We start from the raw sequence: 144,179 nt of genomic DNA on the forward strand, positions 1-144,179 counted from the left end.
ATAAATTTCATTTAATTGACTAACACATTTAGCTTTGAGTCACTTCTTTTGTCAGTTTATCCTTCATTATTCAAGTTTTTGATGCAAAATAAAAGTGCTACATATTCATCCTGTTTTGCCTGTTTTCAGCTCTACCAAATACTTAGAAGAGATTAAAGCTCTCACTTGGTAAATAATTCCTATTGGGACACTTTTACGTTAATTTAAAAAATGCATCTATGTTGTTTTCAATGGGTTTGAATTTAAACACATACTCAATGCTTTCTTTGAATGGGACCTACTGTGGAAATAGAAGCTTAACTTTGATTTCACATTAAAAGTAAATAATGTTTAAAATGAAGATGGTATCTTTATAAACCAAACTAATATTTTCAATAAATCATCATGGTCAGGTAAGCCAATAAAGGACAAGTGTCTTCTGACAACATCAAGGGATGTTTCCACTGAGTCAATGAACATGTCAGCTAGAGCTGATGGGTAGCTTTAGCAACTCTGTCCTTCAGCAAGTTGTTAGTGCCTTTCAGCTGAAACACGTAACCAAGCATGTGAATGGTGCTGGTCTTTTTAGGAGTAGTTTTTACCAATGCAGTGTTGCCTGGTGTATCTGTGCATCTTATCTCCTATCCTCAATTGTCACCATTTATTCAAGCCTAGCTTACTAGGAAAACAACAAAAGTTTATAGGCTAAACTAATTTCCAGTTAAGACAGGTATTCATATATATATGTGTGTGTATATCCTAAAGGAGACAGTATCCTGAGAACCAAAATCAGGAATAATTATAAGCAAAAGGCTCTGTGAAGTCTTCCCTCCATGTTTCAAGTTGAAATATAATAGGAAAAAAGTGGTCAGTTTTACTGCTCCCTCATAGATATGCTGTGGCAGAAGTTAGTTCCATTTTTATATCTTCCATACAAAGAGCATCTCTTCATTCGATCAACAGATGGATTTTTTTATAATTAGTAAGTTTATCAATCCAAATCTAGCATTATAGGTTACTGACAGAGTACAGACTAGAATATGAAATTTTATTAGTTTGGGAATAACCTTCATTAGAAAGATTTCACAGGCTCATAAACCCTCAGGAAGCTGTATCATGCCGATCCTATCTGTTGTATAATAAATCAAACAGCTTCCCATCAGTTTATATCTTCTACGTAAGTGCCTTTTGTGATGTTTCATTTCATATACCCTTGGACTGAGTAGAAAATTAAGAGACAATGATTGATTTTTAGCTTGTATCTATCAAGCAAGGTTAAAATCTTAGAAAATCAACGTTAATTAAAATGTATCGTTACTTACTTCCTTTTAGAAAACAGTAGACCTGGGGAATTTGAAGACAAACAGAGGCAAGCCACAAAACCTTAACACAAAATGTTCTCCTCATGACACAAACAGGTATAAAATGAAGGAAGGTGTAAATCAGAGACAAAGAAAAGGTAAAGAAGAGTAAAGGCTACTAACTATTTTAATGAAAAGTCATTATTTCCTAGAAAAAAAAAAAATCACAGTATTCTGTACACTATCAGTAACTGCACTCATAATTTTATTTTTATTTTGTCATGGAGAAAGAGGAATTATTTTAGTGAAAGATCTATTTTAGGTAGCAAAAACATAGTAGTTAAACAAAAATTTGTATCTAGTAGATGTGCATGACTGTTAACAGGTTTAAGACAGATATACTGTTTAAGACAGAAATATATGGGTAACTTTGGAAATAATATTTTTCTGTGAAAGCTTATTTGAATCATTAGAAGATTCTCTAAAGCAAAAGGTATTTGGCAGCCCTTTGTCTTCTGGAAAACTGCCATGTTTAGCTTTAACAAGCTATTTCTGAGTGGTACAACTTCACTAGCAAAGATAACAAATGTTCCTGTGTCATATTCTTTGATGGTCTAAATCATTGGTCTACTACTTCCACATACAGAACCTTACTGAATAACTAGGACTGGTGATATGCACACAACACAGTTTTATTGGTTAGTACTGGTTTTGTGAGTCTGTGTTTCCCTTACAAAAATAAGAAAATTATTAGCTACTTTTTGGCAAGAAATTTGTGAAGAGTGGGGATGCAGCTGTACCCTGAGTGTATGAAGAGATGCAGTGCATGAAGCAGCACTGATGTTGCAGCCACAACCTCCCCAGGAAATCAACAGCTGCATAAGACTGCAGGCATGCAAACATAACTTTCTTTTAGTCTGATTATGCTGGGATTTTTGTTTAAGTTACTCAATAAACCAAATTTTATTACCTACTCTATTGTTATGCTATGATATGATATTGTGTGCATGCATGTATTTTTCAGCATTGGAATTTCCCTGGTGTGAATATATTCTATGTTTTGAATAAAATGTAGTTTTATCATCTATTCTTTTACAACTTGTAAATTCTGCTCTTGAAGATTTTCTTAGGGTGTAGTTTTTTGATTGCTGCTTTTCTTTGTGGCATATTTTAGTTGGTATTGTGCAGTATTCACGTGTTCACAAATGGTCTCAAATATGTCTAAGAAAGGGCTCAGGAAATGGCTTCTTCCTTAACAGCCTTCACAGGCTGAGTCCCACAGCTATCACTGCATTTTCTGCTCTTCAGCATGCTCTGAAGATCACTTGTGAGATGTTACGTATGTTCCATGCCTTAAGTGAGCATAGCTCTCCCTCCATCAGTGGATGTGAGCTCAGCCACACATTAAAACACCACAATAAGCAAGCAACAGGAGTGCTGGTCTCCCCTGTCTCCTGCTCATACAGACCAGAGCCTGCTCTCCTGACCATCTATACCAGAAATTTGCTCAGTGCATGCACCTTTTCCAACTGTCCAAGTTTATTCTCACATGTTCACAGAATCACAGAATCACAGAATGTTAGGGATTGGAAGGGACCTCAAAAGATCAACTAGTCCAATCCCCCTGCCGGAGCAGGAACACTTAGATGAGGCTACACAGGAATGTGTACAGGCGGGTTTTGAATGTCCCCAGAGTAGGAGACTCCACAACCCACCTGGGCAGCCTGGTCCAGTGTTCTGTCACCCTCACTGAGAAGAAGATTCTTCTCAAATTTAAGTGGAACCTCTTGTGTTCCAGTTTGTACCCATTACCCCTTGTCCTATCATGGGTTGTCACCGAGAAGAGCCTGGCTCCATCCTTGTGACACTCATCCTTTACATAGTTATAAACATTAATGAGGTCATCCCTCAGTCTCCTCTTCCCCAAGCCAAAGAAACCCAGCTCCCTCAGCCTTTCCTCATAAGGGAGATGCTCCACTCCATCATCTTTGTTGCCCTGCGCTGGACTCTCTCCAGCAGTTCCCTGTCCTTCTTGAACTGAGAGCCCCGGAACTGGACGCAATATTCCAGGTGTGGTCTCACCAGGGCAAACTAGAGGGGAAGGAGAACCTCTCTCGACCTACTAACCACCTCCCTTCTAATACACCCAAGGATGCCATTGGCCTTCTTGGCCACAAGGGCACAGTGCTGGCTCATGGTCATCCTGCTGTCCACCAGGACCCCCAGGTCCCTCTCCCCTACTCTGCTCTCTAATAGGTCATTCCCCAACTTATACCGGAACCTGGGGTTGTTCCTAACCAGATGCAATACTCTACGCTTTCCCTTGTTATATTTCATTAAATTCTTCCCTGCTCGACTCTCCAGCCTGTCCAGGTCTCGCTGGATGGCAGCACAGCCTTCTGGCTTGTCAGCCACTCCTCCCAGCTTAGTATCATCAGCAAATTTGCTGATAGTGCACTCTATTCCCTCGTACAAATCATTGATGAATATATTGAATAATAGTGACCCCAGTACTGATCCTTGAGGCACTCCACTAGATACAGGCCTCCAACTGGACTCCGGTCCATTGACCACGACTCTTTGGCTTCTTCTCTTCAACCAGTTCGCAGTCCACCTCACTACCTAATTGTCCAGACCGCACTCCCTCAGTTTAGCTGTAAGGATGCTGTGGGAGACTGTGTCAAAGGCTTTACTGAAGTCAAGGTAGACCATATCCACCACTCTGCCATCATCTATCCACCTGTTATGCCTTCATAAAAGGCTATGAGGTTCATCAAGCACAATTTTCCCTTGGTGAAACCATGTTGACTGCCCCTGATGACCCTCTTATCCTTGATATGCCTTGAGATGGCACCAAGAATAGGTTGTTCCATCACTTTCCCAGGGATGGAGGCGAGGCTGACCGGTCTATAGTTACCCGGGTCCTCCTTCTTGCCCTTTTTGAAGACTGGAGTGACATTTGCTTTCCTCCAGTCCTCAGGCACCTCTCCCATTTCCCAAGACTTGGCAAAGATGATGGAGAGTGGTCCAGCAATGACCTCAGCCAGCTCCCTCAGCACCCACAGGTGCATCCCATCTGGACCCATAGATTTATGGATGTCCAGATTGCTTAACTGCTCCCTAACCCAGTCCTCTCAACTAAGGCAAACTCCTCCATTGTCCTGACTTCCTCTGTGGCCTCAGGGGTACGGAGCTCTCCGGGACAACCTCTGGCAGAGTAGACAGAGACAAAGAAGGCATTCAGTAACTCTGCCTTCTCTGTATCTTCTGTCACCAGGGCAACCACCTTGTTCATCAGTGGGCCTACGTTGCCTCTGGTGTTAGTTTTATCTGCCATGTGTTTGAAAAAACTCTTTCTGTTATCCTTGACCTCTCTTGCCAGGTTTAATTTGAAGGAGGCCTTAGCTTTCCTTGTTGCCTCCCTACACCCTCTGACAACAACCTTATATTCTTCCCAAGTGGCCAGCCCCTCCTTCCATGATCTGTAAACTCTCCTCTTCCACTTGAGCTTACCCAGCAGTTCCCTGTTTAACCACACAGCTTTCCTGGCTCCCTTCCTTGACTTCCTACGTATCAGGATGCTCTGATCTTGAGCCTGGTAGAAGCAGGCCCTGAATATTAACCAACTATCTTGGGCCCCTTTACCTTAGAGTAGCCTTGCCCATGGGATTTCCCCTAGTAATTGTTTGAAAAGGCCAAAGTGAGGGAAGGAGAGATGGGAGGAGAGAAAGAGAAGGGAAACAGGAAAATAAAGGGTCCCCAGCTTTCATCTCAACATGGAGATAGGACACAGCTTTGAAATATACCTTGGTTTTGTAGGTAAGACGCAGTCAGTATGCAACAGTGTCTCTGGAGACATGACCCCAAATAAAGAATCATTAGATAATTTAGGTTGGACAGGACCCCTGGAGTCCTCTTGTCCAACCTCCTGCCTGAAGCACAAAAAGATAACCGAAACTGAGCTCAAGGGAGAATGAAGTACACAAAGCTACTACTGTGTCATTGGATCCTACAGCTCTTGTCACTGTCTCTGGGTATTCAAGCAGCAGTTTCTTTTACCTTTAGATCATGCGGAAAACTATTCTCCCGCTTGTACGGGAGGTCTGTTCATGGGCACAGTAATACTTGCTTGCCATAGTTTCTGGTCTGGAATGATCTTATTTTCTCTGATGATGGACACAAAAAGGGCATTTCAATTTGCCCAAAACCAGGCAGTTCATTGCATTATTAGAGAAAAACAAAGAGAATACATCAGACTGGTGCTGGTGCCATTTTTTATTTCATGTTTTAAGAGACAAACTCAACATATAAGGCTTTGAACTTGAAAGTAATTGGTGATGATAGCTCAACCAATTTCTGAAGTTGGTTGCAAACAGGCTGAATCACTTAAATGCTTAAATTACACTTTCAAAAACAGGATTTATATCCTGTAATGCATTCAAGATCAAACATAGGCTATATTATCTTCAATAGGTTGTGATTTTATTACTTTTGATAGGTGAAACAAAATTTTCTGGAAATTTGTTTTGTTTCTGTTCTTGAAAAGCTCTTTATTTGATTTGCAATAGAACATGAAAACGGTCAAATTACATGAATCTGGAAAAAAAAAAAAAAGACAAGGTTTCATACATAAGATTTGTGGGTGAGGTTTTATTTGGTGCCTTTTTGTGCTAAGCCCTGTAAGCATGAAGAGTACCAGAATCCTGTCCTGAGAAGTTTATCATCTAAATAGGCAATAAAGTAGAAGCAGAAGAAAATAACATGTATATTCCATTATATCTTTGAGCGATGGAGAGAACAAACTCGGAGGTTACCTGAGGATACAAAAAAGAACAAAGAAGGAGTATTGAATTTGAAGAAGTTGAAACAGTGGAGAAGAATGGCAAAAGAACTAAGTAAAAATAAACGTTAGATGCAAAGACTAGGAAAAGACTAGGAAGGAAGGAGAAAGTCAGATAAAGTAAAGAGCCAAGATAATAGCGAGATTGTAAAAAGTCTTTTAATCCAGAAAGGCTCAGGCTTTGGCTGTGTCTTCAGCTACTACCACTGACTAGTGTTTCTGTTTTTTACCTGGAGAACAAATGGTAAGGATTGGAGAACAGAGGGGGATAATACTAGTCTCAGTGCGTCAGCCTTAATCTAATACCATGGTAACAAAATCCTGGAACCAGGGATAAAAGCAAAAAATACCTAGGATCTGAAACCAGACTAAGAGCTATCAAACACCCACATTTGCTAGTTGGATAAATAGAGCTAAATTTTCAGAAGTAGCTGTAAGAATTCATGTGTAGTTCTTTTCTGTTCTCTGTGTAAAAAAAAAAAAAAAAAAAAAATCCACTGTTAATCCTCAGACTATATTTGCATATATGATTTAGGAAGATCATGGTCTACATACATCTTGAATGAAAATGCATTTTGTATATAGGTTACATAGCTTTCTGAATATGCACCGATTTGGATAAGACAAATTGTACATGCACAGTTTTAGATACTGCTTAGAGGCACCCTTGAAAGACACCCTTGATTCAAAAGCTATTAGCTACTCATCTTAAATCTCACAAGTCATGCAGGATTAGTCCTAGTATTATTAATGCAGAGAACAAAGTAATTGGAGATTCAAAAACCATTTTAGATGAATTTAGTAAATTTTATAGCAATCTTTTCACATCAAAGGGTTAAGAGGATAATGGTTATGAATATGCTCCTTGATGTTTAAAGGATCCTTCAATTCCACCTAAGGACAGTATAGGTCTGGAATAATCTATTACACACAATCAGATGAAACATGTAATTTATTTTGGGTGACATTCTCCTCATCTGCATAATTGGTCTTTATATACAGGAACTTTAGGGGAGGGAAATTCATCTCGCCAACTTGGGGTCAGGATGCTTCATATGGCCCTTTTCAAAAATTCCAATTCACCAACTAAATTCAGTAATCATGACTAATGCTGAAGGAAGGGAAGGGAAGGGAAGGGAAGGGAAGGGAAGGGAAGGGAAGGGAAGGGAAGGGAAGGGAAGGGAAGGGAAGGGAAGGGAAGGGAAGGGAAGGGAAGGGAAGGGAAGGGAAGGGAAGGGAAGGGAAGGGAAAGGGTTTCCATCATGATCTATGTACACCCATCAATATCTAAGATTTATCACACAATTTCAGTGTGTCTGCCCTTCAATGTTATCTGTAGAGGGAGTTCAGATGTTCAAAAAATGTTTGTACATGTCCTTTATTCCATCTCTTCTTGACGGAGTACTGAGAACTCACATTTTTTGTGCTGCCTCTTTTAGGGATTTACATATCAGAAGTTTGTATTGAAGTTGAATTTCGTGAGACAACTGCTTAACTACAGTGTAATTATATGGTAATTACAGTGTAGCCCAAGTTCCAAATGAAACGTTGACATATATATATATATATATATATATATATATATATATATATATATAATTTAAACTCACAAATATAATTAAAAATATCTTTTTTTGTCTTTTTTTAATCTTAGATATTTGCATTAAAATTGTAATTGTTTTATTGGTTTTGACAGAAGAGTTTGTCACAAAATCCTAGGATCAGAGTTGTAGGTACCCACCTGAATTTGTTTTAATGAATACTTTTCAGTTTCCTTCCACTAGTATGTTATGTTTCTGTTTTGCCATTTTCATATTTACCTATGCTTTTTTTATGTAGGCATAGTATATACTTGATTTCCAAACAAACTTCTACGTCTAGATCAAACTATGTTGAAAGTAGTCCATCAACATGTTTATTCACTAGGAAAAAATGTGACTTGTTTTCTTTCTTCCCTCTTATTTTGGCACTTTGGAGAGTGATTCTATGTTTTTACAATATATCTTGCACACTTACGTGTGTGTTACTACATATGACAATAAGTAATTCTACTGTGAAAGTCTAAAAATTATGCGCCTCCACAAAGCTTCCTCAGAACTGAACAGTGAATGATGACTTCTGGGAAACTTATCTGAAAATAATTATCAAGCCTTATCTGAAAATAAGTTTATAAATAAAAAAAGTAAAAGATCCCAAAGGCATCTATATCCTGGCTTTCAACAATAAAGGATATGCCCATAATAAAGAGAGAGAAGTGACAACGCCAGAACTTTACATTTTTGTTCTCCAGCCAACACAGAAAGCAAACACATATGGCCATGTGGATTGTGTTTAGGACTCCAAAGAAGCCTCTTTTTGAACCACTTTTGTGGTAAATATATGTGATTTATTTCCAAATAAGGTATTTTAATTGCAAGGGAAGGAACAGAATGCTGAATTGTAATATCTAAATGAACATGCACACCACAGGTTTTCGAGGAATTCCTGATGTCTTTCAGCTGTGATGGCTTAAACCAATCTCAGCACTGCCATGGTCCTAACATGGTCAAGCATGAAAAAGCACATCTGCTTCACTCATTTTTTTTTTTAACTTTATTGTGGTTTCTTTGTTTTTTGTTTGGTTTGCTACAACATATTGATGTTAATTTCTTATATGGCTTTCCATACTATTTTGCAATACATATGTTTATTAAATTAATAGTATTTGTTATTTAATTTATTACAAAAAGACATATGCATATGTGAAATATCAATTTGTATTTTCAACTATCCAATTCTTTCAACTTTTAAAATCAGCTGAAATTTTACTTATAGTCCTCAAAGAATGTTTTCAAAAATTTTGTGTCCCAAGAGGAAGCCTAAAAACTGTGACAATTTCTATTCATATTAACTTTCAACAATGAATTTTTTCCATTGGAATTGGGATGATAAGGAAATAATGTCATTAACTCCCTTACACAAAACATTACTAGAAGTAAAGCTTCCTTCTTAGTTGCTTTTCTATGGCTTCTCCAAATATTCACTGCATCTGCTTAGAAAACAAGAAATGGATTCCTCTGAAGTGTAAGAATATTTCACATCTAGTTAAAAAAAAAAAAAATCCCATCTCCTTGGAGCTTCTGCTGTAGCCTGATTCTCAAAAAATTACCTCATTATGTTTATGTTGAACATAAGTAAAACTATATGTCTAGTTACACAGCTGTTGGGAATTAGTGATCACACTATATGGCAGTAAGGAGACTTGCAACATAACATTCTAACTACAGTGTAGCTGAGCTGACTCTAAAGGGAAAGGAGGACACAGAATAAGGTGAATTTATTAAAAATCCACAGAAGTCACTGTCACTGCCTGCCCACCAGTCTGTTTCCCATTCTATTTAAAATAGATTTTATTTTTCAGTCTTATGAGCTGTCTTCTTGGGCCTTTCTGGTGCCTTGGGCTGTGGTGATTAGAGAAATAATCATCTTGTAAAGTGCTGAAGATAAGGAAGATATTTAAATAACATTTTCCTTCTTTGTTTACCTCCACAGAAGGCTGAGGGACCAAATAGCTGAGGGAAATATTTTGCAAGCTTTTCAAATTTACAGAGTCAATTCAATAGTGTTGCTGTGAATGTTATCACTGAGTTTTATATTCATGGTTGATTCTTTATCAAATTAGCTCTTCTGTGGGTAAATATATCTTTCTCAGTTGTACTCCTACAAAATCAGCCTGTGTCCTGAAAGTAACAAAACTGATTGAGTATGTTCCAGATATGCAAACCAATTAGCCTACACAGCAACAACATGATCTCAGTAAAATAAGTGGTCTCTATTTTAAAAGAATCAGATATTAAATCCAAGCTATATGATTTTCTTTGCAACATTATGGATCGTGTAACACAACTATATAATCTTACATTATTTTGTTGAAAGTTGCATCATCAGTCTTGTGTGCTGCAGTGGAAATTTGTAGAGCAGCTGAAAGCATATCTGAGGACAAAACAATGCAATGAAAAGAATACCAGTATTCTTACCCACACTATCTCTTATTTTTTCTTTGCAGTCTTTTCACATCTGGTTTATGTAGTAACTGAATTAAGATTCAAAGAAAAAACAAACAAACCACCATACTTTAATAAGGTAACAGTAATAATATTCTCATTATATTTTTCAAATTAATAATGACTACACAGTCCATACATAATCTCTGCATCATGACAATGCCACAGAGTTAGAACAGTTAAGTGTAGAAAATTATATATACACGCATATAGAGAGAATGATACATATTTAATCAATAAATAGGTAGATATACTGATGTGTATTATATATGTATATTTGGGGTGTTTGGCAGAAAAGACAGCAATAAAATCCAAAATTTAATCCATTATGGCTTTGGGTTTTACAGATTCCTAACATTTTATATACACATATACACAAATCTTTTTGGTAACAACACAAGCTTGGTTTTTCCTTCCAAAATCTACATAATGCTTTTAACTGGACATGTTTTGTTACAGAAGAACACAGTGTCTCTATTAAAACTAAATGTTTTAGTAGGTTTGTTGCTCATATTAATAACTCCTGCTACTTTTTATATATTATGCAATCATTTGATATTTGTCCAAATTCAGTGTTACTTTTTCAACTACAATATCGTATGAAACCAGCTTTTTTCTCAAATTAAATGGTCATCATGGCATGCACATGATACTACCTCTACAGATAAAATAAATAATTTCATGTACACTTCTTTCGTGACATGGGTCTTCTAACTTCATTGACTTCAGGACCCAAGGGAAGCCCAGGCACAATTGTCAATAGACCTCCTTGAAATAAAAACATCATTTTTCCTTCTGCTCATTGCAAGGAAGACTGAAACTGCCACTGATAATTAATCCACTGAGAGAAATCAATATTGCAACTAGTTGGAGATGAAACAACCCATAGCAAAATAAACTTTTGCCATGACAGTGTAGCAGTTCTTCTAAGCATATTCCATCTGTGCACAGTTGTGGAATCTTAATAAATGGTTGCAAAAAACTAGAAGCCAGTCATGTCAAACAGTTGGATTCTGTACCATGAAATACAGTTACTGTTCTTGTACGTGCTGGCTCATTTTTCAAGACATAGTAGTGGCCCTGTATTTATAAAGACTGAAAATGCTCTGAAAGAAAGACAGGACAGCTTGGCAATGACCAATAGTGGGAATTGGTTATATGAAAAAAAATCAGTGTTCTACTGCATTCTGCTTATAACATTTCTGCAACTGGACTGCAACTCAGGAAGCTAGATTTTGGCATCAAACTCAAGAATTTTAATGAACAGCTCAACATTTTCAGACTTATATTCATTTTAACTCCCAGGTAAAGGCTGAAACATTTAGTATAGAAAAGAGTTCAGGGATGGATTAGACTTTAAAAGAATGGAAAACTGTCTGTTTTAATGCAGACCCTTGACTGAATTAAAACCACTTAATGAAAACAACAACAAATTCTACAGCACTACTGATGGGAATCAAACCTATAGCTTCATCAGGAGTGGCATTTAGCAGGAAATACCATGACAATCACTGATAGAGTTCATTGGTGCATGGTTGCCTCCCAGCAGCCATCCTCCAGAAGCCATCCATGGACATTCAGAAGTGTACAGACTTTGTGGCCAAATGGCTAACATTCAATCCTGCGGACTCAGCACAGACAGTCAGTGAACACAGAATGATTCATGTTCCTTTGTACAAAAGTCTGTTGCATTTTGTCCCCTTCATTAACCTAACAGATTGATTTAATTAATGCGTAGCTTCTAGAAAAGCAGCCAGAGAAGGGTTGTTTGCTATTTCCTTTGACAGATTTATCAACAGTAAAAAATATATACCTTATTTCAATTTATAGATGATATGATGGTTTAGGACATGCAGGATGTTTCACAGAAGCCTTTAGCTTCATTAACCAGCCTTCTTATTTCATAATGTCTGGTCTACATTGTTTGTAGTAACCATTTTATCTTCTTGTCAACTGTTAAATATTGGGATTGGGGTCCCTCTAATTGGATTGCAACTGAATATGGGTAAAACTAAATAAGGCACATATATGACTGAAAATATTATTTTAAGAGCTTTTAATGTTATTCTTTATCTTTTTGACATCTTATGAATATAATGAAGATGTACCCAAATATCGTTTATTATTTTATCATCTCTGAAACACTTTGGGCTTTTGTTTTGTTTCATTTTGGGATTTTTTTTTTTGTTGTTGTTCTGCTTGGGATACCTTTGATATCCAAGGAATCATTCTCTTCTATCACAGTGATTATCTTGCCATAAAGAGTTCTGAAATAGAGTTACCTCCCACTGTCTGCAAAGTGTTTGATGAAGAAAAACATTATTTATAACCTCTAATAATTCAGCTAACAGCATTCTGTCAGACTTAATATATGTCTTCACACATATATACAAACAAACACGCAGCATGTAAGAACACAGGCACATACATATGTGTTTTAATTTTATTTAAGCCTGTCAAACTGTCATTTCTAGCAGGAGAAAAACGTCACTTCCTCCCTTTCTCAAGCAACTGTTAAAGGAAGAATTGACCATGATGGAGAGCAGAATGACCGTGAGTCAGCACTGTGCCCTTGTGGCCAAGAAGGCCAATGGCATCCTTGGGTGTATTAGAAAGGAGGTGGTTAGTAGGTCAAGAGAGGTTCTCCTTCCCCTCTAGTCTGTCCTGGTTAGACCATACCTGGAATATTGTGTCCAGTTCTGGGCCCCTCAGTTCAGAAAGGACAGGGAACTGCTGGAGAGAATCCAGCGTAGAACCATAAAGATGATTAAGGGAGTGGAGCATCTCACATATGAGGAAAGTCGGAGGGAGCTGAGTCTCTTAAGCTTGGAGGAGACTGAGGGGTGACCTCATTAATGTTTATAAATATATAAAGGGTGAGTGTCACGAGGATGGAGCCAGGCTCTTCTCGGTGACAACCAATGATAGGACAAGGAGCAATGGGTTCAAACTGGAACACAGGAGGTTCCACTTAAATTTGAGAAGAAACTTCTCAGTGACAGTGACGGAACACTGGAATAAGATGCCCAGGTGGGTTGTGGAGCCTCCTTCTCTGGAGACATTCAAAACCCGCCTGGACACCTTCCTGTGTAACCTCATCTAGGCGTTCCTGTTCTGGCAGGAGGATTGGACTAGCTGATCATTTGAGGTCCCTTCCAATCCCTAACATTCTGTGATTCTGTGATATTTAATTCCAACAAATAATCTGCTTAAAATTTCTACTTCCCCATAAATTCCATAAGAAAATTGTACAAAGATACCTACAACATCATCGTACTCCTCTGCAGCTGAACAGCAAATCACCTCCCAAGAGATGGACCCACTCAGTGCAGAGCCTGCTTCTCATGACGCTGGACAGATGGAAAATAGGCATAACAGATGCAAAATAGGCATAAACCAGCCATAACTACTTTGAAGTAACTTCAGCTCTGCAAGTAATGCTGTGCCTGAAGAAGCTTGAAGAGGAAAGAATGTCACTGAACTGGTGGGACCCTGCCTCTGTAGACAGAACCCAAGCACAAAATTTCACTTTGCAGAGCTCTTCTAGCCTCATCCCAAGCCTTCCTTGGCTGCCCTGCACAAGGAGCTGCATGAGTAGCCCAAGGAAGCCACACACTCAGGACACCTAACTCCATATCTCCTTTCAGCAGCAGAGAGAGTCCTGTCCCCACGCTGCAGCAGGTTGTAAGAAAATGAGAATGGAGTAAAAAGTGACTGACCAAAATAAGGTAGACATTTTACAAAAGCAGTTTTGGTTTTTTGTTTTTTGGGGGTTTTTGTTTTGTTTTGTTTTATTTTTTCTCCCTGAGAATAAGCAGGTAATAAGGCTTCACTTTGCAATGGGAGCTGTACTATGAACAGTGCCCAGCCAGCATTTGAGGTCAGGAAATACTTCTGTAAGCCATTTGGAATTCAGAGTCATTCCTTTTCTTTTTACAAGAGTGTTGCCATAGGGTGCTTCATTCCCTTCTCAGCTCAGGAAGAGATTTTTGTCCAGTGAGTATCAAGTCAGAAGCGTCCTTGTAACAGGCTATGTAACCGTCTGGAAGACAAAGCATCACTGCTGAAGGCTGGTCTGCTTTGGTTGTCACTGAAGTTTTAGTTTCACATCAACATCCCATTCTGATATGGGCTAAAACTAACTTTTCAGTCTTCTCCATGTTTCTAGTTGCAAGATTTTTGATCTCTTGGGAGAGTACAACTGAGCTTTTCAGGTGCAGAAGAGTGAACTAACTGCTTTGCATGTAAAAGTTGCTACTGCCACTCCTATCAAGTCTTGAAACTTGTGGTTACTATGGAAGTTCCTTTTCTTCTGGTAGATATGAACCTCATGTAGAACAAGTGGTCAGTGACTGACAGAACATTTGTCTTCAAGCTCCACACCAACACATGTCCCAACAAACAAAAATATATGTTCTAGTTTGTTTTTAAGATCTAGCTCAATGCACTGGAACAGGACGTGTGTACTAGGATTTTACTCAAAGCTTTGCTGTTGATTAAGAATTGCATATAAGTTGGCTAGTGGTTTTTTACAAATAAATTTTGAAACTGGGTGGTTATATGAAAATAGGATAATTTCAAGAGTAAAAAGAACAGATAAATAAGTACAATTCAAAACATTAATGACTTTTCGAAAAGATATCTGCTTGGCACACAGAGTTGGCTATGCTACAGAATACAAAATATTAACATGATATTATTAGCAGAAACCGCCTTAAGAGGTTTTCTACCTAAAAATAAAAACCCCTGTATTTATGTCTAAAACAGAATATATTGATGTGAAGGCTACAAAAGAAAACCAACATTGAATGCATCCCTAATGATTTTTATTCTCTCCATCAGAAACTGCTATTTCCATTTATAGCAGAATAGGCATTGCAGAAAGGACCAATGAAACAGAAGGTTTTAGTACACAAGATATCTACACTGAAATATCTTTCACATCCCACTTTTCCCTTACAGTCTTAAAATAATAACAGCAATAGTAATTCATTTTTTAAAAAAGCTGTCATTAAAAATAATACCCATGCCATTAGCTACAAAGCAGTTTCTGTCAGAAGAACAAGTTCAAGTACGTCAGAGGACATACTTGGAGAATCTAAGAAAAACATGTGTGTATAAAGATGTGTATATGTATATTTGTGCATATAATCTTGTGCTCTTCCATCTGATGATCTCCAGATATTTAAAACTTGTTTTCACAATATCCCTGTGAATTGGATATTGTTCTGCACAGTTTTTGCAGGAAGAAACTGACATACAGCAAAGCAAGGAAGTCACCTTCAAGGAGATAATAGGGTGCAGAGCTGTGAGTCTTCTGATTCCCGCAGCTTTTCTATTAAAAGCAAAATTTTAGTAATGGTAAGACAGACAGGAAAGTCCCTCTAGAGAGGATTTTGTAGTGTTCTGGTTTTTAACCTCTCTAGTCCTCTTGTGAGAAACTGCAATTTGGGGTTAGGTTTTATAGAAGCCCACAGCCACAGCACTCATGGAAACAAACTAATGATGTTTGTTACCCACAGATAGCCTGAGTCTGGGGATAATTCATTACTTTATTTGCAACTCCACTTCTTGGAGAAGGCTAGTGGAAAAGATATAACTGACCTTGCAGCAAACAGCTCTGTTTGTCATAACTGAGTTTCAGAAAATAGGCTTGTGACTCCCATCTTCTCAGACAGAGGGGAGTTTTCCCCAGAGGGGACACAAGATTGAAACCATTTTGGAATCTCCCTCCGGGGAAGAGTGTGTGCTCCTTTCTGACCACAAGTTACCTTTCTGCTATTGATCCTGCTGTCGCACGCTGCTCAATTGCTCTAGCTGCCCCCTTTATTTACTGCTTGTCAGCTTGCTTGATTCCAAGTATAATTTACTTGATAAATATTCATTATGGTCTATGATTTTTGTTTTCCATCTCACAAGCATGGTAGGAAAAGACTATTGTCATGGGCTGCAGACCCTACAGCACCTTTCAAATTCACTAATCCCTTTAAGGGAGATCACTTGTCTGCAGGGCTGGTCCTAAGGATGGGCAAACTAAGTACTTGCTTGAGGAGCCAAGTGTTAAAGAAAAAGAATGGATCACACAAGCATGTCGAGCACTTACTGTAAGTGTTTCTGTCTATTTAAATCAATCTCCATTGGGCATCCAGGAAGAGCCAAGGCTTCCAGCTTTTTAGTGTTGGTTAAAGCATCTTGAGCTCATCATCCTCTAGGCAGCAGGAAGCCCAATTTGGCCCTGAAGTGAAGCAAATATGGCCACAAGCCACTGAAGGAAGGACTTGCTGACAGGCAGTTGCAGGCAACCCAGATGAAGGTTGTAGTGAGGCAGATATGGGACAAGTATGAAAGGGAGAGGAATCAAGCTTCTAACCCATAGGACAGGCTCTGTTTGTCTTACACAGAGGCACAAAGGCGGGATCAAGCTCAGCACTGATGTGTGGAAGCTGCCGCAGGATGCCCAGGTGGGGTTGTTCTTTCCCTCTGAGCACAAGGGCTGCTCCGTCTGTCTGACTTAAGTACATCTGCTAACCCAACACAATCCCAACTCCATGTGCTGACCTGAGGAGGTTTGATGAGAAAGACTGATTTCAAAAATAAATGGCCTGTGTGGTTGATTTATTTCTGCTAAAGCAGACTACCAGATCCTCTGAAGCAGTCTCAATTACCTTTATGTAAAGGCTGTTATTCTTCTCCTACAAGTAGTAGTCATGTTTGAGTGGCCCGATTTGTGCAGATTTGGCCTGCCTTGTCCACTTAAAAGATCATTAATCACCACTCCAGTTTATAAATCAAGGAGGCCAAGTTGCTGAGAGCAATTGAGAGGCTGAAGCTCCGCAGAAGTACTTAGCCAATTCCCAGACCTTGGCTTAGCATTTCTTTCTCCCCATCTCTAGTAGTCAGACAATTCATCATCCTTCTCCCATTGAGGCAGAATGAGCCTGACAGAGGAAAGCCTGAAAGCTAATCAATATGATCAAGTTGAGGGGGAGAGCATGTCACAATATTTTTTTGGCTTCTAAGTCTTTTAAATGAACACAACCCATCCACTCTAAGATTTGGTAAATTTATATAAGACAAAACCAAAAGACAAAGAAGTGCAAATCAAAACCAAAATGCAGCAACAGGGGAAAAAAAGACACCGCAGACACCCTTTTGCAGTAGCTATTTGTGAAGAAGAATAAAAGTGTCAGGAAATGAAAAGGGCTATTATGATTGTGGATTATCAGTTTTGGGTACTACAGTCACACAAGATCGCTTTTCTTTTACAGCAGTGTCAAGTGCAATTGGCAGGCCAGAAGTCAGAAGGTGGTCTGCTCCTACTAAATAAACATCAGTCTGTCCTGTGCTTGCATGAGGACTAATGAGATTATGATAGAAAATGGATCAACTCTGCAATAAGGCAGAGTAAGGGAGCTTGAACTGTTCCTGTTTTCCTGTTCCATGATAAGTTGATTTTACATATTTTGAGCACAGTCTTTTTTTAGAGAGAGAGAAAACGTAAATTGTTCATTGTACAGAAGAAAGCATGAGTGACAACTGTAAGTGGAATAGACAGTTTCCATTACCCCCTCACACTTGCTGAAGAATAATTTGCAAAGGCTGGGTAAATTGTGTTTTAAGAAGTGTAATGATGTGTAATAATTTCCTGTCAGCATGTCAGTTACAAGCAGAGTGAGTTTGATAATTTTGGGATAGGAGATGGAAAGAATTGAGGATGGGGGGGAGGGAAGATAGAGAGAAGAAATGGGAAGCTCTTTTAGGATTGTTGGCTTCAGAAACTAATGAATGCATAATTGTGAAAACAAATAAAATAAACAAAAAAAAAAAAAAAAAAGAAAGAAAAAAAAAAGGAAAAAACAGGTGGAGTGCTAGATAAAAGCAAGAGCTGTGCAGCAACCTGCCCAGATACTAATTCCCATTTGCCTTCCCATTAATCTTGCATAAAGATTCCAGGTCACAGGTCCAGCTACAGGGAGTATTAAGCAATTTAGTAGGATGGGAAATGGCTCAGAAATCAGAAAATGGATGATCATGAAAATTTCCTTTTTTTGTCCGGTGAAAGGCATCTGTATCATAATGCAGACAAAACGTTTCTACTCTCATGTCTCTCTGAGCAGGGTGAAAAAAACTCAAACAAATCTAGAAAGAAAGAAAAAAGAAGAAAAAAGAGTTGGAATGTATTTGACTGCCTACTCTTGTCTTTGAAAATGCACAGTGTGGTAGAGATCTGTAAATGCCACGGCTTATAGATCAACGTAAGATGAATGAGCTAGTTATTTTCACACACTGTTTCATTCCTTCTTCTCATTTTTATCTTAAGGAGAATATTGTCGGAGATTTATTATATATTAATTTTGTTATTTTATCATGCTGGCAATTCTGTCAGGAGGATAATATTTACTTTAATCTAGCCATGGCTGAATCAAAATTCCACTCTCCATTATGTTGGTATGCACCTAGAGTTAGTCTACTGACCTCATGGGGTTTATTACTGATTTGCATTGTTGCAGAAGTAAAGAGAAATTGACCTTCAACATGTAAATGTTACTTTATCCAGCCCACCTACTTTACAGACCAGGATATCCCTTCTTCCGTACATGTTATTTTCTAGACCACTTTCTCAGTCTTAAGTAGGATTGTTTCTACCATTTTTTAATTTTTGGTGGAGGAAGGGTTGTAAGAGATATTTTTTTTCATTAGGGAAGCTATTTTAGTATTAAATATAACAAATTACACCATTTTCCTAACAGTCGATTTCTCTTCTTACTGCTGTCTTGAATGGTGGTTTTAAACAACTTTCACTGCTCACTGAAACTTGAGCCTTTAGAGGACAGAGTACTTTGTGTCTTAAATTTGTCTTAGGAAGAAGTCCTCTGTATATCAAATGTTGAATTCACCAGTTAAAATAGAACATTTACTCCTGGAGATGCAGCAAGGTAAGCAAGTCTCCTGTTTTAAGGTATGCCACTTTGTAAAACAGACAATAAGTGCTCTGTGTTTGGTGGGTTTGCTTTGTTGGGGTTTGCTTGTTGGGGTTTGTTTTGTTTTGTTTGGAGGGGGAGTTGGTTGTTTGGGGTTTTGTTGTGTGTGTTTGTTTGTTTGTTTCTATAAAACATAAACAGCTTTTACCTCCATATAGATTTGAATTGAGATTTCACATCAACAACTTTGGTTTCTGTTAATTTATTTTCTGTTTTTAAATACTTAGCAGGTATGATGGCCTGTTTCTGTTTCCCCTGTGAGGCTGTGTCAATTCAGAAGTATTTATCTTTATTTCTGAGAATAATTTAGTAGGTAGCTATAGCTATACTATTCACATATACTCATACTGGACTGGGGAGCAGTCCAGTAAATGAGCTGATAAAGTACATGTTTCCTGTTTTCTCCCTAAGTTGCACAAAAAAAAGAGTTTGAAGAAATGTTATGTGTATTGTAGTTTATGTCCTTCCACAGATTATTTGTACGGCATTTGTTTCAACCAAGGGTAAGAAAAGTTGCGAACACTAGTTATAGGTCCCAATCTTCTTTACCTAGAACTTGATGAAAAATAATTCTTCAAGAGTATTTTGTTCTTTTACAAAGAGCAATCAATGGACTTTCTTTTGATCTATATGCAGATAAACAAGCAAACAAACCAATATTTTAATGTCTGAAGTCTCCACTGCTGTAATATGTAATAATGAATTAGAAGGTTTGGCAAACTGCACCTTCATGGCTCCAAAGAAGTCATCATTGCCAATTAGGCCAATAACATACGCTATTAAATATTCTTAAAGGAAAATTAAGTATAAATGCAGCCCCTAAAAAATCATTGTTTCGATGTAAAAGACAGAAAGGAATCAAAATACAAATCCAAACCACAGATATACATGGAGAAATTAGCAAGTTACTAGTGTTTTCTGTCATTCCTCTATTTCCTTCCTTTGAATTTTGTCCTTATTATTATTGTGGCTTTCATTAAATTTGTGGCTATAATTAGAATTTACCGTGTGACAGGAACTCTTCAGATACAAAGGAAGGTGCAGGTTCTGGAAATGCATATTAATGATTATTGTGTTTCATATTGTTTTCATTTTTAAGAATATCTAAACAATGACAATTTAGAATGTTTTCTATTCAATATGGTGGAAGTAATCACTGCTTGCAGGAGACAGATCAAACATAGACTAGGCTGACACATCTTTCTTTCCCATAAACATAATTTCTGCCACACATGGAAATAAGGAGCATGCAGCTTTGACAGATAAACTGATGCTTGCTGCTGTTATGGAGGGAGCTGTGACACACAGTGTGCACTGGTCTGTGGTTTGCCCTAGACTGATGGGAAGCAGCAGAGTTGGAGTTTTAGAATTCCAGGCCCTCTGCTTTGAGGGTTTATACCTTCCCTCCAGCACCAGCAGAATGCCTTCTATAGCCACCCAGATCTGAAAAGTGCTATTTGTCTTTTGACAGGTTTAAACTCAACTTGAACAGCCTGTCAGGGGTAGATAAGTCTACCAGAAATATGGAGCATCTAAGGTCTGCTGTACGTCCCTGAAGATACTTTGTTACTGTACAGTCCTCCGTGACTGTAATCCTCACTGTCATGTGGACCTTCACTCAGCATGAATTTCCCAGCTGTGGAAACACAACTGACAGGATTTGCATGCCACTCACATCAATCTTATTACCGTTAGAAGGGTAATAATTGCTACACTGTAGGAAAATGGTCGACATATTACGTTTAGCTGCCCTACTGATTTTGGGGCACCCATTTTAACTACATCTTCGTGTCTGCTGAAGGGAACGGATCAATGTCTTCTGTCTTCGGGATACACTGGTCTTGAAAGAGTTGAGATTCCAGTCCATGTCACAGGGAACACCAAATGCTATCTACTACCCTGAATCACATAAGCATTTCTGATAACTGAGGACCACAGATGCCCTGTAACAAGGTCCAAAACTCCCGCACAGTCAAGGTGAAAGGTTAATTCAGGTGGCCAAATGAAACACACAGGATGAACCTCTGAGATACACTGGACCTTGGTCAGTGAAGTCTACTGTGCCACGACCACTCTGTGTATGGGTGATGACTCCCCATGGGTCACCCAGCTTCTCTATTTATACCACCCAAGAGTGTATGAAAAAGGACATATGTCTTATGACACGCACACATATATGATGAGCAACTTCAACACAAGTTGAAGACAGGAAAGATAGGGACAGGGCTCAAAATGAAGCCCCCATAATCCAAGGGGAAATGGTTAGTGACCTGCTAACACCACTTAGACACACACAAGTCTATGAGGCCAGATGAGACCCATCCAAGGGTACTGAGGGAGCTGGTGGAGGTGCTCATCCAGACACTTTCAACTATTTAACAGCAGTCCTAGCTAACTGGGGAGGTCCCAGTTGACTAGAATTTTGCAAATGTGATGCCTATCTACAGGAAGTGCCACAAGGAGGATCCAGGGAATTACAGGCCTGTAAGTCTGACCATGATGCCAGAGAAGGTCATAGAATAGATCTTCCTGAGTACCATCACATGGCACATACAAGACAACCAGTGGATCAGGCCCAGTCAGAATGGGCTTATGAAAGGCAGGTCCTGCTTGACTAATCTAATCTCAGTATATGACAAGATGACCCTCTTAGTGGATGAGGGAAAGGTTGTGGATGTTGTGTACTTAGACTTAAGTAAAGCCTTTGACACTGCATGCCACAGAGTTCTCCTGGAGAAACTGTCTGCTCATGGCTTGGATGGGCATACTCTTTGCTGGGTAAAGAACTGGCTGGATGGCCAAGCCCAAAGAGTTGTGCTGAAGGGAGACAAATCCAGTTGATGGCCAGTCATGAGTGGTGTTCCCCAGGGCTCAGTATTGGGGCTGGTTCTGTTTAATCTTTTTATTAATGATCCAGACAAGGGGATTGCATGCACTCTCAGTAAGTTAGCAGATGACACCAAATTGGGTGCAAGTGTTGATCTGCTGGAGGGTAGGAAGGCCATACAGAGGGATCTAGATCAGCTGGATTAATGGGTTGAGCCCAATCATATGATGTTTAACAAGGCCAAGTGGCAGGTCTTGCGCTTGGGTCACAACAACCCCATGCAACAACACAGGCTTGGGGAAAAGTGACTGGAAATCTGCCTGGCAGAAAGGGATCTGGGCGTGTTGATTGACAGACAGCTGAATATGAGCCAGCAGTGTGCCCAGGTGGCCAAAAAGGCCAACAGCATCCTGGCTTGTACAAGAAACAGTGTAGTCAACAGGACTAGGGCAGTGATCATCCCCCAGTACTCAGCACAGGTGAGACTGCACTTCAAATACCATGTTCAGTTTTTGGCCCCTCACTACAAGAAAAACATTGAGGTGCTGGAGCATGTTCAAAGAAGAGCAACGAAGCTGGTGAAGGGCCTATAACACAAGTCTTATGAGGAGTGGCTGAGAGAGCTGGAGCAGTTTAGATAGGAAAAAAAGGAGGCTTTTTTCTCTCTACAGCTACCTGAAAGAAGATTGTAGCACGAAGGGGGCTGGTCTCTTCTCCCAAGTAGCAAGTGATAGGAAGTGGTCTCAAGTTGCATCAGGGAAGGTTTAGATTGGATATTAGGAAAAATTTCTTCATGAAGGGGCTTGTGAGGCACTGGAACATGCTTCCCAGGGAAGTGGTTGAGTCACCATCCCTGGGGGTTGTTTAAAAGACGAGTAGATGAGGTTCCTAGGGACATGGCTTAGTGTCAGGTGAGACTCAGTGATCTTGAGGGTCTCTTCCAACGTAATGTTTCTATGATTCTAAGTCTTGACATACAATTCTTGAGCTGGCATAAACATAAATTGAGCTGTCTTAACCAATGCCCACGTGCAGGTCCAGGCATTCACAGAGTAGAAGGTCCATAGTCACACAAGACATGAAAACCATTTTTCTCCCTCTTTAAATGTCCCTTTACTGAAATCTGGACAAGCTCATCATTTCCTCCTTGGCACCAGAAAAATATATTAAAATAGGCTCCCCTTTGCCTTTCTCCCTCTCCAGTATCTGTGAGATTCCCACAGGACCAGGAGCTTTATTGGAGGAGGATGAAGTTCAAAGGTCAGGAAAAAGACGACACAAGAAGGTACCTCTTAAGCTTAACAGCAGGATCCCCAGTATCTATGCATGACACATCTCGTATTTCTGCTATCCTGCTACTGCCATCTTCCCTTCAAACTGGAGTTCCTGATATACGCCACGTTCTTCTGCCTTGCTTTTGCGCAGCCTGCTCATATAGATAAATCTTCAGTTACAGCAGAGCCACTCGTCATAAATCACAGACAATTTTGGCCTTATTGGTCAGTGGAGACTCTGTTTCCATGTGCAGTGAATTTCCCTTCAGCATGCTTTACCAAAAACCCCTTGCAGTAGGCTATAGGAAAGTAGTACAGCTAGAACCAAGCTCTTCTTAGAAGTGCCTGTGACATCAGGGAGTGTGACAGTCAGACTTTGATAGCATTTAGCTTCCCACAGTACCCCCTGCATCCTTGCTCAGCTTCCCAAAAGAACTGTATTCTAACACCAAATTATGCAGCTGTACGAGAAAGCCTAGGGTAGACTCACTGCTGGAGATATCCATGTAGAAAGAGAGACTTTTGAAAATGGTTTTATCCTCCTCTGCTGTGCAGTTGCTGCATGCTTTGCTGTTACCTGGGAATTTCCAACAGAGTGCCAGCACGGTGTGGTAGTGAGATTGCTCTGACCATGACAGGATGCCTCTGCTGATGTGTAACTTGCTGCACCCAAGTTCACTTTTCAGATGATTGCAAATGCAGAAACTATTGGCCTCTTTTGATAATGTCCGAGGTCAGTTCTGTCTAAGCTGCCCACAGCTGTGCTGCATCTATTTTAAAGATTCTGTGTATAGCTAGATTTTTACTCTGAATTTCAGAGACTATGCAAAAAGTATGATGAAGTCCTGAGCTGCAGGCACTTTTGCCATGTTACAAGTATCGAAATGGTTTCTAAATGCAATGAAAATTATGAAAGCTCTATTATTCATGATGACACTGATTATCTACCTCAATACCTCACTGACAAATTCAGTCACTGCTTTCAGATGAGATATCATACTTTGTCCACAGACAGCCCTAGAGGTAGGAATTAATTATTAAATACTAGTTGATGATAATTACATGATAACTTTATTGACCAAAGTCAGAAAGGACTGTGTGATGGGTTCTAAACCTGCTCTATAAAATGAATCCTTTGAGAAAAGAGAATGTCTATTCAGAAACAAAAGATTAGTTGTTATATAAACCATCTTTAGAAACCTCTTTGTCAAAAATAATGTCATCATGCTCTAAAAATGTAAAATAGCACAGATTTTATACCAAATGTTTTCCTTGCCTGCATTAAATGGAATCTAGATAATAAAGCAGAACAGTCATTCAAATTCAGTCCTGAGGATCTCATTTAAACTGAGAGTCCTTGCATAAATTCATATTTAGATTTAGTTTTGTATATTCTTGTATCGTTTAATATTCACCTTTTCAGAAAAGGTGTCTGACCTCAGGGTCTTCAAAGTGAGTGGTCTTAAATGAAGGTCCCCAAAATCAGCTAACTTTTACAAAAACAATCAAGTTTCTTCCATTATACCACATTAGTATTTCTTACGCTTGCAGTCAGCAATAATTTTTAATGCTATTGATCATTTTTCTGTGTTTTTAGAAGATAAAATATTTAATGAAGTATTACTATTACTTCTCTCCTGATTCTTTTTGGATATCATTGCATTAAGAGAATTTCCAACTTGAAGTGGGGTGAAAAGAGAATTCAGGAGACTATAGTACTAACAGGTACTATAGTCACATATTGCCTCTCTCAGAGTGTTTTCATTTACATCTGTGGACTACTATTTGCACTTAACAGTATTTTACATATATATAGATCTAAAGAAACAGAAAGGATGTACAGCAGGAAACAAACAAACAAACAAAAACACAAAACAAACAAAACCACAAAAACCTAGACAAATGTAGAGGAGTGTTTGTGACAGATGTGTGAGAACTGAGTTCTAATATGCATATCAGAAATCAGACCTATAACAGAGAAACAAGGTTTCTTAGAATCTCAGCAAAATGCTGCCCTAGCATTTTAACAAAGCTTTAATCTTCTCATCATCCAAGGAGGTAAATTTCCCTGAAGAATGGGCTTAGAGACTGAAATTAAAATCACAGACCAATTTGGATGGATCTACATCTTTATGAAAGTAGATGCAAATGACAATTAGAGGTACGGTTAAACAGTCTAGCTTGGTGTTTTTCCATATCTTGGGATGTGTCTGTGTCTGCATAGTCAATGGTGGTTGAGTCCCTATTTGACTACAGGATCCCAATTGTTCTCTACTGCATAACTCTGCACAGATTTGAGCTGAGCATGAGACAGCCATTGCCTTTGAAAGGAAACTCAGTAGGGTTGAGAGGACAATTTGCTGTGTGATCTGCTCCTTACAGACAGACTTATGGTGCATAATGTCAGCAATGACACCTACTGAACTGACACAAACTATTATAACTTTGGGAAAAGGGCCTGATTCTGGTGAAAAATCAAGGACTCATGCACATAGCATAATGTGGTACTGTATTCATTAATTTTTCCACTGCCAAGGCCTCAGAGTTACAGAGTGGTGACCCTTGTGTCTGTTACAAGTACAGAAACCATGGTGAGAGATAAAAGCATCATACAATAATGTGAATCTCATTAGTCATCATCTTTCCCTGAAAACTGAAGGCCCTCATTACCTGTGAGATGTTGCCTATGAAGGTGACATGTAGATATACAATCACCACAAAGACTTTGGAGACCTCTACGTGATCATAGCTGCAGTAGACTTCCTTACCCCAAACTGGCTGCTCACCTACTGGTGGATTTTCAGGCTCAAGTGGCTGATGGTAACAGCAGGGGGCCTCAGATATTACTCTCTCATGCTCAAATTCTGGATGCTCTACTGGTTATCTCAGAATACAAAATGGCCACACTATCGCCTGGTCTTCTCTGTACTCCTCTTAACAAAGGAATGGTTAGTCAAAGTCCTAGCCTTGACCACATCCCTGGCTAATGCCACAGACCTGTAATATTGGCTCATACCTTTGTCAACAATGTCTTGTATATTCTGAAGCACCAAGTTTCCCAGGATGGTGAGATCTATGCACACAGTGGACACTTACATATCAGCACTGCTATGCCTTCTCAAGCATAAGAAGCAGAGGCAGCAACAGCAGAAATGGCAAACGGTATACTCATAAGACTTTTTCTCAAACAAGACTGCCGACATGTTTCACCCACGGTTTCCTAATTTGAAGCCTTTCCGTGTGTCACTAGACAGATTTGTGGGTGAGCAATTGCAAGGGCATAGGGAACAGATACTGAGCCAGGTCATGAGGACAACTGATACACATGGAGGACATGACCAGTCCACCTCTAGCCAGTGCCTGCCTTGAACAGTGATGACGTGAACAGCATCCTCATCCAGGTGGCCTAGAAGTCAGAATTTACACCCTGAAATGGGTCAAGTGATCATAGAGTCATAGCTTTGTCCTAATTTTGGATTGATAGCCCCAAGCACAAATGAAAGAGCCTCAGTACCTCTTTCACCACCCATTCTTTAAAAGGACATGAAAAAAATCACATACCTTAACATGAGAGAGATTGGAAGAAGGTTGTGGATGATGCAGAATAAGGACTGTCTATTTTTATTCTGGAAGTGAGCCATCCATCCATTTCTCTAAGAAAGTAATGCTTACTACAAGTGTAATCACTGTAACTGAATCATTATGTTGTCTGGGTTTTTCTTTTCTCTCTTACTGCCTTGTTCAATACTCTGCCCTTGACAGTATATCTCTCCAAAGTCTGTTTCACTGAATAGCCTTTAGACAGCTCTGGTACTTTTTAAATACCAGATTGAAAACCAACTCAGATAACAGATAGAAATCATATATAATGGCAAGAGAACAGAATTAGTGGAAGCTTTATAACAAAAATGGTATTTAGAAGAGAAACGATTAATCAGTATTGGTTGAAATCTCCCATAATGATGAATAATTCACTATATAACTGGTGAGAGTATCACTAGCCTGTATCGCTATACATTTGGTTCAACTGAGAAAATCACTATGTAAATAGAAAGAGCACAGAAGCACTCCAAGGTCCCTGTAACAATGGGAAATTCTTTATTTAAATGATGGAATTAACATCAGCCTGAGGCTTTCCTGTGAATTTCTGATATAAAGCTGCAATTTGCATATCTGTGAGTATGTATGATGTAGATTATCACATATAAAGAAAGATCTGCCTAGCTCTCTGAATTTTTCCTATATGGATCTATAAGTAATAATGTACTATGTCTTTTGGATTTCTCTCTGTGTAAAGAAGCATTAACTGCCTAGCATGCGAGAGTAATTTAAATTAGTGGTGTGTAATAAATGAGTGGGAATCACTCTCTGCACAGTGGCCCCTGGAGTACACCTGTGAGGGGGTAGCAGTAGCCCAGTCCAGACTGGGAATGTTTTGCCCCGCAGATCTCCTTTCCCTGCTTTCCCCTACCCCTGAAATTGCCTTTTAGTACATTGTGGGGTGAAGAAGTGAACAACTGTGGCTGTTGCATCACCTCCCTGAAGCCCTGAGCAACAGCAAGCAGGAACTCAGTAAAAGCTCATCTGCTTCTACAACATCACACAAAACATAGAGAAAAGCCTGTGACCTAACCAACAAACAGCAGCCCACCTCTCCCAGCAACTAACAATGAATGTTTTGGTCACCTGCGCCCTGTATTAGGTGAGGTGAGAAGAGAGCTATCACAGATAGGGAACTAACTCCATCTCAGATGGGGGATCCTCCAAAGATAGGGGCTAGGTGCCATCTTGCTCCCTTGGTATCACCTGACACATGCAAAGGGAGTGGGACAAGGCAGAAAATTGCATCAAAGTACAGCCTATATAATCGTTGACCATGCACTAGCAATCTGCTTTGATCTTTTGGCTGGAGTGGCAACATTACACTAGGGAGGAATTAACACTGAACTGAAAGATAGAGATCTCCCAACATGTGGGAGACAGTATTGATCCTTACTCCCTAGTAATTCTCCCAGCTACCCATGTTCCCCTTTGGTTATGTGGTACCTTGCTCTGCTAGTTTAATCCTGCACTGATAGTGAGGGTCATTATACAAATGAGATGATATAACACAGATGACAACATAATCTATCATTTCTTCCTGTAACCATGATGTTGTATGATATTGATTCAGGCAGATCTGGAAAGAGAACCTTGACATCTAAAGTGGCAACACCACACTCACTTTGTCCAGCTTGGAAAAGAAACACCAGGAGTGTGATAATTGCAAAAATTTATGCTGCAGTTTGGTGTCACTTTTTATAAACTGGATTGATGTTTCTCATCTTTTGGTCTATGAACCACCACCAGTCTAAATGAAAACAACCCTTGAAACAAATGCCAAGATGATAAACAAAAATAGTCCCTAGATTCACACACATTTGGTTTTAAGTGAAAAACAGAAGCAGCATGGCACAAGCTGGTTGTTTGTTGGTTTTTTTTTTCAAAATCCCGAAAGACTGAGTTGCTGCATTAAAAATGGTTGTGAGACACTGAGCTAAACCACAGCTAGACCATGCTTGACATCATCACTTTACTCTAAGCATCTGTCGCTTTTGCAATAATTGACAAAATTTCCTACTTTCTCATCCTGAGTTCCTAATTTGAATTTCCTCTGCTAATCAAAAATAGTAATCTCTTTTTATTCTATAGCACAGACTATAAACACTAGTAAAGTGCTTCCAGGCTGAAACAAGGAATTTTGATGGCTAACAGCCTGCTACCTGCACATAAATACCTGAGGAATATACCGACCTTTTGTTAATCAGCTATCCACAAATTATTTTTCTCCCCTCCACAACTCATTCCTAATCCTACATCTGAAAAAGATGAGATCTGTTCTGTGAATAGTAAAGGTATATGGGGAAAATCACATTTTTGTCAGAAATTAAAACTCTAGGATAACTGAAGGATTTCCTGTTGCAAAATGTCACATTTGGAAGTGAATTTGAAATTTGGATTAATATTTTACAGTTACATATTCAGTGTTAGTACTTTGGCTAATGAAATATGAACTTTCCACAACAGAATGCAGAAATACAGTGTGTTTAAGACTTAGGTTATGAGTCTTGGGAACACAGAAGTAATTTTATGTTAACTAGGTAACAAGGTTTCCACTGAGGAGCAATTTCCTTGAAGAAGATAACAAAAGATAAAAATTTTCATGAAATACAAATAGCAAGCACCCTCCAGAGGTCAGTAAAAGCCACCAGGGCCACATGGCATTTATGCAAGAACCTTAAAGGTACTCAGTTATTAAGTATCTGAACTACTATTAACTTAAATAAATTTGGAAGAACAAAAGATACTAAATATTCTTGGTTTTAAGGATGTCTTAAAGAAATGCAAACAGGAATCATTGGCAAATTGTTAAAAACTGTAATGAAACCTAACAACAAACTAGAGAAGAGTTGATGCAGCTTTTGTCAGAAAGCCATGACTTAAAGTTCTGGTTGAAGCTTTTGAAGGTATGAACAAGTATATGAGTAAGCTTGAACCAAATGACACAATGTTCTTGAATTTCTAGGTTTTCACCCACTGTCCCTTACCATTGGCTTCTGAAGAAAGCAAGCTGTTATGGAATATCGGGGAAGACACCTACAGGGATATACAAAGATAGAAAATAGAGAGTGTGAAAGGAAGTTTACCAAGGTGTGCCATGAGAATCTACACTGCCATCTATACCCTTCAGCATACTCAAAAAAATATGTTGAAATGAAGGAAAATACAGAGCCGACAAAGTTTGCTGAGGTAGAAAGTTATGTATGATAGTCAAAACGAACACTGAAGAGCATTGCAGAGGAACCTGCCTGTGACTGACTGATCACATGACATAATGTGAGTAGAGATGCAATGCCAACAAAAAAAAAAAAAGGCAGAAAGGAAAATAATTATAAAGGGTATGGAATAATTCAAGAAAGACAAACTAGACCAGGAGTTTTGGTCTGCAAATGAAGGTACTGAAGAAGGATGTAATGAGAATCTGGAAAAACAGCATTGTTTCACCTTCTTCCCCCAAAACTCTTAAAAGAGCATTTAGACAAATGATATATACATCTAATTGATATTAAGGCTGGAGCTTATTAAACATTTTTTAATATGTATTGGTAATTTTTCACTCAGTTGTTTGATTACTGACACAGTTTTCTTCAGAATTATGAATAATTGCTAGAGTTTTCACAAAAAATTCCATTGTATTCCCTGTCTCCTTTTTGCTTTGTACCTGGCTGACTGCTACACCCAAAGAGCTTTCAAGGTGACAGCAAAAATATTTCAGGAACGAATATTTATACCTTTATCTATTTATAGAAGGTAGCGACTCATAGAAGTTCTCACTATACTTTTTTCGTTCCACAAATACTTTTGTACATATTTTTGCATACTAGCAAAATGAATGAACTAACTGCTTTAAATTTCGCCTGAATACTAAAGTCTATTCTGAAATATTTTTTTTTTAAGTTACAAACAGATTCAAACAAGAGGAAGCAAGGAAAGCAATGCAGGTTTGCAGTGAGATAAGGGATTGTGGTCCCCTATATTAGCAATACTCAAATGCCCAGCTTTGCCGTACCTCACCTAGGCTGCCCAGCTGTGAATGTTGCCATGGAGGATGGAGACGCAGGAAGGAGTCCTGGAACGAGCAACAGATGAAAAACACTGAAGTTAAATGCTTAGTTGCAAGGCTTCATTCTCGACAAAGCAGCTGGAAGGTCAGCCAAAATAAATGAAGGGAAAGAAACAAGCAGCAAGCTGGAGGAGGTTTGTATTTGGTAAAGAGGAAATGTGTCAATACAAGGGTTTGGAGGTGACTGTGCAGAAGCAGAAGTGTAAGTGAAATAGCTTATTTTGATGTGACAGCATTTTTTGTAGATTCAAAGCAATAACGTAAGTGTTGATAGAAGGTTTCTAATAAGCAATTTAAGGAGTCCCAAGCGCCTAAACTAAAGTTGTGTTATGAAGGGCATCAAGGGGATTCAAAGATGTTAAACAGGAAGGAAAACAAGCAGCACTCTATATAGGAAGAAGTCATGAGAAGGGAAAAGTAGAGGGAACATTTGAACACAGCAGTTTCAGGTTTTAGCTTCCCAGGTTACATGGTTTGTCACCCATAGCAATGAATGTAAACCGGAGCAGAACAGAAAACTCCAGAGTCAGCAAGAGAAAAATATGACAGAGAGAAAAAAATGAATATAGTTAGAAGAAAAGAGGGTTTACACACAGTAATTTCTTATTTTGAAGCTTTGGGGATTTTTATTAAGAAAAAAAGGTTAGTTAGCCAGAAATTAGCTTTACCAAGGCTTGACACTGTAACTAAAAGCTGTCAGAACTAGGGAGCTGAGGAAAGGTAAGGATATGAAAGTTAGGGTGGTAACTGTAAACATCTATATATGGTGAAGTAAAAAGGCATAATAACAAAAAACTATCACGAGTTTCTAGAGGGCGGAGAGTTATATAATTCCATGATAGAGGAAAGAAGTAGCCAGAATACTACATAACACAGCACATAATGTGATTAATAGGGCAAATATTTTTAACAGGTTTGAGTTAGTAATTGAAACCTTGCAGAAGACTGCACCTAAGAAGAAAGATTATTTGCAGTCATCCTTGTTTCATGTTCTAATTTCATGCAAAGACCAGAAATGATGCAGTTGTGCAACATCGAATACATTTTTTTATTATTATTATTAACTAAGAGAGAAAAAATGAAGAGGTTTTCTGTCTGAAGTTTGTGAAGCAGCTGTTTACAATGCATTCTGAGGTTGAGAGAGGTTTCCTGGGATAAATCAAAGCCAGTCACATACTATGTGGTATTTCCACTGTGTCCTTGATTATCTAAGAGCACAGCAAGTAATCAAGAGTATCTTTCCAGCTCAGCAGCAGCTATTTCCACTTACATTCTCAGAAAAAGAGGTTTCACTTCAGCTGAAGTCTTTGCTGTGGCTGGAAAAATTGAAGGCTTTCTATTTTCCCCCAGGGGCTATGTGTCTTGTGTCCATCAGTAACCTAGCACATTATTAGCTACATAAGTTTTTACGGGTTATGGGAACTTGTATTTTTTCTTCCCCTTCACTTGCAAAACACAGGATTTTATATTACTGTTCACAGATTGGATATACATCACTTTCCACTGCTAAAATCCCTTTGTAAACATATGCTACTGTCAACTGGCTGTGAGTGGGGCTATCAGTGCTGGAGGTGGCAGCTCTGCAGGGAGTTGGGAGGCATCCAAGGAAAAGCAGCTTTTTGCTGGTGGAGTGGTGCTGTGCTTCTGGTGCTTTCCCTGCTCAGATGGGGTGAGGCACCTCCTTGCCACCACTGCACACTGGCTTTTCCAAGGGACTGCCCAGCCCCACTGTAAGAGATGGAAGAAACATAGCTCCCACTCACAGGCAGCTTCTTTCCTTAGTCCTGAACTTCTCCTGCAGGATCAAACCAATGTCATTTGCTGACCTTCTCCTTCATCCCCAGTCTCCTCTGTTCCATTATACCCAGGATACCTGTGTGTTTCTGTCTTTCTTCTATTGGAACTGGAAAAGGTATCCAATGCCAGACTGCAAGTGTCCAAAATTAACTGGTTAAACATTGTCAAGTAACCCACATTCAGCCTGGAAATGTCTGAAGACTAGAAACACAGAGTAATTGCAAAACATTCTCAGAAATCTTCTCCTTCACCTTAATTTTCCAACACACAGGAGTCCTAACTCTCCAGCCATACTGAATTTCTTCTCCTATTTTTTCCCATGTATCCAGAAAGGCATGTATCAGAAATATCAGTTTATATCCATCATCGTAATTTGAAGTTCTGTACAGATCATTTCATCATTTCACGAAGAAGCATTGCATGGGATACTACCTCCCAATATTGAATAAATAAAGAAAAAAAATAAAAAAATTAATTTCTCCCATGAAAACTACTTTATATTAAGAGTGCCATCTGCTGGTAGGATTGAAATAAGGCATTGTTCATAGGCATAGAGGTTCAATAAAGTTTTGTTATGCCCTGTTAAGGGCACATTTAGACTCTAACCTGTTTCACACTTTCAGTTTTATTTATTCATGGCATAGCCTTTACAGATAAAAGGGCAGTCAAGCACAGTGGTGTAGATAGCTCTTGTTGCATGAACATGGGGGAAAAAAAAAAGCAGTGTATTCACATTTTTATATTCAAATTGTGTCTTTGCTGTTTTGGTATTTCTGTGACTATTTTGCTTTTTTAGCATTACTATATTTTTGAAACAATCATTTTGGAGAGCCTGTAAATTAAAAATAAAAGATATTTTCCAAAATACTGTTGGTGGGACTTCTTTTAAAAGTACCTGCTTTCCACTTCACCTTGTGCCAGATGAATTTGTATAACTGTAAAGCAGCTTCAAAAGTCCAATTTGCAAAATTCAGGTTTAGAAGCATATTACTAATACGATACTGTTGTGTATGTGCTTGGTCCCATGAATTTCCATGAATTTTCTCCAAAATCATGTGGATCAAGCTGTCATGATCCCTAAAATGCTACTTAAATATATTTTAAAAATACCACCTCCTCCATAACCAGGATAAAAAGAAAGTTGCCTGCAGTTGGCAGTGGCATGTTGCACAGTCCTAGGTCCTGGACTGTGCCAACACAGAGTTGAACAGTGAGAAGAACTAGAGGGGTTGAGGATGGAGGAAAGCAGGAGATAGCGTGTTACCTTGCTAAAGACTCTTCTGTCTAAAACCAAAGTCAAAGTAACATTGTCCTTTGCTAGCTCAACAACTACTTACTGAAGAAGTCTGCTTTGTACTTGCATGTTACCGTTCTTAGCAACATTTGTACTTCAGGCTATACTGGAGAAGTGGGGAAAAAAAAATCTTAGAAAGACCTCATTCACTGCAGGTACAACAGAGATTTTTATTATTCTAAGACAATGGAGTTCAATTTCTGATTTCCATCATGTTCACAGCAAAAGGTACTTTATTGCCTTCTCCAAAGAAATTACTATTCAGATTGCAGCTCACTCACACTCCCTCCTCTTACCTCTTTAAAGGCCATTATGTGAAAAAATGTATCAGACCAGTTCCTGAATAGTTAAGCTCCTTCCATATCTCTTTTCTAGTGATAACAGCTATTCTATTTTGCTTTTCTTATAATGTTGTTTCACATCTGACTCTTTGTTTGACTTCCTCTGCTTTGTTGTGCAGTTCCTATGAATTACTGAGGCGGTTTTTCAGTTGAATCTCACTATCCAAATTAAGCACTGCTATTTTTTAACTACCCACTCCACTATTATCCTCATAGTATTTACTTCTTCTTTACTGTCCATTCTCTTATCGGTCAGGTTAGAAAAATTCCAAGAAAGCTACTTTGTTCAGTACTCTACTAGGCAAACATCTCAAACTTTGCATTGGTGCTTTCACCAGTCCTGCTTATACTCATTATCTTGGCAAACATTTGCCCTTTGGGTCTAGGAAATAGAAAAATTCCAACAAAGATCTTTTAACATCTTCCCCCGTGTACCACAACCCTCTCTGAGCTGCTCAAGCAGGATTCTTATTCTTACAGTCAAATGACAGAATGACAGCAAAAGGATCCTTCCCCAAGCTCTTCAGAATGGCTTTCACTCATGCCAGTCCCTCATACCATTCTGCTTGGACAGACTTTGCACCAGACTGTTTTCTAGATCCACTCTGACGACAAGTTGCTTAATATTTCTTATTTTAAAAAGCCATTTTTCAGAGCAGCCTGAGACTTCTGTGAAACTCTGCCCTTCTTGCTTTCTTTTTGTTTTCCACCTAGCTCTTTTTCTCTCCTCTCCTCTCCTCTCCTCTCCTCTCCTCTCCTCTCCTCTCCTCTCCTCTCCTCTCCTCTCCTCTCCTCTCCTCTCCTCTCCTCTCCTCTCCTCTCCTCTCCTCTCCTCCCCTCCCCTCCCCTCCCCTCCCCTCCCCTCCCCTCCCCTCTCCTCCCCTCTCCTCCCCCTAGCCCCTACTGTTACAATTTGGTCTCTTTTTTTCTTGCCACTCAACATTCTGTCACTAGCTGTTGCACCTCATAACTCCTTCCATGGAACAAAGTCCTTCCACAGAACAAACTCCTTCCACAGATTTCTTTCACATACTGGTATTTTCCTCTGCCTTGTCATCATTTTCATATATTTCTAGAGGTCTCCTTTTCATCTGGGGATCTGCCAATCAACCCATCTGCAACTCCAGTTATATGCATGCTTTTTCTTTTCATCTTGTCTGTCATCCTCGCATACATTTCTGTATTCTATCCTCATTTCTAGCTGCATTTCAGGCTCTCATACCTTATTTTTTTTTTTTTATGAACATTATGAGATGCCCCTTCATGCATATGTAAATTCTGTCAGAAACTCACTGAAGGATAACATACACCTTACCGCTTCTGCATCATCCATCTTCATAGTTTCTGCCATATTCTGGTCTTCTCTACTGGTGCCCAAGTTGCTACAGTTTTTCTTCCTTAACCAAGGTTTCAAATAAAAAAAAAAAAATAATTAAAAAAAAAAATAAAAACACACAAAAAGACATCTGCATACCAGAGTCCTCTCCAGAATCCTTCTTTTACTAGACTCTTACCAGCCTCTAGTTGCTTTGATTCTGACACCTTTTTACCTACATTAGCCCACCACTTCATTTAGGGTTAACTATGATCAAAGGCCATGATCAAAGACTTCCTCTTTGTGCTGTTTAAACTAAGCCATATGGCTTTGCAACACAGCTTATCTAGTCTTGTTTGAACTGGTCGTGCACTTCCACGCACAGCCATCACTTCCAATCATAGTAAGAGATCCATGTGGATTTTCTGATGCACTTATGCCAAAGCTCACGTTACAGTTACCCCAGGCAGAGAAGCCACCTGGTGCTTTGGAAGTCTGAACCGCTATTTCAAAACTCCCCTCTCATTCAACAATAAATTCTTGGATGGAAGTGGGCATGCTTTGCTTTTGGGTTGTTGGTTTGGTGTTTTGTTTTTGATTTTGTTTTGTTTTTCTTTTTCAAAAGTAAAGCATCAAACCAGAGTTTAAGCAAGAACAACAGCACAGGGTGATGATGCTGATAATTTGGGAAAAAAATGCTGACAGTCTAAAACCTTTCTAATGCAGCTGCTATTGATAAATACAGGGGAGAACTTAAAACAATATAGTGGCCCTCTCAGCCCAGTCAGAGTAAGCTGCTGACTGTACACTTCCTATGACATACTATAGTTCATTAGTGTCTGGAAATTACTGGTTACCCTTTCACCTATTTTTACTCTCAAAATAAAAATGTGAACCAAAATCTAAATTTGAACTTAACTCTCCAGAGGTAGAAGGTAAAATTAGTGTCCTTTGCTTTACCTTAAAATGCCTACAAGCACTTCAGTTGCAACCTTTCAGGAAACAACAACCTGTATTCATTACGTTACCCAACACTGCAGTATATTATAACTTACAGGAAGGCCATATCTGCAAAAAGTCAAGAGTGAGAAATAGAACTGGAAATACATCCCTTGATGAACTTCAAGTGGTTTTTATATCTGAAACCAAGACTCTTAAGTCACTGAATCAGAAATAATTGCCAAGCAAACTCCAGACCCCATGATATTTTCTTAGTTTTTGTTACATAATGTTATAATTTTTTATCTGAAGAACAAAGTGCTATATGTTATACTTCACTTCTCCTGGAGTTTCATTTTACAATAATGTATATTATCTGGCTACTCTTTACCATTTCTATCATAAAAACATAATATTCAGAAAATACTAATGCACCGAAGCGTCTTCCAGAATTCTAATAGCATGAACACTAATATATTGTACTGTTACAGCTAAGACTTGGACTAAAGAATCAAAATAAAATGTTTATAAATGCCATATATTAGACTGCCTGATTTGTTATAAGGTAATAAACAGGAAAGCTTGCATCTAGTCATTCGTGGTTGTTAAATAAGATTCTTTGTGACTTGCAAAAAAACTAGAACACAATGAAGAATTATCAGTGCATTCTCCACAGAAGTCATCTACATGTGTTTATTTAATAAACAGAAGATGGCTTTATTATACACATTTGATTTCCATATGCAATCGTCTCCTTATCTGTCACTTGTATCTAAGCAGGGTGCTTTATACAAATCTGAAAATGAAAAATTCAGAGCAGGGCACAGGAAACTCATTTAATGTCGAGTGCAGTCAAAATCAAGATTTCTTTATTTGTAGTAACAACGCTGTTAAATCAGAAAATTACTCTCCTTTTCTGCATGTCCTTCTTCCTTTACAATTCAGTTGTTTGATCATAAATTGTCGAGTGCAATGACTTGTCTCCTCCACTTTCCACACTGGTCGAGACAGATTAAAAACTCCGGCATACCACCAACCAGTCTCAGCATACCATTAGCATATATATGAGATTTGAGACATTTTCTAATATTCTCCAGCAGAACTCATCTGTCAGCCAGGTGATGAATTATAAAAACTCTTAGCTTGTTTAGAAAAGAGGGGGAGAGTGAGAGAGAGAGAAAGAGAGAGAGAGACAGAGAGGAAAACATGATCCCACCTTTCTTTTTCGTTTTACCCATCCACCTTTGCAGTTAGTCATATAAATAAACACTAACCTCAATAAAAGAGACATAATATTAAAGACTATAACACACAAGCAGCAGTACACAATTAAAAGCTAATGAAAGTGAACAGAATTATGGAGTGGTCACTGATTTACATAGATAAAATTTTAACATCTATTTTTCTACCCAATATTAACAAAGATTCTTAAGGTGCATTACGATGTCCATACAACTATCGTGAACTGGTAAACGAACACAAAGACTGTTTAGAAAACACTAGAATACTAAAAATGCTGAATTTGGGCATTGGGTTGGGTTTTTTGTAATCACTCATGAGTTCAACAACTTTTAATGCACATGCTGAAAATTTCATAGATTCAAGTAAAAAAAAAATATTCTTTACCTGCATTTCTTTAACCTGTTTGTTTTTTTTTTTTTCAAACTGCAAGGTGAAAAGTGAACAATGATATCTTGTGACTTAAATGAAGAAACCAATGTATAGTCTGAGGAGAAAGCAACAAATACATGATGTCATAAATAATGACTATCGTTTCAATGATATCAGAAGGTAATAGCTTATATTCAAAATCTATTGAATTGCTGCACGAAAGTTTTACATTAAAGAAGGGTTTATATTTATCACATTAATTTACATGATCATTAACTCCCAATACCATTGGTAGAACCTGATATTAACAAAAACAAACAAACAAACAAACAAACAAAAATTATTTCCCATAGACTCTTGGAATTACAGCTGGGAAAACATTAAAAATATAGACATATATTTTTCCATAGAAAATAATTGTTGGGGAGGATTTATTGTGTTTTCAAAGTGGTATTTTTGTTTAAAAATTAACATACCCTGGAAAAAAAAAAATTAGAAGAAATCAAAGGAACTGATGTTGAAATAAAGAACTTATTTTTGTGTGAGTTGTACTAAAAAAAAAACAAAATATGATCACTGTGTCTAACAGTGTGATAAAAGCCACTTAAAGGACTACTTAACTAGAAGCTTTATTAATAAATGTAGAAGTGAAACAGTGCATAAACTAACTCACTTTTTACCTGTTAGTAGCTTTGAGTTTTTAGGACACTACACATCAAGCTGGTATCAACTATGGAATAAAGACATAATTATTTTTTAGGTTGGAATGTACAGAAGAAATGATGGATTTATTTTGGTAGACAATTCGATAGAGGGTTGGAATACAGTAATATCAACTATAATATGGTACTTGTATTAATAAACAAGAGATGTATATCAGTGGGTAAAGGTTTAGCCAGTAGAGTGAAGACGTGTGTGCACACATGGACTAAGAAATTAATGTATATAATATAACTGTAGTATAAAATAGCATGTTTAAGGAATGTTTGTTTGGAACTGATATTAAGCACCAGGTAATCTTTTTCTTTTTCTTTTTTTTTTTTTTTTCCTGCTAAGCTAAGAAGCTTTTAGAAAGCAAACCAGCACCTAGTGAGTTATTTTTCCTATTGGAACACTCATTATCATTTTCAGTGATGTCCAGAGTAAATTCTTACCTGTTTTGGTTTCCATTGTGCAGATGTACAAATAGCATTATTAACATTTGTGTTTCGAAAGATGACTTGACTTAAGGAACAGATGCCTAACTAGTCTTTTTTCTACCTTACAGTCACCACCTGATTGCAATACATCAGCTTTTTTCAGGTATTTCATTTTAAAAATGATAAAATAATTTTTAAAAATTTTGATTCAGACCAATGCTTCTGCCGCCAAATAGTTCCATTTACCGTTGAAGAAAACCAACAGGATGCTACCAGATACATTAATATTCATTAATTAATCATTTAATTAATACTTTATAACATTAAGTCATATACGTACAAACCACACCTCAATAACTGCACAATAAAAGGTGTAGTGCATTATATTACTGTATTTCCAGGTTTCACTGAAGTAATAGAAAAGTAACTGTGACATGGACATCCAGCTGTTTCCTTGTCAATTTACACGTAACATATTCAGTGAAAATACTAACACAAGAAACATTACACGGAGTTACTTCCTCCTGACTTTCATTTAGTTTTGGAGTTAAGTCTAAGGCCCTTTAAGATTCTGAAAAAATATCCTAAAGCACTGAAAAAGGTGTTCTAGGACTAAAAAAGATAGCAGCAGAAATCAAAACAGATGTTCTTGCAAGACTGCAAAGCCAGTGTTGTAGATTTAAGTGATCCGGGTAAGTTGCAAGCTGAAACTTTCAGAGATTTGCCAACAAAACTTGGAAGTAAAAATCTGGTTACTATTAAAAGCAGAGATGCTTTTTCAACATAATCCTAAATTGATTTGTTGTATCTCATTTTCTTAAGTAGCTTCAGTGAAGAAGTGGAATGAGAAAAAGCAGCACGCCTTTAGTGTCTTCATTAAGGAAAAGAGATGGAAAAAACCCTCAAACCTGTAGGTCTGAATCAGGTCCAAGAATATTCATTTTTATACTTTATTATAATTAACAATAGAATATTGTCTATGGTGAAACTATGGAAGAATATGGTATCTAAACTAGCTTAAATTACCTTTTTAAACTCAGACCCATCTGCTGGTCAAAGCTGAAACAAAGATCTCACATGTACTTTTAATGAAGTTTGAGTCCAGCTGTGAACCAGAAGTTACAGCTGAGGACTTTCTTCACCTAAGACATCACATAACAGTCCATACAAAACAGAAACTACATTTTGCTTTCAGCCTATATAATTTATACTTAGTAGCTTATCCTTTAACAAACAAGCTTAACTCAGTCAAGAAAAATGGTTAATTCTTCACTGATCTGTTCTAGTATTCCCAGCTGTAAAGGCCAAGAAGTGAAGAATAAAGTAGTTTTATTCTGATATAATATTAAGCAAGATTATTGGATGAAGAAGTCTTTTATCAATACAAAATTCTGGGAGGAAAAAATATCACAGAAACTATAGTATTGGCATATTGATAAATGACATGCCTACTTAACTGGGATCACTGCCAAGGGATAGATCCGGTTTTATGCAGGGTTTCAGTTCCCTTTAACAGCACCAGCAGATAAAGCAGAAAGCAGTTTATTTTGTGGTGCTTGCAGATCTTTCCATATGTGGAACGGTAGGATAAATATCCTTCTTTACTCATGCCATTATTGATCATTCTGGCATCAGTCTTATCAAGTCAAAGTTACCTTAAAATAGATTTTATATGTTACAACTGATTTTAAAATTTGAAGTATTTACTTTGATGAGGTTTAAAGTAAATAATCTCAACATAATGGAAATTAATATGTCATAATAAAGTTATTTCTTAAATATGGACAGATACATTTCAAATGTGCCTATGTCAATGCAAACACAACAATACCAAACACTTCAATTCCTATGACAATGTTTTGGTTTTTTTTTTCCCCCATGCTAACAAAGATTTACAGAAAAAATGGTGTTTTATCTGAGCTTCCCACTAAAGCCCAGACCCAAGACCACATTCTACACCTGGCCAATTTCAACGACTCAGAGGAAAATTCACAAAAAGTGGGTTTCTGTCTAGGTATTTTTCTATTTAGAAAGTTTATTGATCCAGCTCCCTTCTAAACTCTGCCATTTCCCATCTGGAACAGCTTAGGGAAGAAAGAATGCATATTTAAGACCAGTTGTCTTTATAAGAAATTTATGATGCTAGTGGAAAACAGGAAGAGACTGTATTCACAGTAAAAATCTCTTTAAAGCTTCCCTTTCATAGTAAATTATCAAAAAGTAACCAATTTGACAGAATTTGCTGAATCAAATTCTCCTTTCACTGTGAGCTGTTTTCCTGTTTGTTATTATTTCTTTCATTTTATCGCTTCTTTTATTTTTGTTTGGTTTGAGTTTGGATTTTTGTGGGGTTTTTTTGTGTGGTTTTTGTTTGTTTGTTTCCTTCCTTTGGTCACTTAATAAACAGTCCTTTACACAACAAATGGATCCCCCAGCTTCCACTCCCAGGTGAAGACTCTAACCACTAGGCTGTAAAATTTCTCTCTCTCAAACAACTCTACGCACAGCGGAGCAGTTTTAATAGGAAGGGAGAAAAGTGATTCCAGCTCAGCCCCTCAGCAGACAGCATTGTAGGAGATACTGATTTGAAGTCTTTTAGACAGTCAGAGCTGGCTCAGACTTCTCAGCAATGCAAATAAAACTGAATTTTGCCTTCTGAACACTATCGTGGCAACAGGAAGCCTTTGCCACAGGTGAGGAAGAGTGGTGCCAAGACTGAGGAACAGCAGAGAGCTCACAAAGATCCTCTCCCATCTGCACTGATGAGAGACATAGCAGCTCCTACTGGGTCTGGGTCCCCTCCAGAAGCAGAGGCTGCCCCACAGGTACTTACATTTTCTGCAGCAGCTGCAACAGCAGCCAACCCAGTCACAGTCACGTTGCTGCCCTAGACAAGTGCTTGCTTTGCCTGTTTCTAGAGACAGCCCCGTCAGCAGCAAAGGCCTTTCAGCCTGACCTTCTGATGACTTGAGCATGTTCAGAAACTGCTTTGCTAACTACACACTTCTCCAGACAAATTGCCAAGGAAGTTATTAGCTGCCTGTTTATTTTCAGAAGATCCCCATCCCAGCAGTCACTATCCAGTACAGTCTCCAAACATTTCCTGGACTCAGAGTTTTTAAAGGACTTAGATTTCAATGGAATGTCTACTTTCTTGCTTTCATATGGTCTCAGATGCTCTGATTGATCAAGCCTGGGACAATCCTAGATAATAAAAGAAGCCAAGATGCTGGAGAGCCAACATGCAGTAAATGAGCCACAGTCTACAATCTCAGGTTTGGATCCACAGGCTTTAATTCATTCTAAGACTCTCCTTAGTGCATAAATCCATTCATGTATGAACAGCATGAAATTTTACGTAAACATCATCAACGGAAGTGTTCTCATTAAACAGCAAATCAATAGGAACTTTCATGTACAAGTCTAATATGTATACTTTATATAGCAGGAACAGCATGTCACAAGATGCTCACAGAATTAATTACATTCGTGTATAAGCTTTCTCTGATAAATCTTTCTGACCACCCAGCCTGCTTATCAAACTTGCATGTGCAACAAAGTGTAACTTAGGTTAAGATAATGGTGAAATGGAAGGCCAACAATTGGAATCACATAACCTCCAAAAACACAATATAATCTACCTTAACTTACATGCAGAGTAAATGTGCAATGTAAAAGCTATATAAAAACCTCAAATTCCACTCTTGCCTGCTCCTTGCTTACATAAGACCAACATTTTGCAAAGCTATTTCCAAAAGTCAAATTTTGAGAAAAGGCTAATGCATTTTGTATATTCTATCACAACTAAAACATTGCACATCATCTTGCACGGAAATATACTGGCATACTAAAACTTCTAAACAAGCTACAAAGTGACCAGATTTGGTGCTCAGCTTGCCTTTAGTAAAGGTCAGGGGTTTGTTGTTTTGGCACCTTCTTCTGCCATACCAAAAAAAAAAAAAAAAGTACAAAGATACAAAGCTAACAGTTAATCATCCAAATTTCTGTATATTTTGTTCCATCAGATGCATTTAATCAAAACTATGAAAATGCTTCAGACCTATTAGGATCTAGAATACAAAATAAAAGTTTTCTTTAGGATATGTTCAGTACTTTAAAGTTATATGAACTACTTCAAGTTTTTTCAAAACATACTGATAACTAGGCATAGAAAAGTAATTCTGTCATTTCTGGTGAGATCTTGAAACAATTTCCAGCTAGGACAGGATTCTCTAACCTGCTGATTTCAGTAAAGAATATTGCTGTAATTCAAATGGAACAGAGCTTGGGGAGTCAAGAAATTGCAGGAGAACAAAAACATCAGGCTAAAAGCAGTAAACCAAGAGCTCACCCCAGGGAGGAAGGGTAAACCAAGTGAGACTGGAAAATGGAGCTAAAATTCTTAGAGTTGGGCAGAGACTTGTGAAGTGGAAAGCACAGTAGCACAGCAGAACAGAGAGGAGTTTCAAGCAGAGAAGGTAACCTCTCTGTTTCTTGGTTCTACTAGACTGTCTGTATCTTCAGGACCAACAAGTACTGCCTCATTTCTTTTTCTAAACTCATATGCCTAATGTATTGGGTTTTTTTGATATTCTGGAAAAACACTTTTTTAATTATAAACTGAACATGCGTGGGTGCCCACTAAAGACACATTTCCAAAAAGAGTGCATTGCTCAACCCTAATGACATAAGAGACATTCAAAGGGAACTATATAGGGTTCAAAAATGGGTTTCACTTAAATTCTGCCATTTGCTACACTTCCTGGCTTACTGTCCTATGAAGAAAGATGACTTTAAAGGGTTTAACTACATATGTTTAAGTAAGGAGCCTGGATAGCTATGGAATTCTCACACTGAGCATTTTCATGCCTATGTAAGGTCATAAAAGCCATTTGTGGTTGAATATGGCAGATATTCTAGGAAAAGGTCTAGTTCTGACTCATGGAATTTCACATATGTGCATTTTTCAGGTTAAAACTGTGCTTTAAGATGCAGATCATATGAATTCCAACTAAAGTGAGATGAGGACTCAGTGAATCTCTGACAAATGTCTGTTCTCCAGCACTAGGTCCAGGGGTACCTACAGTAAACTCATATGTCCGTTTTGGAGGACAGAGTTTTCTAAGCCTTGAGGCAGTCATGTAAATGCATTACTATTCTCTAAGCTAACACACATCCTAATCTGTGATGGAACAAAGAGATGGTTGAAGACACATGTAACTGTTCTATCATGCACATATAGACCTTTCCTAGTATACCTGGCAACAACTAATTCAGGTCAGCCCAGTGCTCGAAAACACAGTCATAGACATCACAGTATCACAGTATCACAGTATGTTTGGGATTGGAAGGGACCTCAAAAGATCATCTAGTCCTAGCAAAATATCCTTTTTTTTCAAGTGAGAGCCTACCAGATGGTTCACCCAGCTAAAAATTAAGGGATCAAAGTACTAGATACTTCTGAAACCAGTAGGAGTTTAAATCCATAGCTCTCACCTTCCTAGAATAGAGCCTTACCTCTGGAATATTGATAAGGCTTTGTCCGCCTTCCATCCTACCTGTCAGAAAGGCAAAGATGGGCTGAATAACTTAATATGCAACTTCTGCTCAGACACCCAAATTACAAGGATCTGTGTTTGTTCAGGTGTTGCATGTCTAACAACCCTAAAAAAGATAGCATATTTCAAACATGAATTTGCAAAATTATAAAACACACCTGATGGTTGTGAAATGGGGGATTACAATTATTCAGGGACTACTGTCATTGCTCATTCATTCCCAACATAGAAGTTTATTACTTCATCCTCATATGTATCCTATTCAGAAATCATCAGACACTTGGAATAATAATGCCATCTGAAATGGTAGAAATCACTTTCTTAGCAAGAGAAGACATAAAGCAAACATTTCTCAAGACTACCAAAAATGTCAGATCTCTTCAGGTCTATTTGCTACTGATAAATGCAAGAGAAGAAGAAGAAATCACTGCATTAGTAAAGAAAATGTATATAAAATTCATGTAAGGAGTTACATCTCTTCAGACAACATCTGCAGTTAGCCATTTGACTCAGTCTGTGTCTTCATAATGGATCCTAAAATGATAAGTGTAGCAGGAAGACTGCTTTAGTGACCACTCATTGTTTGTCCTTGACAAGATCGTGTTCATTACCCAATATAACAATTTAGCCACAAAAGTTATTATTAAACTGAGTTACTAAGACCTTTACGAACCCCATAGCAACGAACTTGAATTGTATATGTAATTAATCATTAAAATCAATTAAATATATTATCTCCAAAGGTTAATTAGTATACTACCATTTTTATCAGCTTTCTGGTATATTATATCTATGAATGTGTAAGTCAGTGAAATTACACCTCATTGAAATTGGGTCTACTAGTCTTATCCCCAGTAAAATTTAAGAGAATTGTATAGGATGGCCAGATTGATGATATTTACAAAGTCCTGTCCTATGCTGACCCAGGCAATCCCATAGAAGCAAGGATATGACCTGAAGAAAGAATACGTACCTTTGCACTGTGCATCTATCTATATGATCAATTTATATTTTTTCTATCATAATAAATTAAGTAACAAAGGCAAATTTCATCTGGCAAGTGAAATGGCAAGAAGACTGGCACTAGACTGTACATGGTTGCAATCTGACTCTCCATCACTTCTCAAATGTGAAACTTTACTTTCTTACAAAAAATTATCTGTAACTGTGGAAATGCATCTGCATTCCACCCTCTCCTAGCCCATTAAGGTGACTGATAGACTTTAGATTACAGCGACTTGGAAAAAAAAAAAAAATGCTTTTTTACTATTAAAAAAGAAAAAGAAAACAACAACAAAAAACAGAAAAAGACATTCAGAGAAAAGAAAGGAAAAAACCCACCTTTTCAATAAAAAAAAGAAAGCCACAGAAGCTTTGGAACAAGTGCTTGCCAATAGAAGGATTTCATGCTTTTGTTAATTAAAGGAACAAAGAAAAAACAGTGCAGTAGGCTGTATCTTACCTAACAGCTTCTACTAATAAAAAGTAATAGACAATTTCCTGCATTCAATTCTTTTGAATACTATTATACGAGGTAATAGAGTTTTGGAAATGGAAGTCTTAGCAGCCTGTCAGAAAGAGCTTTCTTCCACTTTTTTTTATTAAATGACTAAGTGCAGCAGTCTGTGTCCTATCTCTCCCTCTTGCATCTATTGGATTGTATTATTTTACATTTTGATTGAAATGATGTCACCAGCAGATAAAAGCCTGGCCCAGGCATTGTAATTGAATCAGCCGGAGTTGTTTATTCTAGTGATCTACAGCTATGCTTTCCTTGTCCTAACACAGAATACATAAAAGATCCCCTCTTGTTTAACATGCTATTGATTAGATCTATTTTTTTAGAAGAAGGAGGAATCAAATTGGGGGGTCGAGAGAGTAAGAACTGGAGTTTGGGGGGCAAACTAGAAAAAAAAAAAAAAGAGAAGAGACACCATCTGCAAAACTTTCCATGTGTGACTGAAAGTTTAAATAAATAAATTTCACATGGCATCAGTACCAGATGCAAACAGATTTAATTAACAACTTTTAAATAACAGTTAATGGGAACTTGTAGAATTTTTGAAAGATTTTTCATGATTATTTCCTAAATCAGAGGCTTATTTAAGTTTTTGTTTTAAGATAATGCTTATCTTTGAAAAATAAATATTTCAAATTTCTATTTTTTTACTGCTATTAAAAATACAGTATATTGTATAATTAAACATGTTCCATTTTCAGTTAACACATTTTACATTTACTAGGCTGAAACTGTATTCAAATGGAATGTGTTAAGGACATCCTGTAATTGGTATTACTGAGAATTACATTTTACAAAATATATAACAAGAGACAGAGGCAAAAAGAGTTATAAGAACGTTTCATTTGGTAAATGCTGACAAAATTTACTTTCTTTGGTAATTATTTAAGGAGAAAGACTGTCTTTTACGCTAAGTGCTGTTCCTTTTTTTTGTTTATCCCTCAGAAGGTTAGTAATATAAAGGGAAAAATTGTAGTTTATGTAATGTGTACCCCTTAATGCAAAACTTCTTCAGCAGTATTTTTTGTTGTGATGGTGGGTTATTTGGTTTGATTTGGTTTTTCTGTTGTTTCATTGATGGTGGTGGTGGTTTTTTGGTTGGTTGGTAGGTTGGGCGGGTTTTTTTTGTTACTGTTAGTTTGTTTCCTGTTTTTACTCTTGGTCTTTCCTCAAAATAAAGTAAGATCATATGACGTTTGTTAGTAGTACGAACGTGAAAATAAGCCAAGCCCAACAGACAATTTGCTGAAATGCTTTTTACTCACAACCGATGCTTTGAATTGTTTGTCTCAAATCTGGAGCTGGGAGCTTATTTAGTTTATTATCTGGGATTTCTTTATGAGGAGGGAAAAAACATGTAATTTGAGAAAGTACTTTTCGAACACATAAATTCTTTGAAACAAATAAAAGAATTTACTTTACAAGCAGCTACAATTAATAAAATATTGTCATGGAAATGGCCATTAAGGGAAATAATGAAAAACTCAATTTAGGAAAACTCTTTTACTCTAACTTTTTAAAATATATGCAATACCTGTTAAAAGACTATATTCCACAAGTGAAAATTAAAGGCAATAAAAATCTGAGGTTTTTTTCAAGTAGAATATAAATATATCTATCATCTATATATGTATACACCTTAATTTTAGTATTATTTCCTGAATATTTGCTAAATTATATAAATAAAAATGCATTTCCCATACCATTTGCAATCTATTTAGCACTTCTAATAGCTGTATTACAAAATTCACTCATAATAATTGCTGATACCTAACAAATAGACCTTAGAGACCTTCAGAATTTTGTACTTCTTTTATCGTCCTGAAGGTATCATTATTTGAAAGCATTTGTAAAACATACTTCTTAATATTTCTAGTCAGTGATAGACCCAGAGCTGGGAAGCTATAAGGTGCACTTTCTACATTTATCAATGTGTTTCTTTGGAGTGCATTTTAATGTATTTTGACTGAAGTTAACCCTTCGGTATGCATTTATTAGACCAAGTTGGGTAATATGCTTTTCAGTGATCTTGGTTTTTAATACCGCCACTCACTTTGAAAGTAAACATTTCATAAAAACTAAAGTGAATGAAGAACAAATTAACTCAGATGTGTCATTAAGAATTATAAAACAAACTCATTGCTTTATTAATATACAAATAACATGTCACAGTTGGCTGTGTAACAGAGAAACAAACTGTTCTGTGGCTATGTAGAGAGATGCAGCCTCACCAAAGCACCAATCCATATTCAGTCCCCAGAGGTGCTTAAATATAATTTGCATCTCAGAGGTTACACATTTGGTCTCAGGAAAAAAGGGAAAAAAAAAAAGTAGGCAATGTTGATTTAGCCTCCCTTCAATATTCTCCAGCAGCTGCCTCAGGGAATAGCACTCAGAGGAACATCCCAATATGCTATGCTTTTTCTCACCATCACATTACTTTCTTGTTAAAGCATAAGTGGTTGGTACAGGCAAATTGATTTCAACAAAAGAAAACCATTGTGAATATGAACTCCAGTATCCAATCCCTCTAAACATGAACAGAGATTTATTTATAATACAAAGAGGCATAATTCCTTTTTTAATAGTAATTGTCATGATTTTTGGACTTTCCATTGTGGATTCCTGTGATGCCTGGATGTCTGGCATACATCCTAATATCATCTATTTGAATCCTGTTTTTAATGAGAGTTGGTGCAGACACTGCCAGCAGAAAGGTGTGAAGAAAAAGAAAGAAAAGCCTATATTTCCATCTATTATTTGTAGTCAGTCTGTTATGAGAGTCTTTTCCTGTGAGATTTGCAGCCACAAGCAAATTTGATATACCAGTTTTGGACTTTTGCAAGCTTATCAAAAACAAACTAAACTGTCAAATTTTTTAAAGCTTGCAAAAAGAAATGTCAGCAGGCAAAACTTAATGCCAGCACGTTAAAACAGTGACCAGAAAATAGGCAGAGGGAAATGGGCAACAACAGCCAAACAGCAGCACGTGTGTCAAAAATCCAGCAAAACCAAGTCTTTTAAATACGAGATGAAAGATGCATGGGTATTTGCTTGATTTCAATAATGACATATTAAAAGATACTCAAATGCCAGTACTAATGATGTTTAAACTGGAAAAGGTACAATGAACCATACACCCTGCCTTTTTCCAGTGCTCCAAGCATGTGAAAGTCATCTGTATAATCAACAAGATCACTTAAGAGAGTAATTTCTTGTTCTTTTATGGGTGAGAGTAACAAAACTGAGGCTCAGAACAGCAAGGGTTTCAGATTAAGTAGTGTGCTTTAAAATCCTGAAAGAAATGTTTCAATTCCTTTCTTTAAGTCATTCAGGAACCTGGAATGAGTGTGCAGCTTGTATTGGGAGACACATTACTACTTCAGGTCTTTCTTTAATCACAGAACCAGGCTTGAATACAAAAATAAAAAGAGCAGAAAGATGCTGAAATATCGACTATATCCTATCTCTAACCCAGGTATGGAATACAGAAGGAAACTGGGTTTTGATGATAAGAAATGGCAGTTTCCTTGATCAATTGTCTTCTTTCGGATATAAACAATACCTCACAACCTAAATCCAACTCTTTCTAGAGCAACTCAAAGAAGAGACCAGATTTTCAAAAATACTGTGCCTCAGCAGACTTCACTGAAGTCAATTATTTAGAAAACTAATTGCTAATTGTGGAATCTGATATACTATCCTGCTGTTGGAAATTCCAATCCAGACAATTTAAATAACTGCCAAGGTAGCCAAGTAAATATAGGTCCTTCTACTTTTTTCTCAGAACTGATACTTCCATTGTGTTTTTTCTTTTAAAAATAATTAGTCCTAGCAGCTATGCAGCTCATTCATAAAATCAAATAAAAACCAAACAACCGTTCTACATTCTTACCATTAAGAAATGGTAAGAAAATCAGTAAAAATATAGATGTTACTGTGAGTGTTTAAGGAGTTGTTACACACTAAAACAAATGTAGAGATATGAATAATTCTTTGGCTATATTTATATGCATATATACACATACATGCACATACACATCAGAAAAGCAAAGGGTGCAATTTCCCTCTATATAATTTATTAAATGAGCTAAAGATTAATTAATTGTATTGTAGAAAATGTGATTGCTTAATAAGATATTTTGCAGCTGAGAGAAAAGATGTTTCTGTAGCATATTTTTTCATGCAAAGAAGTGCAAATATAAAAAATAAAAAAAAAGTTTACATGTCATCCTGTTCCATCTTTGCATGTACTTGCTCTTTATCTCTAAAGCAGCATACGTTCCATATGAGAGAGGGGGTTGCCATGGTATCTGCACTTTAAAAAATTGAATAGCAGATCTAAAAGAAGCACAAAATCGATTTAACAAGTTGTCATGTAAGTTACCCTGGCCCATATGGATGAAGTCTATACACTTTTTCTGCATAAAAATGTTTATTAAAAAAAAAACAACAAACAATTTTTTTAGTCACAGAACTAAATATGCTGCTTGTTATTAGGTTTGTCTCATCAACTTACACATTTGGGTGTGTACCTGGAAAATATACATATTTTCAAGCATTTTTTTATTTTCTCTTAAAAGTATAACAAAACACAGAATTAGAAAGAAATAACTCTAAGTAGTGATCCTAATACAGCAAAAAAAAAATAAATCTTAATTTAAAAATCTACTACTGTATAAAGTTCTTACTCATTCTAAAGTAAAGAGGTTTCAATAATCACCTTGAAAATGGGCATATTTCCTTTTTATTTATTTTTAGTACTCTGAAGAGAAGTCTTCGCAACTGGAGTTTGGGACTTCTTACAGTCACAGGCACAGGTGGTCATTCACTTTTCTAGTGCACAGTCTGCAGGGGAGGACAGACAGTTTTTGCAGCTATAGTGATGTGGTTTCACAGGCATGTGGTTTGTTGCTGTTGTTTGTTTGAATATTTTTTATTTTTATTTTAGAGAAGAGAGAGAAATATGAATGGAAGAGCACAATGGGTGGAAAATGACAGTTCCAAAACTATATCTTCTCAACTTTCCTGCAGCACAGGTTACCACCAACTCGTTGAGTAAACCCCAGACAGAATCATTACCTTTGCAGAAACACCCTCCTTGGTGGAGTATAGCCTTTGGGAAAAGGTCAATGTTACCTAGCAACTACTAAGAGCCAGTGCCTTTTTATAAATTAACCCTTTCATACAAGGCTTCAGTAGCATCTCACATCACAAAAGGACTTCCTATTTTCTGCACAAAAGACACTAGCAATTTTATTTCCAGATTCAATGGGTTCAGTTGTTGAAAGCTGCCTGATTAACTGCACCTGGAAATATTTTAAGGACTGGATTTTTTCAGTGGAATATATAATCCTGATCATGCTCAAATATAATTATGCTTATGTCTTGAAAATTCATACAAAAATCAAAGGCTGCTTCACAGAGAGTTTCCAGAATTTTGTATGCCAAGTTCCCACCTCCATGGCTTGGTTGTAGCTGGCCACAGAATAAGAAAGGCCTAAAACAAAGACGAGGTGGATGTGCAAGCCAAAGTGCACAGAGAAACCACAGACATTGCTCCCTCAACAAGGCAGGCATGCAGACTTGGTCTCCACAGTTTTGAAAGTAAAGTCTATATTGAAATAGGAGGTGAACATGACTGGATGTGACCAAGGGAAGCTCTTTGGCTCAAGGATCACAAATAGCTGACATTTGGGGGATTATGACTCTAAAGGAAAATGCCAGGACTGTCAGGTTAGGGAAAAATGAGTCTGTGTTAGGGAACGCAGGTGAAGGCTGTGCTAAGGACAACTAAGAAGAGGAAAATCTGTTTACCTGATATTTTATCACATCCTAGGACTCAATCATGACCCACTGTATGTCTAAGTTTGCTCTCTCAGGGAAGCATCTCTGGATTAACAAACTAGTATCCAAATTTATTCTCTGTTCACTTACCAACTGGCATGTGTAACCTGAAGAACTGGGAGTCTTCTAAACATGTCTCTCTATGCCATGATGGACTAGAAGAAGCAGCAGAAAGAGGTCCAAGGACAACCATGACTGCAGGTTGTATCAAAACCACAAATGTACTGCTTTTTAGACATAGCCACTAGCTGCATGCCTCCTCTGTTATTTTCTGAGAGATTAAGATGAGGTAGAAGCATCTTGCTGAGGCTGGGTGAGAAGCTGAGTTACCATTTTTGCTTCTTACACACTGCTGATCAGCAAAGATTTACTTAGTCATAGTCTGATAAGACAAGTTTATGTCTTCAATATTTCTTGTTGAAAATGAGGAAAATATAATTAACATCCTCTAGAACATCACCATGCTTATGCAACACCTAAAGTATTCTATTGGATTCAAATCCAAGTCTTGACCCAAGAGCTCCCAGCCTCTCTCAACCTGCATTCTGTAACTTAATTTATGGTACAAAAATACGATCTTGTCCAGTTATTGTCTAGCCAGCACTTAACTTTTAATCCTGATTCTACATCAGTAAGAAAAATGTGGTCTGGCTGGATAAATAAAAAGTTAAGATCTTTTCACGACATGACTTAAGGACAACAGGTTCATCTCTATGGGCCAGAGCATTCTGTAAAAGTACATATGTAAAAGTAAAAATATATTTCAGACATAAAAACCAATTGCATCAATTTTGCACATGTCATTTTATACTCAGTGTCCTTTCCCAGGAAAAGGCAGCTAAACAGTAGTGTCCATACCCATCATAAATAGCTGGCTGGACAGCAGATACACTCTTGCCATTCAATCAGCAAACACGTTGCTGCAGAGTAGTTGTGCGTTCTGCTACTTGCCCACCAAATGGATAAGTGAACCAAGCAGATGAGGTCATATGTAGACAAGGATGGTCACTGAAGTGCAGGAAAGAAAAAAGTGCAGGACACTAATCTTCAGGAAGCCACATTTCTCCAAAGCTACTGTTTATGGAACAAATTGATAGAATTATAGTTCTTTCTTTCTTAAAGGAAATATAGAAACATTACCCAAAACTGTGACTTCAAGAATACATCTAAACCAAAACATTCCCCAAAAGAGGACAAACTCATAACAAAATTTGTAAAAGATGGCAACTCTGACTAACATGGCATGAAAGAAAAGCAATATTCTAGGGGAGAAAGTGCCTTTGACTTAAATTATATTTTATATTTTATTTTACATATAATTCTTAGTCTAATATTTTATTTGCATTTTTATTACTTTAGAATCAATTGTCTATAATAATATCCTCATCTTTCTGCCAACTCAATAAAATTTATTTTGAATCCTGTAAGGCATTAAGTATTTCAAATTACTCTATCCAACACACATTACACACAATAGGTTTGTCAGCAAAGGACTTTCCGTTTGACTAGTGTATTATGTCCCTCTTCAAGTCCCTTATTCTTCACTACTTCTTAATAGCCTACTTAATTTTAGGTCATCTGCCTCCTCATTACCAACCTGCTTCTTTTGCAGGAAGAAAACATATGGAGTACCAGTGGAACTACCATAACTAATGTCAGGATTTTCTTCTTAAGAAGTTTGATAAATTGTCTAAATATATATGTGCTTTGAGTTACGGGACTCATTAAAAAATAATCTTTTTTTAAGGCTGAGAACCATAATTAGATCAGGATTCGTATCTGTCAAGTTGCCTTTTTTATATCACTAGATTAGGAGTTTAATACATAATACATTATAGACCCCAGGCCTTCTCCAGAGCCACTTTGGGTTGGATTCATGAAGGAGGTAAGGGTAGAATTTATTTCAACTAATCTTTGTACCTACAGAGTAGCCTTCAACATCAGAACTACTAATTTGTTATTTTTTGTAGCCACTGAACAAAAAGGCACTTCTGGGATACAGATCACTTTGTCCAAAGGCAGATTACTCAGCTGGGTAGGTGGAGCACAGCCCTGGTGTTTAGAGGTGGACTTGGCCTGCTAGGTTAACAGTTGAACTTGATCTTAAATGCCTTTTCTAACCTAAACTATGCTATGATTCTTCACGTATTTATATAGTTATATACACATATACACCTACATACATATATGTACACATGATGTAAGCCAGCAAATGAACATTATAGTCACAGAATTGTAAGTCAGAAATAGCACAACTGAACTTAAGTGATTTGGAAAGTGTTAAAGTACTACTGGATACTTGTCTTTCAGTCTTCAGTTGAAATTCTAGTGCAAAATAATTTGATGATGTTTTCCTTTACTTCCTTTTTTTTTAGGTAATTTAAATATCTTAGTCACTATAAATTTGCAATATACTTTGGTTTTTGCCCTACCCACCTACTTCCCTGTAGTTTCTGGTTGTGCTGCTGTTTATTTTCTCACTCTCCCATCTCAATGTCGTGACTTCTCTCTTTTTCTGTGTCCTTCCTTGGCAGGCTGAACAAACAGAAATAACAAGAAAATTTTGAGAACAGAAAAGAACAATTAAAAATATGTATCAGATGCAATTCCTTTAAACTATTGCTTGTGAAAATGCTGATTATGCTTAACAAGCTCTTTGTGTAGAGGTATAACATCTCATGAATGCCTCTTACACTGGAAAGGAACAACAGATTATTGAGTTCCTAAAATATCATTGTGAACATTGTGAACCTGCTGTTTTGTTCTGAGAGCTTACATCCTAATTATAGTATTTTTCTTTATTTTAGAGTCCTTTTTTATCATGCTATGGACTGGACAGAAGCATTCCTTTGGATCCTATGTGTAAATAATGAAAACATAAAAACTATGGATTTTTCCCCTATCAAGCAGGTTAATAGTTTAATTGTATACGGTTATTCTTACATTAAAAGCTGCATACCTGGCGAGCTTTATCGGGTAACAGGGACTTTTAAATGTGCCAGTGTTTCTACAGAAATAACGCGGGTCAATTGCAAAAGGGATAACCATAATGATTAAATCATTAAAATTTTGTCTATGCTTCACAGAGCATAGAGAAAATTAACTTCCCACCAACCTCATTTTTCTGCTGAACATGAAATAATGATTTTCTGCCAGTATAATTACAAAGCTAACATCTGATAGAGTCAGCATCCAGGGGGGATTATCACATGCATGAGTATTAGACCTCATTACCAGCTTGACTGCAAAATTATTACATCTTGTAATTGGATGGTGAGATTTATATACAGATTGGCTGGGTTCTCTGTAAGATTGTAATTACAAGCTTCGTTGGTTCGCTACTTATCACACGGTGCAGGAGGAGGCAAAAACAAGCAGAGGAAAGACCATTTCATTAAGCCATAACCCTATCAAGGGAGGAGCACTGTAACATCCCTGTATTTATTAGGCCAAACAGAGCTGTTTGCAGAAGGGGAGGCCATTTATTACCGCCTGACAAATGGGATTTCATTTATTTAACCTCGGTGATCTATTTCAGTAAAATGTACAAACGAGCCATCCATTTTATGATTCTGGAGTCAACGCCTCAATTATCTAAAGGCTAACTGACTGTTAAAGCACCCATCTGCTAGGATGAATTCATTGATTTAATTTGCTTCATGTTACTGAATGATTCTTAGCAGACAGGGAGGGGAAGGAAAGGGGAAAGAAGGGAAGGGGGCAGCCGGTGGTTTAGGAGAATGCATCAGAGTGATTCAGCGCGCTGGTCTCTGTCTGCATGTGTGTGTGTGAGCTCAAGCAACCCTGTTTGTTTGGGGTTTTTTTTTTAATCCTTCAGCACAATAGAAGGCAGCGATCAATAGCAGCTTAAATTTTATGAGACAAGGAGTTAAGTTGTTCAGCTCGAGCCAAAACACCTTTGTTCTACCATAACAAGTAATTTCTGTGCGGAATTAATATTGACAAGCTGGCTTCTTTGTAGCTAATTTTGTGGGTGCCTGAGCCAATCAGGAGCCTTGCAGTAATAGAGTTGTTATTAGAGTTCATTATAAAAGCTGTGGATCAATGGCTACACTGGGAGGGAGAGGACGTGCTGCAGCAGAATGCATATGTATGCTCAAGGAAATGAAATCCTTTTAATGTCCTTGTAATAATTTATTCTATCATTCTCTTTGACTTAAAAAAAAAAAAATCAAAAACAAAATTAAAAATGTTCCCTTGTGAGGGTTTTAATTTTATCATAACACTGAAACTGATGGGAAGAAAAGCAGGATTTTAGGGGTCGGGAAACTCAGGGACACCTTGTTGCCCAGCTTTGAGTTCTATCAGAACTGGATTTTGTTTGGAAAATGCCACCACTCCCCTTTTATCCAAATCACACAGGCTGGTTTGTTGAAAGCTTAAGCTGTAGCATTGATGTCTTTTAAGCTACTCTGTTTCTCCTGTCTCCCTAAACCATCTGTCTCATTAAATCTGATTTTTAGGTTTTTTTCTTTGATGGGTTGTCATTTTGTAAAACATGTCTTTACATTCAGGAAGAAGAAGTCACGAATAGCACACCAAAGCTTTTCTCCCCATGTTTTTTAGGGAGGAACAACCTGTATGCTGTGAGTTAGCACTTTCAGCAAGCTGACAAGGAGTTCTCAGAATATAGCTCTTTGTAAAAGGTTGCCTCTTTCAGCTGTAAAAGGGCCCTCCTTGATGTAAGTGTTCCCAAAGTAATAATCCATTTCTCTTGTGGTAGGCTCCAGCTCATGCTACAATCTTTCCCACAACCTCCAAATCCGCACAAGAAAGCTGTTTACTGGACAATTTTCCCTGCATCTCAATGTCAAATGACACTGCATTAAAATGTGAGAACATCACACTCTAAGAAAGGCAGGAGGATCAAAGGAAACCCTCACAGAGAGTGAGTTGAGACAAATTAGCATCTTTTGGTCATGGTTTCCTAGATATAATAATATGGCATTTCAGGGCCATAAGTTGTTTGCTTTGCTTCCTCCCCTTTATTTCACCATAAAAAGTAGTCATTTATTTTTTTCCATCTCCCTAACTTTGTCTCTGCCAAAAAAACTGAATCGCTTTAAATTGATTCAATTAAACAGGGTAAGTCCCTTTTGTAGACACTGTTGTTTCAATTCCAGTGGTTATCATTAAGTCAATATAAGATACTCTTTTACAAAAATAAGATCATCAAATATGAGCACTTTTCTGTCTGATTTTTTTTTCAATACTCACATTTTTCCCAAGGATCGACAAAAATAGTCATTTCAATTTTCTCATTGCCTTTTGTTGTTGTGTTTGTTTGTTTTGTGTTGGGGTTTTTTGTTTGTTTTTTCTCCAGAGCACTGTATTAAAACTTAGATTCCTGCTATTTAGCACAAGTAACAGAAAATACTCCAGGAGAGAAAACTTAGGAATCATAGAAAACCAGCCATCATTTTTTCTACCCACTTTTTCTTCCACTCTTCCCCTCCAGCTGGAAGAAAATAGCTGCATAATATCTGGAACCAGTGACAGAAGGAGTTGAAAGTGAGGAAAAAAGTTAAAATACAGACAATGTAGAAAGGCAAACAGAATAATTTTGTGTTAATCAGAAAGTTTTGAATTTGACTATTTATTTTTCTACAATAAGCTTAAATTTCAGAATTTGAACTGAATACCTTGATTGGAATTTTCTTTTGAAAAAAGACTAAAAGGAGAAGTGTAACACATTCCCTTTTTCCCCAGTTCAAATGAATAATTTTTCCAGCCACCCTCTGTCAGTTTACTCTTTTCTTCATTACAGTTTATTCCTAATAGTGGAAAAATGTCAACAGAAACTCACCTATAATTTTTATGTCTTGTCATGCTGATCTCTAACATTCATGTCCCTCACAAGATCCTTCTGATGGGTGAGCCTCAGCTTTGATGATTTCATTGTTCTTTGGAGTTCATTACTTGTCCAGTATGGAAAGCCTGTAAGGAAAGGAAAAAAAGATAATTGGTCAAAGAAGAATGCTGTGTCTCAGAGGTCAAAAGGAGTTTCCATAGAATTAAAATTACTGCTAAATGAGCAATATCCTGCAACAACAATGAGAACAAAGAGCAAAAGACTTTCCAGCTATATAAAAAGAAAGTCATTACATCAGATCATAAAGAGGCTGACACAGATATTAAGGGCAATCTGGATATGTCTCCAAAGTTAAATTGAAAACAACATTACTGAAAATGGAGATAAAATACCATTCCTAAAGGTAAAGGCAAGACAGCTACTGTGAATGCAAGACAGAAATTCCCCTACCAAATTACTATTTAGTTGATATACATTATTTCTCGTAGATCATCCCTGAAGTTTTTTAGCATAGTGCTGTAAGTGGTCTGTGGTCAGGCCAGATGTGAACTACACAGAGCTGTAGAAGACAGCTACACAGAGCTGGGAAGACCGGTACAGTAACTGTAAAATTAGTATTATGATTTCTCCTATGCATCCACCCTCAGCAATTAATTTGTCATGGCCCCAGCCAGGCCTTCTTCTTAGTGTAGACCTGAAGTTCCCTAGGACACTGAATTTCTTCTTGCAACATCTCTTGTGCCCTTCCATAGCAGTATAATACAAACATAGAAATAAAAATATATGATCTTTAGTTCTACATTCTCTGTCTGCCAGATTTCACTTCTTTTAATCACTGTTAGTCACTCATTATTTTATTTCTTCTACTTCACACCATTTTAAAGCTTGGAAATTATTGTTATTTTTCCTGCTTGACGTAGCACACAAAATCTCTTTTGCAGTGAATCCCTGGATCAGTGACTTTGAAAGTTACTTCTATACTTCATTGCAATTAATTATAATTTCTAGCAATGTAACCAGCACCAAGATCAGTCTCTAATTCTCCTTGTTTTCAACAAAGAATTTCACATGCAGATCTTATATTCTGTTAGAGCACTTGATTTTACTGACATCGCTCCAATAATTTTAATGGGCCACCCCAGATTTATACTACGCTAGAAGCAAAGAACAATCAGACCACCACGTTAAACGGTTCATTCCCAGAAGTGGCATTTTCTTTGCCATAGGTTTATACTTAGTGGAGATGAAACAGATTGGGTAGCTGTATTTGCCAAGCTCTCTTGTCATGAGGAGAAAGACAGTAACCTTTAGAATGACATATATTTGAGTCCCCAAATGCAATTAGAATTTCTTTCTTTGGAGTTTCTGTCCACTTTCTGAAAACATTTTGAATAGCATTGAACGGGGTGGGGATGGGGGAGGAGTTATTCATTAGAACACATTTTTCAGCCTTATTGCTTGCAATTAACACACTCAATAAACCATTGAATATAACTGCATGTTACATATGCAGCTGCAGTAAAAGGCATCTACTTTTCAAGTTTCAAAGCTGCTTGTCCTTTCTCCTTATACCTCAAAACAGGCCTGAGGCAGGAATGTATTGCAGTATAAACACATGCCTCAGAGCATACAATTCTTTAGTAAAATGTGTGTTGTAATGAGATAACACTGCACCTCTAGTAGTTCATCATAACCTGAAGGTCTACAGTTATCACATTATGAAGTCTGTTCAGTCACATCTTACTAATTCAGTTATTTTTTTTATTTACAAATTTTCACTATGACTCTACTGTCTACAGACAAACCAATAGAAGAGATATTTAGTGCTGGTAGGTTGGTGTTGAAAGGCTGACTACAAATTTCAGTACAAGTGCAAATAATTCCACTAACTTTCATGAGAATAGTATATATGCAAATAAATTTTTGAAAGAACTGTCTTTCTCTTGTAAGAACTTATACGCTATTTAATCTATATGCATTAAGACCTGAAGCATTTCAAAATTGAGTATGTCCACAACTCAGAAAATACATTTGTCAGAAAAAAAAAAAAAATTTCAACAATGTAGACATGGTAACCTGTCATTAAAGATCAGATCCAAAAGCTGCTGACAAAACTGGTATCTACCATACACACATTGTCTCTCACATTTGTAGAAATAAATTCTGAAGAAAAGTTGCACCCAAAACTAGATTTCTATTTCTAGTAAGTGTAGGGGGAAAGATTATTTAAAGCAGAACAGGGAATAGCAAGATCTGGGCCAAAGAGACACCAAATAGGCATATGTGTTGGTAGCTCTAAGCAAACATACAGAAACTACATGGTTTTGAATGGCTTTACAAAGGCATCAAACTGTGAAGGCATACAGAGTACCAGATTGTCTCTCCATGACTCCGTAATAATAGAGAAAGCAAAAGATACGACTATGTGAGATAGAATCATGGAACAGCCCAGGTTGAAGGGACTTCAAAGATCACCTGATCCAACCTTTCATGGAAAAGAGAACATAGATGAGATTTTTCTAGCACCCTGTCTTGAAAACATCCAATAAATTAGGACCCTACCATATCCCTGGGTAAGCTGTTCCGGCGATTGATTGTCCGTGCTCTCAAAATTTTCTTTCTTATGTCAAGATGAAACCTCTTCTGTTACAACTTGTACCTGTTATCTCTTGTTCTCTCCATGTGGCTCCTTGTGAAGAGAGAGCCACCACCCTCTTAGTAACTACCCTTTAAGTACTGGAATACTGTGATGAGGTCCCTTATGAGCCTTTTCTTCTCCACGGTGAGAAGACTTTATTCAGTTTTTTTCCTTAGGCCAGGTTCTCCAGCCCTTTCATCGTCTTCATGTCTCTCTTTTGGTGATGAGATTGAATATTTTTGTTATCACTTACTATGCCTCATAACTAGGAAAAAACAGACATAATATTTGGGGAGGACAGGGTAGTAGTTCAGGAGTCACCGTTATCTCACCTGGTAACTCCACATCTGCCTGGTAATGACTTTGCTAATGAACAGGAAAAGCACTCACTAGAGGAAAAAAAAAAAAAAAAAAAATTAAGATCCCAACTCCATTTTCACCAAAAGAACTAGAATTTTGGTTGGTTGGCCATTTGGGCATTACTGTGTTTTGTATTAAACATGATCACCAAAATATCAGTTTCCTGAGCTACCCGGTATGCATGCTTTAGCTTTTCTTTAATCACTCTGGGTGAGGAAAAGACTCTGAAGACGTCATCTGGAAGACTAACCAAACTATGCAGTTGTTGAGCAAGAAAAGTACAGATCTGGATCCAGCTATTACTAACAACATCATTTCTGTAATCTAGTGAAACATAAGGATTATTTTATTTCTTAAAGACACTTTCTTTCCCCTGATTATGAGGACATGATCAACCTACAGATTTTAATGCAACAGTAATATTAATTAATCATTTACTAGCACTTAGGTAGAAAATTGTTATTCTTAGTCATGCATGGAAGAATAGTATTTTAAATAAAGTCTGTAATACCGGTAATGAATGCTCAAGAGTTCTTAGAAGTGACTTCACATGAACAACTCATATAACAACATTAATAAAATACTAGAATAATTTTGTGTAACATATAAAGATTTCTTTTCTCATTTGCACAAAACTAAGATGAACAAATGTCAAAAACAGAAGAAATTATTTTTGAGTAAAAACTGGTAAACTCAAGTTTCTGCTGCTTTTGCCATCATCTACAGATGTGTACATTTTTTGAAAGAATAAGGAATCATTACTTCAAGGATAATGAAAACTCCACAGAACAAAAAAAGGACTTGCTCATCAGGAGTATTTTCCTTCATTTTCCTTGCTTTATTTTGCTCAGTCATCAATATCCTTTCTCTGCTGACAGTAAATGCCGAAATTAAAATAGAGACATCATGCTAACAGTCTTTGAGATCAAGAAAAAGATAAATCCAAACTACAATAGTTCCTCATTTCAACAAAAATATGTTGTTTTAACACTCTTTTTTTAAAGTCAGATATTTCTAAGCAGCAAGTTTCTCAAAGACATTTTCTACCATTTCTTGTTTGCACACTAGCCCTAACAAATATGATCTCAAAGAAACCATTAGTGTTCATGTGAAGTCAGAAGCCCTTAGGACTTCTGAAAAACCCTGTTTTCCTAAAGATAAACACCCACAAAAGGTGAAGAGGGTATAAAATTAGTGAAAATTCTCTCAAAAAATATGATTTGGAAGACATGCTTGGAATCAGGATCAGAACTTGGGCAACTAAGATTCACCAAGTGACAAAGCAGTATACTTTGGTTTGTTCCTCTGCTCTCCGTGATTTCCTAGGCCTCTTATTCAAGTACTGGGCAGGCCTAGGACTGTTTAACTTCCAAAAGTCAGACAAGAAAGAAGGAGTGCATTTTGGGCATCTGTAGTACTGCACATCGTTGGGGATCAAAGTGCGTTTTCTGTGTCACTGATACCTGCTTTAAGAATAAGAGACACCTATCTCCCCGTGGAAGTCTGATTTGTATCCCATCAACAAAACAACCAGCTTCAGCCAAACAAAATGAAATTACAACATTGGACAGAATCTAGTACTTTGGGCTGAATAAAGTAATTACAATAATTTTATTGCTGAAATATAGTACTTATGGGTGGAAGGGTATGGGAACCTACTGTTTCTAGTGCTCAGATAAACACTTAAGTCAGCAGCCTGCAGTACTGTGCTCCCCTCTGGGCATAACATTGAAATCTATTGTGCACAGCGGAGCAGCTGCAACAAGAGATCAGGGAGCACTCACCTTGGAACATCCTACATCTCACCAGTTAAGATGCTTTCCTAGTACACACATTTTACACCACCTTTCCACTCTTTTACCAATTCCTATGCAGAAAGAATATACAAGCCCAGCTTTGCAGCATCCTCAACCCATGGGCTGCAAAGAAAGCAGCCTTTTACTCTCTCAACCTTATGAAAAGAGCACATTCCTCCCACTAAAAATACCCACAACCACTTGATTTAGCATTTCTTTCTGTCTGTGAGTCATTTGTGTGGTGCATTGAACATTTCTAGGAAAATAAAGAAACAAACAGATAAATAAATAATGTCACACAATTAATTCTCTCCCATATCTACATTGAATGAGGCCAGTCTTATAGAGACAGGAGCCTTCCTCACTAGAGACAGATTCTCTCAGGTTTTGCTTCTTGTGAAAATCGCTCTTAGTCATTCTTATCCACTTCATTTTGTGGGAAAACAAAAGAAAAAAGTGAAAAAAAAAAGAAGGAACAAAGCACGCCAAATGGATTGCCAGGCAGAGGGGTGTATAAGTAATACAACTCTCCATTCCTGTAAGGCCAGGACTGAGGCCAGCTGAACTTGAGGACTGTCATGGTGCTGGTTCCCCATCTTTAGGATGTAAAGTGGGCATCAGTTTCAGCAAAAATAGCTGCCAAGCCTGAAGGGGAAAATGCATATCTGTCTTCCCTCCCTACTTCCCTCCCTACTTCCCTCCTTTACAGGCAGGCTCACTGTTCTCCATACATCACATCCCCCCAGCTCCCCTCAGGCCTGGGTCAGCCCATGTCTGAAGAGAAGGCATCTCACCAGGGAAGCTTCTGCATGGTCCTGATGAGGTCCTAGATGTTTCCCACCTGAGAAGAAGCAGTCGCACCCTATCCCAGGCACCAAAATATCTCACTACAGCTCTGAAAAAAAAATTTGATGTACATTGCACATATGGCATGACTTTCCCCTCTTATACTGCAGGAATTTGTCAAATAAAGTCAGTGAAACTACAGTGGTGTAAATCTGCATGAGTAAGGTAAGAGTAAGACCCCTTTCCGTCCTCTACAGCCTGATCATATGAGAAGATGAACATTTCCTGTGAAGTCCCTAGTGTCCTCTACTCACATCCCTTTGATATCAGTGAGAATTCAGCTAGCAGAGTTAATCCCTTTACCACCCACTATTCTGATGCAATATGTTGCTCTCATTCAGGAAAACTGAACTGACTTTAGAAATTCCCAGGTACTTCTGACAGTCAATAACTTACTATTTTAACGAAAGGAGCACATTAGCCCTGAATAGCTTGAGACTGCATTCTCCATTGATCAGATAAACAATTTGTGAGATATTTTATTACAAAATGGTACACCAATTTAGCCATCTTTTCATCAATGATGTGCTTAAATTGGATGTGAAATACCAAGGAAGTTGCTTCCCCAGGGTGCCATCAGTGAGAAATGTAAAGTAGAGGCTTTCAGTTAATATGGTTCATGTAGCAGATTTGTATCTTTCAGTCAAATCATATTTAAGTCAGCTGGTAATACGTTTGACCTCCCATTATCTAAAGCCATAAATTGCATTGTAGTGATTTGTTAATCGGGCCTTAAATCATCCAGCAAACTCTATGCTTTTTTTTTTTTTTTTATTAATCATGGGGGTTTTCTTCTTTTTCTTATGAGTCCATAAAGTACTGTCGATTACACCTCTGGCTTCTTGTACCCACTCCACTCATACAAGAACCTTTATTTCTGTTGAATATAAAATGCAGTATTGTTTCTAAATTCATTTAAGTATAGAAGGCCAGAGTCTATTTTTAACTGCTTTATTCCAGAGGATTGCCCAGATTGTTTAAGCAGCCCACTTTAAGATTGCATCTCTGAATCACAAACGAAATGGAAAATGAATCACTTAGTATTTGTGATGTTTTATCAAAAAAGTATCTAACCCTGCAATAGCGTATTTATTAAGACAAATTTAATTAACAGAACAGAGTTCCTATTTTATTTCACAGATACCACATGTTACGCTTTTACCGTAGCCTGGTTATGAAATTTCAGGAATGACATGAACCATCGTTGTTTGATATATGACATAAGTAAACAGGTAGCAATGTTCACGATCCTTGCCACCATTTTTGAAAAAAAAAAAAAAAAAAGAAAAACTATTGAATATAAAGTATATGCATAACTATGGAAAATAAAGTATTTTCATGGTACTTCCAGAAGAAAAAGTTCACAAGTCAAAAGTCATGAGACTATGAGAAATGTCTTGTTTTATATGGAAAGCTAAGTCTCAATTATTCACTACCAACAGATTTTTAAAAACTCCTTTGGCTCAGTATCCCTCTGATAGTGAGTGTTGCCAGCTTTTAAAAACCTGTTGCCAGGACTGTTCATTGCAGCCCACAATAAACACAAGAGTCTCTGGCAGAGGACCCAGAAAAGTCATGGTCCTGTGTGTTGGGCCTTGTGAACAGGCCTAGGGAGAGATGAACCATGATTAATGTCATGGGGGTAAGAGCGCAGACTCATCAAATTCATTTAATAGCGTGGCTTCTAAGCTTGCATTAGATGGGTGCGCTTTCAATCCTGGCTGAACTAAAATGTATGCAGAGTGCTCATATATAAGAGGTTAATTAGCAATGACTTGAGACATTTAGTCCCTCCACTTGCAAAGAGAAAAAAATAAGCTTTGCTTCCTAGCAATGCTGTTTTTCCAGCCTTATGAAATTTCTCAGATAGACTCTTCTCTTGTCTTGATGCATAAGGCAAAACACCCCCCAGGTCAGACACACTTTGCCAGACTAAGTTTTAAAGGGATAGCTCTCATTAAAGAAATCACAGATGGTAAAGCAAATACAGGCACAGCATTCAAACTTATATTTCAGTACAGAGCTCTTAGGCTAATTTTAATTAAGTCCAGCTTCATCCTTCGGCCTTGCAGGATGCCTCAGAAGGCTGAAAATCAATTTTTTCTACATCATCACTGTCTCCTGCTTCAGCTATCATCTCTCTTACTGCCTTTGTGGATCCCTCTTGCAAAGGAGCTCATAACACCAACAGCAAACACGCACATTGACACCACAAGAGACCTGTACTCACGCATAAGCTTGCATTCACACTTCTAGACCATTCAAATAACTAATGCCACTGCCTATGTCTAGTTCATCCTCCTTTAGACTTCTGCAGCTGTACGTGGAGACCTTTAGAATGGGATGCTAAAGAAAAGTCCTTTCACAAGAGCTACCTCTAAAAAACCAGGGCTTGTCAGTCAAAAAGACAGAAACTCAGGCAACTGATCTTGCAATTGAAGATCAAGAAGCAATACTGCTAGTTACTCCTAAGAGTTATATTCCAAGGAGTTATATTTCAAAGGCTTATTCCCAGCACTAATTCACATTAACAACCCTTTATCTCCTATTTTTAACCTTGATTCTCAATGTTTAGCAAAAAAATCAAACACAAAATAAAATCAAACTAGGAAAATATGTTCTGGCTTGCCTTTCCTTTTTGATACAGTTCTAATGAGTTCTCTTTTTGTTGCATCTCCCCTCTCTGTCACCAAGACTACCCAAGAACCAGCAATAAAGGCAGCAATACACGATATGATGTACATAAGGGTTATGTGGCCTATAGTTCATTCATAGCTTATCAACAGTTTTGCTAAGACATATGTGCAAAACTTATAAGCATCTAATATGGAATTTTATGTTAAGATCGCAGATGAGTAATTAGCAGAAAAGTGTTGTTTTTCAATGGATTGGATGGATAGGGAATCCAGAAATTCTATTTGGTATTCATAATTGCTCAATATTTGCTGAGTGGCCGTGCACCAGGGTTAACATCAAACGGTAAAAAAAACAATAACAACACAGACTGTTGAGACCCCAAAGCATCATGACATCATTTAAATAAATCAATACACATTTTTTTTAAAGAGGAAATATTGAGGTCTTTGAATTTGTCTTTTTGGTTTGCTGAACTCAAACTGTTTTAAATTTCTTCCCAGCACTGGGAAAACTGAAAACATTCCCACATTTCTAAATGAAAGCTGAGATGCTAACATGATCACTCATTTCTGGTAATTAAGACTTTAAAGAAACTCATTGCTAAACTGCTACTAGATAATATTCTAGTGGTATTATCAACTAATGATCAATCATGCCTCAGTACAAGCTACAAAAGTCAGATCAGGTAAATATTGAAAGCTCAGTTCTCAAATCCATGCAGCTGCTGGGTCCATGGTTATTCTGTGAATGTCCTTTTTGAGCCCAGGTACACTCAGCATAGAGCTAACCCCTATTTCAGGAGAAAGGGACATGACACCCACACGCATCCACAGATTCTTATGCAACAGTACTGCTCATTTTACAGCTTCTCTACCAAAGCACTTGAAAGATATGGTGCTGGAGAGCAGCCCGTAACAAAAGTATTTGTTTAAAAGTTAAAATCACTTTTATAGCGAAGATACTGCTCTTTTAATCATGATAAATTTAACTCAAATAATACTCTTCTAAAGTATAAACTTTCCACCTAATATCAGTCTTTCACAAAATGGTAAGTTATTTCAACTTCAAAATACGCTTAGAAAATTGAAGATCCATTTCCACAAAATGTATACGAAGCCAGACTAGAAGTGTAGCCATAATCTTCACAAATGGGACAGAAAATCACTATCTAGAATACACTGGAAGTATTTAACAAAAAAGAAAATAAGAGCTTCTCACCCTCAGGCTGATACCAGTAATTAAAAGCTTTGTCTTTTTATTTGAAAATATTGTTGTATTTCTGTATTTGGAAAATCATTCAGTAAGAGCAATGAGATCTTGTAAAATTATCTGTAGTTTAGGCTTCAAATATTGCAGAAGCAACCTGGCAGATTTATTACAGGTCCGTATACAGAACACTTTAAAATCAAAACAAAAGAAAATAAACCAAAACAAAACAAAACACCAGAAGTGTTATAAAACTATTATATTTTCTGTGATGTTTTCAAAATTCAGAACAGCCTACTTATGAAAACAATGAAGGTTTGGGATTTTTTTTCATTATTAGCTTTAGCATTTACTATAAACAAAAGTAATCTGATTTTTATCTACATAGTCTGGTTTTGCTGCGTGCTTGCAAATTTCATAGGACTCTCAACTACATGATTTGAATTTTCTATTCATACACTCAAGACTGCAATCACTAGAGCTATTTGAAAAATTATATTACAGACAAGAGCAGACAAGAATTCATTCTTTTGTAGGCTATGAACGGGGGAGATATTATTGTCATTCTTGCAGGGGAGTGAGGTTGTCACAATAAAAGGTAAATGACACCCAGAGATTTCAAAGGCTAGGTTTGTTTTTAAAAAAAACTTGAAAATTGTCACACTTTCTTATGGTTTTGCACCTGTCACTTATATTCACAAATGCAGCCACATGTTTAAAAGTTTGGGGTTTTTTGTTTGGTCCGAAATCAAATTTTAGAAAGTATTTGTATTTGAAAGAGAAGTATTTGTCCTGAACAAACTAAATCACAGGTATTTAAAATTGCAAAGACTGAGTATTTACCTGATCTTAATATCATAAGTCATATACATGGAATTAGACTGAATAGCATCTTTCCAAACAATTTAACTGATATCAGTGATGTGGACATGTAGCTCTGAACCTTGTTCAAGACATCAGAATCTGACCCATAACTCTTTCTGTTTGCATAGATTAAAACAAACAAACACACAAACAAGATTTATCCCTGCCCAGCATATACAGACACACAATCATGTATTACAGAAGTAGGTAGAAATGTCACCTATGGGAAAGTTCTCTATAATCATCTTTTGGAAAAAGTAATTATGATCTTTGCTTTTGCATTTACTCTTGCATCTCTCACTTGTAGCAGTCAGCAGGGGTGTAGCCCCCTGGTTGCACACTTACCTTCTCCCTGGTCCATGTAACTCTGTCTGCTTTGCAAAGAGTGAGACACATGTAGAAATTAAAAACCACCACCTTTTGCTTCCACTCCTCAGGAAAATGCTGATGGTCTGCCAAGCAATGACATGAACATTCACAGTCCCTCCTGATGTTGTCTCCAAAGTATCTACCTCAGCCACAGCTGTAGATACTAAAAGGGGAATTGATGGGGCATGTGGGCTGTCAAGAGAGTAACAGAGCTGGCATGGGTCACTGTCCTTGTCACCCTCCCTGGCCTACATTTCAAGCATGGCACATGGCCTCCAGTTGCTCATGTTTTCATTGAGGTACCTCAGAAAGAATGGGAAAATCCCATCTTCCAGTGGAAGACAGGAAGGATCTTTCTTCTCATGCACAATCAGGTAATGCTTTTTCCCACATCATAACTGCCTTGAAAGATCTGAGACATAAAAATAGCAGAGACATTTTTAAACATTTTCACTGGAAAATGTGAGTTCATCAACATTTTTTTCAGGGGGATACATCAAGAAGGACGATTCTCATAAACAAGGGTTTCTCCTGTACTAAATGAAAGTATGATTCAATTACAGCAAACAAGTCTATTCTAGCACTGCTTGGAAGAGAGGAGTTCACCCATAATATGGAATACTTACAAAGGGTATACCTGTTCTCAACTCAGAACTAATCCATACGTACCATGATGAAAAGAGAAAAACAACAAATTCTTGAAGTTTACTTACTCAGTAGAAGGAAAGTGATGTGGTTTTAAACTCCTGCTACCTGAAAATTCAGATGACTTTCTAAGTAAAAAGAAAGTCAAGAATACTATTGGATGGTGTTGTTTTTTTTTTTTAATTTTGTCTTTTTGTTGTTAAAAAAAATAAATCTTGCATAGTTATATTAACTAAAATATATGCCATTCTACTTCATATCGCTATACCAGACATGAACATTATCCACTTTAGAAATTAATAATTTTGAGCTAGAACACTGCTCATGTCTATGGGTAGGCAGGGAACTATCAATTAATTTGGAGAACAAAATTCACAGAACAAGTAGCTACACCATTGTGTACCTAATAATATCACTGTGCCCCAAAATCTTGCACTACCTGAACAGCTCAGCTATTGCATTAACATATGATCAAATCTATTGGGAAAGTAATCTAAGTGGAAAAATTAAATTATGACCAGGAACTGTACAAAAGCATTTCAGTACAAGTCTGAAAAGCTTCTGCCTGAAGCAATTAAGATGACTATACCAGTTTAAACTACCCTAAAATGTATGACAGCAGCTATGAAAGTATTGCTTGCTGATTAAAGAAACAAGCTGATGATAAATATGAATCAGAGTGTAGGAATCACAGAAAATTGATAAGGGAAGAGAAGAAAACAACTCAGTCTATCATTGTGCCAGAGCTAAGGACAATTTAAAGACATATTTTTCCATAATTAAGAGAGAAAGGAGTCATACAATGGTGCCTCCAGAAAGTTATAGCTCAATATCTGGAATAGGGATAGATTATATCATTGTATAATGGTGAATAAATGTTCTCTGTAGCACCACGCTTCAGCAAGATGTTAAAAAAACAATGGCTAAAATTATACATTATGTGTGTTGAGTTGCTGAGGAAGCTCCAAAGGATGTGGACAAAAATGCAACAAAGAACTAAGTTCTGATGATATCTTAAAAGAGTCAAAAGAAAAAAGAAAAAATATGCTTGCCACTGACTTGACTGTTAATAAAGAATTTAGCTGGGGTAGATGAGTATGGGTCCATATAAAATAAAACATTAATAACTTCATGTTTCTTTTTACAAAAAAAATACATTGATTGCTAAAAGTAATAATGTTAATGAAATATATGTTGCCGACACAATGTACTTTGGAACCAGCATGATTGCCTCTAGGTAGCTGGGGCTTGATTGTGTGTCCAGCTGGAAAAGCTGGAGCTTCTGTGAAGTACTACCAAAATACATGAAGGCCTGGTAGATATATCTTGCAACTAAATTAAGCCAGACACACTGCAGCTCCACAGCAAAATTTTTCTTTGCTTTGAAACTAAATACAAAGCCCTAAGCTTCAGATGTGTGCTTCTCCCCTCACCTCTAGATCTGTTGCTGTTCCAGTTTTGAATTGCCTGCAATTGCTGCAGACCTACAGGTGCCAAAGAGAGCAGAACACAGAGGAGCAGATTTTTCTCTCTCTCAAGTAGAAAAAAACAGTGGAAAACACTGAAGCCATCAAGCTCTGTTTTAGGCTCATAGAATGTCCCAAGTTGGAAGGGACACACAGGGATCAAAATTCCAACTCCTGAATTATGACAACCCCATAATTCACACCATGTGTCTGAGGGCATTGTCCAATCACTTATTGAACACTGCCAGGCTTGAGGCCGTGTCTACCTCTCTGGGGAGCCTGTTCCAGTGCTCCACCACTCTCTGGGTGAAGAACCTTTTCCTAACGTGCAACCTAAACCTTCCCTGGCACATCTTCCTGCCATTGCCTCAAGGTTCTATCATTGGTCACTAGAGAGAGATGAATGCCTGCCAATCCTCCTCCCTTTGCGAGGAAGAAGTAGACCACAATGAGGTCTCCCCTCAGTCTCCTCCATGCTGACTTTAGCCACTCTTCATATGGCTTCCCCTCTAAAGCCTTCACCAACTCCATGGGCCCTACTCTGGATGCTCTCTAGTAGCTTAATATCCTTGTTATACTGTGGCACCCAGAACTGCACCCAGTGCTCCAGGTGAGGCCGCACCAGTGCAGAGCAGAGTGGGACAATGACCTCCCTCACCTGACTGGCAATGCTGTGCTTGATGTGCCCCAGGACACAGTTGGCCCTCTTGGCTACCAGGGCACTCTGTTGGCTCATGTTTATCTTGCCATCGACCAGAACCCCCAGATCCCTCTCTGTGGAGCTGCGCTCCAGCATCTTGTCCCCTAGTCTGTATGTACAGCCAGGGTTGCCATGTCCCAGGTGCAAAATATGGCACTTGCCTTTGTTGAACTTCATGGGGCTGGTGATTGTCCAGGTCTCTAATTTGTCTTCAGGGCCTCTCTGCCCTCAAGAGTGTTGACAGCTCCTCCCAACTTTGTGTCATCAGCGAACTTACTTAGTATTTCATCAAGTCCTGCATCCAACTCATTTATGAAGACACTGAAGAGTGCTGACCCTAAGTTGGATCCCTGCAGAACCCCCACCAGCCCAACATAGCCCCATTTACTAGAACCCTTTGAGTCCATCCTGTCAGCCAATCTCTGTGTGTTTATCCAGCTATATGCTGGACAACTTGTCCAGGAGAGTACTGTGAGAGACAGTATCAAAGGCTTTACCGAAATCCAAAAATATTACATTGACAGGCTTCTCTTGGTCAACTAGGTGGATAATCTTGTTGTAGAAAGAAATTAAGTTTGTCAAGTATGACTTTCCCTTCATGAACCTGTGCTAGCTGGGACCAATGACTGTCATTCAGGTGTTTTTCAATAATTTCCTGAATAATCTTCTCCATGATTTTGACAGGCACAGAAGTGAGGCTGACAGGCCCATAGTTGCTGGAGTCATCCCTGTTGCCCTTCTTGAAGACTGGTACAATGTTTGCCAGCTTCCAGTCAAGAGGTCTCTTCCAGAGAGGTGTCACTATGACATCAGCCAGCTCTTTAAGTACCCTTGGATGAATCCCATCAAGCCCCATTGATTTATGGGAATCTAGCTGGATCTTCTTACTCTCTTTCTCCCTCTGATATACTACTGGAAGTAGTAAGGAGGGGGAAAAAGACAGAAAAGCCAGTCAGGACTTACTTTTTCCAGCCAGAGCTGAAGGAAGCTTGAGGATTTTGGCACTAAGCAGCATACTGTGTTAGAGCAGCAGCACGAGGGAAGCTGGTAATGCTGCTCCCCATGTCTTCTTACTCCTGGTATTGTCAGCTCCACTGTCCTGCTACCAAATCTTCCTGAGTCCCTGCAGGAAAGAAGGAAAGATAAAAGAAAGGGCAATAGTGCAAGGTCATGGCTTCCAAATCAACCCTTCTCAGACTTTTTGCTTGCGTCATTTCCTGTGATGTACTCTAGACAGAGGCTGACCTCCAAATCAGAGAAAGTCTCATAACTACTAGAACTGTCCTTCTCCCTCATTTCTCTGACTATATCATCACACTTTTCCATCTTTCCACGGAGTTAACACACCTTTTTGCCTTCTTATTAGACTTCACCCTATTGCCCTGCTCTATCCGATCTATGAGTTTACTTTGCTATCAAACCCCGTCGCAGTCTCCCAAGCCCTGCAGCCCCAAGCAGGCATATACACCTCTCTGTCATGCACCTGTCATTTCCTCATTGCTGCTCCCTGGCAGCAAGAAAAAACCCTTCATAGAATCCTGCTTTGCAGTCTACCTTCAAGCGAATTACTCTCACGATGCCTGCAGACAATGGCAGTCCCCAGTGGCAAGGCAAGGGGGTGGTCTGAGGTTACTAAGGTGGTTAGTAGAGAAAGTCCACCAGCACAAGTCATTACATGAGGATGTTCTCTTCCAAGAATAAAGTGGCTCTAATATGCTGTAGCCACATTAGGCACAGGTTTAATAAACTTAGTTAACTTGTTTTCCCTGAGTGCTCCTGTGTGAACATGGCCTCTGTTTTCATTACTCCACTCTCACTTGTCAGCTTATTCACAGAACATTTGTTGCAGCCTTCAGTTGCATCTGTGGTGAAATACTGTTTATATACTTTGTCTTTTCTGACATGTTCACACGCTGTCCAGGGCAAGGCAGCTCTGATCTTTTAGTGACACTCTTAAATACTACCTTGACATAAGTGGCTAACAAAAATGACGGTAATAAAGCCTTATTTTTAATAAGCAACAACAAGCTCACCTTTATGCTCAGTTTAAATTCTGCAAGAACTACAGTCTGTACATATCTTCCAGTGCATACCACTTTGCAGACAAATTAAGTTTTACTCAAAGGATGTTTACTCTCCCTTTAACCACTGAGATACTAGATAATTACAGCTTAAACATAAATCTAAATTTTCTTTGTTCATTCTAGTTTGTCTCTATTTCCAACATAATAGAACATAAATCTGATCACACAGCTTGGATAATATCATTGTTCACTTTATAGCCATGGCTCACCGTCAGACTGGACAAGATCACACAGGGGATAAGGTCACAGAAACTCTCTGTGTGTCTTCTACCCTGTGATGTTATCAGGTACTCAACCCTAAAGCAATAGAAACACACTGATAAAAAGAGGGGAAAGGGAACTGTGATAATAAATCAACTCAACTGCAGAGAAAGTGCCAGGGAAAACAATATTGATTTTTTTTACAAGTCAGCGCACAGATTTGTCAGACAAAAGAATAGAGATGTCAAAACCCACAGAATCAAACAAACAAATATTAAGAGAAAAACAACTCCACTACCTACAAAATGCTAGAATGTGTGCATAGTGATGTTTATCAGCAAGAGGAGTGGTATTTTATCATACTCAGAAAATATAAAGGAAATTTTTATATAATCTACATTTAGCAGGTACTGTTTGCCCCTCACACAGATTTTACATTAAAATATCTTATTAGGGTCAGGCAGAAGGGTAGTCAGAGTCCACTGCAAAAGGAAAGCGCCTCTGGCCCAGTGAACAAAAGATGCTTCACTCCTCACCTAAGGGAGGTGACTCCCTGGTCATCACCAGTGACCATGCAGTCACCTCCCCAGGTGGTAGTAAAGTATCTTGCTTCTCTTCAGCGACTTAGAGGAGCTTTCTTTCCAAAATGGCCATGTTCCACTCCTGGAAAATAGGGGATTGGTCAGAGTAGGTCAAGCAGACAAGACCATGTTGGAAAGGGAAGCCATTTAAATTCTATTCCACTAGAGAAATGAAGTGTTTAAATTATGTAACCAATTATAATACATATACTGGATGACATAATAAACTTTGATTCTCTCATTGAGGATCATAAGAAAACAGTAGTTGTATGAAATGCCATGTATATGCCATGAAATGCCAGTATAAGAATAAAAATACCTAGTCGTTCAGAACACTGATTCAATCTGCTGTCTAACACTTATTTTTAATAAATTAGAGAAACTAAGGTCAGAGGGATGATTACTTCAATTAATGTGTCCCATGTGAAAGAAGTCCTTAAATTTCAAGCATTTCCTCTTATTTGTATTCCCAAACCCAGTTTGGCTAAATCAATTATCTTAGAAAGATATTCAGCATTGATTTGAAGATTTCATAAGGTGTAGAAATCATCAATTCCACTGGCAATCTGTCCTAATGATTCAGTGCTTCACTGTTAAAAAACAGGCCTACTTTCTCATTCAAATTTTAATGCCTTTAACTTCCTGACATTAATCTTTTCTCTCTTAAATTAGAGCTCAATTTTCTCAACATGAAAGTATTCAGGCATTATAATCACATCATTTTCAAATCTTCTTTTTAAAAAAATAGATTGAATTCCTGAAAACTCTCATTAGAACTCACATTCCTCCCCACACAAGTTACTTTGTGTGGCTCTTTTGCCCAACTGTTCCAATACTTTGTAATTCCAGAGCTACAACTGGTTGTTACTCACATGGATCTAGGTTGCACCCATGACTTCCTGGAGATGTTCTGGTGCCAGTTCCCCAATTCACAAGACAAGAGTTCATTTCATGCTACTGTCAGTCGTGTACCAGGCACACAAATGGCAACATGCCATTGCACATGTACAAGGTACAGACTAATATTGAACCACAAATCAAGCCACTGTAAAAACACTACACTTTAGCAATTGTTGATATTCTTTACTCTGAATTTGGCATGCTGGTTTTGTTTGGCCTTGCTTTTATTTCCGTGATTTTATGTCCATTAAGTGAGAAGTGATGCTGAAAAAGAAGAAAATAAACTTCCTGTTTCTTCTTCACAGGTTGGTCACAAGAATCTTGTTTAGGGAATGAAGTACAGTTTAAGTAGCAGACCAGTTCTGGGCCTCATTGTAAAGGTAAATAGAAGTCTTGATTTTCAACATCTACCCTTCACCAATTGCCAAGATGCTGAAAGAATTATGATCTTTCAAATATTCTTGAATTTTCCTTGTACATTTTGTTTTATTTTCCCATCTTTTCAGTCTCTGAAATAGTTATTCCAAATGGAGAAATAGTTAAAATTTATTTTATCACCAAGTATTCAATATTTTCTTTCTGAATACTCAACAAACAAATCCATTCAAAAAATGGCTGTACTGCACACAGTGAACCTTCTTTTTCTGACAGTCTTTCTCCCTCTGCAAGATTTCCATATTTAAAAACATATCCATGTCATGAACCACACAGCAAAACACTCCTGTGCCTGAGGTTCCCTTCTCACAGAGACACTTCCAGCTATTAAAGTGCAGTGTATGACAGTTAAAGTTATAGGTGGAGCTCTCAGCACACCGAAGGAGCTCCCTGTGCTGCGAATTTTTCACATACTGTGGTCAGTTGCTGGTCCAACCAGTCCCACAACTGAATTAGAACCATGTCATGATGGGGAGACAGCACACAGTTTGAAACATAGGCTGACTAAAATACCAGTATTTCAGAAGATTTAAAGCTACTTTTGTTTGCTTGGCACTGTATGAAAACAACTGCCTTGCCATGATCTCTTCATGAAAGAGCAGTTCAGTAGTAAGCAAAATTTCATAAGCAGAATCTGGGTCTTTCCTGTTTGTTTTGTTCTTTAAACCAAGTAAATTCATATTAAAATGAAGACTGTTTAAGGCAGCCATCCTTCAACAACTTAAAGGCTCTGAAACCAACTAGAAGCTTTAGAAAAAAAGCGTGCTAGTGCTAAATGCACTATGGACCAGACAAATAAAAGCCACTGGATTGGCAGAGCATTTCTGAATAAACACCTGCATCTGACAGATTATAACAGGCAGCAAATAACCAGCCTTTCTGGAAAATATGCTATTTTCAAAATACACTGGTTTGTTCTTGTTCATGAGGCTTGACAAACATAACAAAAAGTTGGTTTTGTGGATGTTGTATGGGCTGTGCACCTCCTGGACGTCTGAATTCAAGCCCACAGTTCAGGCCTATGGAGTCTTGGATAAATTTCACCAAGACCTCTAACTCTGGATTAACTGTATTTATCATTGTATATTTATTAAAACATTTAGACTTTAAAAAAAAATCTTATGGAAGCATACTTCTCAGACCTAAATAAATGTCTTATGTACTATGTTAGCAATAAGTTGTCTTTCCTATTACTCTCTTCTTAGAAGTCTCTTTGCCACTCTGCTATCTGATGATTAAAGTGAACACCTTTCTTTCTTCTACTTTCCCGCAAAACATGAAAAGAATTCTCTTTGAACAAAACGAAACAAAATAAGAGGCAGAAAAGCCCCGGTCATGTAGGTCTGCTTCAAGATCTTTATATGACAAGTTCATAATACTTATCTTACTAGAAACAATTTCAAAATAAATTTATGTTCAAACTGCTTGAAAAAAAAAATACAGCATACTGATTTAATAATTTTAATGCCTTATTTTTCCATTTCAAGTGTGTGATTCAATGTGGGCAGCTATACAGAATACTGCACCAGGGACTGAACCTTCATTCTCTTCCTGAACCAGGCTTCTGAGTAACCCCTGAGCTCAGATTCAGGCAACAAAACTGTGTTCTTGTTACTTTACAGCTCAAATAGATCCATTCCTTCCCTCCTTCAGCCTCCTGCCTTGCTCACTTTTCCCCGTCTGCCAATACAACATCAGTATGCAACACTGAATGGCAGAGGACCAATATATTAATGACAAATTCACTTTGCTCAAACTGAGCAGCCATTCGTCTGTTTTAAAGCTAAGTTATTCTTATGAAAATGTGAGACAAGCACAACATGCCCGCTGGCATTTTTCCTTCACACCAGCACATCTTATGAACCTAACAAGGCTCATCCATCATCTGCACTAACCATGGACTGAGGTGAAAGGTCAGGAGCCAGGGTTTGGAGAAAGTCAACTGCAAGGGGACAGAAGACATGCTGATAGGGAAAAGACTATATCACTGTCATCTACCTGCAACAGTGATTGACAAAGACAATATTGTTTGGTAATATATGACAATTATCCATTTATTTAATACTTTCCTTTTGTTCTTCACACTTGCAAGGTGCAATAGTTACTGCTGAAAGCCCATAAGAGACTTATGATTTCTGTCATGTGTACGGTGTGTAGCATCTGCTCATCCTTCACAGGGGACCCCTTGATGAGGGAGTCACACCTTTAGATTCCAGATTAAGTCCTTTTGTCCTACACAGATGAGATTTCTTTTTCCTCCAAAGGATTCAATAACTGGGTGAAAGAAAGCAGATGTTCTTGCTACTGTCAGATGTTCCTGATAACACTGTTCTGGACATTTTTCTCTGCAGGGATGTTCTTAAAATAAATAAATAAATAAATAAATCACCACATTAGACTTTTTTAAATCTGCAAAGTCTACTAAAGTAAGTCTCTCTCTGAGCAGGGCTTCTCTTTCACTCCCAGCTAACCAAACTAAAAGCTTGGCAACAGTTGTCCAATTTCTAAGACAAATAACTGCCCTCCATTATTCTAAATCTCTTAACCATAAGATATGACAGGCTAACCAATAAAAATGTATTTCATTTTTTTCATTTCATTTATTCAGAAAATTAAGGACTGAAATAACAGCATTATCTTAAGAAGACAAAGATGCCTCAACAGAGTCAGCTAAACAAAAGCAGGTTCTTTTCCCTGAAAAGCATTCTTTATTGCAAAAGCAGTACACAGCAATATAAAAACAGTGTCCCAAGTGACACAACGTTCCTCTCACAGTCCAAAGAGCAAATCAAAGGGACAGTGATCTCAGAGGGGTATTTTAGGAAAACATATCCACAAAGAATATGTAGAAATAGGGTATCCTGGATCTAAAGGCAATAATCTCCACCTCTGAAACTACTGATGTAAAGGAAAGACAGAAATAGAACCAAGCTCTGTGACTGTCTTTTGAGGACCCAAGAGCGACATCTAAAATTTAAAATGTAGGGAGAAAGCAGTCTTTAAAGAAAGAAATTTTGATAATTTGAGCCCTGAAGGGATTCTTCAGCCGTGCAGTCTGACTTATTGTAACATGCATTCGATAACTTCCAGCTATCCTATGCTGCACTGAAAAACTTCAACTTGGCTAAAGTATCGTTTGCCCAACAACTGCAGAACATTTGCCGTAGGTCTTGCAAGATGCTTCAGATGAAGAAACCTCCCATTCACCCTGCAGCATCTCAGTGCTTGCCCGCTCTTGCTGCATGGCAGCAGTTCCCAGGGATTCGTTCCCATCGTGCCTTTCCAGACAGAGTGAAGATCTCTTCAATAGCAGCGTTTTTTTTTTCACCTCAAAAATACTTACATGCAGTAATCAAGTTACCACAACCTTTTGTTTTTCCTTCTCACAGCTGAACAGCTAGAGGTTTCTAAGTCTGCCCTTTGAAAGCCTTTACGTCATTTTTGCGGCTCATTTACACGCTGGCCCTGCTTTTAAAATATGACCACAGCCAGTCTGTGGGGAACAGAGCAGTATTTAGCTTCCCAGTATCTGCCTCACTGACTTAGTTTAAAGATGTAAAAATCACCCACTCATTGATCCTTTGTGCTCATACCTAAGCATCACATTAGGCATTTTGTCAGCATACCACCAAATTCAGTATTTATAAAAGAAAAAAATCCTGCAAAAATGCTGTTAGTGTTCCAGTGTGCCACCATTTATAGCTAAAAATTATCTCACCTATAATGTGAATGTTAAAATATTACATACCTTTTTCAAAATCCCATCCCACAACTAATAGGAGATACAGAACCAAGGAGGTAAAAGTGTACATAGTACAGAGTGCTAGTCTCCTTTTCAATCATAGTATTACAATGTTTTATATACCTGTCTTTATTTCCAGAACAAGATAAATATTTAATCTTTAAAAATATTACATCCTGTTTTATTCTATTATTGTTTTGAGTAGGATTTATCAAAGTAAGACTAATCATATAGGTTTGAGAATGGTCAAATCATCTTGGATATATCATCTTGGATATATACACCAGGAAAAGCGTGTATAAAAGACAAAGAGTAACTTAAGGATTGCGGCCTTTAGGGGGACATTCTTTTTCTGCACCCAGCTTCAGAAGACTTAAGCCCATCAGTCAGTACATTTAACTCCCAGAGGCAGTAGTGGAAAGGTTCATGTGAAAAAGCACCTGACTGCTGAAGGAGCCACTCTGTACAACTATTAATCCCCAAGAAGGATGACAGAGCTTGCACTAAGAGTGAAATATGTGCAATTGAGGGTGCTACCCATTTCATTATTGACTGCTGAATGACCCAGCACTGCAACCTGCTCCAAGGAAGCAATGATTCCTCTTTCCTCCTCTGCCTGTTTCTTTACACTGAAGTTCTGGGGTCTGGGATTTTAGCATCCTAGTCAAATTCTCAAGGATTTCTGGTTCCTGTTTTGGTAGGCAAGTTAAGCCTATTTTAATGAAAATTCTTGACTATGAGACACTGTGGGGATAAAACAGCTACCACTCCTTTAGAAATATTTTTATTTGGAATTGTATAATACATTTAAGTGAGTATTTTGGACACTAAAATTAATACCAGTCTCACCTGTGATTTCAAACTCTTCTAGGCTGAGAATAACCCAGACCCTCTTTTTCTGAGAAAGCCTCTTTATTACTCATTTAGCATAGCAAAAGCTAATGCCAGCATAAGGGTGGGGTTTTTATTTCACTTGGTTTTAATCTTATGTAGTAGCAGGAGCTGATCAGGCATGCTTAGAGCACACCTAGAAATTTCTGACTCCAGGGAACTTAAAGCTGCCCACAGAGTAAGATCTTACACTTCTGAGACCAAATGTTTAAAACAAGAGCAGAAATATTAACTCAGGAAATAGCTCAAAGCCTCTTTCTCCTTTTACCTGAAAAAGATGTCATTTTGTTTTGATCACAAAACAGAAATTCTAGCCTCGTTCACACCATTTAATGCTAATCCTTGCAGGATGGTGGATTTTTCAGCTGTTCTCCTCACTACATAAATAACATTTTCTGTTAAACTGCTATCAAGCTTAGAATCTTGAGTTTCTCTAACTCTACTCTCAATTACTTATTCACCTGTGGTTGTACTGTAAGGTCATCCAAATGACTTGAGATGTTTTAAGCATGCTGCTTCAGTTCTTCAGAAAAATGTCACAAGCCACTTATCTATTTAATACATTCTTTGTTGTTTTAAATATGTCCTTAGTGAGACATACAGGTAACTGAGCTTAATTATGTGTTTCATGAATAGGTACTTTTGAGGAAACAATAACTTGAAATAATCTGTTATTAGAGTAAATAGAATCCATGTATAAAAGTAGTTTTATCATGCAATATTATTCATGTAAGTAATATAAAGAGGGACTCTTTCCTCAACTCAGTTTTAGATTTATAACATTTTGTTAGGGTTGCAGAAAAATCGTACTTCTAAGGAGTTACCCGAGTCATACTTTTGTCTCTTTCTGGCTACCACTAACTTTCTGTTTAGGGAGCTGACTACTCTGTGAGCATGGAACACACTTTTCAACCATAAAGATTCAATTAAAGTGGAAATTGCTAGGGTTTCGAGCCAAAATCACTGTCAAATCTTACATTAGGCCAGGTATTGCTGACATGCTTCAAACAGAGACTAAAGCCAGAACAAGGAGGTGGTCCTTGCTCCCAAGATCTTATAATCTAAGACACAGCAACAGAAGATAGATTATTAGATATACAGAGAAATACAGGGGGACAATGAAACATGGGTCTGTGTTATATACCAGAGTTAAACCACACAAACAGTTTCTGGTGGACCATGTAGCCTAATTGTTCTTTCTGGAAAGGTAGATACGAATCAAGTAGAAGAAACACTTGCTTCCATCAAAGATCCACAGTGTCCAAACTGAATGACTGTTATGTACCTTCTGCCATTTCAAAGGAAACAACGAGGTCACTGGTTTGTCACAAATTTGCTTTTGCATGATTATACTTTATTTTTCATAATTACTTCTGATACCTATTCCAGGAACTTAAAAGTTCACAAATCTCCAGGGGCAAAGATGCCGTATCAAACTATTGTTAAGTGACATTATATCAGAGTACTTAAAATATGTTGAAATAGCGACTGCTAAGCATTTGATGGTTAAATTCCATTTAGCTATCTGATTCAGAAGAAACTTTCTGTTTCCCTGAATTACGCCTGTGACCACCTCTCATATTTGCAAGTTCTTTTCCAAACTGTGTTCAATATTTTTCAATATCTCTAAATATCCATTTTGATTTGGAAAATAATGTCTATGAAACCCATCTGTGCATACTGTCACATTTTAGTACTGTCTTTGATGAGTAGTTACCTGGTTTTATTTTGAAATTTTTTGTTTTGAAGAATAAAGTCAGCAAAGTCCAACAGGACATGTGAGCTAAATGAAATTATATAGCACTGACTAAATATTCTTTTTTGATTATTCTCTTCAGTTGACAGATAACATTAGTAGGATCACTTCATATGTGAAGCTGTCTCTATGCAACTGGCAATTGTGCACTTCATCAGGTTTCAGACACCATGTTCTTCAAACATTTTGATATGACTTAACTTGTGACTTCTTTATGCTACACTCCATATCTGACATGCCATTCAGGCCACCTCTTCCAAAACTGAGCTATAATCATGGCAACAGTGAAATAGAATCATATAATATCTCAAGTTGGAAGGGACCCATAAGGAACAAAGATGTAGGTATTTCTATTAATGATGGTTCTCCTAAAAAATTTGCTTCCTTTGGCAAAGAACAGCTTAGATTTCTGGATCTGTCACAGAATGCATTACATAGCTTTAATTATTCTGTATCTGATCCCATAATATTCTAAACATTTTTAAATACTCTGGTAATAAAAGCATGCATAATAAAACAGTATCAAACTCTACTTTTGTCTACTCTATCTCTCTATTACAAAGTATTAAATATTAAAGAATTTAGATAAAAGAAAGATGGGAAAGAGGTACTCTTCTTATTATAACTTATCATTAATATTTCATACAGTCCAGGTGTGACATATTATTAAATAGTCACTTTTTTTTTCAGGAGTATTTCTTATCACTGCATTTTTAAACAACAATACTAAAAATGGGGGGGTTTTGGTATGAAACACTAAAATCTTGAAACAAAAGTTATAGAATTCTGCATTTCTTAGATTTTAATGAACTGTGCAAGACAGATTCATAGTCAAAGTATTTTATATTTCTGGATTCTTGACAGTTTCCAAACATTTTTTTTTTTTATTTATTTATTGGAAAATTAGAGTTGCACTGAATAACATTGACTTATACTATCCAAGAAGACTACTTTTTTTTTTTTTTTCTTTTAATAGAGGTGTAAAATTTCAAATGCAAAACTTTGTTCCAGAAACAAAAAATGAATGGTCATTTTATCTAGTGATCTGAATGAGAAAAAAATAGGAAGTCAATCATTCATTCAATTTTTTTTTTCCAAATATATAAAAATAAATACATAAATTCAGCTATCAAGGTTTTATTTCTCTCTAGATTGTTGAACACCCGTTTCCTGCCTCTCCTAGTTGGAGTTATGGCAACCACCTTTTCCACAGACTTTTGGTGAGTGTACACAGCATTTGTTTTGATGGCCTAGCCTACCAACTGCATGGCTTTTTTTAAAAAAAAAAATATGATCTGTAGCCTGTTACTACCTGTATTGATATTGCCATGAGCTCTTTTCCATTCTGTACTTGTTAGTACTAAGGTTGTATTAATGTTCTGTTGAACTGTTTTGTGTCTAGTTAGTTGTGTGTGCTTTGGCCAACATGACTCTAGCACTTAATGGTTGTGTTATTCTCTCAGGACAGGGACTATTCAAAACGCGAGACTTTTATTAAGTTGTAGCAGCAGTTTAATCTCATTTAAAGTACATTATATTTTATATGTACTTTCATCATCCTAGAGCTGATTCTTAATAACTTTACCCTGACAGTTAACAATATACCAATTGCTTGCATTACTTTTAGTATATTGTGTAGGAAAGGCAAGTGACCCTTGGAGCCTGCACTATTTTGCTGAGATAACCACACATGCTGAAAGAGAAATATCTAGCTCACCCATGCACATAACACACAGCACACACACACACACAGCCAAAAAAACAAAAGAATCAGTGAGACAGGTAAGCACATCACATAGGCACAACACAGACACAGATGAGATTAGTGATGATATGCTAATCATCTCTGGACAGTTTGCATCCTTAACAGTTATACCTCTGGTGATCAGGAGCTTTTGCAAAGAAAATGATGACCTATTTGTCCCGTTTGGTGGCAACAAAAGGTCTTTTTAGGGCATCTTATGAAATCAAAAATGAAGACCTGGGTAACCATACAGAATACAAACAAAAAATATTTCAAGCTCTAGGACAGAGATTCTTTTTGTTGTTTTTTTTGGTTTTTTTTCCTTTAGGATAAAACATCTACCTGCTTCTGCTGCCACTGTATGCTGCACTAGCCATAAATTCTCAATTCACTCTGTCAGGCAGGCACTCTTCACACACACATAGACCCTTGGCACCTAAAAGCTCATAGACTGTGAAGAAGTAGGGTGGTACACTAAAGGAGAAAAAAAAAAAAAAAGCCAGGAAAAGAGAAATTGGAAAGATTATTATAAGAATAATTAATTCATGTTATCACTTCATATGAAGTTCTTCTAAGAAGGTGGAGAGTATTTTGTAGAATCGTAGAATCATTTCAGTTGGAAGACACCCTTAGGATTATTGAGTCCAACCATAACCTAACTCTAGCACTAAACCATGTCCCTAAGAACTTTGTCTAAATGCCTTTTAAATACCTCCAGGGATGGTGACTGCACCACTTCCCTGGGCAGCCTGTTCCAATGCCTGAAAACCCTTTCTGTGAAGAATTTTTTCCTAATATCCAATCTGAACCTCCCCTGGTGCGACTTGTTCTATCACTTGCTACTTGGGAGAAGAGACCTACACCCTCCATGCTACAACCTCCTTTCAGGTAGTTGTAGACAGAAATAAGATCTCCCCTCAGCCTCCTTTACTCCAGGCTAAACAACTCCAGTTCCCTCAAGCACTCCTCATAAGACTTGTGCTCCAGGCCCCTCATGAGCTTCGTTGCCCTTCTTTGAACTCTCTTTAGTACTTCAATGTCCTTCTTATTATGAGGGGCCCAAAACTGAACACAGGATTCAAGATAGTGGAACAATCACATCTCTAGTCCTGCTGGCCACACTGTTCCTGATACAAACCTTTTTGGCCACCTGGGCACACTACTGGCTCAGGTTCAGTCACTATCAATCAACATCCCCAGGTCTTTTTCTGCCAGGCAGATGTCCAGCCACTCTTCCCTGAGCCTATAGCGCTGCCTGGGGTTGTTATGACCCAAGTGCAGGACCTGCCACTTGGCCTTGTTAAACCTCATACAATTGGGCTCAGCCCATTGATCCAGCCAGTCCAGATCCCTCTGTATGGCCGTCCTGCCCTCCAGTAGATCAACACTCCCACCCAATTTGGTGTCATCTGCAAACTTACTAAGGGTGCTCTCAGTCCCCTCATCCAGATCATTCATAAAGAGGTTAAACAGAACTGGCCCCAATACTGAGTCCTGGGGAACACCACTCATGACCGGCCATCAACTGGATTTGGCTCTCTTCACCACAACTCTTTGGGCCTGGCCATCCAGCCAGTTCTTTATCCATCGCAGAGTACACCCATCCAGCCCATGAGCTGCCAGCTTTTCCAGGAGAATGCTGTGGGATACAGTGTCAGAGGCTTTACTGAAACTAAGTACACAACATCCACAGCCTTTCCCTTGTCTACTAGGTGGGTCACCTTGTTTTAGAAGGAGATCGGGTTTGTCAAACCGGACCTGCCTTTCATAAGCCTATGTTGACGGGGCCTGATCGCATGGTTTTCTTGTATGTGCTGTGTGATGTCACTCGGGATGATTTGCTCCATGACCTTCCCCGGCACCAAGGTTAGACTGACAGGTCTGTAGTTCCCCCAATCCTCCTTCTGACCCTTCTTGTAGATGGGCATCATGGTTGCCAACTTCTAGTCAACAGGGACCTCCCCAGTTAGCCAAGATTGCTGGTAGATAATGGAAAGTGGTTCAGTGATCACCTTTGCCAGTTCCCTCAACACCTTTGGGTGTATCCCATCTGGCCCCATAGACTTGTGGGTGTCCAAGTGGTGCAGCAGGTCACTACCCATTTCCCCTTGGATGATTTGGGCTTCATTCTGCTCCCTATCCCTGTTTTCTGGCTCAGGAAGCTGGGTACCTGGAGCACAACTGTTCTGACTATTAAAGACTCAGGTGAAGAAGGCATTTAGCAACTCAGCCTTTCCCTCATCTTCTGTCACTGTGCTTTCCACTGCATCCATCAGGGGATGGAGATTCTCTTTAGCCCTCCTTTCATTGCTGATATATTTGTAGAAATATTTCTTGTTGCCTTTCATAGCGGTGGCCAGGCTCAGCTCTAATTGGGCTTTGGCCCCTCTGGTTTTCTCCCTGCACAACCTCACAGAATTCCTGTATTCCTCTTTGTTGGTAGACAAACAAACTGAACAGGTTAGGCAGTGAGATATTTTATGTTTTCCTTTGCTTATTCAATTGGGAAAAAAAAAAAATCAACATTCATGAAGATAAAAGCACAAATATCACTGGTGGGCGGGGATTACCATAAGCACTTTAATAACGTACACTTTACTTTTTATATTACTTACAAAGTCAAAAATTAACACAAAGTGGATAATTGGGTTCAGCTACTTTTGTTCTCTACGCCCATATTAAACAAAGCCACAGAAGTAGTTTGCTTATTTATATGCTCATTAATAACAGACATTTATCAGCCTAATTACAAGTGCACATTCACACATCACTGTCCAACTTATTTATCTCTGCTAAAGTTATTCACCTTTCTCATTAAATTACTAACTCATAATTTTTCTCAAAAACATTTTATAAGGGCTTCCATAAAATTATAGTATTTAGAAAGAATGCTGCTTGGTGTTTCCCACATAATTGTTTTCTGTAGAAAACAGTAATTAAAGATCAAACCCATAAAAATAAAAATATACTATAATCCCTAAAAATCATGCATCATAATGCAGACCTGTGATGGAGCATACTTCTATATTGCCTCAGAAACATGGATTTTTTTGTAAACATAGAAGAATATATCGCTTTTCTAACTCATCATTACATCACTATATTCTAGTGGTCAGCTTTTGTAAAAGGTGGAGTTAATCAACATCCTTAATTGATTGTCAAAGGAGAGAATTTAATTTCTTCACACTAATTTTACTTCTATGTAAGTCAGAATATATTGCGGACAACAGGGGAACAGTTGCCCCTGTCATTTATTCAGAAATAGACACAAGTTCACAGGTAGGCTTAACAAAGTCTGTCAGTTCGGTTTACTCCCTGGTTTGCTGGAGTGGCCTAATCTCATAGCCAGCTTCAACACACACGTAATAATTTATTCCTAAACTCCAGTGTGGAATAAACCAAACTGATCCCTCGAGAGATGGAGATGCATAAGAGACACAGACAATATGATTATGAACCATGTCACACAGTTATCTACCTAAGACAGTTCTTCAGCACTATCCTTGCACCTTCATAAACTCAAAAAAATATATTGTAAAAACAGAATATCCCCTTGATGACTCGATGTAAAACCCCAGTCTGTTGAGCTACTAAGTAGTCTTCTGATGAGTTAACTATTGCAATTAGTTTATTAAAACACAAAAAAAAAAACAAAAAAACAAACAAAAAAAAAACCCAGAAACTAATAACCATGTCAAATTGTAAATCAGAGCAGCCTGTGGACTGATAGAGGCTGCAGACCTGATAAACATCTGTAGTGAGCTGAAATTTTACTATCAGGAAGATATGATGGTAGCAATACAGGGGAATGGTCTGGGAACTTGCGGTTGCCAGGTGTTAAAGAAGCTTCAAGAAACACAACTTCAAAGTGAAAAATATGAAATCTCTGCAAAAGAGGTCATAAGATGCCAGTGAGCATCCTGAAGGAGCTACACAGATGTGCCTGCAATATCTGGAGCTGCACAGCATCACTAGCCAGGAAGCAGCAAAAGAGGCTTTTGTGTTCCCTGACCCTGGCAATTTCATGTTTTCAGGTTTCACTTAAATATTGCTTTCAGTCAGTTTACCCCTGTACACATTATATCAAGGCTTCCAGAACCCCTGAAGGCCAAGGCAGAAACACTGCATCTTCTCCAGGCCATCTCTCTGACAGTGCAGGTTTTTAAACCTACAACAGGCCACTAGTACCTCACGTCCATGCTCTTGGCAGCTTCTACCATAAGAACTCCACACGTCTGGTGAAGTGGATCATTCCTATTTCTGAGGGCATTCTCTGCTTGTGCAACCACCTGCAGATAATGATGTCCTTGTCTAAACCAAGCACAAGACAAGGGGTGTGGAAGGCATGAGCAGGGTTGGTTCTCTTCAGCAACATGGATTTCAAACCAGAAATGGACCGGCCATGGAAACGAGAGCTGTCTGAAGATCTTGTTGTATCTGTGCAAGACTCAGTGCTTTCCACATCACCAACAAGCTTCCTTGTGATGGCACTCTCCTAACATTACACTGGGTTTGTTTTCAGTGTATCTGCAGTCTTCAGGGCTTCTGAAATAACTGCCAAAGGATTATGTGATAGGTTTTATTTGCTAATTTCTTAACTGACTATCTAGAGCAGCAGATTAAACGTGTATACCTCCCAGCATTTTCTTGCCCTTTATAAATTATATTCTGGTTGAAAGTCTATAGAATTATGAGCTAGAAGAGGACAATTAAAATTGTCCAGTCTATTTTCTGTATGTTTGGGTAATTTTAATGATGTTATTCTCCAAATATTATAAACCTCAAGTCACAAAAATTTGTGAGGATGCAATTTTTATTTTTTTTTCTTATTAAAGGCAATTTTTTAAAGCTTCAGAATTTAAGTCATCTATGAGTCTTCATTGATGTAACCATTTTGCTAATAGATTGATAATAGAATTTCTGCAGAAAAACTCACTTTTTCCTTTAAGTTTATGAAATATATTTTAAATTCCCTTCAACATCTTACTTGAATTCTTTGTCCGTTTCAATTTTTCTTTTCTTGTCTGATTTTATTTCTGGCTTTCTACATTATTATTTAGTTCATTTCTACGTCACTGTTCAAACAAACTTAAATAGATCATTTCAGTCTTTTAAGCAGATCTTCCTGAAGTCCCTTTCTTTGTTCAAAGAACATCCAGTTTATTGAACGTTGAGACTTACCAACTACCTTTGAAGTCGCTGACATTATGGGTGAATGTCTGCTGCTAAACAGAGGCCAGAATTGCTGTTTCAGACATCTTAGGTACCTGAGACATCAGCATGGCAGATATGGTGCAGAGACTGGAAAATATCTGTACCTTTCTCAAGGCCAACTGAAAGTCAACCACTGAAAGCATTAGAACTGGCAATGAAAGCTCATGTTTGGGCAACTGGCTCATACCCAATACTTCGTCAAAAGTGACATCACTAGTTTGGAGCCTAACCTACTCATCTCACAGCAGAACAATGGGACAGGCAGTGACACCTTGATCCTTCAAACTTATAAGTTGCTAAGGGAATACTTTATAAACACCTAGAAGGACTGAAAAGAGCCATGGCACCATATGTTTTAATGGGAATTTCATAATTCTGGATACATATCAAGGAAGGACCACTTCTATCAGGAAAGCAAGAACAGAATGCATTAGAAACTTAAATAATAGCATGGACAAAGCAAATGCCAAGCTTGCTCCAAATGGAAATTGCACATATAACTCCTAGATGTGCCATATAACCCCCCCAGCTCCTTCCCTGCTGAGTAGCTGTGGCACTATATCTCTACTAGCACATAGCTAGCTGGACAGAAGATAAGTATAGCTGGACATGAGCTCAGTGCCAAGCACATCTGAAACTGAACCAGCAATTTTTGAGCTACATACAAATTGAACATACTTGCTCAGTCAGAAGAAGTCTACTACAGGTACATAAAAGAAAAATCTTTTGCTAAATATTTAACTTTCCCATCCCTTCAGTTACAGACTGGAAAAATCTCAGCCTCCCCTATCACTCCCCTATATCCTCCTAGGGAAAGCACTAGCAAAACAAAGGAGAGAAGTGAAATTCTCCACCTATCCAATGTACTATAATTTACAGCCTTCTTCACAAGTTACAATAGTTAATGCCTGAACAAGATATAGTGGCACCTGCATTCTGTCTGTCCTCTTTCATTTCTTCAAGTCCAAGCTAGAAAGAAGACAGAACTGGAAATACTGTGTCAGCTCCACACCACTGGAAAAATTGACTACCAAAATTGTCCATCAGGATGAGGTTTTTTTACAAGACTTACAGCTGCATCATTCCCCAGGAGCAACATGAAGCCGCTGGATCATATCAGTTAATCATGCCACAACACTGCCAATACTTTTAAGGATAAAAATAGAGCAGGAAAAAAATCTAATCCTTCTCATCTCCGCCTCCACCCAAAAAAACCTAGAATCAATAGATCATCAGTCCTTCTTAAGACATTACAAAGAAAACTTTAAAAGGCCAAACCTAAGGTTTTTTCTTTCCTGTCAAGTTAATGTTAAAACTTTGATATGGTATTTATTTTTTCTTCATACAATTTCCTGCAAATGTCTATGTTAGAGAAGGAAAGATTTGGAGTAGATATTCAACAAAAAATAACTCCTCAGGCAAATGACTTATACCAGATGTCTGTGAGCTGTTAGCCACATGTTGCCAACTCAGTCTTTTGCTGTCACAAGCTACGCACAGTTCCTCCAAGTATTATTCGTTCCTTCTAGTATCACCAACTAATCTGATTGAAAGACCAGACAGTAGGGCCCAAATTCCCAGATGGGGACTGCCTGTAGCTGCTAATAATATTCACACCAGGGAAATGTAAAAAGCTCTTCTTGTATTAAGACTGTTTGATTTTCTTTTCAAAAAGGTACCTCTGATCCACGTCTTTTCACGTACTCATTCAAACCACTTGCAAACATTCTTGCACATTTTCACAGTCTGTTGCCAAAATATATAAGACTGACAGCATCAAATTACTTCCTGATCCTTTACTGATTTTCAGACTCGCATTTTTTTGGCTAGTCTGATGGCTGAGGAAATTGAAAGGTGCTAAAACAATCAGATAAAACAAACCAGATCATTACCTCCTCTTACTGGTGTATCCCTGTTCTTCTTATGCACTTTTCATATTTGAATAATGATAGAGTTGGCTGTCTTCTAGCCATGGCTGTTACAATGCCAATACACTTATAAGAACTGAATTTACTGAAAAAAACAAATATGAAATATTTTGAACAAGCATAAGCCTTCAAGCCTTCAGCCAAAGAGTGAGCCTGAACTGAAACAGCACACCCAAAATGAACTTTCTCATGCATTCAGATCCATGAACTCCCAACATTTTCACTGAGGCATACTTGCTTCTCTGCTATGTGCAGTATCTAAATATAATATGCTTACAGAAGTTTTTTCTATTCATAAGTTTCTTTACTGAATTTATTTATTTATTGAAAGTGAAAGCTTAACACTAAAAGTGTACTTTTTTTTTCTTCAAAAATCCTTCCTTTTTTTTTTTTTCCTTGCTATATTGCAGGACTGGAATATTTTATACTTCTAATCTTCTAATCTGTCACCATGAAAGTGATGTCAAAGTATAGTGCAGTCTAATTTTTTAAAAAACCAGAAATTATAGAAAACTTCCCTTTCCAGACTTCAGCAGCTGAGCTGAAGGACCATCTGAGGACCATCATAAGAAAGCAAAATGTTAGAGATTATTCTTCCCTTGCTATCTCTGAAAATGCAACAACATGCAAAATGTGTTATCTTTCTTATTAATGCAAAGTGAAATGCAGTTTTGCATGCTGTCTTATATAGATCTTCAAAACAGGAAATGATTGCTTGATAGGGACAATGGCAATCAAAAGCATCAACTACATTATTATACAACATGGAAGTTATCTCGTATCTTAGAAAACTGCACTTCTTTGAATTGAAGGCAGATTCATTGACCTAGAGGCCTGTCAGGAATTACATCATACCTAGAGAAACTTAATAAGATCAAAGATTATTTTTACAGTCCATTTAAACTTCCAGGTACCCTACACTTTCATGCTTTTTGTTCAAAGCCAAAACTTGACAGAGAAGTTTGAATCTACTTCTCCAGATTCTTTCAGTTTACATTTTTCCACACACCTCTGTATTTCAGTGTGCAGACAGAAATGCAGGGAAATAATATTTTTGCAGTATTTCTACTTACCCCAGAAATTGAGAACACCTAACTTTAGAACAGTTCTATTTCTGCACTATTTGCAGTTCAGACTCTCTTTTGCTGTTTGCAACCAAACTCGCAAATACTTTCAGAACAGTTGTTCTTCCAGGAACTCACCCTCCAGGCTCAAGGATTGTCCATTCCCACATGTACAAAGTCAGGCAAAGGTGGCAGGAAGCCCACATAGATAAACAAGGAAATGCTGACTAAACTTAAGCATCAAAAGGAAGCATGCAAGGGAGGGATGCACAGTCCGGCCATGCAGGTGAAATATATAGAGATACTGTCTGAGTGCACAAGGATGGGATTAAGAAAGACAAAGCCCACTTGAAGTCAAATCTAGTGAGGGACATGAAGGGTAATAAGGAGGGCTTCCACAGGCCTAAGGAATCTAGACATACACAAGTCCATGGGTCCTCATGGGGTGTATCCACAAGTACTGAGAGAGATGGCTAATGTCACCATGAGAATGATGATAAAAAATGTGAGGAGTGAGTGAGGCACCAGACAGGTATTCTGCCACCAAAGAGACCTCAAGATGTAGCAGAAATGGGCAGAGAGGAATGTCATGAAGTTGAACAAAGAAATGCAAAGTCCTGCCACGGGCGATGAATAACGCCTTGCAACAGTGCACACTAGGGACAAACCAGCAGAATAGGACCTGAGTCTTGGTTGACAACAAGCTGATCAAGAGCCAGCAATGTGGCCTCATAGCAAAGGAGTTGCATCAGGAACAGCATCACCAGCAGGTGATTCTTTGCCTCTGTTCAGCACTGGTGAGAGCACATCAGAGTCTTGTGTCAAAGTCTGGACTCCTCAGTACAAGACACGGACTTAGTAGAGTGAGGCCAACGAGGGCCATGAAGATCGGAGCATCTCTCATAAGTGTTTGAGAAAGCCAGAACTGTTCAGCATGTGGAAGAGAAGGTTCATAGGGATCTTAGCAATAAGTATAAAAAGGTGCAGGTAAAGATCATGGAGTCAGACTCAGTCACATTCAGTGATCAGGCCAGATGCAATGAGCACAAACTAAAAGAAAAGTAATTCCATTTAAACATCAGGAAAAGCTTCTTTACTCTGAGGGTGGTCAAACACCAGAATAGTCTTCCCATAGATGTGGAGTCCCCATCCTTGGAAATATTCAAAATCTGACTAGACACAGTCCTGAGCAATCTGCTTTAATTTACCCTGCTTTGTGCATGCCTGTTGTACTAGGCAATCTCCTGGGCTCCTTCCAAACTCAGCAACAGTATAATTCCAGAAAGGATTGCCAATCATGTATCATAAATATCTCAGAAGAAAAAACTAGGAACTTAACCATTTTATTTAACATGTTTGAAAATGCATTTCAGTGACCGCATAAGACAGATGTCAACAGTGGACAAGTAGTCTCCAAAACATCTTTTTCAAAGGGACAAAACAATCTAGCATTCTGCTCTCTCACTCAAAATCACATTAAATGAATAAAGATCTATATAGCTAACGGAACTTAAACAGTAATTATTTAATTACTAACACAGTTACTAAGAATCATCAAGTGGAAATGATTTTGTGTGTTACACAGATTGATGTTTTACAATATTTTGTAAATTATCTGGAATTAATAAAAACTGATTCATTATTCAATTTGTAGATCCACTAAAGTCTGCAGAATATTAAGCAAGTTAGAGAGGACAATTGTGCAGAGTAATCTGAAAAGTAATTCAGTCAATTTAAGCCTATTCTTGCAGCATATACTACCACAAGAAGATTAAGCAGTGATTTCATGAGAGTGAACAAATATGTTCATTGAAAGAAACCATTGGGTGTTTAAAAGAGTAAAAGCAGAACCCATAACTCATAGCTAACACTAAACAAATTCAAATAGATTTAAGTCACCATTTTTTAACATTGAGCAATAATTAATCACCTCTTATGTTTTTGAAATTTAGGTTGCCTACCCTCTGAAAGTGTATAACAGTTTATGAGTTGTTAAGCTCTACACATGTAATGATCTGGGGCTTGTGCTACCTTGCTAGCTTGAGCTGAATGATCTAATGGTCCTTTCTAACATAAAATCAATTACTTTGTGGAAGTGTTGAAGCAGTTGCATTTAATCAAAGTGTGGTTTATCCTTGTCAAAACTTAGGTTCATTCTAAAGTCGTCTGTGTGACATAGGTTAAACCTGGGGAAAAAAAGCAGGTAATCAGTATCCTTATGTTCCAGTAGCCACATTTTAAGGCATATTCTTTGACAGAAGCTGAACACTGACCAGCCATCTATTGTAAGATAAAACATTGTCTATATTTATTCTACCCTTCCTTATTGCTCACTCAGAATGTGCTAATATAAATTTTATAGTTTTACTCATCTGAAGAATATTTATAGACTCACAACTTGTTTCCAATCAGAATCATATCATTTTACCAAAGATATAACATTAATTCTATTAAATAGCGATAAAAACCACATGAATACACTTATTTCAACTTATATGTCTCTTATTCCAATTTAGCTGGTCTAATTACATTTCAACAAAAGTATCGTGCTTTCCTTTTACCCTCTACCCTGTCTCTGCTACAAGAAACTGCCTGTACAGTGGTGGACACTGCTTTACACTACACTGAATTCAGCAGAACATGGCCACAGTCCCTTCCCCTCAGGCACAGAAAATCTCAGGGCACACATTAAGGCTCAACCCTTCATTCTGCAGATGAGTGGGGAGCAGCCAGTCACTGAGAGGCACAGAGCACGACTGGGTGAATAATGAATTTCTGCTTGGAGAACGAACAAACATGAAAACCTGAGCAAGCAAAATGAAAAAGTCAGCTTGACAGTAGTAGATAGGAATGCATTTGTTTTCTCCTCAACAATATCAAAAAGGAAAACTACTTTCATTTTGGGCCAAACAGAGTATTTCAATTTCTCTGACAAGAAACATTTTATTTTTATCACAGGTGTTGCAAAAGCAGAAAAGCAGTCAAATGGAGAGACAGAGTTAGGCACAAAACCAAGGAGATGGGTCTTTTTTGTACAGAAACTTGGGGTTTACATGCACAAGCTTAATTAACCACTCTCCACCTGAAGAGAACTGAACCCACTAAACATTCCTTGCAGAATGCTGGCAACACAAAGCCCTTGGTAATTCTGCTGGGATGCTCTGCAGTTTTTCCCGTTTAAGCTATTCCAATCAGAAATATTCATCAGGACAACAAGAGAAAAGCATTGTTTACCTTGAGGTTTGTAATGTTTGGAGTCAAGGAGCCTGGCAAAAACATGTTTCACTTCATGTACAAGACCTAACTCATTTGCTTTATCTTAGAAGAGTTTCTACACCACCAAACAACCACTTCCAAAGACCTCTTGCAAAGGCAGTTTGAGATCATAGAATCATAGAATCATTTTATTTGGAAGAGACCCTCAGCATCATCAAGTACAACCATAACTTAATCTAATTCTGGTACTAAACTATATCCCTAAGAACCTCATCTAAATGCCTTTTAAACCCCTCCAGGGATGGTGACCCCACCACTTCCCTGGGCAGCCTGTTCCAATGCCTGACAACCCTTTCTGTGAAGAATTTTTTCCTAATATCCAATCTGAACCTCCCCTGGTGCAACTTGAGGCCATTTCCTCTTGTCCTATCACTTGCTACTTGGGAGAAGAGACCAACACCCTCCATGCCACAACCTCCTTTCAGGTAATTGTAGATAGCAACAAGATCTCCCCTCAACCTCCTTTTCTCCAGGCTAAACAGCCCCAGCTTCCTCAGCTGCTCCTCATCAGACTTGTGCTCCAGGACCCTCACCAGCTTCATCTCCCCCCTCTGCACTCCCTCTAGTACTTCAATGTCCTTCTTATTATGAGGTCCTCAAAATGTTTTATTTGTATCCTCCTTTCCCAAGGAACAAAACAAATAAACAAACAAAAACAAAACCAGCAACAACAACAAAAACAAAAAAAAAAAAAACCCAACCTTATATTTCCTGTGATAACACTGATATTTCCTATTATATTATCATGCAGTGGTAAGTCCTTGTTCCATCTCATTTTGGGAATACGATACTGCAAAATGGCAGTAGAGGCCATGGGACTTGTTTCTAACCAGCAGGTCTCTTCCCACCTCAGTGACACCATACCCACTGTAGCTGTTCTCTAATACTTTTCTGAGTAAAACGGCTGGCTGATTGACCACTAATTCATCTTCTATTGAATGCAGAGAAGAAAACATCTACTCCTCTGCAGTACATATTGATATGTCAGGAATGCTGTATTTTCCAACACAATATTTCAAACTACTTCTATTTCTCCACTACAGAATCAGTCAGCTCTGTAACTTCATAGCACAACATTGGTTTTTATGAATTATGGGTCTCTCCTGAACACCAAAATGCTGAGGTTTTCATTTTGCTCTGCCTGTATACACCTGCAGTTGGAACATAACATTCTGACTCTGCAGACATGCAGATTTTCTGTTCTCTGAGAAGAGGGAGAGGAAAAAAAAGTATCAGGCAGCAAATCAACCTTTACTTTGTCCATCTGTAGCTGAAGTACACTGTCGATTAGACCCCACGTTCCTTTTCGGGAGGGTCTTTCCTACCTTCACAACCCTGTAATGGCATAGTTGTGCCCACACTTTGCTGCAAACAGCCTATGCTCCCACTAGGAGCTATTGTTAAAGTAAACGAGGGCTGGCCCAAATGTATTTGATTTTTATGGTGACCTTTTTAGTGACAGCATGTTCAGGGAGGGCTTTCTCAGAGGACTGAAAGAACAGATGGGCAGCCAAGGCTAACAGCTCTGTTCACTTTACTCCATGGGATCTTTTTTCACCCAGTGCTCCTCAGATAGATTTTCTTGCTTTATTTTTTGCCTGCAGTTTTAGCACATTTCTAAGGCATTACTTATGCATATATTCTCATGGCACAAGCCCTAATAGCATCAACATCACTGTTCATCCAAAGTCCATTTGAAGCACATTTGGCTCTTCCAAGGAACAGTGTTACAGGAGACAGCGCACACATTTCCTTGGTTCACTTCAGCTTAGAGCTCTGGCACTTTTCAAAGCTTCCTTTGAATCCTGTAGTAAAGCTTTCCTAAAGTTTTGCCCTAAATCAAAAGGTTCTGTATATGGGTCTTATTGCTTACTGCAGGATTAACTATTGTTCTCGACTGTAAAATGCATTGGGTGCCAATGATAACTAATACAGCAGCCTGAGGAAACAATGCTTTCCAAACAGATTGCTGAAAACATACAGATGTTTGTACACAACCTCTTTCTCCCAGGACACTTTCCAGACCTCTACCACTGCATCAAAAATAATTAAAAAACAAATAAGCAGCAAGCACTATTTATTGGCTATCTCCAACTGCAGTACTGAAAATATTCCTCTTTTTACATACGCAGTTATTAAGGATATACAAATCTAGAAAACGTTTGATTGTGTGGGGTTTTTTTCCCCACCCTTGCAGAGAACAGCAACTATATCCACTGCGCGGACTACTTGCCCTCCAGAGCAACACGCATATTACACTCTGCTGCGGGACACAAGTCATGAAAGAACTGGGTGAATTTAGCTCTGTTCGTACATGCTAAAAAATGTGGGTTTTTCCAGAATGAAGATCTCAAACATTTTTTCAAATTCCCCTATTCCTCCAGCAATCACCCCCTCTCCTAGTGAAAAAGGTGTGCTGTTATTATTATAAACATCTACGCATTCTGAGCCTTTTATGCATTTTCACATTGTTTTTATTCATCCATACTTTTATTTACTCCATTCCTTTAGGATATTATGTTCAGAACCTTTTACCCTGAAGTGTATCCATCTTCTTTTTGGCCACCCTTATCTTCTATTTTAACGTTTGTCCTTGGCCTCACCATGGTTTATGTGCCAGTGCTCAACTCAACTAAAAAGAAAAACCAATAATCCCATCTGCTATCAGATTAATATTATAGTATTGTCTATTGTCTTTATCAGGAATGACCTTCAATCTAGCAGTGGTGTTATTTTCATGCTTTGGTACATTTTGAGGTCTTGTAAACTCTTGAAAAGTGATACAATACTAAAACATTTTTTGGGGGGACGTCAAGTTTTAGTTATGTATGCTTTCTCACATTATTACAGTATTTTGGGTCCTCCATCATGACTGTAGGGTCAGAGGGCAGCATCTGCACTCCACAAATATATGTCTAAAACCACTGTCCTCACGGCAAAAAAAAAGTCACTTTTGTCAACCCTGAGCTACACTTTTTTGATTCTTTGGTTCCACATATTGCTCATAAATTAATCACAAACATGGAGAGAGAAGAGAGAGAAGAGAGAGAAGAGAGAGAAGAGAGAGAAGAGAGAGAAGAGAGAGAAGAGAGAGAAGAGAGAGAAGAGAGAGAAGAGAGAGAAGAGAGAGAAGAGAGAGACAAAATGATTGTTCAGCCACATCACATACGCAAATAAGTCTGTATTTTTTAATTTTCTTGTATTTTCTGTTCAAAAATAAAATCTCAGACACTTCATTGTTACACCATCCCCATATACTTTTTCTTTTCTTACAAATGCTTTTTCTCACTTGATAATATTCTTTTTAATTTGAGAAACTAGCATTCCACAGTATATTCACAATGACTGTACATGATGGATTTGCAAAGTGGCATAATGAGGTTCTGATTTGTTCTCTGTTCCTTTCACAAAAATTCATAATATCCTCTCTGATTTTTGACTGCTACTGAGAAGTACTCTGCTGTTTCCATAAGGCTATTACCACGAAGAATGAAATTTAGGGTTGTAATAGTCAACTCACAACACATCCAAGTACATGTAAAATTAGGACCATTTCACCCCTTCCCCTCACTTAAGAGCATCATTATCTATTAATCTACATTGAATTTAATCAGCTGTTTTATCATAGCCTTCTTGGATTTCTTTGCAGCTCTTTATCACCAGTACAAGGTATCATCAGCAAACTTTGTTTCCTTAGTATTCATTCTTCTTCAGATCATTTATGAATATGCTAAAAAGCACATTGAAGCACTGAATAGGAGACTTCACTGGTAAATTCCTTCCACTGCAACAAACAATGTCTTATCTGTCCTCCTTCTCCCTAGTTTATAATCCACTATTTCTCCATATAAGAACCTACCCTGATATTCCATGGTCTCTCAGTTTGTAAAAGATTTTGGTGAGAAATCATGACAAACTGTTTTTGGAAATAGGTTTATCGGATCCAGAGAACACTGATAGACCAGATTTTTTTAAAAAAATTTTTTTTTTTTTTTTAAGCACAAGATGAAGGCTTAGCCCAAGTATATGTTTTCCACTTGTCCATCTAACATTGATATTCTTCAGAAGAGTTTGTTCCAGCTAATGTTTTAAAAAACTGGTATCACATTAGCCATCTTTGGTACAAAGATAGATTTAAAGTAACTGGTCATGTGTCTTAGTAACTCAGCTGTTTCATCTCCAAGTTTCTTTAGAGCTCTTGAGAGAATGTCATTTCTGTCTAGAGATTTATTCTTGTCCTTTTCATCCGTTTGCTAAGAGACCTCATCTATCAATGACTAAATTTGAGAAAGATCCTCTAACATTTTTCCCTATCAAAAAGTATTACCACCTGGAAAATCTCACCAAGTTCTTCTTGAATATACATACACATTTTAAAAAACTGTTTAATTTTTCAGCTGTAATGTCTGCTCTTTCATATGTTGATCATCTCTTGGACTTACAGTTCTCCAGCAGGCTTATTTTTTGAACATGCCAGGAGAAGTGATTTGTTATTCATATCTATACGTCTTGCAAGTTATTTCTTCAACACTTTTCTGAACACTATTTTTTTTTTAACTGCCTTTCTGTTCTTATTTAGCTACAACCTCAACATTTTGAAGGACTTCTTCACATTTTCAGAAACCTTTTTTATTCATCGCATGTTTAATCCTTTTCTTTACCCATTGAGTCCTTCTTTTGGTATTTGAAGAATTACCCCCCACAACACACACAGGCAATATGCGTTTGCTTCAAATTAGTACATTTTGGGGTTTTTAATGACAATTATGTCAACTGCAGAGGTTTTACTTCTGCCTATACATTTAGCCTTTTAAAAAAAAAAAAAAATCTCCTTGCATTTAGCTTCATATTTTATTGCGATAATTTTAATTTAAATGTAAGCTTTACTTACCATATAGCACGAGTCTTGTTCTAGAATAATTTAATTACACAGCATTAAACAGGCTAAACCAGCCATTTTGCTGTTTTCCTATTGTCTTTCTCTCTGTTCCCCATCCCTCACCTTCCAAGGCCCTGTGGTTACAAAGTGAAACACTGTTTATACTTCCATTCATGTTTTCCACACATTTCAGTGCTAAAAAGGCTCTCTGTTATCCCATACTTCCCACAAAGAAGTATTTTTTGTACACTTTATTTTGGTAACTTTCTCAGTTATCCACAGTAGCTATCACTGACCTCATGAAACAGGTTCAGACCCCCACACCTGGGAAGGAAAACATGCACTTGAGCCACACAGGTATTCAGCAGACACCTACCAGAGACTATCAAGTAAGGGAAACAGAACCTACCTTTAAGGTTTTTAAAACATCTAAGTTGGGGAGGGTGTTTGTGGGGTTTTTTTGTTTGTTTGGGTTTTTTTTTTTTGGTTCTGTTGGTTTGGGTTTGTTTGTTTGGTAGTTTGTTTTTTTTTTTTCAGGCAAACCGGAGAAATGTGTTCCCCACTTATCAATACCTCCATGTTAAGAAGAGCTTCATTCATCTAGCCCTACTGAATAGATTCCCTGACCAACTCTTGCACTGCTGTTATTTCCACCAGTTGCAGTCGCCAGCTTGGTACACTCTACAAGTCTTTGTATCTAGCAACAAATAAATAATCATTAAACTGAAGTATTTTGGGGTGCTCTTGGCAGAATAAAGCAGAAGGAGGCAAACAAAAAAGGCAAAGAGAAATGAATGATTTGCAAATACAAAATGACAATGTGGCAGAAGCCCAACCTATAAGTTCCAGACACTTGGAAAAATACGAATTTTAGTTATTTTCAAGACTATCCTTTATTCTGATGTCCTAAGTTTCAAGGCGACTTTGGTTCTGAACTGATTTACAGCAATGGAAAAACTGCTTTGGAACAAATTACTAAAGAAAAAAAAAATTTTTTTAAAAAATAGATATAGATATAGATATATATAAATAGCCCCCCAAACCTAAAACATAATTCATTCTTGCATCCAAGGTATGATCAAAAGTTGAGCCAATTACACTCAAAATACTTCTACTAGGAGAACTTTTTAATAAAGAGTCCCCTATGAATAGTATAATACAAAGTTCAACACCATTAGATGAAAAAGGGTTAAAAAAGGGTTAAAAATTCACAGAGATTGTATTTAAGGGCTAAATCAGCTGACTTATGGATCCAAGTACAGGGTCTCTGTATAATCATGCCTCATGCAGCCTTTCAGCTTGATGCCTATTTCAAAGTCCCAGATCAGAAAACTCTTCATCCTACAAGTTCTGAAGTCCATAAATTCACAAGTTCCTGAAAAACTCCCCAAAAATTCTAAGTCCTTGTACAACCACCTTGGTAGTTTTGGCGGATTTCTGGTTTAGAGACCACTCTCCCATCTATCTGAACTTTGACCTTCTTGTTGAAACCCTTCTTTCCTTCTTATCCTAAAATACATGTGCACTGTGCTAAATGGGACTGAAATACTTTGGGACTTTGGGACTGAAATACTACTCAGTTTAGTCAAGGTATATATTTAATTCTGGAGCATCATCACAATTGTTATAAATATATATTTTTAAATATGCTGTTGTCTTTTCTTTGAAAATTAGTATTTCTATACGTAGCAGAACAAAAGAAACAACCACACAGTCAGATACATATATATTTAACAAAAATTGTTGTAGAGAAAGAGAGGCACAACTTGGTCTTGCCCCTGCCCCGGTAAACAGTATAATAGCATGTGCAATGTGTAACTTCTTGACCAAGAGAAATTATGAAGTTTCAAGGCACTAATAATATACAGGACAATGATTAAGTCACCTTTGAGAAGAGCCAGTAATCTGGATTCGACTCAGCATTGTAGTTTAACAAACAGAAAATAAAAAGAGAGTGTACGTCAGACAAGCAAACAACTCTTCTGACTGCAACTCCAAGACAGGGATGGATAAGTAATGGCAATTAGACTTCAACAAAGGATGATGCTTATCCCTGAAGTGTACTAGCACAAGGGTACAAGATAATGAAACAGTGGGTTCTTCGTTACCCCTTCATGAATACCTGGAACATGCCCACATACACAGTGAGCTCAAAGACTGAGAATTCCATTGATGATGGTAGAGCTAATACACTTTTGGGGACAAAAACTGCAACAGAAGGAGACGAAAAGCATTGCTAGCTGAGGAGGGCAGCCCATGGAAAAGACATAAACAAGTCAAAGGACTAGACTGACTTGTGAATATGAAAAAGAACTGAGAAGGAGTTTTGATGCTATAGAGAATAAAAAGTAAGGGTAGCAAGAAAGAAGCTCTAAAATAAGACAATGAGACTACCAGGCTTTGGAAACTGAAAGGGAACCAAGTCAGTACACAGAAACACTGAAAGAAAACAGAAAGAACTTTCAGAGCCCCAGACAGAATTAAAATGGCACACAGAGGAGAAGGCTGGAGATTCAGCGCACCATGCGGAGAGGTAGGCATGTGCAACTGCAGCCTCCCTATTACTGGCTGTTGGCCTGGTCATGGAAGGAGATAAAAAAAAAATAAGAAGATAACATGTCTGTTAGGTGCAACTGGCCTGGCAGGTGGACCTGTAACCGAAAAGCATGGTAAGGAATCTGGAAAATAGTGACAAATGCCCAAAAACCAATACTGCCTAATTCCCACTGTGGGAGGTGGATTGGGGTGGGGGGAATCTATCAAGGACTAACTGCTTCAGGGAAGACTTGCGAACAAGTAGATATTTGTATGAACTTCAGGGACATCAAGTCTCCAAAGGAGGAGTAACAAGCCTAATAAGAGAATAAACTAACCAATAGCTAAATAATGAATGGTATAAGAAAACTTCTGTAATGTTTGACAAGTGAGATCCATTTATTGAAAGAAGGCATTTTTCAAAAGATAAATTTGACTTGAATGCCTAAGGGAATAGCTGCTTGGGATAAAAGCCAACACAACTGATAAGAACAGTTTTAAACTGAGAAATGACAGATCTCCAAACACTACTGGAAAGAGAAACTATAGGTAAAATGAGAATTCAGAAATGGATTTAAAAACCTGTGGTAGCAGGAGAACATATGGTAAATAAAAATAATTAAGGCTATGAACAGCAATCAGGTAACAGGAAATGACATGCCTGAGTCTGCTCTGTATAAACAACAGAGTAAAAAACAACTCTGATGTGTAAACAACTCTCATGAGCTTTCTCAACATAATGCAAGATCTTGAAATACATTTATAGGAAGTGAAAATGAATGTTAAGCAGAAAACAGAAGCTTGACAACATAGAATTCAGAACTGGAGTATAGATATAGACAGACAGATACCATTCAGGAAAGATAGTGTTGAAGACGAGAGCTCTGGAATATGCAACAAGCTATAAGGCATTACAAAGGAAAGCATGTTTTTTTATAAGTCCATTTTGAAAAGACAGACTTTTTACTAGAATCAAGGTGAAAGTTTATAAGAAATCCATGGTCAGATGCAAATATGGATAAAGATCACAGTAACATCATTGGAAGGAGAAATACTATTAGATATTGTGACAATACTTATTGTGACAGGAGACAAACTTCCTGAAAAATATTAGAACAGACCATAAACACTAATAGCGGCTACTGATACAGGTAGAGGCAACCCACTCTTGAATATTACAGCCAACAAACCTGTGTAACAAATAGCCAAAGCTAACAAAAATTTACATTATTTCAATGTGGTTTTGTAGTGTAATGTTGATTTAAATAGCTTATCATTGAAAACTGAGTTAGTATAAAATCAATCAAAGGGCTAAAATAATAGTTTCATAACTCAATTACCAACTTTTAAAGGGTAAACTTCAGTAAACCTAGAGAGCTCCTCAGGGAACTCATAGACTGAAATGTCTTTAAGTTAAAGATACTAGGATAACTAGCAATCTGTATTCCAGGCATCTGGAGGGAACTCTAGATTAAACTAAGAACCATTACCAAGTAGGCTACTAGCTACAAGCGAAGAGACAAAAAATAAAGCAAGGATTATCAAGGTCATCTAACCTCTACAACAAGAAGGAAACGGAATGACTCTTGTCAAATTTTCCTGGCATAGTACAGCAAAACAAAGCCAAAAAAAATTTTTAAAAAAAGTCCCCCTCCACAAAAAACAGACAAAAAAAACCCAACACGAACAGATGATGATTTGGTGAGATTGAACAAAGACCAATGACAGTCTAAATTGGGCCAAAATCTTACCATCAAAATCTGCATGGATAACAACAGAAGTACAGAAGTTATCATGAATGAGGTAAAAGTACCAAAAATTCAAAGCACTGTGTACTTATGACTGGGAAAGAGTAAAACTTTATCTCAGCAACACCAACAGATGTAGTAAGGAAGACACCATAACCTGACCCTTTGTTTCCTCATTAGAGAACAATACTGTTGACAGTGCACAGGAAACATTTGAAAAAAGTTTTGAAAAGTTGAGCTCTGACTTGTAAGGCAACACAGTTTAACAGGTCCTTGCTTTTGCATGAAGATAGTTCTGGCAGCTTTTTTTCTTGTCATTCCATAATCTCGAAGAGGAGCAGGACATCCCAGCCCACACTAGCTGCAGCTTTCTACCACCACATGCAAATACAGGTGTGAAAATCCTAGGGATCTTGAGAATTCAGCAACTTCCAGAACAAGCTTTCACTCAAAACATATGCTTTGACCTACGTATGCTTCAAACTTAATTCACACTGCTGAGGAACTAACTCATTACAATCTGCACTATTAGCAGTAAACTTCAGGCAGCTCTTTAAAGTAGCACCCCCTGCCAACAAACACAGCACATAATAGAACCAAAATTCTGAAACCATCAATAATATACCGTGACTTAATGACAGGACAAACTGAGGAAATCTTCAAGAATTTCGGAAGGCAGCATCCCCTAAATGCTCCATTTCACCAGTGGTCCAACAAAGTGCTGACAGGCCTCAACACTGATGGCATCTGACAACTCACTCAAGGCACAATTAACTAGGGGCTATGGCAGCAGAAGCAAGCACACAAGTTTCCTCAGTAATGAAAACAACTTCCAGGGAACAAAGAGAGAGAGGAAAAAAAATCTCAATTTCTTCAAGCCATGTCAGACAGATCTATTCTTAGGAAGTCTCCAATCTCAGGATATCTAGGTTTCAGCTTTTCAGGTAGGTCTTGGAACTGGTATGATGCCACACAAAGGAGACAAATTTAAGCTAACCTTGATATTTTTATCCAAATGGCAATCACATATCCATGTTGTAATGCTGATGTTGGCATGTTCTGCAGTTCAGACAGGAAACAGGCTGTGCCACAGCAGGGTCCTCACTTCAAACAAACCGGACCTTTAAGTACTTCTTCAGCATATCTGAACAGCATTATGCGATTCTGAGCATTTCTAAGAAAAGGTAATCTATTTCACTTCCTCTTGCTGCAGAACTCCAACTAGACCTTGTACTCCTTTGCAAGCCTGGAAATCTGCATTAAGGATTGATGAAGTAAATACCTTGGTGAAGAATTCTGGTTTATAACAGAAGTCTTAATTAGGGGAGTAAACTAGCCTGTAAACAAAATTTCAGCTGTTTGTATATACTACCTATGTAATGAACTTAGATTTCATGCCTTATTGCACAAATAACACTTTTATTATGATAAAACAATATAATAATTCTTCTTTTGAAAAGTATTACTATAAGCATTTTACTTTTGCATCATGAAACACAGTGAAGCAACTGAAGCTACAAGGTAACAAAGATCTGGATAAATGCTTTGCAAATATCATTGATACCATGTTGCCAAACATCATCACTATTCCCAATACAGAAAGTGCTCCCTCTAGACTCATGCTTTGGTTCTTTCCATTTTAATCACATTCAAAGTCTTATGAACAGAAGTTACTGACACTTTTGATTGCTTGCAAAAATTTATTCGAGTAAATGCTTATTGCATTGTATAAGGGTATAAATATATTTATATCTTGGGTTCTATACAGGCTATATCATTCTATTTTGGCAGAATTTAACAAGAACTTTATTTTCTTAGTACATCTTAATCAGTTTTCCAATATGCAAGACAATGGAGCAGTCTCCTAGAATCTGCTATTGCACTATTTATTTTGGCTATCTTCCCAATGAAATTAACAGGGACTTTCGCTTAAGAGTGCTGGTCATGATATAATAAAAGTGTAGCATGGGAAATTCATTAAAGATAAAATATGCTTCTATCTTCATTCTCTAGAACTGAGGTATTTAATTTTATACTGCAACATGACCTCTGCTGAGCAAGTCCTGGTACTCTGAGGCTCGTCATTCCTATCCTGTATTAGAAGTCCTGATTTCCTTCTCTGGAGACATTCAAAACCCACCTGGACACCTTCCTGTGCAGCCTCATCTAGGTGTTCCTGTTCCGGCAGGGGGATTGGACTAGATGATCTTTTGAGGTCCCTTCCAATCCCTAACATTCTGTGATCTCACAAAAATCTGCTCAGTAAGTACAAGTACATCCAAAATTTATAATATGTTTCATTAGCTGGCATTTTTTACAAAGTAATCCTCAGGAAGCTTAAATTTCAACACATGGAATATGCATGGTAGATAAATAATGTCACTTATTTGATTTTTAGGCATGATGGATACGATACAAATGACTTAGTGTCGAGGGTTTAGATTGTGGGGTGACAATAAAACCCTGGCAGATGTATTGTTAACCTCCTCTCCCCCCGACTTCCCCCTTTTACCTCTCCCTCTCCCCCCTTCCCACTAAGGACAGGCGATCGGGAGGGAAAGAAGGACAGAGAGAGAAGAGTTGGAAAAATTAAAAATATTTTACTAATGCTACTAATAAGAATAGAGAAAATAATACAAAATATACAAAACCAATCTTGAAAGTCTCAGCAACTGCAGAGCCGGCACCTGAAGTCCTGGATTGGACTCTGCAGCCAACCGGAGCTGGATTCAGTCTGTCACTAGGCCTCAGTTCGCAGGGACGACTAGTAAGGTCCTCTCCTAATGTCGGCCATAAGCAGAAGGGAAAAGAAGGCAAAAGGGACGAGATCCTCATGATCTTCCACTTTTATATGAAGTATTCATGTGAATGGAATTTTATACACAGTTGGTCAGTTTCTTGGTCACCTGTTTCTCATTGCCCCTCTCACGAGATGTCCATCCATGCTTATCAATAAGTTTGCATTCCATTGCTATGTTTACCAAAACATGTATCTGGTTCTCCAGGAAAATGCAGTTAATATGAAGGCTTTAGCTGACAGGCAAAATTCACTAAAAGAGAAACTTGCTTTTTAACAAAACCAGGACACTTAGAATGAATTTTTATTTTAGATCTTGATACTGCCAAGACAAACCAAAGAAAACAGACACACCAGTCAGTAATATCTATTTGAGCTTTATTTTATACTCAAAGAGAGAACACCCATTTCCACAGTCTGTTTTCAGAGACTTTTGTAGCTGTCACTAGTTAGAACAACACAAAGAGTACATTTTCTGATCTCACTTAGAGAGGGCAACGCAGTCCTGGATCCAGAAATGAAGGGTGGCCAGCTGCCAAGTGGGAAGCCCTGCATGCCTGCCTTGTCGTCAGCCATGCATCTGTACAATCTACCTCATTCAAATGCTAACATGGCTGTAATGTGCATCAGGTCAGGATCTGATCCCACCTGTTTTCCTCCTAGGTACTTTTCCCTCAGGTTGACACACAAATTCATCTCACAGTCCTGCTATGTGACAATTTTTGCCAGCACAAAGGATGGGACAGAAACCTATGCAACAGAAAGCTGGGTTGGAAGAGACAAGACCACATCTAGCATCAGCAATATGTACTTCAGTCATCTAAGAGTGATTATAGACACTTCTCATTCTAAGTCATTCCATGACATTTTTCACAACCACACCATTAGATTGCTGTCTCAGTAAATACTGTATCAATACCAAATCTTTAGTTTATGCAATCAAAAATGTTATTAGATTCTTACAATGCACAAAGTAGTTTCATACAAAGACCACCCCTTAAAAAAAAAACAACAAAAAACACACAAACAAACAAAAACAAAATCAAAACCAAAAACAAACAAACAAACAGCAACCAAAAAAACCCCACCACTATTTCAGCATTTCTCTCAAAGCACAAAGAGTTGGTCGGTAACTACAGACTATGGTGGGATGTGCTGGACTCACACGTAGCCTTTTCTCCACCGCTCTGCAGGTAACAGAATCATCTCTGGAAGAACCTCCTGACTTGTATGTCCAACTACAGCCTACTGACCAACCCAACCTGCTCCAGATGCTGAATCCATTCGCATCAGGATTGAGTGACATAGAAGTGGATTTTCAGTATGCATATGCGCACACATACATATACACAAGTTAAAAAAAAAACAACACTTATGTAGCAATATGTAACTGTTGTATTTCTACAGTGCCTCTGTATTTGCCCTACATACGTATTTAAGGAATTACATTCTCCTCATCAATACAATTTCATTATATAAAAGTAACTTTGCATGCATATGTATGTATGCACAAAATACATATATATATGCTACATATCTATACAGCATCTCTGCAGAAGTCATTAGGTCACATATATAAACACACATCCCTGTATTTTCCTCCAAAATGTTACCAAAACATCCCATAATTTGGCATAGAATAAAAATCTTCTCTGAAGTTTTTAAACCTCCAGTACAGTACAATTCAGTTGTGAAAAAATAGCTCTGGAATGCTGATTCGTAACACCGTAAAAATAAGACTTCCACCTAATTTAGTTTCCATAGACCATAACTGCTTGCCTAGGAAAAAAAAAAAAAATAAATAAATACTACTCTAATGATTTTAACTAAATAGATCACCGGTTACAGACTATAATTAGGATTTTTCTATAATTTGCCCTAAACCTAGTATGGGAGTAGATTTATAGACACAGATGTTCTGCTCAGCTTTCAAGGATGCAAGTTAAACCAACAGCACAAGCAAGCACTAAAATTCCATAGCTATTTTTAGACTACCAACTACCATAAGTAAAATCTGCCAAGAGACACCCTGTTTAAATTCATGCACTCAGAAAAATAACATGCTACAGGTGAAAATAGGCTGCATAAAATGGCTCAAGTATTTATTAATTCTGCTTCTCTTGCACAGTTCAAACAAATACTTGAACACTCGCATCCCCTTTTACCCCCTGAGAAAACAATTTTATTTGGCTTCTTCAGGTAGAAACAGCAAAACCTGGTGTAAAAACCTGTGTATGTCCCCCGACACACACACACCCCCCTCCCAGTCTAAAATCTTTTGGTGTCGCAGCTGTATGTTAAGACCCAGGACAGCAAGCTTCACTGAATTTAATTACTCACATAACTTTGTAGGACAGGAAGCTATGTTGCTCCCCAGTGACAGAACAGCAGAAGAGAAAATGACTTCCAATACCAACACAAATTTCATTTCAGTTGCCAATGCAAAGTTCACACAGTACAAAACCATGAGAAAACACCCCATCCCAGATCTGGCTCCAGAGGCTGCTGATTACAGCAGGTAATTCCACAGTTACCCTGGGATGAAGTTCCTCAGGCTCAGCCAATCTGGCAAAATCTACTTCATCTTAATTGCCTTTAAACCGTATGTTCCACATTCAAGGCTGGGATTCCCAATCTCTTTCTCATAGAACTACACTGAATTAGCTACTTCTTGCACCTGAACATTTTAGTGAAGACTGATAACAAAAATCACATTAATGACATCTGTTCCCTAGGTGTTACTTGTCCAAAGTGACGAAATTTGTCCCTTCCACAGAATGACAATTTTCTTGACTTTCCTCTAAGCGCCAAAGCACACAGCCAATTATTTCTTGCTACTTGTGCAAGTTGTTTCATATTTTGTGCCATTATCTTCCTGGTTTTGCTGTATTTCTCAGAGTAACCTGATCTTTTCTCTTCCTCTCTGCATCCTTCTTTCACCTGAGTTAAATGAAGAACACCTGATTTTTAAAAGCTGCTATCTTTCTACATTTCTTATCTTTCGTGCAAAATGGAAAATCATGTATGTCCTTACTATTCGTGTATTTAAGGAATCTCTGCCCACTCCCTCCCTCCCACCCCCCCCAGCCCCCCCACCCTGCTTTGGCTCCCTTATCTCTCAGATGAGCTTCCTAGAAAATTATATCTTCCAGATGTTTGAGCTTACTGAAGTCTACTTCCCTAAAATCCACCATTTCTGTTTTACCAGGAGTCCTCCTAGGCTACCACTTCCTGATCACTGCAATCTGTCTTACTTTCTGCCTGAACAGTCTCATTTCACTCTCAAAATGAAAAATCAAATCTCAAATATTTTCATCTCTATTTGTTAGGATGTTTTCTGTTTTTTCCACAATTTTTATCAAAAACATTACCAATGCATTTCAAGAACCTGTTGAATAGCCTGTGTCGTGTTATATTTTCCCAACAGAAATCCAGACAGTTTAAATCCTCTGTTATCACTAAATCCTGTACTCTGGATGATTCTACAAATCACTAGCAAAAACTCCCATCCAGCTGATGGTCCAGGTTTGGTGGCTTGTCATAAACTGTCATTATTATAGTGGTCTTGGGTTTTTGTCTCCCTCATCACTGAGAAAACCTGAGCAGGCTTAGTTCTCTTCTTAGAATATGAGAACACATCTCTTTGATACTTGGGCTCCTCCTTCTCCAAATCAAACTCCCTATTAGCTCTCTGTTGTTTCACATCACATCTCTTCTTTTTCAATTAAATCATAATTTAAACCTGTACTAGGACTTCACATTTCCTCCTACTTATTCCTTCTGACTATGGTCATACAAGAGGTCATAAAGAGGTCCATTAGACTGAGCCTACATAGACTGTACCTCATAGTTTTTGTCCTGGTCCAAGACTTACATATCCAGTTAGACTCTTTTTTTAAATGTTGCTTCTCTTTTATAGAAAATCCTCTTTTCACAAGGTAAGTGATCTACTCACCCTGCTCTTAAATGCCAGAAGTCACTTTTTATCCATTTGGAATGATTCCTAGCACAGTGTTCACATGGGTGGGCAATAGTGGGTGGCTTCAATGAAACTCAGAAAGTTTTAAGTATTGTATTAGATTTGGAATCCCAAGAGGCAACACACGCCCTGAACTGTTATGTGAACAGATTGTCTCCTGAGACTGATGGAAAGAGCAATCATATATTGTTTTCTCCTAGGAGCAGTGGTGGTGAATCTTATCACCTATTGTCTACATAAGCTTTCCTTTTCTGCTATGGTTGGTGGATCTTCATTTGCTATTAGGATGGCGTGCTTGTTTTTAGGATGGTGTACTTGTTTCCAATTTCAGCTTCCTCATTTAGCATACTACTGATTTTCGTATGATCACTGATGTTTCTCAGCCTGATCACTTTCTCCTGCAGATCACCTATTTCTTTTCTAAGAGATTTCCTGAGGATACACTTTCCATAAAGCACTTCCTCTCCTCACGAATATTTATTGTCAAGCAAATGTAGAAGATGTCTCCTATTAACTTCAGAAGCAGAGTGGAATTTGCGGTCTCTTTCTGAAGAACCTTCTGCTACACACTAAAAAAGGTCTGGGAGTCCACGCAATACTGGTTCACCATACAATATTTTTTTACAATAATTTTTTCCATGTGATGTGATACTTGTTAGCCCTCCTTAAATTCAATTTTTGCTACCACTATTTTTAAAGCCTCCCCATGAGGTCATATCTTACTTGCTAGATTAGTTGCAGAAACAACAGGATTCAGCCTTCAGCTCCCTTATATCTGGTCAGCCTAACAGACCTTTGGGTATCACCAAAGCTTTCATCTCATCTGATAAGACTGCATACACCTAGGAAGCCTTACTAGATGGATGAAAAGATAGACAGAAAGACACCATTTTTTTTTTTTTTAAACCAAGACTTTTCTTCTTTGCTGTCCTGTGTTTCTCACTCTCCTAGATATTTACCTGATGATCTTTTCAAACCTTTCTAACCAAACTGGAGTCTTGCAACCTTTAGAACACCATTCTGAAATGGTTCCAGCAGAGGTTTGAACCTTGAAATGTATTAACAAAATAACCTACTATGGCATTTCGTACAATGAACATTTTGGTTCTATATTAAACTATTAAGTTTTGAATGAATTATCCCATGGACAGACAGGAATGTCGACTAGTTATACTATATCTGCTTAAAACCTTGGAGAAGAATATGCACTCTCACAGCATCTCTGAAATTATTTGCACACATCAGGTTCAAGGAATAAACAACCTGATAAAAAGCACATAACACATTTCAGATCACATTTACACAGAGAAAGACATTAATCAACTAGGATTCATATGAGTTACTTGTATGCCTATGCAGGAGGTAGATAGAAGTCTGGCAATTTTGCATTTTGACATAGCCTTGGAACCCCCTTTTCAATTGAACTAATAAGCATACTAATCAATCACTAATAGTTCCTAGTTTTTAAAACAATTACTTTAACTATAACCTTAAAATCCAAGCTTTTGATTTCATCAGGAAATTTCTAATCATGCAAGTTATACATGTTTAAAAGAAAAAATAAAAGGAAGATGTCTTCTGGTATCTCTTTTCTAAGACTTTATTATTTCTTTTAGCCTTTATGTACATTGTAATAAATGCTTAACCACTAGTCATGTGGTCAAACCTATGTTAGTTTTCAGACAGCTATCTCAGGTACTCTACCATTACATAGCTTAGATTGGTTTGGTCACTTACACCTTAATTTGTGCCCATGGATAGCTTCGTTTGAATTTTACAGCTAGAGTTGAGTTCTGTGTTGCCACAGCCATGGTCATCAGTTACTTAAGGTAATCGAATGCCATTTATGTCTACATAACCTGCAACCATACAGTCTTTCAAAGAATAACCATGTATATTTACTATAAGCCATGAAAAGCAAACTTATCACCTTCTTTCCAAGAAAAATTTGGAAATCAGCTTTTCCTCACTGTCTGTGGCGGCTCAAACTTCAGCAGTGCCATGTCTCTGTCTGATCACAACATCACTGCAGATTTTCCAGCTTGTAAAGAGTCTGACCACCAGGATCGTTGACTCTAAAGAGCCAAATGTAGACAGCGTCTTAGTCACAGAAATTCCTCATACCTCTAAACAGTGAAAACACTCTTCAGACTTACTCAACACTCATATGTGCATTTACTTCTCTTTTTATAAAGCTCGGATTTTCCACATAGGACATCAATATTGTTAGCCTTTTTGTTTGTTTCAAGGCTGTCCAAGCCCATGCATGCAAGAATCCATTTTGAAACCCAATGAGGCCAACACAGCTGGTTTTAACCATGTCAATGCCAAGTCACATTCAAATTGATTTCCTTCTCCATCCACAAAAGCAGCTATTTTTAAAAACTAAAACTACACACATCTGGGAGTGCTTACAGTACTAGCAATCCCTATATAATACGTGTTGTTATCACTAGTAGAACTCCCCCTTCCTTGACTGTTTGCCCAAATAACACAACTTCTTTTTGAAGTAGCTCTGGCTTATTTGGGCTTAATTTCAGATTTTTGGCCATACGCTTATCACAGGTTAATAGTAATGTTTCAGTTCTGGAAGTTGCTACCATGCAACACAAAGTCATCATACCATGCTATAAATACCAAGACACATATGCCATGATATATACTTTATTATCCTATCTCTTTCAGTTCTTGCAGTTTGCAATTTAAAATCCTGAAGAAACAAACTACAAATAAGAATCAAGGATAGCAAACACTCATGCTTCTTGATATATTTCTTCAATAACCTCCAGAAACTCTTCTCTGGTGGGGGTACTTGGTCAGATGGTTCAGTATTATTCAGAAAACATTTCGTACTACACACATCTGTTCTATCTAGGCTTTTTTATTCCTCTAAAAAATACTACCAATGTCCTGGAACAAGAGTTTCTTGTTTTCCTTTGTGGTTTTTTTTCCTAGTCCTACTTCTACCAGATCCACAGCTCCATGCTGTGCAGCAGCACACACATCCCACCTCACCCCCACACACCCCGCCCCAGCTCCTGTTGAGTATTTGCTTTTTGTGAGAGTTATTTGGCACAACTGTCAGGGAGCTGTTTTTATTTCAAGGAATTTGCTAATTTCATTCAATTAAGAAAGTTTTAAGACAAGGCTAAACAACTCCTTCCTCCTCATTGAACTCCCATTTTTTACATCTGCCTGCCATGATGGTTTCTGTCCCTGGAGCCAGGAAACTTTATTCATTGAAAAAGTAACTGTGAAAACATACTGCTTTCATGCATTTTACCTCACCTAGCCCATATCTGCATGACGAACTTCTACAGATAAAATTTTAGGATGCTTTCTTCCAGCCACGTATTAAGCAGTTATTTATCATAGCGGAATCCAAAGCAAATATTGTTTCAACCATTATTTTTGTTTTTCAGCCTTCCTCTTCAAATTTCAGAGGTCAAATCTGCAGGCTCAGCTGTTTCAATTTGGGATAAATGTATGTTTGTCAACTACAGCCTAATCAGTTTCAACCAGTTCAAAGGATTCACTTGTGTCAGAGAGTAGCAATGACCAGCTGCTCCACAGGGGAAGGGAAACCCCTAGCTGAGGATGACCCAGTGCAGACAGCATCCTCACTGACCAGGGCACAAAACACCTGAACATAGAGCAGGGTACTTACTGTAATAAGACTCTCTAGCAGTCCCAGAAAAGGCAAAGCAATGAACCAGGGCTATGCAAGCAGTCTAGTCAGGAACAAAAGGAGACAAGAGCAGAGATAAGGTCACAACGTGTGTCCGAAGTCCATCTAGAAAACATAGACAAGACTGAAGAGAAGCAGGAAATGTACCTGTCCAGTAGAAAAACTGTCCACAATATAGGTCTGAGAGCTATCCAGGAGTCAGAGGCACACCCACAGCATCATTCAAACCACACCTTAGGTCTTAAGCCTGAGTTCACATACAGAGGTGTGGGCAGAAGCCCCAGGTGAGGCTTGTCAGGGCCATTAAGGCCTATCGGTGTTCTCAGAGGCTTGGTATTTTGTAGTTTCGTCTTATTTCCTATATGTTTACTATTTGGATTTCATTTTTATCACGTCTCCTAATAGTTTGTGTTGCCCAAATAGTCACCATTCCAGTGCACTTCACACACTGTTTAAGGATTTACAGCTGCCTAGACCAGAAATAAAATTTTAGGGTCACTCTTGCAGTTTTATTTGCTGCTTCTGTTTTATGTCCTTCCATTTCTCCAACAGCTGAAAGACTTTCATATCTCACACTTGTAACTATCAGCTCTACCCAAATTTATAGATATACTTTTATGTCCATGCCATTTTTTTCTTTTTTGTTTTCCAAAAACCCACCCAACATTTAAGTTTGTTTTTTTTCTTTTTCCTTCAATTTTTCATTACTGCTAAAATACTGTCAACAGCTCTTGGGCTTGTTTTTCTCAGGCCTGGTTTGGAAGGGCACCTCACAGACCTCTACAAGACCTGGGCAGCCCAGTATCTTTCAAAGCTACAATCTGCTATGCAAAAAGGACTAGGCTGGACAAGCTAATTGCCAGAAAAAACACTCAATTCCTTCAGCTCCAGTCTACATTCGTTTATTCTGAACATTATGGAAAATGGAATATTAAATTGAGACATGGATGTTCATCCTCAGTCTTTTACCAGACTGACCTCAACTTTTCACAGGCTGCAAATCCAGTAACATACATATTACAAATCTCTGCTCTAACTCAGGCACAGAGTATGCCCAGCACCAGATCCTAACAAGTAGTTCTTCAAAGGCCTGTGGCTCCTTCATTTACTGAGAGGTGTGATTTGGTTGTTCTCTAAGTTCAAATCAAAGCTCTCTCCTTGTCATGAGCAGTAAGTTTGCCATTTATTACCATTATTTGCTCCAGTTTGATCTCATGGAAACACAGATCTCCAGTTTGCTCCTTGGAAACTGGATCTCATCTCAAGCACTGGCTCTTTTCACTAAGAAGTTTGCTGATATTTATCTATTGGTAAATTGGCTCTGTTAAAAGCCAAAGATGGTGAGCTCAAAATAAGTTTGTTTAATTAGGAAAAAATGTATAAAATAAAATGGTATGAATTTATTTATTTCATCACAGGCCTAAGTCTCTCACAGACCTTTGCTAAAAGTGTTTATGCCAAACTAGGGTTACCTTTTAATTTATGACAACTGCACAACTTCTCTTTTACTTCTCTTTCTCTGCTTCACTCTTAGTCAATTCAGCAAAATTCATATATCTTGGTCAACTTCTTGAATACACCTTTGACTTGCACTTAAGGCCCAAGTTTAATTGTACCCTTGCATAAGAATTTAAGCCATTTCTTACATGTCTTCTACCTTCATATTTGCAAACAAAAATGTCAGTAAAGTTCCACCTGACTCACTACAATAATTTAGTAATAAAGACAGCAAGTCTGTAATGAGGGTGGTAGAACACTGGCACAGGTTGCTCAGAGAGGTGGTAGATGCCCCATCCCTGGAAACATTCCAGGCCAGGCTGGACGGGGCTCTGAGCAACCTGATCTACTTGAAGATGTCCCTGCCCATTGCAGGGAGGTTGGACTAGATGAGCTTTGAAGGTCTCTTCCAACCCAAACTATTCTATGATTCTATAACTTGTGTTACATAGTTATGAACAGTTATAAGTTATAGTATGGTTATAAGGCCTAGACTAAGATTTTAGCATTAAGTCCCACAATTTATGTTCATAGTATACTACTGTCAAAAGTGAAAAGCCAAAATGTGCTTGCTTCTCCTGGGTGTCACTATCTCAGAAAATTCATGCCCTCTATAACAATATTTTCCACAGATATCTGAGGATCTTTATGTCTTTTCTCATCAAACCTCCAGTACAAGGCCATATAAAAAAAAAAAATCTCAGTTATCTTTTGGGTGCTACAAAATTGCCACTAGTACTGCCTAGCAGGCATAATTTAAGGTTCAAGATCTTTACTGATGGATTTATTTACTTGACAAAGACAGTCCCAGTTTGTCACATCAGTAAAACCAGGAGATGCTTGTCTAGAGGGACAACCTAACAGGATCAGAGGGAAAAAGAAGCAGTCAAGGATGCAACTTTTTGGATAAGCTTCACGTGCAAGGCTGACACTGGAGCGAGGACTGTGGGGCAGAGGGGGTTGTACCCGAACTAGGAACTGCAGTGTGACCCCGGGACAGGTCCGGGCTGCCTTCACCTCGCTTTTGCCAGCCCGGACAGTCCCCTCTCGCTAGCCTTCATTTCCCCACTGCCCAAGCACTGCTTTTGTGGGTGTGCGGGGGGAGGTCCAGGGTTACCGCACGCTTCACTCTGGCCCTCTCCGCACCCCGCCGCGCAGCCCTCTGCTTACCCCGGGCACGGCTGCAGGCGGGCGGCCCCGGCAGGAGCCGCTCCGGGCCCGCTCCGCTCCCCGCGGCGGCCAGCGGAGGGCGCCCGCCCCGCTTTCCCGCCCGCCTGGTAGGGCGGGGAGCCCCGCGGAGCCGCCGCGGGGGCGGTGGGCACCATCCCTCTCCCTCTCCGAGGCCGCCTTGCCCCACCGGCCCCGCCGCTGCGGGGGAGAAGGAGTCGGGGGAAGCGCCGCGTCCCCTCCCCAGGGAGCGGGGGAAAGGGGCCCAGAGACCGGCTGCCCGGGGCTGCCCGAGGGGCAGAGAGCTGCCGGCCTCTCCTTGGGCGGCTCGGCTCTCGGCAGAAGCAAAGCATCGTTCACGGGATAACGGTTTTGCTTTTTGTTTTTCTTTTTTTCTTTTTTTATTTATTTATTTTTTTTAACAAAAATACCCCGTAGTTTATTTGGTAATTTAGCTGCATATGATTTAAATCAATATAAAATTCAAATACTTTTGTGCCACCTGTTGGATTTTGCCACTAATTACATGTAACTGGAAGCACACTTTTGTATTCAGTATGGGAAGTATTTCCCATAAGTATTACTACGTACCCTTATGAAAATTGCTATTCTTTTTTTGCTGTTTAGAAATATTTTCTCTCTGGGTAGGCAGATAGAGCTAGTATTCCTCATAAAAATCTAATTCATAAACTATAGGTCGCGTTCAATGCAAGTGCAGTGTAATGCAGGGCTGGAGTCAGAGTTCTTGTGATAATGCAATGATTATCTGGAAAGGTTTTTAATGGAGAAACTCCATTCTGAAGTTCTGGGAGGTGGAAATGACTGGTTCTAGACACGTGAAAGCATAAACACACCTGACAGTACCCAGGGGCCAAGAAAGTGAGGAGTTCACCAGGCCTGTATTCCTCATGCCTGTGAATACACGAACAAGTACCAGTACTACTGCTCAGATTATCACGGGTGGCCATACAACATAAAGCACATCAGATGATACACAGTTGAGATTCTCTCAAAAAATAATTTAGTTTCACCTTTCTTCAATAGCTGTCAAGTCATAATATCAGGACACATTTTATTGTATAAGAATAACCTGATTTTATTTTGCATTGCAGTGGCCAAGTTTATTTATTAAATAGTAATATTGTTTTTGAATGCCTGTTTATAAACGAACTGCAAATAAAACCATGTTCCTAGAAGAATCTGAAAATTAAGCAGTGATGTTATCTGGATTTCACTAGAACAGATGACCTATGGATTATCAGGTGTCTTATTCTTCTCTATATATGTATAATCATTCTACAGTTACCTTACTGTTCTTCAAGATCTTCTTAAATAATTTTACCATTTTTAAACAGAAAGTACACAGGACTAGTTACTTATAAAATTGAGGGCTAGGTTGTTTTCAGTTTTGCATACAAATACAGCTATATTTGTGATACATGTATCTCCATAGTGTCTTCCACTTTTATGTTACCATGTAAAAGTTTAGAAAGACATGAAGTACAGTTTAATGAAAATATGTTTGCTAAATTCTTTTTGCTTTTTAACCCAACACTGGCAAAAGGCTTAAATACAAAATCAAATTACAAAGTTAATAAACCATATCAGGCAAATAGTATGTACAATACAGTATTTCAGTGCTGACATCTGTCCATCTGATTCACAGGAGGCTTTGGTGATAGATTTAGCTGACTCTTCTATTAGCACACAGTATCTTTAAACTAACTCAATTGACCCTAATTTTATCTACTTTGGATTTTGTGATAACCCTGCTTCAAAACCTTCCATAGTTTTATCAGGACAGCTTTCCACAGTCATAAATGGCCACAAAATGTACAAGATGAAAGAAAAATACACCAAGTAAAATTAAAGTGTTTACACACCAGTATTTTGCTCTTGGCAAGTGCTTAAGTGACTTCACAAGATGCAAGTCAGTGCACATTACATATTACACATTGTCTTTTTAGAGTAGTCTGTAGGCAACATGAGCATGTCCCAGGTCCCCAACACAATGGCTGGGTTTTTTGTTCAGTTTTTAAAGACTCATAAACAGCATCTCAGAGTTTAGTTCCTAATGTGGTAAAAAAAAATACAGTGGCTTGGACTAAACTGAAACCAATTTATTTCAAATATGCACAACTGACTTCACTTTCATTCCCATCAACTTCCCTGTCATGTGAATGATATTAATTATTTGTTGTAAATTTATTGCTACATGTTCAGTTAAACCAAGAAGGAGGTAAAACAGAGTCACCATTTGAGATCTTTCCTGCAAGAAAAAAAAAAAAAAAAAAAATATATATATATATATATATATATATATATATATCAGTTCCCATTTAACTAGTACTTTATAAAAAAAACTGTAAATAAGCTGATGAAATCTCTTGGAATGTACAATTTAAGGAGCCTATCTTAGAGTGGACAAGTCAGTAAAAGTTTAGTCATTGTAAGCCGAAATTCAAAGAGGAGCATGTCAACCAAGGACAAAACAGTGATTTTTCTAATCTTTTTTCTTAATAAACGTGGGTAGATGACTTTGATGCAGACAAGGTTAGGAGAAAAAAGTTTGTCTTGGTATTGATACCAATCCTTTCTTGAACGAAGGAAGAACTATAAAAGATCTAAAAGGGGCACCACACAAAAATGTCAGAGATCTGCAGAAGTCATGACACACTCGAGTTCTCAGCTACACAAAGTCACCAGGAGGGCAAATACAAACATTTGCTATAGAGGTGGTTGCCTGCCTGGGAAGGAGCAAGACCTCCACTCGCTAGCTGAGCTCTTTTCAATTGGAGCTGCAGAATGATGTAGCCCTTTTCAGTGACAGACATGTCTGGAGGCAAGCCCAGAGAAGGAAATCCTGCATGGAAAGAGGAAGAAGGGGAAAAAGAAGAAGGAAGCGTATAAAGGTATTCCTTCAACCAGAAAAACCACGTGGCTTAATCTAGGAAGTCATCTTAGTTGGAAAACATTGCCCTTAACCTCTTCTTCCTGGCAAAGACCTTAATGTTACCTAGGTTGTGATTTTCATCAAAAGGCATCCTTTTCAATTCTTCCATGATTTTCATTGCTGTGACACGATTTCTCAGCTCATAACATAATTTTAATGTTAATGACTTTATTTTACAGGCCACTTGGGAGTCAAGATTCTTTTTTCCATTCCTCTGCATTTCAAAAGCTCTGTGTTTTTCTCGTCTCCCTTTCTATATATTCCTTCAGATTACTCAAGGAGAAAAAATCTTGTTAACTGATCTGTGGCACACCCTGCTTTATCTATGCTCTTCCCTAGTTCTAAAGCAGACATTACAAACAGGCTAATTATGGGGTCAAAGGAGTTGAAAACATATAAAACTCACATTTATCTCTTGGAAAAACAAGGGTTACATCTACAATTCAGGATCTGTTTTTCTTGAAAAATGTCTTGCCTGGACTATGAACACTGTAGAATATTTTTTGTAGATGTGGAAATACACCAGTGTGAGCAGAGTTTGGGGAAATATGCACAGACCATGTAGAAATGTATGGGATGTGGTTTTCCTGGTTCATAAGGTACACATTTTAGGTGACTGTCTCTGTGTTTCAATAACTGTGGGAGGAAACCTGACTTTAAAAAGTGCATCCATCTTCCTAGACAAAAGAAAAGATCGACTTCCCAGAAACTTTTGTCATGAAGTCAATTCTTGCACAATGATATGTAATGCTAAATAAATCATTTTTTGAATTACGAATTGTGAATCTATCACCCTGGACAAATGTTATTCATCTGAGATGGGAAAAAGGGATGACCTAAGAATAATTGTCTACAAGTATTCAAAAGCAAGTCTGATTTGTCACTCCTATTTTGGAATGCCAGTGCTAAAGTTGTTGCCAGCTTTTATAATCTCTCATTTGACTTTCAAGTAATGCGTGTGTGGTTAAAAGCCAATTAGAGATCAGTGGTATGATTTGGTGACACAAGGCAAGTGGCACAGTTTCACATTTCATTAAAAATCTACTCTCTTTACAGACTTAGATAAGGCCTTTCTTTCCTTTAGTCATGCTTGGATGTCCTATTCAGCATAGTTACCAGACTGATATTGACAAGAATTAATGTGTAAAAGTAATGTCCTCACTTTGCATTTTCTAGCACAGTCTCTTCAAATAAGTTTTTTCAGCTATTTAAAAAGTGCGATGACTGACTATACATTAAAGAAAAGTAACCATTCTCTCTGGCCAAGCAGTGTGACCCTGTCCTCCATCACTGCCCCAACTAGCTATAAGCAGAAAGTCGTGTTCTTCCCTCCAGTTCACACTAACTTATCTACAAGTGTCAGCAGGAAAAAATTTACCTGACAAATCATAAAACAATATTTTGTGATGTAAAGAAACTTTGGACTCTGCCAATGTGCCAATCAATATGTAAGTGTGATGAATCATCAAACAAATATTCCAGGGCATGGGAAAAAAAGAAATAATAAATCTGGGCTTGGCCCACATGCCAATCAAACAGAGATTGCCTGAAGAATCATGAAACACATTTGGAGACAAGTAGAAAATTTCTGGTCTCTGCCAGGAGGCTGGGCCAATCAATCACGGTGTGACTGATGAATCACGAAACACACTCTGCAGCGTGTCAGCACACATATGCAGTGGGCACGGTTCTCAGCATCCCGAGTTTGTCTTCCATTTAAATTGACTGACGGTGAGTTATAGGATTGTTGTTTCTCCCACCTACTGACCTCTGCAGCCAGCCACTTTTAAATCCTCTTTCCCTGCCCTTCATTAAAACTGGAGATTCAAGACAAAGGTTCAACATGCGAGCAAACATGGTTTCGATGTCAGGTGGGTTGTTAACAAGCCACTGAAAGCTGTTGAACATGTATTTTGACAACAGAACAGACACCTACAAGAGTGGTATTCTCCTCAAAGTTTTCCATATTATTTACATGGTAACGTAACATAATACATAATAAATATATAATATAACACATAAGTTTAAAAAAAAAAAAAAAGACGAGAAAAAAAGAAAAAGTAAATATGGAATTTAGGTCAGTAATCTTTTTACCTAAGCAACTCCTGACTCTACTGTGATTCATTACACTAGAGGAAGGTGGAGGGGCACCAAGGCACTGTTATCATTTTTGTTCTCTCGTTTCAGCCAAAATTGTCTAACACAAAAAGGATCAATTCAGCTTTTTACAACTTATATTAAAATCATCTGTTTCAAATTAACATTGCCTGCCAGTGTCTTCTTTCTCTTGTGATCAGCCCCCCATTGCAAATATTTTAATAGTATACTGCAAAGCATTTTCCCTTATTACATGAATATATATCCTACATGACATTTTCTAGTTGACGTAAGACTTTTTGAGTTTAAAAAAGTATGTTTGAGAAAACAACATTTTTACCAAATCCTAACTCTTTTAGAGTTTGAGTACTCATTGTGCCCTTCTACCTAAAATTATTTTAGGGTACGTTTTTGTAGACCAAGGCGGAATTTACCAAACCAGCAGGAATGTCATTTGCATAAATGACAGTGGCAGTCAGTTAAAAAAAAAAAAAAAAAAAGGAACAAAGAAAGAGCCCATCTTCACACCACGTTTTTCCATCTATAGTTAGCAAGGCTATGTGATGAATTGGTGAAAAGTTCTTGCAGCTACTCCAGTAGTAGGTGTTCCATTTTTATATTAAACTGTAATTTTACTGAAAGAGCAATCTAGGTCCCCATGAGTGTGCTATCCAGTTCCTTATGGACTCTCTAACATCATAATCACTTCATTAAATAGATTTCTCAAACTTTCCTAACAATTCTTCAGCATTCATGTGGCATAGCAGAGAGAATCATTTTATACAGGTTTCTTAACACAACATTCAGAAATATTCTAAGCTGTGGGAAATGTAACTATAGCAGTTGCTCTGCCAAATATAACTTTACAATTGTTTCCTTATGCCAACAGATAGGAAATCCATTACTGATTTCATAGGAGTAGGTACTAAAAAAAGGATATTTTGAAATTAAAAAACAAATTATTAAGTAAGGAAAAATTTGATTTGACATTTCCTGTAACTTCTGTTACTTATTAGTATCCATTAATAATTCATCTTCTTTTTCTGATGGCTATTAACATCCCTATTATTATTCAGAAACTGAAATTTATGGTGGTAACAGGACAATGAGTAGTTTAAGTTGTAAAATGTACTGTTTACAAAAGATTGCACCTTAAATGTAAGTTAGCAACAACAGTAAGTTTCCTTTTATATCAAGGTGACAGTAAGCATGTTGCAAGATTACATCTATGAATAATATTCTACTATTGGAGGACGTACTGGGAAAAGATCATAAATTCTGAAAAAATATACATATATGTGCATGTATATGTATGTACATTCATGTATATTCTGAACAGAAGTTTATGTATATCAGACGACAGGTTTTTTTTTAAGAAATTTAAGTATGGCTGATGTCTTTCATGATTCTTTTTAATAGTTAACTCTTGTCACCATCAAGGGGTCCCGAAAACTTGTGCATATAGTCCTGTCTCAAGTCAAAAATACACTGATAGGAATAAATAATGATGGAGAAGTTACATTAAAATAATAATAATAATTTTGAGTCTTCAGTTTGAATAAAACTTGACTTCACTTTTTGGTAAGGTGGATTAAAAAAAATATATTCCTCTCCTCCTATGCTGAGAGTATCAGCTACATAATCATCAGTTAATGTAAATCACTGGGAATATGTCATCTGATGTTCTCAAAGGATACCACCTTTTATGCTCATTATTTTAAAGAGCAATTACTTTTCCTACTGTGGTCAGTAAATGTCCATCTATTTATTTCAAGGTGAGTTGTGCCACACTAAGTGTCAGCCTTGTTTACTTATGCTTCACTGAATTAGGCTGAAGAGGATGCAGAAAATATAAGATTTAAGAAATAAAGACCTACTCCAGTTCTCTCCAGGATAAAAATATGCATTATCCTTTAAAGACACCTGCCAACTCAGAAATGCACTGATTTGCCAGCCACTGCTTGTTAGAGCCACCACTAAGAAATAAAAAATAAAACCTGCAAAAGTTAATCCTTCCCAAAATGAAAATTTGCAAGGCTTATTGTATACAGATGTTGTTTTATTCTAGCAAACATGTGCCAGATATGCACAGCTGTCTTTCTGTCACTTTTGATCCACCTCAGTATGTCTCCCCTGCTAGTTCTGTCTGTACATTGTTGAATGTGTTAGAAGGGAAAAAGTTCATTTCTCATTTTGAAACTTTCACTTCTCCAATATCCCTCTACCTCATATTTCTGTGCGGCTTTTATGTCTCTATGATGTGGAAGCCACATATGGGTGAGAAGGTGTTCGAACACTGATCGGATATAAAAGCTCATATCTGAGTTCCCAATGAAATTAAATAAAAGCCTAAAACCATAATAAGGTGGAGGTTCTAGTCCCGCCTCTAAAAAAGCCAAACACTGATACTTTTCACTTAACTTCCTGAAGCTTATGATTTAACAGCTTGTTTTCTCAGCTGATAGCCCCAAGCTGTGCCCAGTTTCTCTACAGACAAAGGATAAGAGAGATGGTGACAAACACACACCCCTTTTATGAATCAGAGGAACAGTGCTGCTCTTGTTCCCCAGGCACCAGCCGCTTGAAATCTGAGCCTTAGTTTTACAGCTTAGCACTTACCAGCTGGTTTTCACGTGAAAGGCTTTTAAAATATATACATCTACATACACACGAAGTAAGATATTTTCGATTCTGATGACAGTTACAGAAATACAGGGAAAAAAATAAGCTCTAAATCATGTTTCTTGTTGCAACCGAGGCTCTTTGTATCTTCTCCTGTGCACCTTGGACAGGGGGAACAGATTGTGCCTCTCCTCTTTTCATCAATCTTTTATATATTTGAAAGCTAATGTCATATCCCCCTTCAGATGTTTCTTCTTTAGGATAAATTACTCCAGGTTGTTCAACTTCTCCTCATAGCTAATATTTCTGAGTAGCCCAAGCTGGATAGTTTATTCTTGCTAATACTTGGAGCAGGTTGATAGAATATAAAGTTTATTTAAATATCTTGGCATGACATTTCCATGTTTTATCATCTCAGTAAGATGTCTGCATTTCTTTGCCACAACTTAGCATTGCTTCCTAGCCAGTTCATCCTATTTGCTAGCTCCCAACCAGTTCAGCTCTACACTTGGTAGAATGGAGTAATTTTTTAAGTACCTCCACATTCAGCCCAGACTGAAACTGGGGAGTCTGACACGTTGAGTTTTCTCTGCTTTCTGGATTTGGGCAAAAGAATGCAATAGAGCTCCTCTAACTTTGCAGATACTTGCATTTCTACTAGTCATCCCATATTCCTTCGTAGTTAATGGTAATAAAAAGAAACAGGCAATTCTGTGGTACAATTATTCTCAGTCTAAGCTTCTCAAGTAGGTCAAATGAATCACCCAATATCTGATTCAAAAGTCAGGAATGTGAACAAGGAACACTCAGAAATGGGAAAGCAGGTATATCAGGGCAGATTGAGAAGAAGAAAGTGTTAAGGAAAAGACTAGAGAGAAGAAAGTGAATATAAATTATGAAGGTTTCATTAGTCTTTTAGAAACAGTTGTTAAGATCAAGAAAACAAAGAATGTATTTGAATATTGAATGACAAAAATCTAAAGTGAAAATCAGCTACAAAAATGTAAGAACAGATACTCTATATATTGAGAACTTCTCAGCTAAGCAACTTAACTAATTGCATGGAGAACTTCTCACGTACTGTTGAGAATTAGTACCTTCTGTTAAGGAATATAACAAATCTGCTAGAAGAGGAAATTGTTTTGTCATGGAAGATGCAGGAAAAAGAAATAAAGAATGGATGTATGTAGGAAGCAAAACTTGTGGCTTTCTGGGCCAGATCCTGAAGTGTAAGAAAGAGACAAAATTAGAGAACGAAGGAGAAAGTGGAGTAATTCAACTGGAAAGGCATCAGACTAAACAGAAAAGAAAAGGAAAGAAGAAGAGAAAGAGAGGTGAAGAGGAGGAAAGGCAAATGCAAACCCATGGGCTGAAATTTAGGTTAAAGAAAAGCCAGTTGAATAAGATTGGATTAGTTGTATCTGCCTTCAGGAAAAACCATTCCAGAGAAGCATTATGTGTAATTACACTGAAAATATGCTTTTGCAAGTTGCTTTTATTCTTTAAGTGAAAAAACAAGTAAATGTATCACAGAAAGAATTTCGTACTTGTTCATCTTGAAATATCACAGAACAACATTCTACATTATGATGTATCTTTTGCAAGATGTGTTAAGCAAATGTTTTAAGTGCTCCTTACTCAAACTAGTCCTTAAGTAGATTAAAACAGTAGAAAAATACATGAAACCATTGTAAAAATTGTTTTGAATTCTATGCTTTCATTATTTTAAACACCTTACCTGGAGGTTTTTCTATATTCATCTCATGCACAGAAGAAACTGGCCCAAGAAAAGAAACATTCCTGGATAATGTGAAGCAACACGTGTGTATTTCTAAAAGCAGAGAAACTGTTTGAACATGTTCCAAAAAATCCACGTATATGCACACATTCTTCCAGCTAAAAGGAGAGCTAACACTTGCAGCCTGCTTACATGCTGCTTTATTTTATCTTACGTAGCTATGTAAGTCGTGCTTATATCCTGCACTGGATTAAGCATAGTTTTGGCTGGGTGCATTTCCTTCCTGCCCCCATCTTTGGTGGATCTTAGGGAAGGATTTTGTCTCTGGGGAGGAAGAAAATTTTGGGGGTAGTCCTATCAGATGGGAAATGGGCACCTCTCATTATAACATATCTTAATCCTACCACCTTCCATCCTGTCTTCTGGTCAGACCACGAAGATATAAAGGAACAAGAATGAGAACAGTACTTTCCACCTTGTTGCCCCCTCTCTTGGTATTGCTCACATTTGAAGAAGTAGGAAGGAATCTCTTAAAGAATGAGGATAATGCCATTTAAAAAAAAAAAATAAATAAAATAAAATAAAATATAGCTAGAAAGCAACTATTGCTGTGCTTTCTCCGTTACTTCTGCAGCCATTTCACACTCACAGTCTCATGGTCAGTGAGTGAATGACTCCTGGAAACAGAATTGATCCAGGTGTTACTTTCTGACAATAAGTTTTAAGTCCTTTCTCATATTGAATTATTTTAATTATCCTCAGATTAACTGGTAAACTGTAACACAGGGGCACAGTTTAAAGAAATAAATTTTGTGACACCTGAAGTAATTGCTTCTCAAAGTAAGCTCAGAAAAATCCAAAGAAAGGGGGGGCTCCTTCAACCTAAATAAAACATGGCATTGAAGAAGCAAATTCAGGTGATCTACTAAGAATGGACAGTAAGGTACCAGATGATGACAGCTGCACTCACACGGCTCCAAAAGTTAATCACATCAAACTCAGTGCCACACCAAAGGATATTTAGGATGCAAATGTTACTCAGAAACAGTGTAAAGAATCAAGAATGTAGTTAAAACATTATTATGAAGCTAAATAAGTCATTCATGGGACAAAGAGCTTTAGAAACAGCATGGAGTCTGCTCTTCATGTCATTTACAATTTCAGTGAGAGATGTCTTACAAATGAGAAAGGCAGCCAAAGACAAAGGCCCTGAAATGGCTTACTTTTACCTCCTCTATTTGGCCATTTTTTATAACTTCAGGAACTGGTAATACAGAAAAAGTGATGATAATGGAAAGGGACATACTACCTATAATACACACTGAAAGTCATGGTTGAAAATTAGGAAGGTACCGAGGAAAGGTCAGAGGGAATTTGAAAGGTGAATGAGCAGCATCTCACAGACAAATGAAGTCAGTGATGTCAAAGAGGTCAACCATCTGTGGCTTTGTAGATTATAGGGCAGGGATCTTAAATTTTTATTCAAAAGGTGCAAGTAATTGTACAGAAAGTGCCAGAATAAAAAAGTAAATATCATTTGTACCGTATATAAACCCAGTCCCTCATTGGAAACTGCAATAGATCTACAAGATGTATAGAAAAACCCTTTTTTGTCTTCAATAGCAGACTCAATGGGAACCTAATCTGGTATATAGAAACAGACCTAAGCTTACAAACGCATCTATCTTTCTAGCTGAGCTCTGCCTAATGAGTTGCTGTGCACTTTATTTCCAGAAACACCCACATATCCATTTCTCCTCTAAATAGAGGATGGGAGAACAAATGGGCCATGCGTCACTGGAGAGGTCAACATAGCTGTGTTTCATGTCCTGAAATAAATCACTTTATAAAGCTGAGACTCCTCACAAAGAACTTTATGTCATCTTTCCTAGTTAAAAGAGGGGCTAACAGATATTGCAGGCTTTCAGGACTCATTAAGGGAAAAAGCAGTCTCTGATGATATCCAGTCACAACCTAATGTACTATTTTGTTTGTTTATTGCAAATTATTCATATTATATTGTTTTACTTCCATTTCTTTTGATGAACTGAGAATTATAATTCAAGGCAAAATGGGCTTATACATTTATTCCAAGTGTGGATGAAGCCTCACACGCTCATTCAGAAAGTAATCATATATAAGACCCCGTAAGAGCAAATACATAAATTATGTACATGTTCTTTAAAAACATAGTGTCCTTCTAACACTAGTAGGCAACTCTCAGACTTCCTAGAATTTCAGTGATAGCCTAGAATAAAAATATCTATCACTAATGTTAGCATGGAAATTGACTGACAAGTGGCATTGTTACAGAAGAACAAAGGCAGTTAAGTGTGTTGGAGAGAATGAAGCACAAGGAGGTCTTCTGTATGTATTCTTTGGCTTCAGTGCATAGTTACTTGCAAACATCCTCAGAGGTAAATTACAAATGTTTTCAGGAGCAGGTTTTATACCACCTTAACAACAAAAACTGAAAAGTAGGTCAGTTCACTCTTGCTACTTTTTGGGACAGCCTAGCTCAGGATAATCTAGTTAAATTGAGTTTCATTGGCGAGCATGTAACTGAGATATATTGTGAATTAAGACTCAGCCCTGTGTTTTGATTGATCTGGAGTTTTGACCTACTGTTCCTTTATGGTTCTGCCAGCGTAGTTGAGTATATTATGTGTGTTATGTCTTTGTTGAAGCAAAGAATTAACCAGAATATTTTACTTTCACAGCAAACAGTACTATGTATTTCTTCATCTTGTCATATCAATATTTGGGAAGCTGATAATTTCTCAGTGTAGTTTTGCAGTTATATATCCTAATGTCCATGGTTTTGTCCTAAAGTAAAATACTGCAGCATCTGTTCACTGATTTGAACTTTCCCTGTTATTCTTACATTCCTCAACATGTTTTTTTTTGTTTCTAAGTAGTTTCAGAAGTGTTTATTCTCTAAGACGGATCTTCACATTCTTATTTATTTTTCCTGGTTTCATTATTGTGGGGTTTTTTTTAATTACTTGTGCTAAATAACAATATCCGAGGACTCCGTCTCCATGTCCTTGTTTCTGCTGTTTTTCCTCTTTTGCAAGGCTCTATAATATATTGCAGTCACACAGTAATGTGAAGGCATGAGCTTGCCACTTCTGCCTATTAAATCTCTGATCACCCTCTTCTATTTTCTGGTCAAACACACCATATGTCCCTAGTAATACAATTTGTTTGATGCCTGCCCATAACATGGGGTATTTCCCTCCAGGTGGAATGGGTACTCAGCTTAATGAAAGAGAAGAGCACAGGCACCAGGTGTCCTTCATTCCCGCTCTCATCTGCCCATCAGTGTGGAGACCTGGCAGCAGCTCTTTCACTCATTTTCGTCTGTGCCACAGACCTGCTATTAGGTCACCCAGTTTGAAATGCAGAAGGTAGCACCAGTCCTTTCTAGAAACAGTCTAATGTACCAAGCAGACACTTACAAGTTGGATTCCAGTTTTGACAAATTTTTACTGACTGATTACTTAAATAAAATATTATCCAAATGTGAGAAGTATTTTTCAGAAAAAAAAAATAAACATCACAGTCCTTGCTCCCTTGAGATGAGAATAATTTGTATATTAAGATGACCACAATGATTTAGATAAAACAGACATATCAGATCAAACCAATGTTCAGTTTAATCCAGTAGATATTGACAATAGCCATTCGTATATTCCTAGCCAAGAGTGCAAGCATGGGACAAGTGAAGTGGAATTTAACAATCTCTTCCTTAAAATCGGCCAAACACAATTCAAACCACGTGAACTCGTAGCACCCACAAAGTTCTGTATCAGGGAATTCCACACTTTAATTCTTTGTTACAAGAACAACCTCTTATTGTCTCTTTTGCACTTCCTGATTGGTAGTTTTCACTCCTAGGTCTTACAGAGAAGAAAAACAGACAACAGATAGTTCTTCTTCTGTCCACTTAATGGCACTCATTATTTAGTAGACATCTATTGTGTACCCCCTCAGCCATCTCTCTAATCTTCTCTGTGGTTCCTGCGTGTCTCAGAAAACATCTTAGACTTTCGAATGTCCTTGTTGCCCTTGTCTGAGTCTTTTGCAGTTATATCATTTTCTTTTTATGGAAAGACCAGAAGTACATAGGATGTTCAAGCTGTACAATATTAGTCTTCTCTTCTGGTTTATATTTCTTTCCTCAGAATCCCTAACATTCAATCTCTCTTGTTTGTTTTGGGGTTTTGGTATTGTTGTTGTTTGTCTGTTGGCTTGTTTTGGTTTGTTGTTTGTTTGTTTGCTTGTTTTTGTCTGCTACTGAACGAACATATTAAGTCCACAATTTCACAGAGCTGTTCATCAGAACCCTAAGATCTTGATTCTGGATAGTAATGGTCAGCTCATGATATATGAAAAGTTAGGACTTAGAGGACTGCGAGACTGAAATACAGATACACCTGAAAACAGCCTGGAACTGTAGGGGTAAACAGAGGGAGCTTCAATACTACAAAATAGCGAAGGGCAAGTGGAGAACAGAAAGGAAGCTGAAAAGAAAGAAAGAGGCAGAGGGATTCTCCAGAAAGACACTGAGTACCAAGGGACACAGAAGGGAAAATAGCCCTCCAGACATATGAGAAAGCACAGACAAGGAACAGAAGAATTCATTTAAAGGACAACTGTTCCCAGTCTTTGCATTTAAAACTGTAAAGAATATATATATTTTTTTTTTTTTTTTTCAAATAAGGCAACTTGAGAGAAAAGTAGGGTCCTACAGGGAATAAAATGACCAGCTCTTCATTTTCTATTATGGCCTAGGAGAAAAATCTCAAGTCTGCTGGCACTGGCTTTGGTAGAAACTACAGAACAAGTGTATGCGTAGCTTAGCAGTACTTTGAGAGTTGAGAAAATAATCTACAAGTAAACACCCTGTAAAAAAAAAAAAAAAATGGGTACAATCTTTCCTAAATGACTTCCAAAGGGAATTGCCCAGGTTGCATGCTGTATAGACAGTGCTTGTCAGACAACAACTTTCTCAGCAAGATCCAATGGATGCAAGACCTAATTAATACTATCAAAAAAATCTGTTGCCATATTTCTAAACTCAGGTGTTGTTCACAAAGCACTGAAATCTGTGCATCTGGCAAAACCTCCCTCTGACCCATAAAACTGCTGGTTCAAACACTGTACTTGCGAGTAACAGTTGAGGGCTGGTTTTAAAAATCTTTTTGCTATTACATGGCTCACTCTATATGGCAGATGAGAAAGTTATTCAAGAGATGGTAAACTCCAAGTCACAGTGTACTTCACATTCTGGCTTTTGTTTCTCATTAGCTAAATTGATATTTCTTGGCTAGTATTTTTATCTGTTTAATTAGTAACGAACGCTAGAGTGATAACTCTGAAGACTTTGCATCATTTACTGTATAGATAGAGTGCTGCCAGCAAAAAACAAGATTCCCAATTATGAGCTGCCAAATTCCTTTAGCCTTGTTACAGAACATCCACTCAGAATGACAAATTAATTCATTTTCCTTGCCAATCTAGTCATTGTCCTCTCCACTGAGACTGTCAATTATTGCCAGTTGCGATGCTGAAAATTGTGATGGCTTATGAGACACTTGGCTTGCTTTCTGGTGGCAAGGGATAAGAAGCAGGTTTGACAAAATCAGCTGGAACTTGTATCCTACAGCACTAGTAAAATCTCACACCCGAGAAAAAACTTCCATGCCTAAATGATGAACAATGACCTCCAAACAAAACATTTTAAGAATAGAAAAAAACATATCTAGAAAAGAAAATATGACATTTAGAGGTCAGAACTCTCAACATAAAATTATGAAGTCACTGACAAAAACTATGGTGTGTTAAATTTTGCAAAAAATATTAGAAAACAAAATTCCTTGGCTGTATGAATTTCAAAAAGTCAGCAAAAAAACCACAAGAGAAGATAGTAAGAAGACGAACAGGAATGCAATGACAATGAGGTGGAGATTAAAGGTATCTGAGATGTGGCCCCCAAATTAAATCAATAGTCTACCTTAGTTTCTCAAAAAGTATGGATATTGACAATATAGGGGGACAGTGAATGGAAATGGTGTTAGTGAAAATAGAAATCACTTCATCTTAAGTGGAAGAAAAACGTAAATATTTAAATGGGAGCTAGAGTAAAGAAGAAAAATTACCTCAGTAATCTCTACTCCAGTATTCTGAGAAAACTGGCACTCACAACTCTCATGTACAGTATCACAATGTGTTTGGCATAATACCATCTGACTGAATTACAACACGTGTATTGTCCATGTTTGAGGATGAAGGAGGAAAAAAGTGCCCAGACAAGTCTGTGTCCATTGACATGATTGCTGTGATACATTAGACACTAGAATGGAGTTCGAAGAAACTAGTGATCAATAAAATGGATTTACATAGAAAAGCAGATAGAATGCAATATGGATTTAGCAAAGGTTGACTGTATCGCACAACCACATAGTCTTCTTTACTCAGAGACGTTAAAAAAGAGAATGGGAATGAAATATACTATGTTTACACAAATGGCTATAAAGTGGTTGGTACAGGTCAAGATGGAAAATTATTAGCTGAGTGGAAAAAGAGAATGATGACTAGAAAAACTGTAAACTGAGTAAAGTAGTAGGTAAAAGAAGGACAGCAATCAGTAGTAGTGAAAGAGGATGAGTTTGTCTAAAATGAGGATTAGTATAGGAGTTTCTTATAGATTGATTCTGGGATACTTTTCTATTTATTCAGCATTTTCAGTAATTGTCTTGCCACAACAAGTAGGAGTGAGCTAATTATATCTATTGATGACAAGATATGGGGAAAAACCATTAATGAAGAGAAGAATCCAGGACTTTCTGTAGGGAGTACTACTTTAACAAAATCTGATTAAATTCAACAGTGGAGAGGTACATTGAGTCACTTAATGACTAAGGAAAAGCATTTCTGCTAGGGCCTGATCATTTAGAAAGGAGTGAGAGAGAAAAATGCCTGGGTGTAAGAGGCGATCACAATACCCACCTTAGGAATGCAGGATTGTTGTATAAAAGAGAAATGCAACCACGGGATGTTCTGGTACTAATGTTATTGATGAAGGTGATGGGAAGGAAATATTTGTGAAAGCAGAGATGTTTCAGGCAGATGTGACTCGCATTTTTCAGGAAAATTAGGTTTTGCTATGAAATTTCCGCTCACCTTCAGCAGTGCTACAGTCCTGGAGAGTCAACAGCATTGTCTCTTGGGTCATCTCTTAGTGTCTTCATGATGATTTTAAATGACTTGAGATAAATGGTATACCCAAGCTGTACTCAATGGTGAGCTGATGGCATCATTCCAGAGCACAGTCAGTAGCTCCTTTTTTGATCGTGTTTGCTGCCATGGTTGCTTAGAGTATTGTTAGCAAGCACAGGCTGCCAGCTCTGCATCAGGGCAATTCCTACATTTCCTTCTTGCACCTTTTTTTTTTTGAGGCTTTGTAGCACCAGCTTCTTTGAAGAGTTGGGGCTGTTTGGAAAGAGCACAATATCTAAGTGTTCCTTTGCATTTCCAAATGTCTGTTATTGAATATTATTGTGGGGGTGGCTCAAAGGTTGACAGGACTACCAACAGAAAAAAATTCAAAATTGTAATTCAGTTTAATAAATCCATGAGCATCCTTCACATCTTCTGACTTGGGCACTTCCACAGTGGCTCAGAGGCTCTGTCCGGACCAGTCTCCCAGAAGCCAACAGGTGCTTGACTATCAGTCAACAGGTGCACTATCAGTCCTAGTTTGTCGCATTTTTCTTGCATTTGGCAAAACATGCCACTCCTTGCTATCTGCTTAAAGATAAGCAGTGTATTGTCTCTGAATATTGTCTTAGAGTAAAAGCAATCAAAACTCAGGACTGCAATTCCATGAAAAAATTCCTCCCACCCCAGGTACTTTACACAAGACCGACAATACATTACAGTTCAGAGCTCAAATGAAAAAAATATTTGGATGGGGTGGAAGGGGGCTTGTCTGTTCCTTGAGGAAAAGTTAAAACATTTTCTCTCTTTTTTTCCTTAATGATGTGGAGTGCAGAGCCACCCTAACTTCTGGGAAGTCTTTGTGCTTACCCAGGACCTGAGGGCAGCTTCCCATGCAATCCCCAAGGCTTGGTGAGTCTTGGAAGATCCCTGGAGGCAAAGGGATTACCTTTCCCACTCAAAGCCCCTTGGCTGAGTCCCTGAGAGCTGCAGAAGCATCTGTATTGTCAGGACAGACATCTCTCATTCACAGCGGACTCTAAGCTCTCTGTCTTCCCTCTGATGATTTTGACAGTATGGTCTAAAAGCGGTGGGTTATCCAGAATCAAGGGGTCATCATCTTGGACCTGTGATCTGTTTGTTTCATCAGTGGCTTGAGAAAACAGGCAGCAGTTTAATGGGATTTTGCCTTCATTCTCACAAAAGTATTTCAAAATTATGTTTTGCCAAAGCCTGGTTTGATTTTGTTGAATTGGTCTAAAAATGCATTATCTAAAAATTCCTAGGCAGCTGTAGACAATAATTCTTCCCAAAAGCATTGATAACAGTAGAATAGCTCTTGGGATGAACTGCTGCTCACAGAAACAACTGCATAACAATACCTGCTGAATGATGTGGCACAAGTTGTCAGAGCTGGTCTATACAGTTCACAGGGAAAAACTCAACATAAACAGCAAACATTTTTTTTTCCCCTGAATAAATCAAGTAGCCAGCCTGCACTCATTTGCAGTGTTTTATAATTTATTGCCGTTACAATGCTTACAGATTTGGGTTCAGTACAGATCCTTAAGCTTATCTCTAACCTCTTTTTATCTCTCATCTCTGCTAATGTGAAGATTAGCTTTTGTGAACATTGAAATGCATCGTCTCTGTAGAATGCTAGCTTCCTATCAATTCCTTGCATCACAAAGGCTGAGTTTTAGAAAATCCTTTGGCCTTTTTCCATCTTAAGCCCCTTCACTCACAGTCCATCTCCCTAAAAGATATTTCATGCTCTGTCAGGATGCTGGACAACAGAGCTGGTTTTCTCTCATGCTGAGTAGGATTTGGCTGCTTGCTACAACCAAATCAGTTGGCTGGCATCGCTCACTTCATAGCAGTGGGAGATGATATTGTGTGTCTCACGTATGGCACTGTCTCTAATTAACCAAAAGTCTGTGGTTCCAAAGCTAAATGTGGGTGCTGGGAACTTCAGCTCTGGGATATAAGTTTCTGTGCCATCTTCAGCATCTTGGTTCTGGGATAAAGGAAAATGTTTTTCTAGTTTCTTATTCCCAGTGGAGTTTCAGTGCTTGTCAAAAAAGAAGAGTATTTTATCAGCTGTACTAGTGTTTCAGGCTTTACTCCTGACAAAATTTCTCACTCTTTTCTCTGTGAGACAGTGAAAAGTTCTACCTTTATGAACACACCTGTATTCCCTGTTATCAAGATTATTATATATATTAAATATGGTCTTCTTCTTTTTGTTTGCATTTTTGCCTGGAAGACAAGTATACTTTGCCATTGCACTCCTTTCATGCTAATACTGACAATTTGTTCAAGTTTTAAGAGCTATTTTCCTGTTAAATACTCACTTTTTAGCTGTCCTAAATCCTCATAGACCAGCCATTGTTACCTTACTTCATGTGACAGACACAACTGCATGTTTCAGCTAGCTGAACCAATTTGTGGACCTGTTCAGGTAAGAACACACAGCCTTACAGACTTCTTTGTGGATCATTATACAATTCTCATTGTAACGAAAGGCCGTAGCTGCTAAGTATACCTGTGCATTATCAAGCTGTGGACAAGTGGGTCAAGACAAGCATGCAGGATGAACTTATGCATCATTCAGATAATTAACATTCAGCAATCAGACGTATTTTCCCAACACTTTGTTTTGGAAGGATTCTGACATCCTGCAGCACAAGTGAGTTTATCCTGTGGGATAACTTTTCCTTCATTCAGAAATCTGCTCTTGTGCCTTGAGCTACTGGTCTACTCGATTCACTTCTTTAGTACACCTTTGGCTGCACCTTCAGGCAGCTTCCTCTTTTCTTCTGTCCACCCCACTGCTGAGGATGTCACCAGGGCAGTGGAGGTAGAAAAAGGCCAAATGTTTATGCCACAGATGCCTCTGTATCGATTTGAGAGCATTGGTTTACCACTTTGGTCAAGGCTAAGTATATAAACAGGGGCAGCTGAGCTGTAACCAGATTTGCCCCATTTGTACATCATATAGGGCAAAGAGGGTGGCTGTAATGGACAGCTGAGAATTACAGCATCTTACATGTTATGTATTAAATAACACCTTGTGTAAATCTTCAGTGTTCAGCACCATTACTGAGGTGTTCTTGAAAGATTACAGCACAGCTTTTATTGGATTGGAAAATTAAAATTGGACCACAGCATCACACAGCGGACAATGCCAAAAAAAAACCCCTATCTTTATTAAAAGAGCTATATATGACAGAGTAAGGAATTAATAATATTTCATTAAAGAGACCGCATTTCCTTCCAACAGTTAGTCATCTTTAGCAAAACGATTGAAAACAAGGCTTGTTCTCAATTCTGGTCTGTAATCCAGACTTAGTATGAGCTTTGATTCTGAGAAAAAATAGTTTTTGAAATGTCCATATGAAGAAAGAAACAAATCACAGTTCTGTTATAAAAAATAACAATAACAGGAGCTAACAAAAAATTCTTGATTATTAAGTTTATCCTAAGAATAGTTTTTATCAAATGTTAATAATCTTCTTGAGCTAAACTGAACACTGAGCAAAGATATTGAATGTGTAGCTGCACAAGCAATATTAACAAAGTTCAACAAACCCAAATCTTCTTCTGGAAGTATTTTAATTTCAACATTTTCTCTAGGATTTGGGATTAAATTTCTGATCCAAATGAGAGAGAGAAACAGAAGCTAGTTCCCAGGTGACTGTTTGACTGGGACATGGAAGCCATAGGTAGGTGTAAGTTCCTATCTATATCAGACAGAAGTGATTCCACTGCAGAGCAAGTATTTCATTTCACATGAGTGCCTCCAGTATTGCTATTCTGAGGATAGCTCTTTCTTTAGGTTTTACACCAAGAAAAAGATGTTTCAAAGTCTCTTTTTCTTTTCCAATATGGAATGAAAACAAATTTCCAAATCTCCCACTTGTTTGATTTTTTAATTTTTTTTCCCTGAACTTGAATTCTCATTTTCCAACTAGCTCTAGAATCACATGGTCTATCTCATATTTTAATGCCAATCTTGCACATGTCATAAGCAGAGTCTCCAGCTACAAAATGAATTATTTATATGAAGGGAGTGAATCCCAGAACGTTGCAAGTTTCCTGCATGAATACTTTTGTGCCTCTCGTTTGTCACACACTTCATCCCATATTTGGTTCTTGTCAGATTGAGAGCAAAGGCCCTGAGTAGCTGCCCCAATAGGAACGTCTGCTCTTCCCCTTTATTTCCAGAGCCCAGAGAAGGTAAAAATACAACGCTGCTATAATGGGAATGTTTTATTACCCCCTTTGTATCTGCCATGTCCCTGTGCTTGCAGCCAAGTAGGGAAGATTGAAAGATTTCTTCATTCTTCATGGCTCTGCTCATGTGTAGGGTGAGTCCTGCTACATTGGCCTTATCTGCCTGAATGCCATGCTATGGTTTATACAGGTCCTGTGTAGCTACAGAGAAAGTGGAATAGCTTTTATATTCCCCAAAAAATTAAATGAGAAAGAGGCTTTTACAATTTTACTATAATTTTACTAATTGTCTCTTGTTTTTTCCTACACCAATTAAATTATCTGATTTAGTGCTAAGAGTTCTCATGGGGTGGGTGGTCACCAGCAGACCCTGAGGGATCAGTTTTTCATAGCATGGAGAAACCATATACCTGAACTTCCCCCATTTGATTTGCAGGATCCTCCTCCAGAACTACAAATCTGGAAGAGTCTATATATAACAGGAAAATGTATGAACTATGAGGAAAGGCCTTAATGAAAAGGAGTGGACCTGCAGAGAACAGCCTTGGGAGACAAATACCTATTATGGAGGGTACTTCCTTTCAGAAACACCAGGAACAACGCAATATAAATTACATGCAGAAGAAAAATAATCGATCTGTGATTAGGTCAGAAGTGCATGTGTCTGTAATAATGAGTTTCTCAGATGCTACCGCATATTAGGCCTGTTAAGTACTAGCCCTGCTCCTTGACTTTGGTGCTTCTCCCCAGCTCCAGGCTGTGACTCCAGGTTTTAGATGTGTTTCACCAGCTCCACAACCTGTTGCCTGCAATGGCCCTGGTGCATCTCCAGAAGGCTTTGAGTGCTTTTTCTGCCTTAACTGACAGGAGCAAAGCCTTCTGGGATAATTAGTGCTGCTTCAATTGGACAGGTAGCGGATGGGAAATAAACAGGTTCAAGAGCTCAGGGGACATCCGTGTTGCTGTAGGCAGGGAGGCAGCAGAAAATAAATATAGCTAAGCAGTTGGAAAAATATTTATTTATTTATGTTCCTTTCCTTTTGAGATGTGAGATGAGGGTCAGCTCCAATGTGAACTCAGGTTTTTTTCTAAGCAGTTGCCAACTCTCTCCAGTCCTTGAAAATATCTTCCCACATAAGTCTATGGTCAGCTACAGTGATGACCCATTTGGAAATGCTTTTCCTTATTGTTAACTGTGAAAGGAGATAATTTGTTACATAAATAATGAATTAGATGTGTATTAATTTAAAACGGCTTGTCTGAATGGTTTGCAAAGCAGCTGTGTGATTTTAGGCAGTCATATGCTGACAATTAACGACTTATTCTAAGCCAAATCTGTTTAAGCTTATTATGTGTATCACACAGTGTGGAATTTCTTCATAGGTTTTACTAATTCTAGCTGTATACTATTGGCTGCATAGTAGTTCAAAACTGCTAAAGATTAGTAGAAATCCCAGTTAAATTACTGACAGGCAGAGGGAACTTCCAGCTACATTCCAGTTATTAATCTGCTAGTGATACTTTTGCTGTTGTTGAAAGGTTGGGAGACCTCATAGAAATCCCCAGTTTTTCTTTACGGAAAAATTAATACATGCCCAGGAAGGCAACATTAAAATTGAATATTGATAATATATTACCAATGTATTATTCAATTAAGAGATGGAGCAGTTCAGTTCCTAGTTCAAAGCAGCATGCATGGCTTATACTTACAAGTCTGGTTGCTCATTTTCTTTCCAAAAGCAATATGCCTCAAAATTTCAAAAGGCTCATCTTGTGCAGTTACAGAATTTGGGAATATCTGAAATTACTTGTTTTAATAATGTGGGGTTTTTTAAAATGTTTCTTCTTAAACATTCAACAAGTTTATTTTATTTTTTGAGTGTGCCATGCATCAAAACAGGAACTCTATATTTCTATAGTTCTGATCTTTTTGGAAGCTAACAGGACCCTTAACAAATCTTGAAGGGCTGCCACAGAACAGCACAATTATTCAAAGCCTCTCTTAACAATGTAAGCTTTCTCAGCACAATATTTCTGAAAAGGTAATCCTAAGGATGATAGCCTGACTCTTTTATACTTGCCATTAGTATTTGCAATATACACCACTATATAGCATGGACTCAAGTACATATAGATCACCATGGCCCCTTTTTCTGCAAAAGTGTCCCTTCTCTAAGAATGTGGTAATTGTTTAAAAAAAAAAAAAAAAAAAGCTTTTACACAAAATTCCAGAGCATTTTTTTGCCACACAAATTTAGTCATATTCTCCCGAGCATGTGGATCTTTAAGCATTTTCACAGGAAGAATTGTTCATGCTGTGTATCAAGTCCTTAATAAAATCACTTCTAGTAAAACTTGTTTTACTAGAAAAATGGTATAGAAAATTGGCTAGGAGTCAGACAAAACTCAAGAGTATCAGGATTGTTCATTTCTGTGCTTTCCAGCATGACAGTTCCCCAGCTTTCCACTCCCTCACATTATCTGAGTGCCAGACTAACAATTAAGAAGGAAAAGAAACAACTCTGTCATTGCCAGGAAATATGTCCTACTGTAAGGAAATTTTAGGAGTTTCTTCATTAACAATGTTCTCTACTAACATTTTGGGATATCTGCTCTCTCATCTGTGGAAGGAAGCTCTGCCTTACATTCAATATTGTATTAATACACTCAGTCCTGCCTCCTTCACTCTTCTTCATCTCGATGCTCCTTGCTTTTTCCATTTTCCTTTCTTCTCCACCTGTTGTTTTTCTCCCATTACCTACCCAACTGCATTTTTCCTCTCTAATCTATCTGCTCCTTCAGAGACAAATCACATTTTTCAGATCTGGAATTCAGTATTCTTCCTTTCCAGACACATGGAAAAAATCTCCCCCTCAAACAAATATTAAAGAAAAGAAAAAAAAAAAAGCAGGAAAACCTGCAGGAAAAGTTTAATCAAAATGTCTTTGGGGTACAACCTGCCTGCAGACAAACCATTTCACCAAATTACCAAATTTAATCAATGAATAATGAGTTTCAGTATCACCACTCTCTGATTCCTCCCTCAGTAAAGTAATTCACCTGTAGTTAAGTGGGCAAAATTGCTGTTAATGTAAGAGTAAACGAAACTGCTATAAAACTGAGGAGCAACATTTTTTAAACCTGATGAAAGGAAATATTTTCTTATGCAAGAAATATTTCATGCACAGTTGACACAAAGAGCTTAGAGCAATACAGAGAAATACAGAGATTTCTACAGAGAGTATGAATATCCAATTACATTACACAGATTTCAGTTCAAGACTTAAATGGCTCTTAACAAATCTACCAAAGTCAGACTAGGATGAAACTTTCCTAATAGAAGATTATTTCATAATTTTTCATAACAAAACTTGCTAAACCTTCTGCCGAAGCTTTTGGCAATTCAGACAATTACCAGGAAAAAATAGTATATCAAATTAATAGCTTGAGTCTACTTAATTTAATTATAAGCAAAAGGAGTAGCATCATATCAGATCGTACATGGATATTTCATTCATGTTAGAAAAAATTCCAAAGATTTATCCCATTTTTTTAAAGATCAGATTTCTCCTTCTTGACTAAAATGAGCTGGTCTTACATTGCATTTCTTCCTCTCTGCTTCCTTGTTTTTCCAGTTTCCCTGTCCGCCTCTGCATATCTCCACCTGCATAGTACAACCACTTCCTCTCCTTCATTCAGACTGGCAAGTTCTGATTCCTCAGCTAAGTTTCTCTAGTAAATGAAGCAGTCAGTAAAATTAATAAGATTTTTATAACATTTCTTTGTAATTCTCTCTTACTCAATTTTCTTATACGATTGTGCAGCTGAAGAAAAGGGATAAAGTGTCAGAGTATTGTACAGATCCAAACCAGCCCCTTTGAACTCTGATTTTACAGCAGAAGCATCAAAGAAGAATTGCTACTCCAAGGCTTTTTATCAACAGAAACTATAAAAAAGAAATTATAAAAGAACATATTCACATTCTTACCTCAATTTCCCATTCTAACTTCAGGAAGCTCCTATTGACTTTGATGATGTAGGATTAAGCCTGTGGGCCCAGATCCTCAAAGGTATTATACTTAAATGTTGCAAAGCTACTTTTAGTCAGCCTGAAACCTCGTGGGTTTCTCAGCCCAAATACAACTTCCCAGGCAATGAAAGGTGAGAGTCAAGGGCTGACTTAAAAAAAAATAAAATTAAATAAAATTTTTTTTTAAAAAAAAAAAAAGTAAAAAATCAGAAGTCAGCTGAGGAAGGATCTGCCTAAATCAGCCATGGCTGAAGATCAGAGACGTGAGACCAGGCATAGTCATCTGCCTCTGCATACCCTCGAAGTGTTCTGACATTCCTCTGCACTGGCATTCCGGTGATTTTGGTGTGCAAGAGTTGGTTGATCACAGTATCACAGTATGTTTGGAATTGGAAGGGATCTCAAAAGATCATCTAGTCCAACCCCCTTGCTGGAGCAGGAACGCCTAGATGAGGTCGCACAGGAACATGTCCAGGCGGGTTTTGAATGTCTCCAGAGAAGGAGACTCCACAACCTTCCTGGGCAGCCTGTTCCAGTGCTCTGGCACCCTCACCGAGAAGAAGTTTTTTCTCAAATTTAAGTGGAACCTCTTGTGTTCCAGCTTGATCCCATTACCTCTTGTCCTATCATTGGTTGCCACTGAGAAGAGCCTGGCTCCAGCCTCGTGGCACTCACCCTTTACATATTTATAAACATTAATGAGGTCACCCCTCAGTCTCCTCTTCTCCAAACTAAAGAGACCCAGCTCCGTCAGCCTTTCTTCATAAGGGAGATGCTCCACACCCTTAATCATCTTTGTTGCCCTATGCTGGACCCTCTCCAGCAGTTCCCTGTCCTTCCTGAACTGAGAGGCCCAGAACTGGACACAATATTCCAGATGGGTTCTCACCAGGGCGGAGTAGAGAGGAAGGAGGACCTCTCTTGACCTACTAACCACCCCCCTTCTAATACACCCCAGGATGCCATTGGCCTTCTTGGCCACAAGGGCACAATGCTGGCTCATGGTCATCCTGCTGTCCACCAGGACCCCCAGGTCCCTTTCCCCTACACTGCTCTCTAATATGTAATCATCTCCCAACCTATTCTGGAACCTGGGGTTGTTCCTGCCCAGATGCAGGACTCTACACTTTCCCTTGTTAAATTTCATCAGGTTATTCCCAGCCCAAGTCTCCAGCCTGTCCAGGTCTCGCTGGAAGGCAGCACAGCCTTCTGGGTGTCAGCCACTCCTCCCAGCTAAGTGTCATCAGCAAACTTGCTGATAGTACACTCAATTCCCTCATCCAAATCGTTAATGAATATATTGAATAATATTGGCCCCAGTACTGACCCCTGAGGCACTCCACTAGATACAGGCCTCCAACTAGACTCCGCACCATTGACTACCAATCTCTGGCTTCTCTCCCTAAGCCAGTTTGATGGCTGTATCTGTGTGATGATGGCTGACATACACCCAGTCCAGCTCCAAAGCAACACATAAGTAAAAAGCTGAATAGGTCCTGGACCCCATGCAGCCATGTCAGCACACAGGACTAATTCACCTGGGGG

This window comes from Nesoenas mayeri (genome assembly GCF_963082525.1).
Source record: "Nesoenas mayeri genome assembly, chromosome: 2".
Taxonomy (NCBI): domain Eukaryota; kingdom Metazoa; phylum Chordata; class Aves; order Columbiformes; family Columbidae; genus Nesoenas; species Nesoenas mayeri.